The sequence below is a fragment of the Podarcis vaucheri genome (genome assembly GCF_965113315.1).
Source record: "Podarcis vaucheri genome assembly, chromosome: 1".
In the NCBI taxonomy this organism is placed as follows: domain Eukaryota; kingdom Metazoa; phylum Chordata; class Lepidosauria; order Squamata; family Lacertidae; genus Podarcis; species Podarcis vaucheri.
This window is the reverse complement of record NC_138759.1, coordinates 108,431,889-108,546,008: the sequence shown is the minus strand read 5'-3', so window position 1 is coordinate 108,546,008 and position 114,120 is coordinate 108,431,889. Positions and strand designations below refer to the sequence as shown.

General features: G+C 45.0%; 3 protein-coding genes and 1 long non-coding RNA gene across 4 annotated transcripts; 2 read left to right on the top strand and 2 right to left on the bottom strand.

The window, feature by feature from the left end:
• The first annotated feature begins 629 nt into the window (after positions 1–629).
• On the top strand, positions 630–17,324 carry CYTIP (cytohesin 1 interacting protein). Its single transcript, XM_082199337.1, has 9 exons — positions 630–652; positions 1,151–1,366; positions 3,880–3,929; positions 5,214–5,268; positions 6,930–7,032; positions 7,651–7,744; positions 9,231–9,300; positions 12,204–12,270; positions 15,881–17,324. The coding sequence occupies exons 2-9, from the start codon at positions 1,208–1,210 to the stop codon at positions 16,345–16,347; spliced, it is 1,065 nt and encodes a 354-aa protein (XP_082055463.1). The 5' UTR covers positions 630–652; positions 1,151–1,207; the 3' UTR covers positions 16,348–17,324.
• On the bottom strand, positions 9,221–38,079 carry LOC309519347. Its single transcript, XR_014213812.1, has 3 exons — positions 37,737–38,079; positions 36,145–36,941; positions 9,221–9,309 (listed from the first exon to the last, which is right to left on the bottom strand). It is a non-coding gene; the product is annotated as an uncharacterized lncRNA (long non-coding RNA).
• On the top strand, positions 33,012–45,563 carry ERMN (ermin). The gene is made up of 3 exons (XM_082199496.1): positions 33,012–33,609; positions 34,335–34,415; positions 42,359–45,563. Exons 1-3 carry the CDS (start codon positions 33,366–33,368, stop codon positions 42,838–42,840), a joined length of 807 nt encoding a protein of 268 aa, XP_082055622.1. The 5' UTR covers positions 33,012–33,365; the 3' UTR covers positions 42,841–45,563.
• A 5,925-nt stretch (positions 45,564–51,488) lies between these two features.
• Positions 51,489–88,184, bottom strand: GALNT5 (polypeptide N-acetylgalactosaminyltransferase 5; the record flags this gene model as incomplete). Its single annotated transcript, XM_082197999.1, has 10 exons — positions 86,303–88,184; positions 69,894–70,060; positions 68,031–68,150; positions 66,183–66,318; positions 65,544–65,663; positions 64,574–64,691; positions 63,416–63,739; positions 60,534–60,614; positions 58,880–59,041; positions 51,489–51,629 (listed from the first exon to the last, which is right to left on the bottom strand). Exons 1-10 carry the CDS (start codon positions 87,616–87,618, stop codon positions 51,489–51,491), a joined length of 2,685 nt encoding a protein of 894 aa, XP_082054125.1. The 5' UTR covers positions 87,619–88,184.
• Positions 88,185–114,120: the final 25,936 nt, after the last annotated feature.

Here is a 114,120-nt window from a genome sequence, read left to right as displayed (position 1 = left end):
CTAACCCTAACCCCCAGATGTTGCACCCGGTGCGGCTGGCCCCCCCTGCACCCCCATGCTACGCCACTGATGGGACATAGTGCAGGAGGTGGGGCGGGGCGCGATTGACCAGGAGCACCAGGGCAATCTACCTGTCAATCACGGTCCACGGTTGGACATTGCTGGTCTAGCGCCACACCCCTCAGTGGCGCTGATCTGCACCCCCCTTGAGTGCTTCTGCCAGACTGGAATATACCCTTGCACTCAGTGGTGGCCTTTGGACTTTCAGATTCCGGCAGGTGTTCTGTGTGACACCAAAATTTGGCACCCCGGCCTCTTGTGCCTTCTGCTCCAAGTCACTGTTGCAGCACCCTCTTGACTCGGCACCCAGTGTGGTTGAACCAGTCATACTCCCCTAAAATCCGCACCTACTTTGATATTGGGTGTGTTTGCCTGGAAAGAGGAGTGTGTTGAGGATATGTAAAAAGCACTAGCCTACTGAGGAAAGGTGAAACGTCCTTTTGTTGCTCCTCCCACTTTTGCCTCTGGCTTCATTCATGTGGCCCGCTGAAAGCTGTCCAGAACAGAATGTGGCCCTCACTCTCTATAACTAGCTACACATCCCTGGGTAAGGCCTCCTGCTGCCGCCACTTGAAGAATTACTGCTTTACATGTAAGTTAAGGTTTTAATCTATTTATATTAACAAAAAATCTTATTAATCTGTCCTGTTCTGTGGGAAATGGGGAGTTAAAAACAAAACCACCTTAAACAAGCCTGAGAAAGCAGCAAACTCATCAAATCCAAGGACATTTAAAGCCAGATGGTGTTTTAGACACAAACTATCAAGGGGGCATAGAAACGGCACGATAAAGAGTTGCTTCTGTTTGCATCCAAGCAGTGTGTGTTCCTGGACGGGAGGGTGGGGGGTTGATAGTGTGTATGGGGGGGGGGAGGGAATAAGCAGATTGCTTTAATTGCAGGGACAAACTCTTGTAAGCTTAAAAAGAAACATTGAGTAACACTGACTGATCTGTGAGAAGAGATTTATGTAAACTGCACCTAAACCACAAGTCACATGGCCTTGTTCTCCTCTCCCCCTCCACCCTGTTCGTGTGTTTGCTACTTTTGCTCACAACTGAGGTTATGTTTTTAGTTTGCTTCCTTCCTCAGTCGCGCAAGGTTCCTTAAGCAATGCTAGCCTGTGAATGACTTCCAGTTGAATTCAAGATGTCCTTAAAGAGGCTCATTCACCAGAACCACAACGCCAACTGTGTGGGCTCAGTTTACACCCCATACTTGGATCCAATTGGTAACCCACCACTGGACAACAAAAGAAGCCAGGCATTCACAAATTCAATAGACACGTTGTCTAGGGACTACAAGCAGGTATGTTGTATTATTATTATTATTATTATTATTATTATTATTATTATTATTATTATTATATTTCTTACTCGGATTTCACCATGAGGGTGGGTTACAACAATTTAAAAAGAAAGTTAAAAGCAGTTAAGTGTTCAAAAGAATTTTAAAACCAGTTAAACCAAGTTACAGTCAAGAGAATGGGGTGGGAAATATATCTATCAGAGGTAACAAGGATAAAGAGGGTTGCTTTCAGCACACCACAGAATTTTTCTTATGCCTCACATTTCTGTTGCTGCTCTTGTTCATTCATTTCCAAGTTGGGCTAATGGGAAATAATGATGCAGACAACTTGTTGGGTAGATTCAGGGCTGGTCACCCCCACCCCATTCCTGATGTAGACCTTCATTCACCCCTTCTTCCCTGGTGGAAAGGAGAGCACCATTTTGTGGTTTGCCTCAAGTGCCAAAATGTCTTGGGCCAGCCCTGAACTGTCTATTGCAGGCATCCCCAAACTCGGCCCACCAGCTGTTTTGGGACTACAATCCCCATCATTCCTGACCACTGGGTCCTGTTAGCTAGGGATGATGGGAGTTGTAGTCCCAAAACAGCTGGAGGGCTGAGTTTGGGGGTACCTGGTCTATCACTTTTAGAGTTGCAATCTTTTAACAGTCCTAGATGCTGTATCCACCTGAATCACAGAAATTTAGCAGGTGAGGCTTTCCCACCATTTCTCTGTGCCACAGAAATCTACACCTGTTCAATTTCCATGTCTTAGACTACTGTTTTAGGGCTGGTCTGCCCATTAGGCAGGGGGAGGCAGCTGCCCCAGAGGCTCAGCCAGCTGATTTGGAGCTTTGCGACTAGGAAACAAAGGGTTATCTTTTTAATTCTACTGTGTGGGAGAGGTGCTTGTAAGATTTTCTTCCTTGGATGCCAAAACAACTTGAGTACTAATATTAGGAAAGGAGGTTGACTTGGAAAGGAGGCTGCCATGTGGCGTTTCTCCTCAGGCCCTGGGCACAGAAGCAGGAACTAGGATTGGCACAGGCAATCCCAGTTGATTCAAAGGGATTGTGGCCAGGCATGGTCTGAAGTGCTTGCTTGTGCTGTGCTGTGGTTAAATCTTGAAAGAAACCATAGGCATGGGCTTTGGGCACAAGATCAATTCACTGTTCAAGCCACCTCTGTCAATAAGTTCCTTGGCTGCTTGCTAAATTGACTAAGGACTGCTCTCAGTTGACAAATGTGCTGAGATGGATTATATTTTTAATCAAGAGAGGCTCTTGCTTTCCACTTTTGGGAGCTGAAATTTGTTCCCTCAAGTGTAAATCATTTAACTTCAGGCAATGGTGATGACTGGGTTGTTGGTGCCTCCGAGTCAGGGCTGGCCCTAGGTATTTTGGCACATTACCCAAAGCCAGTCAAGTTATTTTGGCACCTGAGGAAGAAAATCCCATAAGCTCCTTTCCCCCTTCCCTGGAAGTAAACGCGTTGTTGTTGTTGTTGATGTTGTATCAAATGGTGCCTTTGCCCTAGCAGTACACTTTCACTAGCACAAGACGAGACACCCCATTTTCCCTTGATCCCTTCTACCAATAGCACCCTCTATGGCATACCCCATTCTGTTTCAGAGGGTCCGCTATTCTTCAGAAGCAGATACTGCAAAACAGGAAGAGCTGTACTGGGTAGGAGGACTCTTTGAAAATCCAGTGCCCTGCCTTGAGCAAGCACAGCCACTTCTGTTAGTGAAGAGTCACAACTGAAAGGCAACCCACGACTTACAATTTATTCACTTTTATGACACCCAAAATCAGTTGCCTGGGGCAGCAGCTTCACTCTGCCTAATGGTAGGGCCAGCACTCTTTGGAGAGATGCCTTTATCAACAGCTAGTAGCCATGATATGTGCTTGAACCAGAGTCAGGATGCCACCCAACACCACCTGCTGGTGAGCAACCAGGAGAGAAGGGATATTTCCTTTTTGCCCCACTTGAGGGATTCCTGGAAATAGCTGGTTGACCACTGTAGGGTTTAGAATGCAGATGGGCCTTTGATCCAGGAGGGCCATTTTTAACGTTTGTGTGTTCCTAAGCTGGGGGAAATCAAGAGGGTGTAACCATCTTCACCATGCCCTGAATTTGAACTTTTGGAGTCACCTGCTTGGCCCTGTGCAAAGGACCTTGGACCAGGTGGACCTTATACGATCATAATTCTCATTATAAAAAAATTCCTTCCAGTAGCACCTTAAAGACCAACTAAGTTAGTTCTTGGTATGAGCTTTCGTGTGCATGCACACTTCTTCAGATACACATGTGCATGCACACGAAAGCTCATACCAAGAACTAACTTAGTTGGTCTTTAAGGTGCTACTGGAAGGAATTTTTTTATTTTGACTATGGCAGACCAACACGGCTACCTATCTGTAAATAATTCTCATTGGCAGTTTTGCATATGTAAAGCTTTCATCTAGCATTTTGTTTTCTAGACACAAATGAATTTCTAATGCAACACCCTCCCTTGTCTCTTCTGCTTCCAGCTTGCTTTAAGTAGGACAATCTCTTCAGGTGACTCTCTTGGCCCTCAAAGGTAATAAAGGCATTGCTTTCTCTCTCTAAATATTAGTTCATTACACTGCTACTAGAAATGCAATAATTGTGTGTAGAGGCCCAAGGCAGATACTGAAAGAGGAAGATGAAAGTGTGAAAAAACAAATAACTACAATGAAATCCGTGGGCTGGAGAGTTGTGGAAAGACTGAGCAATGCATACCCGCAGCCCATCCCTAAAGCCAGTAGCTAATGTAACCACCATTACATATTGCAGTGTGGCAGAGTATCATTAGAGAGTTAACCACCTTTGTATTTCTTCTTGAAATGAAAGGTGGTATATACTTTCTTTTGACAACAATGATATTGGGAATGGATTTGAAATCATTTCTCCAGTACACGGCTGGTCATTTCCCCTGTGCTACCAACTGGGTAGACAGAAGGCCAGAGTGCAGAGGAACTGGGACATCACTTTATATGTGACACGTTCCTTTCACTCAGTGGCCCAGACCACACAACCAAAATGGGAATCCAAATATAGGGACAGAAAGGATTCATGCATATAGTATTGTGAAGGGTGAAGCAATTAGGCGGTCATTTCACTATATGCCCAGCACAGAACTCAAAAGTGGGTTGAAATGATGCCATGCTGGAAAACATGGAGGTAAGCTGGGAGCTGGGAGGAAGGATGAATGGATGAGTCTGTTTCTCATCCATGTCACTCTGGGATGTGTTTGTGCAGAAGTCCATTCATGCCCATTTCTGCTACTTAAAAAAAAAAAAAATCAAATCTGCATGAAAATTTGTATTTTTGAATGTATTTCCCCCCTTTTAAAATGTATTTTATCCTAAACATTTTTATGTGCATTTCAGTACTTCATCTTTTTTGAAGCTGAAAATTGCATCGCAGAATTCAGGGAAGTGTGAAATCTGAAGCATAACTGTGTACAGTTCTGCTTGTTAAATCTGGGATGTGCAGATCTGGTCAGAAGATGAATTCCTCAAGTATCCTTGGCTGCAGGAGATGAGAGGCAATGGCACAATTGCTTCCTTTTATGCTCAGCTTTGCACACATCCAGTCGATCCACATTCTCACAGTGACCATTCGGTGATGTGTACAATAATGTACGTCCTGCAAACAATCCTGTCCACATGATCTTTGGAGATGTGGGGAGATTTTAGATTTTCATTGCACAGCACTTGTTAAGAACTACTGATGCTTATGATGTACAGCACATTTATTCTAAATTAAGCCTTAAACACGTTATTCCCTTCCAATGGGTTATTGACTTTGTGTGTATCTGTGTATCTCTCTCTCTCTGCAGAAAGTCAGTTAAAATCTTCAAAGAAGATAATGAAACATTTGGATTTGAAATTCAGGTGAGCCTTTAACAATATGAATGCAGGGAAATTAAAATGGGAGCTCTCAAACCATTCTGGAGTGCTGCTGCCATTATCAGGTTAGCCCAAGCACACTCATCCATGTAAGCAGGTGTGTGTGTGTGTGTGTGTGTGTGTGTGTGTGTGTGTGTGTGTACACACACTATGGGATACTTGGGCTCTCTCAAACCTGGAGCTGGTCCTGGCTTTTTTCCCTCAGCCAAACCTTCCACACAAAATTGTTGTGAGGATATAATGGGGAGAACCATGTATCCTGCTTAGAGGAAGGAGGGGACAAAAATGCAAACAAACGAAACAGAAGTGCTTCTTCACAGAAAGAGAATGTTTCACGGGGTGCTAAACTGCTCCTCATGGTTGTTACCCCATGTTGACTGGAATGGAGAGGTCTTTATTCCATGCTAAGCCAGCATTTCATAACTATGAAAGACCCAGTGTGGCCTACTGGTTAGAATGCTGAATTAGGACCTGGAAGAGAAGGGTTGAAATAGTCAGCTACTCTACCTCACTGGGTTGTTGTTGAGGATAAAATGGGGGCAGTGAAGAGCCATGTGTAGCACCTTGACTCCCATTGGAAGAAACTTGGGATATAATTGTTACAGCAACAACAGCTATTTACCATGCATAAGGAGGTGGGTCGGGCTTTCTGTGAGAGCTCAGAAGATCTCACAGCACGGAATGTCTCAGAGACGAATGAAAGAGGCCCCCGAGGCGTCTGAGCTCCTCTTCTTCCTTTCCCCTCACTTCCTTTTCCAGTGCTATATTGTGAGCAATATCTGTTGTGGGCATTTGACCATTGGAGAGGGGAGGTGGTGTTGCAGGGCCAGCCCTGCCATTAGGCGCATCAGGCAGCTGGTGTGGGGTGTCATGAAAGGACAGCAAATTGTTACTGTTCTATTTTTATTTCCAGGGAGGGGCAGAGATGCTTGTGAGATTTCCTGCTCAAGGTGCCAAAACCACTTGGTTGGCCGTGTCAGCAGCATTTGCTGCTCTGCCTCAGGCAGCAAAATGGCTTGAGCTAACCTTGGGAGGGGACACTGTTTAGTCATTTTGACAGGACCTGATTAGGGCCAAAACAGTTACTTTAGTTTTGCTTCACATACCCTTCACTTTGTTAGTTGCAGCCAATAGCTATGCCCAGGCAGGAAACCTAAGAAACATTGCTTTGCCTCTGACCAGATCCTTTATTGTAATTTTATGTTGTGAAGCACCCTGAGATCTACAGGTATAGGGTGATACACAAATTTAATAAATAATGATGATAATAAAAAATTTGTCCCCCTGTTCTGCTGGGTGCTTAATGAATTATTATACACACCTACTGTCAGACTGTCTTACAGTTGTGTAACACACCAGGGCCTTGGACACATACTTTCTTTAGTGGTGCCATATGAGCAATTTCTTCCTGATCTTCTTTAAATGTCTGGGAAGGAGAAGGACAGCCTTGTTGTTGGGTGGGAACAATGTTTGTTCTTGTTAGTTCCTCCCCTCTACTATTTATCTTTTAGAAAGAGGAAGCATTTGTTTCAGTGTTGCGTGGGAGAGTGAATGGGTGGGAGGATGCAGTTTGATGGGTACGTAAGCCAGTTTCAAGCCACAAGATAAACCTTTTCCTGTTCCCAACGCTGTGTTTCTGTTCACAGACTCTTCGATTGCAGCGCCACATCAGCCACTCCTTGGAAACTTGCACGTACATCTGCAAAGTTAAAGAAGGAAGCCCAGCCTCGCTTGCCGGACTCCAAAGTGGTAACTAGCCTTTCCCCCCCACCCTAAAGTTCACCCAAACAAAGTTCACTGCGGGGATGGGGTAAATATTCAGCCTGAGGACCACACTTCCTCACAGGCAAATTTCCAGGGGCCACATACCAGTAGTGTGTGTGTGTGTGTGTGTGTGTGGACATAGACACAGACACACCCACCCCTCTCGCCATGCATGTAAGCAAGAGGCACCAGAATTTAAGGATACATTCTAGTCAGATAAAATCACTACAAGATGGCACAGAGTGAAGTCAGTGAGCAGTTTGGCCTGGACCAGAGGAACCAACCTCTAGGGGCAGAGGGCCGCCCCCCCCCCAGTTGATGGGCACTGCCGTTCAAATGGTGTGCATGCACTGTATCAGGTGATTATGTGTGGCAGGGCTTACCTTTCCTCCCCCCCCCATATGTTATTCAAGTTGGCACCTCTGGCCTGGACAGAGTCTTGAGGCCTGGACATGGATGTGTGGACAGCCACAGTCAGACCCTGGGCCTGAGGTTTCCCACTCCTGGTTTACTGCTTCTCCCATTTGCTTTTTTTTTTTTTAGGATTCAGAGGGAACAATGAATACACAGTTCCTAATTATATTCGTTTTGGAATTATCACAGGTTATATTTTGACCAACATCAACGGAATGAGCACCGAAGGACTTGCTCATAAGCAAATGGTGGACTTGATCAAGTCATCAGGGAACTTTTTGAGGTAATCAAAAGCCCTTCTGCCCCCAAGAAGACAAAAAGGGTTTTCTCATGGTTTGTTATTGCTGCAGAGAAATGGCCAAGGCAGCAATGGGCACAGGCCACAAGAAACATTCCAGGATTCAGAACATTAGAGAGAGTATGCAGGCAGGCAGGCAGGCAGGCATTTGCCATCAAAAGCCATTGGTGCACTCAGGGCAGGACTTTGGGGCAAAGGTCCAGGGCCCCCCTCAGCAGAATGAGCAGGAGCCCAAATGCAGCAACAGAGCTGGCTTACCATAAATTGAGCTCAACTGAAAAAGGTGGTGTTTGTACAACCATTAAGTCCAGAATCTGAAACAGTATTCAATCTATTTAAGAAACTTACGGAGAACTCTTCGCATTGTGATCATAGAGGACTTTGCAACATTTTAAATAAAGCAGCATTACTTCAAACCATAAAACACAATTAAAATGACAACAGATTTAAATCAAAGCTGTGGGTACAGTAGAACAATCCAGATACATAAGAAAATTCAAAACTGCTTAAGCAAGCCCCTCCAAAGCCTGAGAGACCAAGCATTTTATTAACAAGGCAACAGAATTCCAACAATATTGTGGCCAGCCATACCTCCAGGAAGGAGGAATATTGTAGTCTGGGTGCCACTACAGAGAAGGCCCTCTTTCATGTCTCTTCACAGCAAAGTCTCAGAGCCTGAGTTGCCCGATAGTTGCAACACAGCCTAAAATTTGGCTGACATATGACAATCAATTAAGGTCTGTTACCCTATGGCTCCTTTGGGACATTTCAATGGGATAGAACTCAGAGGGGATGTAGGCTCCTCATCTTAATAAAAGTACAGCTATTTTCTCCTATGTCCCCTTCTCTTTCTCAACCCTGGAATATCTCTTTGCCCCCACTACTCAGGCACTATTATTTAATGGCATTTAATCAGAAATGGATTTCAAGTCCATTCACATTCTTAACCAGTAATACACGTTCTTTTGGATCAGGCAAGAATCAGTGATGACATGAGCCCAAGTTTGCCTCCTTATCCACTTGAGCTGCCAGAAGTTATTAAGCTTGTTTTTATTTTATTTTTTTATTTGTTGAATTTATATATCACCCTATACCTGGAGGTCTCGCGGGGGGGGGGGTGTCACAGAACAAAATCAAAATATAAAACATTGTTGTCCCAATAGCAATCTTGTCTGTCTCAAAAATCAAGTATGTAAATGATGTCTGCAAACGTTCATATTTGCCAGAGGCAAGTAACAAGGCATGGCTATAACCATTCTCCTTGTGAGCTTTAGCATGGCTTATATTTGGTATGGGAGAAGCAACCAAGACTAGTTGGAGCCACAGTCTAATGCAGGAAACGCATGCCTGACATTTTAACTTGCATTCATATTAGCAGTATGAAATTTTATTAATAGTGGTAATAATAATTAATAATAATAATAATAATAATAATAATAATAATAATAATAATAATACTTACTGTTTGCAGGTTAGATACTGTGAATGAGTCCTTTATAATGAAGCGGATGGAACTGGAAACTAAGCTGCGGTTCTTGAAGGTACTGATTCTATATAGAGGATAGAAAGCATCAGTTTTAACCTTTATGCAGAAACCACCTGAAGATACATTTGTTTATTTAGGGGCTTATATCTTTGATTTTCTTCACAAAGTGAACTCAGAGTGGTTCAGATAACAAACCATAATATGAGACATAAAAGCAAATTCAATATAAATATTCCCAAATCAATAAGAGCAAAAAAACAACATCTGCCATGCAAAGTAGCAACATTATAATCACAGCATCCAGGGAAACTACCCAGCCTTTTCTCTGTCCCACCTGAATCAGGAAAGCTAGCTGAAGGGCTAGGCAGGTGTTTGGAGGCAGTGATGAAATCCTTGAAAGATGGAGGTGTCATGTGTTCTAAGTTCTCAAGTCGAGAAAGTGAGAGGGGGCAGCCTAATGGGGTTGTCCTTCAAGATAACTCAGGAGCTTCAACTGGTCCAAAAGGCAGCAGTTGGAGTTACATTTAGAACTCATATAACCCTTGTTCTAAAACAGCTGCATTTGTTGCCAGCAGTTGGGTGATGTTAATTGCCCTCAGCCTAATTTAATGCAGGTGAGGGGAGCTCAGAGGAAGAACAAGAGGGGGGAAACATGGGGTGAGTTGGGAAAAATCTGAAATGGAGGTGGAGGAAACCCTTTGCTGGAGATTAGTTCAGATCTTTGATCCTATCCTTCCCCTGGCAACTGGGGGTGGGGAGGAGAAGAGGAGGAGGAGGAGGAGGAGGAAGAAGAGAGAGAGAGAGAGAGAGAGAGAGAGAGAGAGAGAGAGAGAGAGAGAATGAGGAAGGAGAAAGGGAAACAAAGGGGGAAATAATGGCCCCACCCACTTTACTCCAGCCCTGCCCACTGCTCCCAATGAATTACCCCCTTCCCCAAAGGTGGGGGTGGGGGAGAGGAGGAGGAAAGTTCCGGGGGGGGGGACCCATCTATCTCTGATGGCTATTACACTAATGCTAGCATAAATGAAGAGTAGAGCACCTGCCCTAGACACTATTTTTGGGGGACGAAGAAGACAGAAAATGGGCCTCAACGTAATGCCTCATTTCTTCAGTTATAAAAAGAACGCAAAATTATTAAATCTTCTATTGCCAGTTTTGACTCATTTTGCAATGTGATTAATGAGCAGCCAGCTTTTCCGCTAGCTGGAAAGGACTTAGTGCAGGCAGCAGCTCAAGCAGAATGGCATCCGTTCAGCTTTCCTTGGGCTCTGTGCCTGCAGCTTAAGCCAGGAAAGTACATTTCAGCCCCCGAACATTTATATTGGGAGAGGGCAGTCAGCAAGAATCATGTGATTCCACCTAGCTCCTGATGATTGGAAAGCAACGTAACTCCTTGTCTAATTCATGATAGAACAACGCCCAGTAGAAACAGTAGCCTTTTTCGGAGTTTCAGTTGCACAGATACTGAACCACCAAAGGAAAAAGCAGAATTGTGTCCACTGGCCTTGCTCCTCCTCCTCCACACTTTCAGTGGAAGGTCTGAACCTAGTGGAAAGTTGCACACATACCATTGTACATGCTCAGGCTCCTCTGCATTTAACTGGAGACCTGATCACGTAGGTTTCCTAGTCCCTTGAAGCACCTATGCATTTATAACTGAACATTCCCATCTCAGGAAATTAAACCATTATCCTTAACACAGAGGTCATGAATTCTTGTCCCTTATTCGGAATTAAACTTATTTCACCTTCCCTTCTACTCATTGGGCATGAAATCCTGGCAGGGACAGGGTTAAAGGTTTCTTTAGCTGCACAATGGGGCCTTCATCTTGATTAAGTCGTTAGCTGCTGTGAAATCCCCATAAATCATCACCACAACCATGCTGCCAATATCCAGCAGAGAATATGAGGGAAAGGTCCTTGCACTCTGCTGCTGTTCCACTCTAGTACAAAATCTTGAAACCGAAGGAGGAAACGTGGGAAGGCCACTGGCCCAGCCAAACTGCTTACATAACCCCAAAGCCACCACCTGAGCTTGACCTCCAGATGACACCAAATCCTGGGATGGTAGCAAGCGCCTTGATTAAAGCAGCTAAGAAGGCAAGGGATTCCTGCCATCCAGCCTAGAAAGAGCTAGCAAAATGTGCTTGAACCGCAGAGCCAAACTTTTTCATTGCTCCGATTAAGGAGAGAGCACAGTGGCTGATTATTATGAAGCCTGGCAAACTAGGAAGAATGCTGTCTTGTCACTTATCCAAAACTTGGATAAACTCCCTGATGATGATCTTTCTCTCTCTTGGAAGGAAAGCTTTAGGAATCGCACTGGGATTTAAGGAAAGGAATTGGAGTTTAAAGGAAGTGTAATACATACATTTGCAGTAATCTATGATACACAGTACAGAATGTCACTGCTCAGCTGTTCTAGGGGAAAGTGAGATGGGATTATGTGTCCCAATAAGAACATAAGGAGATCCTTTTGGATAAGACCAAAGACCCACCTAGTCCAATTTCCTGGTCATTTCTCTTAGATTCTGATATTTCCCTTGGGCGTTTTTCAACTCCCCAGGTGTGTGACCAGTAAATTTTGAAATCTGAATACCCAAAGTCCATCATGACCCCCCCACCAACAACAACTTGGATATGCATTATTCCCTCCCTCCTCAAAAACCACCATTCACTTTAATTAATGTCCAACTGACTCCAATGCCCGGGGGGGGGGGGATTTGAAATCCTGATTTTAAAAAACAACAACAGGAAAGAGGCAACATGAGAAAGAGGGATAAAACACTAAACTGCATTTAACAACAAATACAAATCCCTCAGACACAACTGGACCAATTCAGAGAAAATCACTGGACACGTTTGTCACAATCACAATGGGGGCTCGAGTGTATAACCGAGCTACCTTATAAAGTGTTGTGCCCCAAATTGCAGTGATCTCTGCTTGCCTTTTATACAGAAAACCCTGCAAGAAAAATTGCTGGAGTTCCAGTCACTGTGCTTACGAGAACACCACCTTGCTAATGGTAAGGCTGAATTTCCTATGATAGAAAATAAGAATGCATAACCACCCCAGTTTCCTCTGCAAAAATGATGTGAACACCAGTGAGTCAATGAGTTTCCTGAGTTTCAGATTTTGGTTTGCCTTTGTTCTCTCCTGCAGATAAAAGGTTTGGGAGAAGCTGTATAGAAGAACACCGCCCATAGCATAAATAGCCATGATAAGTCTTCAGTTCCCCCAAAGAATTATGGGAGCTGCAGTTTGCTAAGTGTGCTGAGAGTTGTTAGGCAGCCCCTGCTCCCTTCTCAGAGCTACAATTCCCAGAATTCCCTGTGAACCACTTTGGGAACTGTAGCTCTGAGGGAAATAGGGGTCTCATACCAACTCTTAGCACCTTTATCAAGCTACAGCTCCCAGAACTCTTCGTTGGAAGCTATTACTGTTTAAATTCATATGATAATACTTTAAATATATGGTGTGAATGTGGCCATATGACACTGACTGTACACCTCTGGCTGGTATTAAAACATTTGCCTGAATTGTGCATACAGTAGAGTGAGATGAGCGCACAACCCTAGAGTCTGTCAAGACTGGCCCATACGGGCAGGGGTACCTTTACATTTAGTCTTTATGGGATGCGGGTGACGCTATGGGTAAAACCTCAGCGCCTAGGACTTGCCGATCGCATGGTCGGCGGTTTGAAGCCCCACGGCGGGGTGCGCTCTCGTCGTTTGGTCCCAGCGCCTGCCAACCTAGCAGTTCGAAACCACCCCCGGGTGCAAGTAGATAAATAAGGACCGCTTACCAGCGGGAAGGTAAACAGCGTTCCGTGTGCTGCGCTGGCTTGCCAGATGCAGCTTGTCACGCTGGCCACGTGACCCGGAAGTGTCTGCGGACAGCGCTGGCTCCCGGCCTATAGAGTGAGATGAGCGCACAACCCTAGAGTATGTCAAGACTGGCCTATACGGGCAGGGGTATATTTACCTTTACCTTTAGTCTTTAGCATGAAGTTTCTGCTTTTAGGAAATTGCATTTTGAACACTGCATACGAAGCTTTTCACCTTGCTGATCCAGCTAATTTGTTTTTAATGGTATTTGTTTTATTGATTTACCTTTACGTTTTATTTCTTATTGTTGCTATTTTGTTTCTAATCTGCATTGTAGACTGCCTGGGCGGTAGATATTTTTGAAGGGCAGTTTATAAATGCCTTAAATATACATACATGATTTTTGTATCCACTTGTATTGATTTTTCAAGGATGCTGTGAGCTACACTGGAGAAAGCAGAATTCCCCAGAGCCTTAATAAACAGCCTTTACTTATTATTTATTTAATTTCTATACCGCCCTTCATCTGAGGATCACAGGGCAGATTACAGTATAAAAACGCAATATTATTTGTAGTATGTGATACAAGTGTAATCAGATGTTGTCCCCAAAATAGAAGGTCACATGAATTAGGCTCATCTCTAAACTGAAGGTAGACAGGAGATCTGGGACCTCCACAGAGACCTGGAAACAACAAAGAGTTTAAGTGATGTAGGTTAGGGAGAGAGAGATGGTGACTGGTCCAGCACCAGCCCACTGAGTTCCATTGCTGGGTAGAGATTTAAATCCAATTCTTGCCAGCCCTAGTTTGATGCTCTTAGTGCAGTGGCTGGTAACCTGTGGCCCTCCAGATACTGTTTGACTGCAGCTCACCTGATCTCTGACCATTGGCCATGTTGACCGGGGCTGATGAGAGTTGGTGTCCCACACCATTTGAAGGGTCATCAGTTTGCCATCGCTGCTCTGACCATTATACTAACACCAGCTCTCAGGCCGGCTAAGTAAAAAATAGAATTTAACATTTGTATAGCATAGCATAGGGGTGAGGAACATTCCCCTTCTGAGCAACCTTCCAAAGGTTGGCAGGGCCAAATGTGGAGCCACTGTGGTGTGTCAGGGTTTGAATCCTCACTCAGCTATGGGTGACCTTGGGCCAGTCACAGTCTCTCAGCTTAACCTACCTCACAGGGTTGTTGTGAGGAGAAAATGGGGAGAACCACAGAGCTCCTGAGAGGAAAAGGTGGTATATAAATGTAAGAAAGGAGGAGAAGAGCAATGAGGGTGAACACCTCTGTAGAGTTGGCTAGCTCCTCTATGCATGCTCACACACCCCAAGCAAGCAAGAGGCATCATCAGAGTTCAATTACACTTTCTAGTCAGACAAAAACACTTGGGGTGTGAAGAATAGAATAGAATAGAATAGAATAGAATAGAATTTATTATTTATACCCCGCCCATCTGGCTGGGTTTCCCCAGCCACTCTGGGCAGCATCCAACAAAGCATTAAAATACAGTAGTCTGTTAAAACATTAAAAGCTTCCCTAAAGAGGGCTGCCTTCTGATGTCTTCTAAAAATCTGGTAGTTGTTCTTCTCTTTGACATCTGGTGGGAGGGCGAATAGGGGTTAGAGTTCCAAGAGAGGCCAGAGAGACTTGGAGGGCCACATTTGGCCCCTGGACCTGAGTTTCCCCATTCCTACCATAGTTTTTTTGAGGACTCAAAGAATTTATCATGCATTTTTTTGTTGTAATCCTTACAGCGACTCTGCAAGGTTGTTATTATTATTATTATTCTTCCCCTTTCTGCAGATGACAGAGAGACTTGCCTAAGGCTCCCTGATAAGTTCATGGCAGATACAATTCATAGCTCAGTCTCGCCTACCACTACACTGCACCAGCTTCCACATTCACACAATGTGCACCAGTTAGAATGCAGAAGTGAAACACACACACACAAACACACACACACCCCGCCCACTGGGGTGCTTATCGTGTCATATTAGAGCTAGCAATGGGTGGATCTGTCAATTTCGGTTTCAGTCAATTTTGCATTTCCCTCCCCAACCTTAATTTCATATCGCCACATTTCTGCACCAGTTTGCAATTTTTTAAAAAAGAAAAAGTCCTAATGGAACTTCATCAGCATTTTAGTCCCGTTTCTCCTAATCTGCATAACTGTATGCAAAATTGCCTTACACATTTTTGCAAAGCAATTCCCCCCACCCCCAAATAATAAGTTCAATTTTGTATGTCATTTTCAGTAATATATGCATCTAATGCACACTTTACCACAGTGTATGGATTTTTGTACACCTTACTTGGCTGGAAAACTGCATTGCAAAATTCAGGAAAGTGTGAATTTTGAAAGATAGCTGTGTTTTGGTTCTCATGTTTCAGAGAGTGTGAATTAGGAAGGATCACCTTTAAACGAAAACTGAATGTAATTTCTCCCCCATTCCAAAGTGAGAGCTCCAATTATATTTCAGCAAGATCAGTACATTTAGTACCATGGAACCTCGGGTTATGTACTGTCCTCCTTATGAACGCTTTGGGTTACGAGCTCCACTAACCTGGAAGTAGGTGTTCCGGGTAGCAAACTTTGCCCCAGGATGCGAGTGGAAGTCACATGCTGGTGGCGTGGTGGCAGGAGGCCCCATTAGCAAAAGCGTGCCTCAGGTTAAGAATGGTTTCGGGTTAAGAACGAACCTCCAGAACGAATCAAGTTCATAAACAGAGGTACCACTGTATATTATTCCAGCTTGTGCATTTTGAGGTAATTAATGCATGTTCTCTTCTGTCTCTTTCCTAGGGGAAATGCGCTCACCACTTGAATTTGTGGGACTGGAAGAATCTAACTTATTTGGTGATTACGCTCGATCAGGGTCAGCTTTGGCAAACAAACCCCGATTTCCCAGCGAAAGCAGCTGTTTAAGCCGCCTGAGCTCAATGACTGTGGACAGTGAGGACAGCTTCTACCAAGCCTACGATTCGGAGGATCCTGCTAGTGGGACTTTTAGCCGGCAGTCAAGCACAGAAGACGACTGCTTCCTCTCGAGGGACAGTGATGTTGCCTTTGTGAAGAGTTCGCTGAGAAGGCACAGAAGCATCAGTGTGACGAGCAGTGGGTCAGCATCTCCCTCTTGGGATGGAAGCAACGTCTCAAACATATTTGGGACTCTCCCGCGGAAAAGCCGGAAGGGAAGTGTTCGGAAGAGGCTGCTGAAATTCATCCCTGGACTCTACCGAGCTGTAGAAGAGGAAGAAAGTCGTGTCTGACGACTTGAAGTGGGCTAGGTACTGCATCCTTCAGTGAATATCTGGGCAACAACCTGTAGCTTTCAAACAGAAGTGCAGGTCCTACGTCAGGGACAAAATACAATTCCCATCATCCCTGATCATTGGCCATGCTGGCAGAGGCTGATGGGAACTGGAGTCCAACAACATCTAAAGGCCAAAGATTCCCCCATCCCTAATGTTGTGCCTGCACTTCATTCAGTGAAAAGTCAATGGAGGTGAAGGGAACACTTGAGACTGAGAGACTTGTTTCCCCCTGAAATAGTTTCAAGACATCCCCATTGATATTATATATGTATACATGGCATTTGGGGGTGAAGGGCAGGAGGGTGGATGGCTGTTTTCAAATGACATTCGTACATTGTGGGTCAGACATGGCAACTGCTAGGAACTAAGTGTCATGATGGTCCTTTCCCAAGTCTTACTAGTTGCTAACAAGAAAATTAGACATATTTATGATCTAAGTAATCAAACAAAGGCCCATTCACAAGTTTGGCTCTACCAGCACATTCCCTTCACACAGCTATTAAGGGTTCGCAGCTGTCCATGCTTGTTTTCTTGTCCTTTTCTGATCACAGGGAAAAAGTAACCCATGAACCAGAAGTATATGTGTGTACTGGTTTGCAGGAGTACAGCAATTCCTGTGATTTGAGGAGCCTTAGGAAGCAAAGCAAATCTATTATAAGCGTGAGAATTGATGAAATCTTTTGAACCAGCATACAAGTATATTTAGTATTATTTCTTGCATGTATGTGCAAAGAAGATTTGGCAACATTAATGACCTGGGTTCATAGAGCTATAGCCTTCAGATGTAACTACACTGCCTGTTCCTGTTCTTTAATGTACGGTGTGTGTTCCAGAAGAAAAAAAGACCAAGTGCTTTAATACAGCCCCCCCTTTTGTAAATATAGTTCAAATTGCATTTCATGTGTATATATTTGAATATCAGTTTTGAAGAATGAAGTGGTTGATATTAGCTTTTCAACAAGCAAACTGAAAGGTGGTCACCAAATGGTAAATATTGGGATATGGACATCAGAAGTTGTTCCAGGGGCAGGGGGTGGGAGGGGTTAAAAACTCAAACATGCTAAAAAACATAAAATACTAAATTTTCAAGGTCCACATTGGGGGGGAAATGGAGTTTTGAGATTCTGATTTCTAAGTGGCTGGTTTTAAAAAGGCATGCATAGCTCCACCTCTGGAGTTGAATACGTCTGGTCATGGCCTATACCTAGATGACAAATGTCCAGGGACGCGGACTTATAAAAAATATTGGGGGGGCCCGGGAAAGCTCGTGAAATGTAAATAAGCTCATGAATATGCAAATAAGCTCATGAATATGCAAATAAAGTGGCGCCGCCCCCTCGTGAGCAAATAGGGGAGAGCGTGCTGCGCCTATTAATCAGCTCCGGAACAGCTGATATGCGGGAAACGTGGGGCTAGCTGGAGAAGAGAGGGCGAGCCCCCTCCGCTCCGGCCCTAAACCGCTGAAACCGCCAGGAGGAAGGAAATTCCCCCCGGCAGTGCCTTGGCCGTGGCGGTGGTGCTGCGAAGCAGCGAGGCAGGAGCCCCCGCCCCCGGGGATTCCCTAATCTCGCGGGGGACGGCCGGGGCTCTCCGACTAGGGCCCGTGGCTGGCTGGCTGGCTGGCGAGGGCGCAGGTGGGGAGGAGGCGGGGGGCGGCGGCGGCGCTCTGCTGGAAGGGCGCCTGAGATTATTGGGGGGGCTGAGCCCCCCAAAAAAATTTTTTGAGGGGGCTCGAGCCCCCTCAGGCCCCATGGAGTCGGCGCCTATGCAAATGTCCTGGAAATTCTGAACTCTCTAAAGCAGGGGTGCCCAAACTTTTTCCAAAGAGTCAGATTTGATGAAGTGAACATGCATGAGGGCTGACCAAAGTTCTTGAGCTTTTTTAGGGTTGAGGTTGTTGAGCTTTTAGGATTTCCCCCCGGGACATATATTGCCACTGGGGCCTGTTTAAATCAACCGGTAGGCTAGATTAGGCCCCTGAAATGCTCTAAAGGAAGATAGGAAGGATAGACAATGGAGGAGCAAAATATATCAATGAACAAGGCTGCAATTCTGAGCACGTTTAAAGGTAAAGGGACCCCTGACCATTAGGTCCAGTCGTGGACAAGTCTGGGGTTGCGGCGCTCATCTCACTTTATTGGCCGAAGGAGCCGGCATACAGCTTCTGGGTCATGTGGCCAGCATGACTAAGCCGCTTCTGGTGAACCAGAGCAGCGCACAGAAACGCCGTTTACCTTCCCACCAGAGCGGTACCTATTTATCTACTTGCACTTTGACGTGCTTTCGAACTGCTAGGTTGGCAGGAGCAGGGACCGAGCAACAGGAGCTCACCCCATCACGGGGATTCAAACCACCAACCTTCTGATCAGCAAGTCCTAGCTCTGTGGTTTAACCCACAGCGCCACCCACGTCCCCTGAGTATGTTTACCTCGTAGTAAACCAGACCCCATCAGTGTATATGTAAAGTTAGGATCCCCCCCCCAGTGTTCATCACCGTACACACTGTTCCCATTGAACTACATTAACCGTTTTGCACAGTTTGGAGAGTTCAGATCCAATCAGCGCCCTCTTCGCTTCTTCCTCACCTACTGTTCTCAAGCAGAGTGAACTTAAAAAAAAAAAAAACATTTAGAGGATGTGGTCAGGGCCCCTTTCTTATGAATCCTGGAACTGCTTGCTAGCAGCTGTCTTTCATGACGTGGCCTAAAGGGAGGAGGATGTGGCAACTGAGCAGAAGCTAAGCATGTCTGGATCTCACCAGGGTCTGGGTGAGAGGCTGTATGGGAACTTTCTGCCTGCCACCTTTGAGATCCACGTTGGAAGAGATGCAGCAAGATATAAGCGTATCAAATTAATAAGCAAAACACCTTGACTGCAAGGAGCCAGAGCACCTGTACTAAGTACTCTGCTGATAAAGTAGATGAACTACTTGCTCACAAATAATTCCATATTTCTTAAATTGGGGGCCTAACAATAAATTAGACAAGCACTGCCCCTTCTGAGTTTCAGACACCTAGTCAAAACTGCTCTATTTCAGGAGGTCTGTGAAACCTAAACGTTTTACACGTTTTAAAGAAGGATTTTCAGTTCTTGAGGTTTTAAATTTTGGAGGTTTATGTTTTTAAATTTTGTATGTTGTAAGTTTTATTGTGAGACCTACATGATGAAAAACAAGATATCATTTTTCAAAAAATAATAAATATTCGGGGAAGCAAATTTCTGCATGTCCATTCTCAGCACACACAAGGTGGAGGGGGCTTTGGTCTTTCAAATTTCAGCAGTGCCCTGTGCAAGGCAAAAATTCAGCTCCCTCACCTCTCGCCTTCTGTTCTGCATGTGCACTATGCTATAGTTGTGATGGTCCGAGGCGCTGATGGGAGTTGTAGTCCAACAATATCTGAACGTCACTACATCAGCTACCTGTGCATTTGGACAAACAACTTGGCTAGGAATTTCAAGAAGACACAGACCTCTATGCTGGCTGTATTGTACACATCTGTGTCACAAGGTTACTAAGGCACTTTGGTGGTGCCCTGTGGTACCACACACATATACAGACCCGTTTGCCAGAATTTACTGCAGTTCCCTACTGAGGGTGGAAGAGCCAAGAGCTAATATCACCACATGAGGTTGACCCAGTGTCTCTGCCCATGCACAACTCTTGAGCTTGGTGGGCTTTTAGGTGTGTGGTTTAAAAATAAATAAATGAGGTGAGGTATTCTGTGGGAGGATATTTCCATTTTCTCTACAGCTGCAGGTTTAATATAGCATGGGAGAGAGGAAGTGTTTTTCTGTCATGCCACTATGCTAACACCAGCTGTTGCCACAGTAACGTCGACCTTAGCGCAACCAGCAGTGCTGACGTAGGGGGCAACCGTCTGCCAATTGCCTTTGGCAAAAGACCTCTGGGCCAAAAGGACTTCTGGGTAGTTGTTGCACCACCTCCATCTCAACAGGAACACCAGCGAGGGAAGTTCAGCATGGACCCAACCAGATGCAATTGGTTCTTAACATCTCTTTTCTTTCTTCTGGCATTGTCAGACAGATCTCTTTCCTCTTGCTTTTTTATTTCCCTGCTTCCTCTGCTAAGTCTTGCCTTTGAATTTCTAAGCCTGAGGGCAGGGCCTACATGACACGTCTTATTTTCATTTATACACAGTGTATGCCAGTGGCACTGTGTATTGCATTTTCATTGGTGTCGTCGAGACTTTTTTTTTTTGCGGGAAAAGAGACTAATAATTGTGATGTCCACTCCTGCTTTAACAACTATCCCCCTCTGTGTCACCAAAAGCAAAGCATATCCATGTTGCTTTAGAACAACTGCTTTTACCCAACTGAATATTTAATCATATAATTTTTAGTAGATTAAACTACTAAAGATTTCTTTAACTGGGTGACAGACTTATTGAAAACGTATTAGCCAAGGAGTGCATATCTCAAACTCAGTCAACAGGAAATTTAGGACATAAGCAATGTTACTATTGCCTGTCAATGTCAGTGAAGTCAGGGGCAGCGCTACCATGAGACAGTGTGGCAAATGTTGAGCGGCAAAGGGTGGACACAGTGTGTGCACCGCGACCTACCCTGTCCACCTAACTTAGCCAGCTGCCTTCAAGTACAGAAGACGGCGTCCCATTGCCACTGTTGAAGTAAGCTTCAGCTGCCAGTCCAGTCTGCTTCTGTATGTGAAATGGTGAGAATACATCACCTTGCCCTTAGCTTAGCAGTGAAATGCCCTGGGTGAAGTTTAAAGAGAAGATTATCAGCATCCCTGCAGCCATATGAACATACTTATTGGCAAATAAATACTAGAGCTGTGTGCAAAGCCCCCTGCATCCACCTATGGCCCACCCTGGGTCCCCCAATCAGGTTGGCCCACCCTGGGTCCACCTGGAAATCACCTGCCCTGAATCCGGTCCCAAATTAGCTTGGCGATGTTGCACCTCCCCCCCCCCCCACATAACTTCTGACCAAGAGCAGAGGGGTCAGTTCTCTGCGGGGAAGCACTCTGAACCATGCAGGATCAGTGCCTCTCTGCAACACCTTTTGTCAATCCTGTGTTAGGCTCCTTTGCAAGCGGCCAATTCTTCCCCGAATTAGACATTTTACAGCAAACTGGAGCTAAGCTCAGCAAAGAAATCACACCCCAGTCTCACTCGCCTGCTTCTGTGGCCTGCTTCATACATCGAAATGTTTGAAGCTTTTTGACGCGGTTGGTAAGACAAACAGGAAGTGGGTGTCAGAGATACATGGGAGGGTGCTTAAAATGGCTCCCTTGATCTCAGGCATGGTTTAACCACAATAGGGAGGATGTCTTCTACTTTCAGGCTTGAGATAATTTTTTTTCTTCACCCCAGAGTGTTAAGTTTGATATGATGCACATTTCTATATATTTCTGAAGCACAGTGAAAATCCCAACTGTTGTTTGACCAGACGCAAGAGTGGAACTTCTCTTCCTCCTCACAAAAGTGAATTTGTGCCTTGCTTTAGAAATACTGTTTTTACCCATTTGCAAATTTAATTCTTAGATTAATGGTATGGGGTTTAGCAGATTAATCTTTAATTGGATGACAGCCTTTCTGAAAATGTTATTAGCCTGCACAATGCATATTTGAAGCTCAGTTAACAGTCAATTTAAAATGTAAGCAATGTTACTATCATCTGTCAATGTTGGTTATTAAAGAAAAGAACAGCTTATCAGAATGGGCATGAACATCATGCTCAGCTCTCTTAAAAACTACTGTCTGTCTCCATCCTTAGGATCAAACAGAGAATATGCAATAAATAGCTTTTTAAAGATCTGTTTAATACACCCAAGAATAAGTGTGTAGAAAGGCATATATGTTCAACTTTTAGCATTCACTGCAATACTATAGTTGCTGTTTGGTTCCAAGACACAGCTCCCACTGCCCCCCACTGATAAAATTCCATTCACATAGCCTCACTCACTGTGTCAGTGAACAAAGTTTGGAAGTAATCATAGAGTGGATCTACACACAGGAAACACCGCCTCCCGCCACTATAAATAAGTCAGAAGTTAGATCGTTATAACAACAAACCCTATGGAAAAACGCATATAAAAATTTCCTGCTCTCTTGCACCATCTAGTGTTGCATGTTTATAGCGCATTCAAACAGTTGTTTCTTCACTAATGCAGCTGAGTCCATGTACTAACTGTACAAATAATCTGAGGAAACAAAGAAGTCAGATGGTGAACAGCAAATGAACAGTGGTTTAACTTCCTTACATGCCACGGTCAGATATAAACAAATGCATATATACACCATAAAGATTTATACTCCGTTTCTAAATTACAGCCTTGTCTCTCCTATGGCATTCATTGGTTGCCTTTGATGACATGACGTACAGCAGTGTTGGCTGCTCTTGAAAACCATGTAGCACCTCAATTCCTTGTTATGCCTGTGATTTGAGTGAGGGCTTGGCTGCCCCATGCAGTGGGAGTTGGAAGGATGCAAGAGCTGCATCAGTGCACCATAGTAACATTGCAGATAAGATTCATGACCACCAATTTCAGTTTAGGAGTCTGCTGAATTTCTGTGAGGTTCTATTTCTGACAAGGAAGTTTTGTCTGGGCAAGGGTGTGTCTGTAAAAAAAGAAAACCTTAGCTTCTGCTCTTGTACACATCTTTGTTTTTAGCAGCCCTTGTTGCCCAATTTGCTGCTGCACTGTCAGGTGGTGGGGTGTGGGGTATTATCAGGAACACAGTGGGTGGGTGACAGTGGCAGTGTAGAAACCTCAGGCTTTTGCACAGCTGGGATGGAGCTCACTGTACAAAGGTAAGAGTCGAAGGTTGCCTCCAGATCAGCAAATTCTGCCTTAAGAGGGGTGGGTGGGTGTGCCAAATCACAATACATCCAGTGCTAATATCCATACATACCCTGAAGAAAGCTGACCAGAGAAATTTCTTTCTGCAAGAACAATGCTCTAGCAAAGAATTTAGATATTCCCAAAGATGGATTAGATATCAGTAGAAATTGCCCTGGACCCTGCAAACACCTTCTGAGGCCCTTCTTCGTGTGCCTCCTCCACGAGAAGTCCGGAAGGTGGCAACACAAGAACGGGCCTTATCTGCGGTGGCCCCCCATTTGTGGAATGCTCTCCTCAGGGAGGCTCTTCTGGTGCCTTCATTACATATCTTCAGACACCAAGCAAAAATGTTTCTCTTCAACGAGGTGTTTGGCTGATTAACATTGTATTCTTTTAAAATGTGTTTGTGGGATCAGGAGGTTATTGGCTTGTTTTTGTTTTCTTGTGTATTTTGCATTTTTCTTTTGTGAACCACCCTGGAATCTTAGGGTGAAGGGCAGTATGTGAATAATATGATGATGAAGATGAAGATGAAGAAAATGATGTCAGTAAATACCGCTTGATTAAGCAGTCTCTTCTTACGTTCCTTTTTCTTTTTTAACATTCTCTAGTGGCCTCCGAGGGTAAGAAGTTTGAGAACCTCAGGAGTACCCTAATGTAGACATTGAAGGCCATTAGGAGGAATCAGCTTCTAAAAGTCACATGGATATTTCATTTAGGTGCAGCAGGTAATATTCTATCAATGGAATAAAATGATTTGATAAAATTGCATAGGTTTAATGATGTCACTGCTGGTAAGAAAACATTAACTGGTTTTGTAGAAAATGTGATTGTGATTCACTGGTTTATTAGGAAGCTGGTTGCCCTTTCTCCACGGAGCACATTATGTACCTTCAATGCTAGATTTGCTTTTACTGATTCTAGGTTTTAAAGGATTTCTTGATGTCCCAAAAATCAAGGGGTTTCTTTATCCCCTGCTTAACCTCAGGATAAAGAGGGCAACTCTAGCTTATTAACAAAGGAAATAAGAACTCCTTTTGAGAAAGAACTTTAAGGAATGCCATTATGACAGCCATTGTGAATTTGCTCACATATTGCTTAATCCTTTGTCAGTGGCGTAGCGTGGGGGGTGCAGGGGGGGCTCGGCCGCACCGGGCGCAACATCTGGGGGTTAGGGTGCGCAAATCCACGGGTTAGGGGGCGCAAATTACTTGCCTTGCCCCGGGTGCTGACAACCCACGCTACGCCACTGTCCTTTGTATTGATAACTGGAACTTGGACAATTTGCCCCAGTTTGTCTTATGATCTAGTAACAAGTGCATTGTGCCAATATTTGTTGATCAAAGGCTACCAGTGATACATCTGGACACACAGATTATATTTCTAATTTGTGGTGTATAGCATTTGGTGCTATGCTGACTACAACAGATTTTTCAGTTTAGATTAGAATGTAATTTGCAGCAATGTCTGATTGCAAAAAAAAATATGTTTTGATGCCAATAGGTGGCACTAGTAATAACAAAATTTGCTGTGGGAAAGTGGATTGGAGGCCTTTCTGTCTCTTACATGGAGAAATATGCTGAGTGTAAAAGCCATACCCTCTATCAGCCTACAGATAGTCTTACACAAAGGAAAATGGTTTTAACCTCTGCAAAACAGAGGCACTGCAAAGGCAGTACCGAACTGCACAGTGCTTTATAGGCTAATTGCTGTTGGCATCCGTCTGTCGTGGGAGACAATGGAGGTGTATGCCTTTGGGGGTGAAGTCAAACTGGTGCAAGGTTGCAGCACCTGCTGTGGCTGTAAAGACCAAAGTTTTGTTGCAGCTGTGGTTCTGCTGATGCCAGTGTAACACAGCATTTCTTCTCTGTGCTCCCCCCAGCTGTCATTCCTCCTCTGGTCACTGCTATGGATGCACAAACTGTCTGTCTGTCTCCAGGCATTGCAGTCGTCTGCAAGGGATTCCCACATAGCAGGGTTAATGTTGCTCGCTAAGGAGAACTGATGGGAAAAGACCACTTTCATAAGTTTCCTTGCTCACTTGGGGAAGAGCCATAGCTCAGTGGTAGAGTATCTGTTCTGCATGCTGAACGTCCTACCAGGTTCAAACCTTGGCATCTACACAGAGGACTGGGAATGCCCTAGAGAACTGTTGCCAGTTGACACTGTTGAGCTAGATGGACCAATGACTTGACTCCGTTTAAGACAGATTCCTAATTTCACATAGCATCTCATGATTTTCAGCTGAAGATAAATCTCGTGTGCCTTTTCCTGATGCATTTCAGTGGGAGGAACACATTCCTCCTGTTTCAGTTATTTTCAGTACCAATGGGTCTTCAGAGCCAACACATGGCTTCAGCTATTCACGAGCAGTCAAGTTTGTTTATATCCCATGGTGGATCTCAAGGCAGTGGACTTGAGGCTATATCGTGCCTAAACCTTGGCCAGACACAGATCAGATCAGCTTCAGCAAGGTTATTGCACTATGTGCCTTCCTCCTGACCACAACCTCCTCACTAGCATCTCCCTCTCCCAGACTTTATTCGTTTCAGTGATTGCACTCAGTCATGCAGACTTGCATTTGATGCTCCTATTCATCCAGGATTCATATGTCACGTGGCTTGCCGAGTGCCAGGCCGGAACTGTTTGTTCCTCTTCCCCTCCAAGTGCCCATTTGAGATGCTTTCACTGCTAGCATAATTGAAGGCTCTATAATTACTCTCTTGTCTCGTGGGCCCCACAGGGATTGTGGGCTGCCAAGGCAGTCCTTTGCGATGTAGTACCCAGCTGAGGACATAATCTTTTTGCCATGGCTGTGTGAGTCCCCTGTGCTACAAACGATAAGAAACGATATGGAATTCTGCAGCAAGGTAGCCCATATTCTGCAACGAGGAAAGCCAAATTCTGTGATACAAATAAATAATAGCTTGCTCTTTTGCACAATTTATTCATAGCTGTTCAAGGAGCGGCACTGAAGCAGGCTACACAGTAGGAGCCAATCTATTCTATGCAGTGATTGTCCACACAATACTGACCGTTTCACTGGGCCTCCATGCGAGAACTGTATTGTCCCTCCTTCACAAGGCTGTTGCGAAGCTTGATGCGACAGTCATGGTAAAGCATTATAAACGATATCCGTGGGGAGCAATAGAAAAACTCAAGTCTGGTCCAGCTATTCTCAGAATAACATATTCCTGGAGGACACTGCTAACATCTAGCCATAAGAGTAGGGCATTAAAAATAAGGGACATTGTGTCCAGCTCAAGAATGGTCCCAGGGAGGCATGGTGGGCAGTTGACAGAGCCCAACTGAGGAAGCCGTTTTAATGTGCTCATTAGCAGGAGTGGCTTGCCTGGGGCAGTAGAGCCACAGCAATAGCCTCCCAGCAGCAGCAGCAGCAGCAGCAGCAGCAGCAGCAGCAGCATCACTGTTACTTCCTAGGGGGGAATGAGAAAGTGATGAGCTTGGAGCTACATTGCCTTCTCCTCTTCCAGCAAATAGCAGTGGCATTGCTGCCAGGAGGCTGTTGCTGTGGCTCCATCCCACCGGGTGGAGTCGCTGTTGATGAGAAGTAATAATAAATTAATAATAAATTTTATTTATACCCCGCCCTCCCTGGCCAGAGCCGGGTTCAGGGTGGCTAACACCAGTAAAATTACAATAAAAACATAAGGGGGGGAAACCAATTTAAAATACAGGTTAAAATACAATTTAAAATGCAGCCTCATTTTAAAAGTAGGCCATAGATCAAAACCACAAGGGGAGGGAAACATAAGGGTCAGACTGAGTCCAAACCAAAGGCCAGGTGGAACAGCTCTGTCTTGCAGGCCCTGCGGAAAGATGTCAAGTCCCTCAGGGCCCTAGTCTCTTGTGACAGAGTGTTCCACCAAATTGGGGCCAGTACTGAAAAGGCCCTGGCCCTAGTTGAGAACACTCTAACCAGAGTGTTAAGCACTGTCAGGGGCATCTGCTGCCCAGGAATGGCTGCACCTTCCAGAGCAACTGAAGCTGGTGAAAGGCACCCATTTAAACCAACCATAGATGATGAAAACTGTTAAGTTGTGGGTGAACATGTCAGACGACACAGCAGTTCTTCAAACAGCTCTTGTTTATTCACAGGCCAGAACTGAACTGAACTGAAGGGTTCAGCCAGCCTGCTTATATAGAGCTCCACTAGAATGCAACAGTAACAATTTTCTGTAACTATCGAATCACTGAACGTCACTTTCGATCCCTTATTTGCATATGTGGACCTGAGTGAAAACTATCCACAATATCCCCCTGCTGGCCCAGGGTGAGAACTTCAGTACATAACAAAAACGTTTAAACCATAAAAACTTTTTAAGTAGCCAACCATAGACTTCACCAAAGGCAAGTAGAAATAACCAGTGTTGCCCAAATAAGCAGCCTTGTGAAACCAGAGGAGGAAGAGGCACTCGTCACCTCAATAAGAAGAATTCAGTAGTACAGCTTTGGGCCTGTGATAGCAAAGGTCCTACTCCTTGCTGGATAGCTCAGTCGGTAGAGCATGAGACTCTTAATCCCAGGGTTGTGGGATCAAACCCTACATTGGGTGAAAAATTCCTGCATTGAAAGGGGTTGGACTGGATGACCCTCGTGGCCCCTTCCAACTCTGCAATGCTATTATTCTATTATTCTGCCATACTATTATCCGGATGTTATATGGTGCAGGGCCTGATTTTCTGACCACAACAGGCACATGGGCTGCCAAAGAGATAGGCAGTTCCTTGAATATGTGGGTCGCAGAATACGTAGGGCTTCTCCCTACTTGGGGAGAAAGGATTTCCTTCTCATCATGACTGCTTTTATCAAGTAAAAGTCTGGCTCATTCTGTACCTTCACAGCTCATTTGACTCTCATGAACAGCCATAGCGATAATGAGTCACCTCCTCCCAGCTCATCTTTATGACAGTGATGGCAACTCTTGATTTAAGTATGTGAGCTGAGGGACCATCAGAAGCCACCGGGGCTTTGCTCCCATTTCCCAGTGCTGGAATTGAGCCAAACAGGAAGGTTAAAATAAAAGCAAGTAAAATTTAAAAGTGTGTACAGTATATGCTTTGCCCCTAGTAGAAAGGATGCCATATAAAACAGCAAGTTATTGTCTTATGTGGCTTTAGATGCTGGGCCAGTGAAGGAGATAGTGAAGGCTTCTCTATATATACACATCAACCCAGCAGTTTTTCTCTCTTAAAAAATATGCTGTTTGACTTTTGTACAATGTATGCTTCTTAAACTCCACAGATATACAGTGGTACCTCGGGTTAAGTACTTAATTCGTTCCAGAGGTCCGTACTTTACCTGAAACTGTTCTTAACCTGAAGCACCACTTTAGCTAATGGGGCCTCCTGCTGCTGCTGGGCTGTCGGAGCACGATTTCTGTTCTCAACCTGAAGCAAAGTTCACATGCTTGTGTGAATGTACACCTGTTAATCTGCACAAAACTATTTGTGTACATAGGTTCACAGATCATATACAGTGGTGCCTCGCAAGACGAAAAGAATCCGTTCTGTGATTCTCTTTGTCTAGTGGTCTTTTCGTCTTGCGAAGCAAGCCCATTGACGGATTAGCGGATTAGCGCTATTAGTGCTATTAGCGGCTTTTAGCGGCTTATCTGCTGATCGGATCAGCTGATAAGCGTCTTAGCGGCTTAGAAAAAAGGGGGGAGGGAAAAAACCAGCAGGCACTCGCAAGACATTGTCGTCTTGCAAAGCAAGCCCATAGGAAATTCGTTTTGCGAAGCACCTCCAAAACGGAAAATTCGTTCATCTTGCGAGTTTTCCGTCTTGCGAGGCATTCGTCTTGCGGGGCACCACTGTACTAATCAAACTGAGATCATTGAAAGAAAATGTGTGATAGAAATATAATTCAACAACACTGAATGTAACATGTGACAATCCCTAGGATATAATGTGAAAGTATTGCTATACGGTGGTGCCTTGGGATACATACGTTTCAGGTTACATACGCTTCAGGTTACAGACTCCGCTAACCCAGAAACAGTGCTTCAGGTTAAGAACTTTGCTTCAGGATAAGAACAGAAATCTTGCTCCGGTGGTGCGGCAGCAGCAGGAGGCCCCATTAGCTAAAGTGGTGCTTCAGGTTAAGAACAGTTTCAGGTTAAGAACAGACCTCCGGAATGAATTAAGTACTTAACCCGAGGTACCACTGTAGCTGCATTTCATTTAATTGCACATTGTATGAAAATTGAATGCATGGTTCCTAATGTAGCCATGTAATCTGCATGCAGACTGATTCTGCTTCCAGGTCTCCTTCATTGGCAATGTACTGGTAGCAGGATATGATTGTATATTAATATTTGGAGTTGTTTGATAATTAGTCTCATGGGAAGCATAAAATAAGCGCTGCTGATTCATCTCGCAATGTGTTGCATTCTCTGTACTGTTGCTTATTTAAATCTGACTCTCCACCCCCACCCGGTTTCTAAGGGCCAACTGCTTCTCGAGAAAGGCTGAACTCTCACAACGCCAGGAGAACAAGACTTTGCAGAGTTGAAAGAACTTGAATTTTATATTCCCCAACTCCTTATGTATTAAGGCCAAACTCTTCTAAATCTGGCATCGCACTAGATTAGCCTATTTCATCCACAAGCAGGATCAAGAATAAGTATTTTTTTTATTAAAAAAAAAGGTGCACCATGCCAGATGCATATTAAGGATGAATGAGTCCATTCAGCAGAACATAGATAGTTGGCTCAAGCAAGCAAATAAGGAATCAAGCTGAGATGAAGTGAAAATTGCCTATGGTCAGATAATTTCTTAATTTTAAATTGCGGGGGCAGGGGATTTACTAATCTTAGACCTCAAGACCAAGATTACTCTATCCAATAGCCATTTGTAGCCTCTCCAGATTTGATAGAAAACTTCTAGGCAACAATTTTATGCCTATGTAATTGGGAATAACCCCCACTGAACTCAGTGGGACATCTTTCCAGATAAACATGGAGTTGGTAGCAAGCAGACTACTCCTGAAGCATCAGATTAAAAACAGGGTTTCAGCTGCTGTTCAGCACCTAAAACTAGGGAAGTTCCTAGGGAAGTTGTAGAAAACAAAACAAAACCAATCTTGGGATCTTCATATCTCTGGATTCTATCTTGAAGACCAACCGGGACTGGTTGGTGGTGGTGGGCCTCTAAGCACCATGTTCCATTGAGAAAGGGCATGTAGGTATGTTGCTCCCTAGCTTTGCAATTCTGTTCCAGGGATATGAGGGTTTCTATACACATTATGTGCTGTTCATGGTTTTTGCTAAGAAGAACAATCCTCTGCACCCTAGCAGCCCATAAGATAGGGAGTTATGCTTATATGGCTCTACCATGTGCACTGGTCTAAATTAGAGAACATTCAAATGAGATCTTTTAGAAGCTGATTTATATTTTTTGCACCTCTGTAGTGTCAATGGTTGGGGTGTTGTTGCTTTCTCTCATAAAATTATAGTCATATGAGATGATTCTAAACCAGGGGTGAATTGGATCTGACTGACAGGTCAGATCCTGGGTTCCCAGATTTCTCGATATGCTGCCTGCCCCCCTCTGAACCATCAGGTGATCCATGACATCAGGTGATCCGTTTTTCCTTTGTAGCATGACAAGTTGTGTACAAAGGAAAATCCAAGCCACTTCAATTCAACCTCCACTTTGGACAGTGACTAGTTGTGCTACCAGGTTCCCCCAAGAAGAATTCAGTAGTACAGCTGATTCAGGAAGCTTGAAATCACAATTTTCTTATTTATTTAACTTCCTTAAAGTTAAAAAGTTGACCAAAACTGCCATGTGCTTGCAAAACAGGCCTGGAAATGTCCCTGGAAATGAGATCACATAACGTTGTTGGTAAGGGCAGTACAGGGAAAAGGTGGCTTCTCACATGTGGTGTTGTGGGGGGCAGCCATCTTTTCCCCCTCATGTGAGGAAAGGGTACAACAATTAGGGCTTTTTAGTTCGGAAAAAAGGCAATCGAGCGGATAGTGGGCATGATACAGATATATAAAATTAAGCACAGTATGGAGAAAGTGATTAGAGTTTTTCTCCCTCTCATACAGTGCCAGATTACCAAATAGGCAGAGCAGGCAGCGGCCTATGGGCCCCATGCCTTTTAGGAGCCTGCAACAATGGATCAAAATAATATTGATTTGATCCTGGAAGTAAATTACTATCAAGCTTTCTTAGTTCAATGTTATCCTACTAGAGCGTGCACACAAGGCGCCCCGCCCCACTCCAAGATTTTGACTGCTTAGGGGCCTCCACAGGGTTTAATCCAGCACTGCTCTTATAATAGTAGAACCTGAAATTGAACATTGAAAGATTCAGGACAGGCAAGAGAAAGAACTTCACATAATTAAACTATGTAATTTCCACCCACAGAATGTAACGATGGCTTTTGCCACCCTGGACTCCTTTGGGTGGAAGGGTGGGAAAGAAATTTAATTAATGAAGGAAATTAAAATAAATAAAATAAAGAGGATTGGATAGTCTATGGAGGATAAAGCCATCAAATATCAGGATATCAATTCATGGAGGGTAAGGCAACTACTCTTGACGGCTGCATTCTACCTCCAAAGTCAGAGGCCATATGCCTCCTAATGCCAGGCACTGGGACTCATGTCCTGTTTGATAATTTTATTGGGTTTTGGCATTATTTTGTTTTCTTCATAATTGCCAGCTTCTTTTGGGAGGAAAAGTGGGATACAAACAAAGACGGACATGAAATAAACATGGGCAAATGAGATTAACTATTTTCAGATGATTATGCCATGGCTGGCATGGGGTTCCTGTGGCCCCCACAAGATGAATCATATGGCACATAGATTGGTTAGTAATGCCCTCACCCCTCACAACACCCCCCCTCCCTCCATGCGCAGAGTGTAGCAAGCTTTGCCTGGATAGATACAGTTTGCAGTATACATTACTGGGCGCCATTGCGTTCATCATAAGAGAACAAGGGAGGCATTCATGGTGAGTTCTGACACCTCTTTTTCTAGAAAAATAGCACTCATTACTGTATAGGGCAGTTTTTAATGTTTGATGTTTTATTATGTTTTCATAGCTGTTGGCAGCTGCCCAGAGTGGCTGGGTACAAATTAATAATAATTTATTACTGTGGTCATTGTGAGAATAAAAGGCTGGGCTTTGGACTGATCCTCCAGAGCTCTTCCTATGGTAAAGACAGTTGCCGTTTGCCAAACTGTGATGCTTGAACCAGTAAGAAAAACTGGACCAGACAAAAGTTCTTATTTAAAGTCATTCTTAAAAGATCACTCTGCTTCGGAGCATTGGGTGCCCATCCTTTTAGCATATAATTTAAATCAATTGTTTTAAAGCAGTAAAAGAAAAACAACCTATGAGCTTTTGTGGGCAAGGACAGGTTAAAAATGGAAATAATTGGGCCCGTGGGTGTGGGTGTGGGTGTGTGATGGCAGCAGATGGAACACAGAGCTATCTGGAAGGAGGATAGCTGAAAGTGACACAATTGCATGCAATCCTACCTTCCTCACCTCCCACTTTCAACAAGTTTCCAATGGACTCTTTGTCCGAACAAGAGCGGGTCAAGGTTTACGCAGAACATTTAACCTGTTTGGGAATGTTAAGCTGGTTAACTCACAGCTAATGTGACTCAAGGTAGTCACTTGGTGTGGATTAAAGATTTAGAACAATCGCCACTCCTGTTACAAGGCTGGCATACAAAGGGCCATTTATGACAACGAGGACAACAATCTCTGTTTATTACTGCCAGGCTGACATGCTGAAAGCCCCACTCCTGCATGCCAGCACAAAAAGCTTTGTTGCTTGTAGATTGTTTGTTTATGTAAATTGACATGGTGCATTTTATTATGCAACGGGGAAAGGCTCTAAGTGACAAGAAAAGTGCTGATTGGACAAGCCTCTTGGAAAGGGACCTATGACAAAGCCAAGGCAAATCCTGACATTATTCCCTGCTTGGCTGCAACAACTTCAGGAGGACGGAAAGCTTGTTGACTCTTCAATATATCTATCTATTTGGTGGGGGAGGGATAGTGGTGGATGGTTTGATTTCTGCAGCGATTCCGGGATACCAGATCATCTCTGGACACATATCCGCAAGGAACCTCTTGGATACTGCAGGAATCATGACAGAAGATGTCCAGGTTCCAACCAGCATGTCTGAATACAATCGGAACGTGCCCTCTGAAAAACCTCAGCTCCAGGTCATTGATATTATTGATCAAATTGCAAATTCTGTCGAGATATTTCCTTACGAAACCGCAGAGCCTATTCCTGGTTCCCCACTTGCACAAGGAAACCGAGGAGGAGGCAAACATTTAGCAAAGAGCACAGCATACGAAGTTTCAGTTGGGATAAAGGAACTTCAAGGTAAAATGCCAGTTTATGCATCCCCCCCCACCCTTTTTGTCTTGGGAATGATGTGAGATGCTTTATTATATTGAGATCTTTTTATTTTTTGAGAAATATGTTTTAAATGTTTTTCTTAAAGCGTTCTTTTTACTTCTGTCTGTAAGATTGTAAATCCTTTGTGCTGAATGTGTAACAGTGGCTGACACTTTCTGAAATTTTCTCTGACCCTCAAAAAAAAAGAAGAAAAAAGATCTGTCCCATTATTGATATGGATATACATTTTTTAAAAAAGCAAATGTGGATCTAGTTCTAAACACGATCTAGCCAAAGTTAAGTGCTTTTAATTCTCCTGAATGGGAGAAATGTGAAATGAATGAGAATTAAAAGCAAGAGAGATTTAAGCATGTGTTGCATTCTCTCTTTGAAATCGATGCACTTTAACTTTGGCTGGATTGTGCACAACTTTCAATGGAATTTGCTTCTAAGTGTTTGCTGTACCTCCCTAAAAAGAAAAATGGAGGGGAAGGCATTCCATTCCATTTCACTGGAAGTCGGTCCATTGATTGCTGTGGCACATATTTTCTGCTGCAAGTGGCTCTAGATCAAAATCTAATGGGAAAAGATCACTCCAGGGAGAAAGGTTTAAGCTGCACTATATGGCTGAAGAGATTAGTAATTGCCGCTGTAATCACTAAACACTTTGTAGGAGATGTCAATTTTACACTGTCTTGTATCTTCTAAAGGAGAGCCAGAGGGAAACAAGGAGAGAGAAACTGACATCTTTTCCCAGGAGACAAGAAGCTGGGAAGAAGAATCCAGAGAAGGTGAGGAGTAGAGCTGCCTTACTTTTTAAAAAAGTAGGAAGAAAGCCACAGAATTTGTTAGCGGTCTAACCAAGATCCAATTTAATTTAATGAGGCACTTAAGCACATGCACAAGTCTCTCTCACGGAAATCAGTTGACGCTAATTCAGTCTAGGGATAAGAGCTCAACTCAATATGAGTTTATACTAAAACTGGTGGCTATTTCTTCAGGGTCGACAGCCAACTTTGCATACAGGATTCAATCCCAGTGAAGGATGTCAGTGATACATGCAGGTACGAGATGCATGGATGAAAGACTACAGCTAAATTTGTGCCCCACAGCAGGGGTGATTTGTCTCTCCCTCCCCCCTCCCCCATTTATTCATTCTTGCTCACAAATATTATGCACCTGCTCTATCTACCCATCTCTCTAAAATCATGGTTTGGACTCCAATAATAGACTCCATTAGGAAAGGCAGAGTAATTAGGACCAAGTTAGATCATACTCCTATGTACATTTACTTATATGCGAGTCCCATTGGGCTTCGGATTTCAGTCTAGGGGAAATAGGATAGTAATTTTACAGCTGTCTTGGCTTCAGAAAGGTGGTGGTGGTATAATCTACACATTTATCAGAAGTGACCTTGTCAGTCTTAAAACCTCAGTATTTTGGAGAGCTCAGCTGATGAAGAATGGCTTTTCCCGCCAACACATATCTGCATTCACGCTGCATTGTACAAGCACACAATAAAACCTATTAAGTAAAATTTGACACCTTCCCCTCCCCAACTCCCATGCACAAGCAGTTTATCTCAAAATTGCAGACAGCATTTTTACTACCTATCCAATTCAACCTAATTAATACTTAAGACACCACAGGCAGAAGTTGAATGGAGAATTTTGTCACAACATTAAAGCACCAATTAAGCCAGAGAGGAGTTGAATACGACAAGTGTGCGACACCCGTATAAATGATCATGTAGCCTGCCTATCTTCGGGTAATGCAAAGAGACTATATGCAATGTGGTGCTTGGTCAATCCATATGGCTACTTGCTTAGCCGAGTAGCCATGCACACAACTGGGTGCACTTGCTGCACAATAAAGAACAAATACTACACATAATGATAGGTGGGTTAGTCTCTTCAAGGCAGCCCATAGTGTGACTCGGGTCTCACAAACATGTCTTTAAAAGAGGGTTAGACCAATTCATGGTGGGTGGGGCTGTCAATGGCTACTAGGGTTGTGAGCGGCCCAGCCCAGCAGGACTTTTCTTATGTTTAGGTCAGAACCTTTAAAGGAACAGCCAGCAAACTGGCAGAGAAGGCAGGACCATGAGCAGGGCCTGTTTTTTGGGCGTAAAAATGGCATCGGGGGAATTTTGGTGAATCGGGGAAAACCGGGATGTATGGCAACACGATGGAAATAGCAGTGGAAGCAGCTCCAAATTTTGCTCAACAACTTTGCGGATGCCAGGATATTTTTTTTTAAATAAAATATGGCAATCTGAGATAGCTGTTTTTAACTTTTAGATTTTGTTTAATTTAAAAAAATGTTTTATTATTGTTTCCTGCTCCGCGCCCCTTTGGGAGTAAGGGTAGGATAAATAAATAAAAACATTCTGTTGCAAGGGCTGGAAATAAGATGTGACTACCAGACCAGTCAGCTTGTTATAGTTTTGTTGCTGAGCAACAATGTGCAGAGCTCAATGGAGTGAGAAGCCAGCCATCCAAAAGTCTGAGATGTACTTACCTGGAGACAGAGACAGCATCCGAAGTCTGGTCCAGTCCTAGGGTTGGGTGAACAGCAATCTATGTGATCAGACAGCCCAAGAGTCAGGGAATCCAATGATCAGGGGGTCCAGGGTCAAAACAACCAGGAAGCAGCAAGGTAGGGCCAAGAACTCCAAGTGTTGTTACCGGTATCTGACTGCTTCTGGAAGCTCTGCTTTAAGAAGCCTGAAGCCAGCTGTTTCTCATCAGCACATTCTCCTCTGTGTCCTTGAAGGCTGATCAGTTGCAGGTGGAGTCATTCCGCTTTCTCCCCCTTCAGGCTGTTGTTCAGCAGGCAGAGCTGACTCCTGGCCCATGACACATCTTCTACTTGTAGAATGGGGGAGGGTGCCATTTTGTCCTTTGTCTCAGAAAGCAAAATGGCTTTGGCTAGCCCTGTTAAGGGACTATACTGCAATAAACAAAGTCTGAATCGGGGGTAACCAGTAGTCTCCTATTTAAGGTACTGTTCAGGCACAGTGAATTAACTGTGTCCTGTTTAAACACAGCCCCACATTCAGATAATGCTCTCCCTTTTCTTCCCTTAGATTAGGGGGAAGTCCCTGCAGCAGACCTGTGTTTAGGTCTCTGCTTAAGGAACCCTATTATCTTCCAGTTTAATAACCCTCTTATATTACAAACACCTGTGTGGAGGCTGAATGGTCAATGTTTCATGGACAACCCAAGTTCTGCTCTTGCTTAGTTTTTGCAGTTTCTAGAACGTTATATATAGTCTCAGTCACTCATGATCCTTGGATTGTGTGGTGCCATAGCTTGCTGTGGAGATGAGGGAATGTAAAAAAAACCAAATCAAATAAACAAAAATCTGGACCCTACTGTGGCCTTAGAAATGATAATTAAGGTAATAACTTCACTTGCAGTAGAGTGTGGCACTTCCCACCTGTGGCAACTGCTAATAATGGAAACTGCAGCCTAGCCTCTTGCAATATCTTCCAACTTGCTGCGATGATGCAGCTGCTTTTGCATGTGTGAAGCTGGACACAGCAGCAACTGCAGCATGTTGCAAAGTGAGTGGCCAAAATTTCATGCATAGGGACAAGATATATATACTCTACATGGTTAAATGGTCTTCTATGATACATAACTTTTATGGCTGGTTTGAAATCATTCATGCAAGTGGTCTGGCTGCCCATGAGCTTCCACTTAATGAGCAAACACCATCGCTGTCAACAAACAAGGGACGACAGGCTTCTAAACATATATATGATGGATTGAATCCCATGGAGTGTGATGCACATTTGGTTTCCTTTTTCTGGGGCTTTGGGCATGGATACCTATCCTATTTGCTTTTCTGCACACAGCTTCTAACAGATGGTCAGTATGGTCAGCTTGGGCAGTGATGATGATCACTGGTAGGGACTGAAACTGAATTCTACATTCCAACCAAAGTTGCATCGTTTGGTAGGCAGGCGCACACAGACCTGTGTGAAGGAATTGTCTGATTCAGGTTATTCTCTCGATTGTTAATCAGAATTCAGCTGTGATCTTCTGGAAAATCCCACATGAAGTTGTTAACTATGCAGAGAAATTTAAACAGAGTGAGGTACATACTTGTATTGAACTGGTGTGCATTATCTTCTATTTGAGGATACTCCCTGCACCCCTCAGTTTCCTTAGCATAGGCACAGCTCTGTTAAGAAAGTTTATATTTCAGAAGGAGGCAAATGTTTAGACAGTTCATGCCTATGTATATAAGGTACATTTGCCATTTACCTTTCTCTTGACTTTAGATTCCCTGGTGGCAGTTTGTGTAACAATTTAAGCAAGGATAGCAAAAACCACTCTGCTCATCTTTCATGGACCAATGTCTTATATGGGGGAGAAAGGTCAACAAGGGCTGTAGTTAGAAACACAAAATGGAAGTAAGATAATATTTAACCAGAGCCACCAGAACCTTTGCTTTCGCGCAGTGGCGTAGCGTGGGTTGTCAGCACCCGGGGCAAGGCAAGTAATTTGTGCCCCCTAACCCGGGGCAAGGCAAGTAATTTGCGCCCCCTAACCCCTAACCTGCCGCCGCTGCCAGCTTCTTCTTGCTGCTGCCTGGTCTGGTCTGGTGTGGTTCTCTCCCGCGCTCAGCGCTGCACTGGGCGGCCGCTGCACTGTCCCTCCCCCAGATAGTCCCTCGCTCTCTCTCCGCACCACACGCCTGGCACCCACCCCCTCCACAGTGGGCGGCAACCCAGCGGCTCGGATTGGATTCGCACAGCCAGCACTGCAGTGAGAGAGAGTGAGCCAGGTAGGGGCAGAGAGCTGCGAGTGCGAGCGCATGCCCCCCAGATGTTGCGCCCAGTGCGGCCGGCCCCCCTGCACCCCCCACACTACGCCACTGCTTTCCCGTGTTTTTGTGCACAGCGTTAAGGATCCCAATTCTGGCAAAGCTGGGGGGGGGGGAAATGGTGCTTTTGCAATATGTGTTCACACCTAACACCAGTCTCAGAAATGGCACATTATTAGTGTTTGTCTGCATTCCCAAGGTGGCATATGAAGGCAGGAAGGGTACCTAGTCCTGGAGATGGCATCATCAGTGCCTCTTTTTATGGGAAGAGCGAGGTAAGCACCTGAGTGACTTGCCTGATCGAGATTCTCATGAAGCCTGCAGATATAGGCAGCCTCTTTGCTTGTGATATTTCTAGACATCTGAAACAACACACTTTAGAACCCTAGAATTGTAGAGTTGGAAGGGACCCTGAGGATCATCTAGTGCAAACCCCTGCAGATGGTTCAAAAATACTTTTTAAAAACCAGTGGGCATGAACCAATTGTTTAAATTCTACTTGGAAACTCCAATAGCTGCCAGTTTGAATGCAACACTTGCAAAGTTCTTCTTTATTATAAATTCTACAGAGAAACTATCTGCAGATCACATTCCTTGTCCGTGTTGAGTTCTAGCTAATATGAGTAACAGTGCAATGGTATGCATGGCTGCATGCAAACCATACGCTTAAAACATATCTAAACCACACAGCTTCCCCCAATAAATTCTGAGAGCTGTAGTTTGTAAAGGGTGCTAGGAATTGTAGCTCTGTGAGGGCTAAATTACAGAATACCAGGATGCTTTGGGGGAAAGCCATGTTCTTTAAAATATATGGTGTGTACACAGCCTAGGTCTACTCAGAAGTAACTTTTATGTTTTTTGGTTCATTGGCACCTACTCCCAGGTAAGAGTGTATAGGGCTGAAGTCTAAAAATACCATGAGGAGTTTCTGTCCCGACCCATACAGCTCTTCTTCATCCAGAGAATAATCTGGCAAATTTTGCTAACATCATTTCTTATGTGGCTCTCCATGTGTTGCGACATTCCTGCTAGTCATACAGCTCAGCCCTGCACATGTTTATGTGGAGATAGCTCCCGTTAAGTTCAGTGAGACTTGCTCCCTAACAAGTGTGCATAGGATTGTATAGTGCCACAACTGAAACCACATTGGGTACTCCTATTAATTTAAATAGATGCCTGCCTTATTTGAAAATTACAAGTGAAACAGGATGGTACTGAATTACCATGTCTCTCCTAAAGTGGGTTATGGTTCCTTCCACCTTTAAATATTTTCTCCAGGAGTATCAGGAAGCTGCATGTATGCCTATGTTCTGGTGACTATTTTAGGAAGGGCTTTTGATACCCCTTCTCACCTTGAACATCCATGCAGGAAGCTTGTAGAAATGTGACCCAATAGTTCAGGTTGAATCAAGTTTGATAAGAGAAGGCTTTTTTGTTTTTATAGCTTTATGCCTGCTAAGTGTGCGATTTCACAATCTTGACAACACATTAACACTGGTTATTTGGATTTTGCGTAACAGTTGGCAAGTCATTCCATACATTTAGATCCACTTTAACTACATGTCAAAAGCCATCAATATCCAGTGCCACACAGAGGGGCACAAAGTGATGCTATTTTATCAGCGTGTGCTTACAGAAGTGCACTGAACTTTTATAAAATGACTTTGGCAAAATACTCCAAATCTTGAAAGAAGCTACAATAGAAGGCCTAGCATAGTTATCTTCAATATGGCATTCCTTTAATCACAGCCAGATGTAAGTGTTTACTCATTCAGTCTGGACTCTAGGCCAGGGATGGGGAACCTGTGACCTTCCAGGTGTTCTTGGACCACAACTCCCATCATTCCTGACCATTGGCCATGTTGGCTTGGGCTGATGGGAGTTAGAGTCCAACAACATTGGGATGGTCACAGATTCCCTGGTCCTGCTGTAGACAATTTAATGGGACACTATGTCTTTCTCTGGCTATCCTACCATTGAGCTATCTAGTAAGCCACACTGCACTTCAGTAGGGTGCACACACACACTTTTCAATAATTTCAAGTAGTTGGAAACAAGAGGTAGAAATGACTGTCACCTGCATGCTGATGTTGCTGTGACTCAAACCTCTAGATGACTTTTCCCAGCAGGTACCCCATAGCCTACTGGCCAGTGGGTGGAAAATAAGCTTCTCAGTACCACCTTCTGAGGCCGATTCTCCAGGAAGGACTGAAGCCACTGTAACACTACTAGGCCCAACCAAGAGTTGGATAGTCTGCTGCTTATTCAGTATGCTTGCCCAGTTAGATATTAGGATAGAGTGACCATGTGTCCTACTTGCAGAGGACAGTCCTGGGTTTGAAAGGCTGCTTGGTTTAAATCTTGTTTCAAGGTTAAGAGCCATAAGAAGGGAGAGCATTTGCCCATCAACAGTTACCACCAGAACAGGAGACTGAGCAGGCAAGACAGGTCACGTCATCACAGTCTTTCCCACTGTGTAATGCGCTTCTGTTTCGATTATAGTAATTTCTAAATGTGCACCTGAACATATAAATTAGCATAAGCCTATTTCATACAAATCCGTATCATCTTTTGTCCTTTTATTGGGTGGGGGTGCATTTCTATTTGTTGGGAATGCATAGGTGGTCAGTCTATATCAGGTATTTTGCTGAGTAAGCCAGTATCAAACTAGGCTGCTCTCCTATGGTACCACCTCCTGACCGGTCAAAAAGATACCAGACTCTACCTGCTGAGCTCTCAGAATCCCCCTACTGACCAGATATTCCAGGCATATTACCCTAATAAGATGGTTGAGAAAAGTGGCTGTTTGCAGACAATTAGTTGCACTTTGAATCAAGAAAATATAGCAATCCGTGCCACATTTAGTAAATATTTATTTCAAGGCTTTCAAGCGCTGTATGTTACACCTCAGTTATCTTGCTAATTTTTGTGTGGTGGTGGTAGAATGGGAAAATTAGATGGTTATAAATTTTTGCAAAATAATGATGATAAGACTATCTGCTCCGGGGACAGTTCCTATTTATTTTGATCCATTTCTGGTAAACCCCTGCCCTTCCTGTGTCCCTCTTTCCCTTTTATGGATGCCTCACTAACAATTTGTTAGTGCAAGCATATTGCTAGAGAGCTCATGCTTCAGGATTCAAGTCACTTCACTGGGCCTCCTTAGAAGTAGTGTTGAAAAATAGGGTGGTAAGGATGGTGGAGAAGAGTGCATGGGGTCTCTAGTCCATTTGCTTATAAACTCCCATCACCCCCAGCCAAGCATGATCAGGGATGATGGGAGATGTAGTCAAGCAGGTCCCCCAGCCCTGGTGTATAGGATCGTAGGCACAGTTACTTTATATATTTCAGAAAAACCGTGAAAAGCAGAAGGGAGAACAACATACCCCACTCCTGTGAATGCTTAGATTGATCTGTAGGGCACTGGTAGTCTCTTTAGTATGCTGGTGTTGAATGACCATGGCCATTCAATCTCATTATTCTATAATACAATATTGTTGTTGTTGCTTTTTTGTGACAGTACTCACTGGTCCAAAGTACCATCACCTCTTTTTTTTTTGCTGCCCGTTGCAGCCATTTTGTACTGGCACCCGCTAATTTTTTTTTAATCAAAATATGCGCACTGGTACTTCAGTTTTTACAAAGACAAAACCTCTTCTGATTCTGCTTCCACATATATTATCTCAGTATTCCTCAAGCCAACCCCATCAGTATTATTAGTCTTAAATAGCAGGTGGGTGGTGAGTAGGGCTGAGAGACAGTGGATGCCCATGGGCCACCTACTGAGGTAACGGCAAACTTTAAACAAGGGATTTCCCAGGTTTGCATCTCAGCCTCCTTGCCACCATACTTTTACCCTAGCTCAACTGCACTGTAACCCCACTGTTATTTGTTACAGGCTTTTGCGAGGAGAAGCATCCTGTGAGCACTATAGACCATAAAGTAGCTAAGATGGAAGAAAGAAAGATGGAGGAACCCCAGACTGAAGAAGTCTACAGCACTAATGAGGTGGTGGTGGAGGAGGAACAGGAAGAGGCGGAGCTGAGTGAACCCAAGGAGCCAATGAAAGAGGAAACGCAACTAGAAGAAAATGAAACCATGGCAGAGGAAGATTTCGATGGCACTGAAGAAATAATGCAGAAGGAAAGCAATGAGGATAAACATAAAAAGAGGCTGGAGAGCGGCAGCAAGGATGTCCTTTCTGCCAGTGCCAGCTGTAACTCTCAGACTGAGAAACCTGCTGAGCAGCCGAGCTTGGTGAAGAAAAATGATATCTCCAGGCACAGTTATTCTCGATACAATACAATATCTTACCGGAAGATCCGGAAAGGAAACACTAAACAGAGAATTGATGAATTTGAGTCCATGATGCATTCATAAAACTGAGGCAGAGGATTTGATGGGCATGCTGCGATTCTCCTCCCCTCCCCAATGCCAGACATTTATCCACCTGTAATATCAAGTTATCAAAATATATTTTGCAGCTTCGATCCAACCTAAGCTTACCTGTAATCTAAGGCTACAACCCTATGCACCCTTTCTGTTTGGGAACAAGCTCTATTGATCACATTTACATCCAGATAGATATGCATAGGATGGGACTGCATGGCTGCAGGTTTATGCATTGTTATCTGGGAGTACTGTCTGTTGGACTATTAGGGGACTTGCTTCTGAGTACATAGCATGTGGATACGCTTGGACTGGAAGTCTCATTGAAACTAACAGAACAAGTTAGTCATGACTAACTTCACTCCTACTGCTTTTGGTGGGACTGATGCATGTCTGCTCAAAAATAAGTCCCATTGAGTTCAACTGGACTTAATCCCGCAAGTGTGTCTAGGATTGCAGTCATAAATTACAACTAACTTTCATTGGACTGGGGCTAGTATGTGCAATTTGTCTGCACCTCAGAAATGTAACCACAACAATACATGTACTAACTTAAATCAGCAGTGTAATGACTTTAACATAGCTCAATCAAAAAAGGTCTTTTAGAGATAGTTTTCCATCCCCCCTATCCATTTTTGGTACTGAAATGGAAGAAACAGCTAGGGGACGCCAACCTTTGGCAGCCAGCAGGCACATTTTGAACACTGAAAGAGTGCTGCGGGCACCAGTCATAAAATGGCTGCCGTGGGGTCATGGCATAACTCAAAACTGCTGCTATAAGGGCATGTCTTCCACATCTAAAAGAGAAGAAATTAGACAGGACCACAAAATGGTGTGAGCTCCTCCTCACAGCTGTGGGGTGGGGAAGGCACATCAGCCACTGTTACACTCACAGAGAGAAGCTCTTTGCAATTCTCCTCAGTTCAGAACAGGTGGGAGGATGGGTGTCAATTCCTGGCATCCAGTGAAATGTGGAGACATGTTTAAGAGGGTGTGTTCAACGTGAGCCAGTGCAAACAGGAACTGAGCAGGGAGAAGAAACATTTTTGAGGGGATATTTATTAAGACTTTTTGTGGGTGCCATAGGACACACCGCCACAACATGGGCATAACATTGGTGACCCTTTAGATAGCCCTGGACTAATTTGTAATCTCTTTAAAACACACACAGAATAATCAAGATGGTTCTCCATTCTGGTGATTTCCTGACAAATAAGAGTAGACTTGAGGATACCGTTAGAAGAATAAAGTTATAACTCGTTGCAATTGCTATGATCTCTGTTTTTAAAGGGTTCTGTGAGCATGAACTACACCACCTTTGAAACCCACTTCCTGTCTGTTTTCCTATCCTATCATTCTGTGCTGAGAGAAAATAACGGCATACATTTGCACCACCTAGTTGTATTAGTCTTACATTATGGGCATTGACAAAATGAATCCAGGAGCTACTTTAAAACTAAGGTGGCAATCCTTTTCACATTTTCTTGGGAGAAAACCCCACTGAACATGGTGAATCCTCTGCAGAGCTTTGGTAGCCAGTGTTGGAACTGTTAGCAACATATGCACTGTTAATAAAAAGGCTGAAACACTGTTTTACATTTCAAAAACTTGAAATCCAGACTAGAACCAGATTTACCCATCTCACAAATAAATAACTGTATGTCCACTATTCTCACAAAACTAGTTCTCACAATTTTGTCTGCCAAATATTGTTCCATCACATTCCAGTCAGCAACTGAGAACATCAACACTGCATACTAGTATCAATTAATACACAGACTGAAATGTTAACATCATGTTTGTAAATGACTACAGTACAGTATTAAAATATATGTACTTCAGCTATTAACATTCTTTGGTTGATATATTGTTATAACTTTTTTTAAAAAACCCAGATTGGGTATAAACTGTGTGTGTGTGTGTGTGTGTGTGTGTGAGAGAGAGAGAGAGAGAGAGAGAGAGAGAGAGAGAGAGAGAGATTGTGCTATTCAAAATGAGAATAGGTTTGCCTTCCTTTTTCTTCCTCCCCCAATCTGTATATTTTAGCTAGTATAATGAAAGGCAACTGAAAACCCTTTAAAATCCCATTGAAGTTCATTTCCAACCAGTAAAAGAGGAAGAAAATTTGCATATCCAAATTGTTGCAGATGATACTGTTTAATGAACCAGCTCTTGTTAGTGCAGATAGCAACTTTTCCAGTAGCAACAGAGTTCCTCAGTAAGAGGGGGGAAATTAATAGAATTGGCACAAATAAAAGGGCTTTCATGTTTAACAGATGGCCTGAATAAAAAAAAGTAAGAGTCCACTCCTGAGAAATGTTAAGTGGGGGAACTAACCTTAAGGGAAGCACCTCAGGTGAATAAATAGGCTGAGGTGAAATTAGAGGATATTATAATGCTTATGAAGACAGTTTCTCAATTTCAAATGCTTTGAGAAACCAAGAATTATGAGACTTTTCGTTTCCACATTCATCTTCTGAAACAGATTCTCTTATTGGATTCACACGACCATTCTGACAGGGAGGTAGCCAGGGGAAACCATTGTGAGTGACTTTTTGGTGAGGTGACCAAGAACAGGAATTAAAATGTTCTGCATGGGTGGTTTTATGGCAAGTCTGGGGACCGCTAAGCAAGGAATCAAAACTGAGAGCAACAGGCATTTTTAACATTATTGTTAAGAATTGCATGGTTCAAATAAAGTTCCTTGTTAAATACTTGAGTTTCCTGTTCATTACTTTTCAGATATATAAAATCAGAGACCATTGGTGTGATTCAACATGGTGAAATGGTGACATTCTGGTAGCTGGATGAGGGCCAACCAACACACTAAGGCTGAATCTGAGTGGTTATGTGGTCTGAGACGCTCTTTCTGAGGGAAGAGGTATGTCGTTCGGAGGCATTCCTACATTCACTTCTTTCATTGGACACCCAGGTGACCTCAGTGGCAAGGAGCACCCATGATCAATTTCAGTTGGTACGCCAGCTACGCCCTTTCCCGGACAGGGATGTATTGGCTATTATGAGTCATGTGATGGTAACATCTCAAGTGGACTACTGTAACACGCTCTATGTTGAGCTTCCCTTGAAACTGGTACAGAGACTGCAGCTAGTACAGAACACTGTGGCCAAGTTGTGGAGTGGGGATCCAAGATGCAAACATATGTATAGCTGTGCTTGAGAGAACCGCACTGGTTGCAGAATAGTTACGAGTCAAATGTTTTGTGAATCACTGCCTGCCCCTATATTAGACCTGTAAGTTCAGGGGATTTTATTCATGGCACTGCACTTTAAAGAATATCATAGGACAGTGACCTGAAAACAGGCATTTTCTGCTATTTGCTTCATATTTCTTGCTTATGTCTTACAAAAAAAATGTATGGTGTGCAGGCTTTCCTTGATCATAAGATTGGGCACTGTACAACTGGATCACTGTTTTTATATGATTTCTCCTGCTTTATGATGATTTGTACTATTGTGCACAGCTTAAAAATGATTACGATAATTAAGGGCTTTATAAAGGTAAAAGGTAAAGGGACTCCTGACCATTAGGTCCAGACGTGACCGACTCAGGTTGCGGCGCTCATCTCACTTTATTGGCCGAGGGAGCCGGCGTACAGCTTCCGGGTCATGTGGCCAGAGCAGTGCACGGAAACGCCGTTTACCTTCCCGCCAGAGCGGTACCTATTTATCTACTTGCACTTTGACGTGCTTTTGAACTGCTAGGTTGGCAGGAGCAGGGACCGAGCAACGGGAGCTCACCCTGTCACGGGGATTCGAACTGCTGACCTTCTGATTGGCAAGTCCTAGGCTCTGTGATTAAACCCACAGCGCCACCTGCGTCCCAAGGGCTTTATACTTTTAAATTAAAAAAACCCCATGCAAAATATTAATGGCAGATCATCTGGAGTTCTCTGGACTGCCCCTAATATTAAAATTAAATATTATAAATTTAATTAGGGGAAAACAGCCACTGGGAGCTGAAATCAGGAGCAGAGGAAGGGTAAGGGCAGTGGTGGTGCTTAGCCCCCTTCCATTCCAGATTTTCCTTGCAGTCACTTTTCCCTTCTGTAGAAAAAGAAAGAAAGGGGTATGGGGCAGGGAAGCCTGGGTTGCAGTGAAATCTGCGAGGGTCTGGAACTGGGAGCTTATGTTACTGCAGTACTAAAGAGTTCTTTGATGTTTCGCATTTCTGGCAGGATCAAATATTGTTTGAGATTTTTTGTTGTTCATCGTACAAGGCCATTCTTTATTTTCTAACTGGGAGGGGGAAAGACAGTTCTGCATTGTACAAACCAAACACTAACCTCATTGTTCCAATGGAAGTTGTTTATTTGCCCTCTGGTCTGTGTACATTCAAAGGATGTCTCCTCTTCCCAAGTTATAGTAGCATGGTTTTTGTTATGAACGCCCTCCCAGAAGATAAAAGACAAATCCTGGACATTTCATATTCAAAACCTAATTCCTTCTGGGATTGTAGAGTGAACAACGATGTGTGTAATTCTGATTTAACTAGAAATAGGGGAGGGGGATCACATTTTTATTTTTACAAAACCCTCTTTGGGTTAAATATGTGAGAGAAAATTAAAGCATAGCTCATGAAATTTTCCTGATAATTTTTTTTTTAAAAAATAATTGTTTAGTTTGAAACCCCCTCCCCCCATAAGTGAATTTGCAGATTTTGCTCTTACATAGGAAAGCTGGACCTGTTGAATTTATGCCTGTCATGCAGTTATTAAGACATAGGAACCTCCTTGAGAGAAACATACGCAAACACAAACATAGTGGCAACTGCCATCTGGGCAATCTGGACAAGGTTGTAGTTCTTATGGGTAGCAATGTGATGGTCAGGGTTGCCAAGAATGTTCTCAGTGCAGAGGGTTTTTATGTGTGCATGGCTCTGGTTATGTACTTAATTCATTCTGATGGTCCGTTCTTAACCTGAAACTGTTCTTAACCTGAAGCACCACTTTAGCTAATGGGGCCTCCTGCTGCTGCTGCGCCGCCGCCACGCGATTTCTGTTCTGATCCTGAAGCAAAGTTCTTAACCTGAGGCACTATTTCTGGGTTAGCGGAGTCTGTAACCTGAAGCGCATGTAACCTGAGGTACCACTGTAATTCAAAAGTTAAAAAATGGGCTTTCTGTATTGGGCTTACCTGAGCAGATTCCAGGCTTATGCAGATTCCACTGCTATTAAAGGAAAACTGTTGACAGATGCCGTGAGACAATGTTTGTAAAAAATTATGTCAGATTTTTAATAAGAATTTCCCATTTGTAAATAACATTTTTTGTTTGAAATGCATAAAAGCTATGTTTAAAAAACAAACAAATAAACCACCAGGTGAGCGCATTACTGCTACCTACAGATAAGGGTACAATACGAACGCCAGACAGGAAGGAACTAATTACATATATATTTTAAAACCCACAAATTATATAAAAGACATCAGCTCACATTTTTAAAATATACAGCTTTTTTTTAATTAAAAAAAGAATTAAGTCATCACTCTTTTAGTTCATTTATCAATGTGAGTTCATCTCTGAGATATATACATTGCATAGCAAATAGTTAAAATTCACAGTGGACAAGTGCATTCAAAGTCATTGCACAAGGCTTTTTTTTTCATTGGATGCAAATTCAGGTTCCTTCCTCCCAACCCCCAATAACAAAATCAAGCAAATTAAATTTAACTTTGAGAATGAAACATATACAGGACCCATCATTAAATTACATCTGGATCAAATTTATGACAGTATATAAAATGCTAAAATGACTGGTAGGGTCAGATTTTGGTCACTAATGCACCTCCTTGTGCCGCTCCAGCAACGTAAGAGTAATGTTCAAGTTTCCTTAAGTGGTTAGGTAGTAATTTCCTTGAAGGTCATGTAGGCGGAGAGGAAAGAGGAGCACAGCTATGCTGCCTTGCCCTGCTCATTACCATCTTAGTTCAGCTAAGTACTATCCTCATCTTAAGAAAATGGGGCTCTTTCATCTCAAGATCGCTTCACACACACACCGAGCTACTGGGAAAGTGGTGCATGGAAGAAGCTTTGGCATGCTCCTTTTCTGAAAAAAACCACAAATGGGTGGATGCTGTACTGCGCTGCACATGTGACTCTTGGCAATGGGGTGGTAAACGCGGCCCAGTCCAGAGAAAAATTAGCCGTGCTTAAGTTCTACTGGAACAGGAGCAATTGCATCGAAATTTCAGTGGGGATTCAGACTGGATTGAGGGTGGGTGTGCAGCAGAATGAGCTGATGATCAAGCACTAATCACCTCTTCAGAGTGTATTATTAAAGCCGGCAGTCCTAGCCCAGATACTGGGTTGATGGTGGTAGTATGGACAGACAAGTATTACACAGCAGGACATTTCACTTATCCCCCCCCCATACTATTCCTGTGTCAAAACCCCTCCCCACCATACGCTTCCTGCCTTCTTCTGCAATCTAGCAGCCAGCGAGTATTGGGTTCCTAGCTTTTTGCACCCATGTTATTGCTTGCAAATACAGCATTTTTATTTTTTTTAAAAAGGTCTGAAAATCTATAGTGGAGTGTCTTTCCCACCTTCCAGAACCAAGCAAAACAGGCGACGGCAGAAGCCTACCTGTAAAAGAGTTGTTCTAGCCACGAAATTGGGTCCAATGTAAATGGCGGGCGCTCTTTATTTGAAGTCATTTCCATCTGCATCGTTGAAACCATCTGCATCTTTGGAAGTTGCAGTGGTTTTCTGTCTGGGGATATCAGGATGGAGGAATGCCTTGGGAACATGTTCTTAGGTTTTGGGTTCCAGGAGCTCTCATCTTGCTCAAAATATAATTATGATTTTTAAATATATAGCTTGGCGTGGTTGCTGTTCCTGCAAGAAAAGCCTACTTGGGCAGTGTTTCCCAGTACTCTATGTTGTAGATTTTTGTGTGTGTCAAGAGTCCACAAGGTTCACCCAATATGCTTTTTTAAAGAATAAGCAAGGCCAGGGTGGACGCGAACGTTTTGCAAATGGCACGAGGGGAAATCCAATGTGACTGTGACATATGGCCACTCCGTGCCTGCTAAATGACAAATGATGGAATGTCAGCGCACAGAATGCAATGAAATTCATGCTCTTGATAAAACATGAGTGTTCAGACAACATCTGTGTAATTTTTCTGATGGCAACTACGGGACAACAATACTGGAGGGTGCTGGGGGGTGGAGAGACTCAAAAAGACAGTTGGGAATGAAGCTGACTGTGAAGTCTGTTAGGCAAATCAATATTTTGGCAGGTTCAGCTTGCCAAACATTGTCAGTGCTGATATGCAATGTCGCGGCCACATTATACAGAGGCTCTCTTGGACATAAAACAGACTTGTAAAAGGCTGTAAACATCACGGATGATGAAAGCTCGGCTGTCATCGAAGCTTGTATTGTGAGGTATAGCTTCAGGGCAATGCTCCGAGGCAAAGGATGCTCCTTACTCCAGAGAAGCCCCTCCGCCTGAAGACTATGGCTGTCTGAAGTTTATGTGGTCCTTCAGCAAGTTATCTTTGAAGTTGCTCAGAGGGCACTGCTCTGAAATAAATGGTTTGAGGGCTCAGGCCTGCAAAGTTACAGAAGTGACTTAACAATACCCAAGATAGCCTACATGAGGAGGGAGATGCAGGGCCATCACCCACTGGTCTAATTGCTGACATTCCCATGTTCAGTGGAATTTCTCTGAAGGGGCGCATACACAAGACAGCTCCTCGGATCAGAAGGTTCCCAATTACCTTGATCACCTATGGACACATGGGAACTCTTTTTCAGGCATCCCTCTGAGTACATGGATGTTGGGAATTTGTTTATGAAATGTATCACTTGAGCGCATTGGCTTGCTGGTGAGGGTCGCACTTTCCCCCATGCACATAGACAAGATGTATAAAAAGGAAGGCACCTGAAAATCCCTACTGTGCACATACGCTGAATCTGTTGCTGGACTGTGCTACTTAGAGCTTATAGACTGTGCGTCTGATCTCTCCAATCTGGACTGTTTTCGCCTGAGTTTGTCCCCAAAGCTTCTTGGAAGTGACAGCAAGAGGGCTTGCCCCGTAAGACGTTTTCAAACTCCTATCACCTCCACACACATAATAAAGTCATACTTTTGCCACGACCTCAAAGTGCACCCTGGCCATTCACCTGGCAGCCACTACCAATCAAATCGGACAGCTGTCAACTTCTATACTCACAGGCCACACGTTTTGGGATGCAGATTTGAGATATTTGATTCTCAAGGTTTCCAAAAGATCGGCATTTTTTTGAAATAGGGAGAAGAGCGAAACTTGTGAAGTGGAATCTCCGTAATGCTCCTGTAAAAACAAAAAACCCAAACCAGAAATGTAACAGTGCCAAGCAGGTAAACCTTCTAAGGCAGGAAGAACTTTGGTGATTTTTTCCTCCCCTGCCAATGTGCCGGCCGTGTGTCATTAAGCCGCATCAAACCAGCTGCGCTCTCGCTCCATCTTCTGATCTGGCCATATGCTTCTTCCAAAGTGCCGGGTTCCGACTGCGGTTTGGGAGGGAGATCGGAGTTTATTGCTCGTGGCTATCGGTACTTCCACAGCTGCCGCTTTCAAATTCATCGGATTACAAAGCGACTCTTCTGTCCGGTTTGCTCGTCTTCCTCTTCAGGCAGCATAATAATTTCCAAACTGCCACTTCTGATAAAGATTGGAGGAGGAACAAACGCCGGCCCTCAGGGCTTTCTGAGACCGATCCACTTCCAAACACGTGGCCCGAGGAAGGTGCTCTAAGACAATGTGATCCATCTGGAAAGAGAGGGAGAGAGAGAAGGCATGGGCAATGGGCTGCAAGTAGCAAACTGATAAACTGCTATTTAATTTAATTTCACTGCACACAGGTGGTGTCGTGACAATAAAGGTTTATTTATTTTATTTTATTTTTACATGGGACTAGGGAAGGACCTCCCTAGCTGCTTCTGCTCAATATGTATTATTGATCCTTCAACAACCAACCGTTGGCTGATACCATCTGGAAGACACCAGGTTGGCGGAGGCTGGTATGCATTTATAAGCTGAATGGGGATGTTGGACAGTGCTCAATATTTCCACCTGTTCTCAAACCGCAACTTGGCTGCACCCTCTGTGCCACATGGCTTTCCAGTTCTTTGAAAATGCAACGCGCAGAACTCTTGCTGCTTGAATGACAATTACCCTGCAAAGGAAATCATCCCAGATGGCATTTGCAATATAGGATGACTTATGGCAGGAGATCCTGCCTTTCATATCGCATTATGTCTCAGCTGATGAAGTAGACAGACACATACCATGATGGGAAGTGGATTGGGTAATTTGTTAATTAAATCCAAAGGGCTGGGATACAGAATTGGATTATGAAATCGTGAGAAGTTTTGAATGAGCGGGGAACCTTATTCTGGTTATTTTGCATTTAGCTATCTTTCATGAGGCAGAGTACCATTATACTGAAGGCTGCTCTAGGCTTACTTTTGAGAAATGCAGGTTAATATTTTGAAGCATCATTTGACTGAAAGAGAAAATCGTAAAAAATGAAAATGTATTGTTGGGGGGGGGTAGGCAGTGGAAATACTATTATCTTGACACATATATGCTATAGCGATTGTTCACAATCTGGTGAATGTTGATGTTCACAACGCTGAAAATGCTAGCTGAATTTTAGGATTGCCTAAAAATTAGACAACAGGCATTTGCCGATTTTCCAGACAGTTAAATGTGAATGTTGTTAGTGGTGTGTCTGTGAGTTTTCAGACATTCACAAAATTTACTCTTTTTCTTAGACGACAGTAGTATGCCCAGTATCATAGCCTTTGGTTTACACATGCATATTTATCATGTGACGACTGCAATATCTGATGATGGATTTTCATGTGTGAATCAGCCACTGTATATCTGACATCAGAGACAGAACTCTTCAGGTAAAACATTCATCAATGAGTCAGTTCACATGTCCAGGTATCAGCCAGTACAGTACTCCAGGATTGGTCAACACATGTTGGCTTTATAATGCAATTGCGCTCAGTGTTTTCTCTACCTCTGATCTACTCCACTGGCTGCTCCTTGCAAAGGGCAGGGAATTTTTTTAACTTACTGATGTTGCATCATGTGTCTTTAAACTATGCATGACTGGCAAAATGCAGAATACACAAGTCAGCAAGAGCTGTTCGTTCCTTGTTAGGCATAACTTTCATGGTTTATTCTGCCTGCAACCAGGGACAAATTTGTCAATTTGGGTTTCTTGTTTTCCCATCCTTAAGTTCAGTTACCCACATTTCTGCATCAGTTTGAGGTTTTTTAAAGCGCTCACAAAAATATGCCAGCGTTTTTGTTCACATTTCTCATAACAGACACATATTTGTATATAATTTTGCTCAATACACATTTTTTTGTAATTTTTGCTAATATAATGCATTTTAATGTTATTTTCACTAATACCTGCATTTTTAAGCACTTTACCCTAACGTATGCATCTTTGTGCACATTTTCTGTTGCTGTTGGAGAACTACATTGCACAATTCAGAGAAGTGCAAATTTCAAAGGATAGTTGCGTTTTGGTTTACGTATTGTTTCAGTAAGTGTGCATCACAGTAGATTCATGTTAAAGTTTCATCCTACTTGTGCCCATGGAGTAGTAGATAAACTTTATTCGCATTAGCCAATGGCCATAGCAACATAAAACAAGCAATATATACAAATAAAATATATATTAATAAAAAAGACAGCAATGGGTAAAAAGGGCAATCAAATGTCCAAGACTATCGTTCAGATAGTGGCCCTTAATCTCATTGCACCCTTGATAAACCTAGCAACCTTTGCTGTTGCCTGATCATTTTGATCTGTTAAAGAAAGAACAATGTGGCCTCAAATGGGCAGCTTGGGATGGTAAGTAAGAGTGGGGTAATGATCTCGATCTTTATAAAGGGGACAGGACAGGAGAACATGAGCCACTGTTTCCAGATTACCATCTCCACAGGGGCAGAGTCGTTTCTCAGTTGGAATCTTTTGGTATCTGCCCTCAAGTACAGCAGAGGGCATCACATCCAATCTGGCCAGTGTGAAGGCACATCTGTATTTTGGGATAGTTAATTTATACAAATATGGTGCCAGGGAATCAAACTGAGAAGGGGGGGGGGGAGGCATACCAAGGACAGAATTTCTTTATAATGGCCAGATTGTTCTGTTGCTCTAAATCCTTCAGACGCTGTCCAATTAGCCTTTTTGGTTTAATAAAGCCCGTCATGAGAAGCTGCTGTGGGTGGAGTCCACAGGATAGGAGTTTGTGCCCATGGAGTTCTGTGTTTTAGTACAGAGGAAGCTACAGCCATTATCTGAAAGCAGAGACAGCAAGCACTACACTGATCAAAAAGCAAAGTAAACTGCTCTGTGGATTTGTCCAGAGCCGTTTCCTTTTGCTACCTTAGTGCAGAGTAACAAATCATAAAATGGTAATCTTGTTAACGAATTAATGACAAAGGCTCTTTTAGGGGAGGGAAAGCCTATAGTACAATGGACACACTCCACAATACGTTTTTAGCTGGGAAAGTTCTTTTCTATTTGATTTCTATCTAGTCATGAATATGGTTGATGGGGGGGGGGAAATGAGATTATGTCAATATGCCATCTTCAGTACATAGCTGTCTTAGCGATGACGGAATATTCTTGAAGAGCTGACATTTGGTAGAAACCCAGGAAAAATTCCCATCATTTCAATCTTTGGATCTGCTCTCTCAAAAGACCGTTGTTTGTCTTCTGGAAAACGCCCTCTATAGATTCCAAAATGTCTACAGGTTCTATTCACTTCACTACTGTACTTAAGTAAATACAGTGGTACCTCGGGTTACAGACGATTCAGGTTACAGACTCCGCTAACCCAGGAAATAGTACCTCAGGTTAAGAACTTTGCTTCAGGATAAAAACAGAAATTGTGCGGCGGTGGCACAGTGGCAGCGGGAGGCCCCATTAGCTAAAGTGGTGCTTCAGGTTAAGAATGGACCTCCAGAACGAATTAAGTTCTTAACCTGAGGTACCACTGTACAAAGCATTAAGGAACAACCCATTTAAGGAAAACTCGAGGCTAATATATCCTTTAGGAATAGCGCTGTAGTTGTGCCAACAAATGCACACTGGGATGTGACCGTATGCAGGCCACCAAAAGCCAATTCCTGGTTTTTGAGAGTGGAAGGGTTAAAAAAAAAAGTGCATCAAGTGGCTCTGGTTCTTAGTTTTCACACCTGCATTTAGATTTGCCATCTTCAACTCAGCTCTGTTGCATTGCCTGCTGTTTTGGAAGCCTAGGACCACAAAGCACCATCCACTGTGAAGTTGTTGTGTTCCAATGAAATCAATTTGAGCAGTTCCACCAGTGCTCTTGAACAGCCTCCATTCATTTCACACAAGGATGCCCATGCGGATTGCATGGGCGGTAATGTTTAGGGAAGTTTTAACTGTTTGATTCTATTTTTACTATTCTGTTGGGAGCCGCCCAGTGCGGCTAGAGAAACCCAGCCAGATGGGCGGGGTATAAATAATGAATTATTACTATTACTATGAATGTGATGATAGTGGTGGCAATTTTAAAAACCCAGTTCATGGACCCTCATGCAAGTGCGGCTTAGTGGTTGGAGTGTCGAGCTAGGACCTGGAAGGAAGACCAGGGTTCAAATGAGGTTCACTGGGTGACCATGACCCAGGCATTGCCTCTTAGCCTAAGCTACGTCACAGGGTTGTTGTGGAGATTACAAGAGGAGGGGAGAATCCTTGGAGGGTCCAACCTCCTTCACTGGAGGTTTTTAAGCAGAGATTGGGTGGCCACCAGTTATGGATACTTTGGTTGAGATACGTGCATTGCAGGGGGTTGGACGAGATGACCCCTCGGGGTCCCTCTCACCTCTGCGATTCCATTATTCTATGTATGCAGCCTTGGGAGTTCCTTGGGAGGAGAAGATAGGCTATAAATCAATCAATAAACTCCATGCATTGCTCCATGTGTATATATATTCAGCTGCCAGATCTGGGCGAACATCACTGCGCCGCACTGGCTCCACCCATGACATTCATGCATTGCACAGGACTTCTGAAAAAGAGCACCCATGCACATACAGCTGTGTGCATATAGAAATGTCATGCAGTAAGTAGCCCTGTACAATCGGGAGTCCTGATCACCTGGGGGTGCCTATGCATGTACAACTGCAGAGTACCTGTGGCAGAACTGATGAACATAGGAGCTGTATGCTCAAATCCCCCTCTTTGTACTCCAACGTAAGCTGAAATGTACAAATGAGAACACCAAAAGCTTCCAAAAGGTACAGGTTTGCTTCCTGATTACCCCCAAAGAACAGGCTGTGCTCTGGCCGATTTTTATTCATTCTGAACAGTGGCGGTACAAGACGAGCCTGCAGAGGACAGCCCTTAGCTTTGTAGAAAATAAATCCATCTTTTGGTTTCAAGTGACGGCAATAACTTTAGGCTCCCACAGTGCCAGCCTTCCCTCCAAAGCTTTCATTAAAAAACTAATCTGATCTTTTACCTTGGCGGATAAAATTGTATGGCTCAAACTTGCTGCTGGCTTACTTTTGTACAGGTGCAATTGCCCGTATGCAATTGTGCTGAACTGGGTATTACAATTAAGGAAGAAGAAGAAGGAGGAGGAGGAGGAGGAGGAGGAGAACACGACTTTCTATATTGTGGAAGGTCCAATCTGTTTTAAGGCCCAGAGTTCAGAGGTAGATCAAAGAATGTCAGTGCTACCTGACAAGCTTTCTGGTAACTTAAATGGCTGGTCATTTTTCATATGCTTTTTCATGTCTTAGCCTAAAAAAGGGAGTATTTTCACTTTTTAGGAGGTTTTGAACCAAGATTGGCAAAGGAGGAACAGATGGAAAGAGTCACAATGTCAGGATCTTGTACAAGATTATCGATCAGCTCCTATAATTGCTATTCTTCCCTTTCAACAGCCCCCACCCAAAAGTCTTGAAAGGACTTGCTAAAAATCATCTTCTTTCAGTTAGGGAAAATCATTTTAATTTACCTTGGTCCTTTTTTTTAAGCCTTTAGAATTATTTCTAGAAGCTATAGCTGAGGAGGCTGCAAACGATTTTGGTGTTCGTGTTTTAAATACAGTCATTAGATTGATTTTTGCACCAGGACAGTGTAGAAAATCTATTCTTTATCACTGCAAAGTGTTTCTATGATGTATGGATGACACCCTGGAAGGAAGATCTGTGAGAAACTGAAATCACAGTACTTAGTAAGGCAAAGTTGAGGTCTTAAAATAGAAAACTACCCCAGCACCCAGGGCAGTGTGAGGTAATTGCCTCAGGTGGCAGGTGGGGTGGGGAGGGGGCAGTCCCCCAACCATTTGCTTGAGTCCCTTAAACTAGCCTATTCTCTAACTTCTAAACTACCCAGCTGCCTCACCTGCAGCAGAGGATGTTGTTCCATTGCCAGTGTTGAAACAAGGGCTCTGCTGATAGAACTGGATTGCAGGGTGGTGGGTTGTGGACACACAACAAAACACAGGGGGAGATACTGAATCCCACCCATTGAGATCAACATGACTTAAGTTAGTCACTTCAATGGGACTCCAGCACGACTCACTTATAGTCTGAATCCAACCTGCTATTTTTACAGCCACCTGGTTTCAGACCTTTGCCTCAAGACGTGTGCTGATTTTGCGACCCAAGGAGGCTTTTGGAGAAATCCCACAAATTCATTGGCCTGCACGTATGTCTCAGTGGAGAAACAGGACTTGGGGCTTAAGAAACGTACCTGCTTGGAAAAGTTCCAATGATTCCTTCTGTTCGTTCTCTCTCTCTCTCTCTCTCTCTCTCTCTCTCTCTCTCTCTTTCACACACTCACAAACAACACACACATATAAAGGTAAAGGACCCCTGGACGGTTAAGTCCAGTCAAAGGTGACTATGTGGTACGGCGCTCATTTTGCTTTCAGGCCGAGGGAGCTAGCTCTTGTTCACAGACAGCTTTCCAGGCCACGTCTGGCCACTGTGACGGAAACCAGAGTGCACAGAGACGCTGTTTAACTTCCTGCCGCAGTGGTACCTATTTATCTACTTGCACTGGCGTGCTTTCGAACTGCTAGGTTGGCAGGAGCTGGGACAGAGGAACGGGAGGTCACCCCGTCGTGGGGATTCGAACCGCCAACCTTCTGATCGGCAAGTCCAACAGGCTCAGTGGTTTAGGCCACAGCGCCACCCGCGACCCTGTCTACATTGATTTGTTTGTACGGCCTGGAAGTATGTAAGCTTGCTGGAGCACAGGTGAGCAACCTGAGGGCCATATGCAGCCCTCAACTTAATTTCATATAGGTGGGGGGAGTCCAGAGGGGTAATTGCAGGGGGGGGGGAGAGAGCTGAAATGAATGGAGTGATCAAAGGAGAGGAGGAAAGCCTTCTGCAAGTGGCAAATCTGGACAACTGACAAAAGCAATCTACACCCCTGCCTGTACCAGGCTACTAGGTGTAGAGGAAGGAGAGAATTGGTGTAAAACAAGGGTGGGGGGAAAGGACGTGTCCTGTCCACTTTTGGCTTCCGTCTTTCCCACTGCCACAGTGTGCCACGGTTGATTGACCCTGGTGGACTGCGGCTCTTGACAGCCAAAAGGTCTTAAGCGTGTTGGGCTAAGGACCAGAGAAACCCATGTTCAGCCAGAACGCTCACTCACTCAAACCATCATCTCTCAGCCTAACCTACCTCACAGGGCTGTTGTGAGGAGAGAATGGGTTGATAAAACGGAACTATGTGCACCACCCCGAACCCGTTGGAGGAAGGGCAGGATACACATATGGAAATAATTTTTTTAAATGCCCTTCGATTCATCAAATATAGCTAAAAGTTAACGCCTGCACAAACCCTTTCTCTACTTGAATGACAAATGCCTCTCACATGCCCCCATACAAATGGAAATGAGAGAAAAGGCTCCCTTTGTTTTGCACCGGTTCCAGTTTGGCCACAGCGAAGGGGGCTGGGAGGGAGGAGGAGGAGCCCTTTGCAAATGCTGCACTTACGAGTTCTGGATGAAAAGCCACCAGTGATTTATGCAACCATTTCAGGCTATTGTTTCGTTTATCGCAAGGGTGCAGGCCCAGTGTCCCTTCCGCATCAGTCACTGCTACACAGGAGTCTCCGTGCTGGATCAATCTCAGCCAAGTATAGTTGAACTTCTGGTTCTGCGCATGGGAAAGAATCAGTAGCAGGCTAAATTTCGGTGGTTGGTTATCACACTCAATTTCAACCCTGCTTTCAGGTGCCGCTCGGAAGACATTTTTATGCCAACAGGCCTACACAACAGGCATCCAATATCTGCACTTTCCAGAAACAGTTGAAGACCTTTTTGTTCAAACAGACATTCTCAGATGGATAAATGGGTGTCCACTTGTTAGGACTTTAAACTTATTTTAAACGTATTTGGTTTTTTGTGTGTGTTTTAAACTGTTTTAAATTATTTTACATGTAGATCACCCAGTTTGGAAGGCGATTTGATAAATAAATTTTAGTAATAGTAATATTTTATTCAGTAGCCAGTCATTTTAATGATTGTTCTGTAGTGCTTTTATTTTACATAGGTTTTTTTTTTACATTGCTGTACACCTTCCTGATGTTTTGTGAGAGGCTAGTATACAAGTATTTTTTAAAAAATAAATGACTAAAATTAGCCTTTCCAGTAGGCAGTTGAATCCCTCAGTATGCAAAATGCAGGTGATCTAAAGCAGCTTTCGAAATTCACCATGCGCCAGGCTACTGGCCACTTGCAACTAAGTGAAGATGCCTGGGAAGCAGGATAGTGCCTGATGTTTCCGCCAACTGAAGGTGCATGCCTGGGGATCCTTGGATCTGAATGGTTTCCACACACTTGGAACACATCCTGCAGAATCCTATCCATTATATTTTATCTGCACAGTCAGAATGACTTTCACGAACCAAAAAGTCATATTGAAAAACACGACTTGCCCAAAAATGGCAACTAGGCGTTCCGTTTTGGTGATGGTAACCCTGGTTTATGGAGTTATTTTGCTGCCTGGCTTATATATCTTCTAACACTGACCTAAAGGCAACCTGTGAAGTGGGTAGAACTGCTGAGACTGTTCTCTATGATCCTGGGAGAAACATCAGACTGCGGTTTCAACTAATTTTTAATACTGCAGTTTGATATTGTTGTTACCTGTATTTATGGGTATAAAAGGCATGAAAGCCAGCCTTTGGTATGGTGGGTGAAAAACGCGTCTCACCCGTGGCACTTCGCAGTGGTGTGAACGGGAAAAGGAACTGGATTGTTTGGAACAACCCATTAGTGCAAAAAGTAGTAACTAACCCCATGAAAATATTACATATCTTTTATACTTCCTGGAAGCTGCAGGAAATGGAGTGGGAATAATCTGGCTTCCAGAGGCCACTTATGTGCCACTCGCCAGTGCCACTGGTTTGTGACTTCACTGGAGACCGGGCTACAGATCCCACTCCGTCATCTGTGCCTCTGGGCAAGTATAAAGGGCCTTCTTGCATCTCCCGATAGTGAGGGAAGCCTAGCTGTGAACCCAGCACGAAGACTGTGCCCAGTATTAGCCTCCCAAGTTGAAATTTCAAAAAGGGCATTAAAGCAAAGCAACCATATTGGGCCTCCAATATGAAAAAATGCAACAGGAAGGCAATAAACAGTCTTACCTTGTTATTAACGTCACATGTTTCAAAGACCAGGCTAGATGTATTCACAGTGACGCATTTAGCCAGTGCTATGTTAATGATCTAAAATAAAGCAACCAAATTGAAGCAAAAGGTTAGAAATGTGATGTCAAAGTGGGCGTAAAGACCCTGAAGAAGAAATGTAGCAATTTTTTTTATTAAAAAAAACCCAATTCAATGTCTAGAGGTGGGCAATAGCCACTAGAGCTCCTCTACCCCATTTCTGACATTTGATGGGTATTTCGTAAGTTGAAACATAGTAACTGAAGGTGATCAATCAGATTGGGCTCACTTTTAATTAGTTGGCCTGAGCATCTGACGCTATTTTGACAGGTGTGTGACAACTAACAAGGAAAGAAAAAGAAAATTTAAAAGATGGCCTTTACTTTTTAACAACTTGGCAGCGCTTGTTTATTAAATTGTTAGCTGTCTTTTTTTATCTCATTAAAAAGTTTAGGTGACATGCAAATTGATTCTAAGCAGTTTCAAATTCTTGTGTTTGTGGACAGCCCTAAAATCAACCCTTTTTTTCTGTTTTGGAAGTATGAAAACTTTCATTCTACTGATTCAAATGCTGTAATTCAGGTTTGTTTTCAGGCTGGAGGGAGCAACGATGACTTATCTCTATTTGCTGCAGCCCCCTATCAGCAAACCTAGGTCAGGGACAGGTAAAAAGAGCAATTCTCCACAGCTGACCTTATGCAGTCAATTGGGTTGCCCAACCCATCGTAATAGCAATCTTCCATCTTGAGATTATCTTGCCTAAGCAAGGCTAATTTGCAGTTTTAAACAAAAATCTTCTGGGTTAATGATGTGCACTGTAATTTGTTAATGCAAAGGTCAAAAAAATAAATATAAATAAGTGGCTAAGCCCTCCTGCTGTCACCAGATCTCCGTTTGCTAATGGATTTGGGGGATGAGTGACTGATTGCATTTTGCAATTTTTACGGCCGTGTACTAAGTGGCCTATCAAGGATCTCTTTCCAACTCCCTCATCACAACACCTTCTCTCGCCCAGGGTCAGGGATGGGGAAACTACAGCCTTCCAGATATTTGCTGGACTACAGCTCCCAGTATCCCTGACCATGGGTCATGATGCCTAGGGCTCAGAGTGCAGTAACATCTGGGAGCCCACAGGTTCCCATTTCTGCCCATGATGGCATAGAGCATGGCACTCTCTCACTTTCTACGCACACCTGTAGAAATACACCTGTATTAGCCCTGTAGAAACAAGGAAAGGTCAGAGTTCTTGTGATTGCCAGGCACAGAAAAGCTCCTGCAACATCACAGGTCTGTGTCTGCTGTCATGGAATGAAAGGAGGGGACATCCCACGACAGGGGCAGAAGGAACACTGCAAATATGCATAAGGTGCAAAGCAGGAATGGGGAATCTTTGACCCCGATAAAGCTACAACTCCCATCAGCACCAGCAATGCAACTTTCATGCCCTCTCTGAGAGCCAGTGTGGTGTAGTGGTTAAGAGCGGTAGTCTTGTAATCTGGGGGACCGGGTTCGCGTCTCCGCTCCTCCACATGCAGCTGCTGGGTGACCTTGGGCCAGTCACACTTCTTTGAAGTCTCTCAGCCCCACTCACCTCACAGAGTGTTTGTTGTGGGGGAGGAAGGGAAAGGAGAATGTTAGCCGCTTTGAGACTCCTTAAAGGGAGTGAAAGGCGGGATATCAAATCCAAACTCTTCTTCTTCTTCTTCTCTCCTAATTACAGCTTATAAATTAGTACTGAAATTGGATGGTGGGCACAGAAAGTTCATCAGGATGCCGTATCACTGCTTTACGGAAGAAAATTTTCGGTTTGGGATAAGGTACCAAAATGCCAATTTTATTCCAGAAACTGGAGGAAAATGGGATTCTACTGCACTCTAGTGGCTGCAGGCAAGAAGTCTGAGATCTGAGAGAAAGCTGAGCCTTGGTGATTTGAGTTAGGAATGTAAGAAGAAGAAGAAAAACAAACCAAACTAAGGTCTTTTAAGCACCAATACTCTAGGGCAAACATCTAAAATATCAACAACTCTTCTTCAGCTGCTAATCGTTACTGCAGGGTCTAGCGACACTAGGCTGCTCCCGACATCTTCCCTTGGCTTCACCCAAAGCTCCTCCTCCCTGACAGATTCCAGTGCTTTAAATGGGCACAGCTACATCTCAGCTACAACAGCTGAATAGAACCTTCCTCTTCAGAGGCCTCTGAAAAACTAGGTGCTGGGGACAAACAGCAAGGTCCAATGTCCTGCTCAAAAGCTTCTCAGAGGCATTTAGGTGGTCACTAGCGAATGCAGAATTCTGGACCAGATGCCTTAGCTCAGTTGGTTAGAGCGTAGTGCTGAGAACGCCATGGTTGCAGGTTTGATCCCCGCATGGGGCAGCTGCTTATTCCTGCATTGTGGGGAGTTGGACTAGATGATCCTCAGGATCCCTTCCAACACTACAATTCTAAGATAAGTGAGTAGCTTCAGCTCACAAACCAAGCCCAAGGCAGAGAGGTGGGGTCTGGGCCCCAAACATCAACCCATTTAGTATATTGCAACACATGCAAACTCCACCAGGATCTTTCCCCCCACATTAATTTCCCACTCATCCTTTGGACATGAGTCCATCCCCCTCTGGTCCTCCAGATGTTGTTCGATTCCATCTCTCACCAGCTTTAGTCAACGTTGCCCATGGTCAGGGATGATGCAGCTGTAGTCCAACAACATCTGGAGGGCCAGATGTTCCTCAGCTCTGGGCTACCAAACACTGGGCGAAATCCATTGCAGGCAAATACCACACAAAAGACATAAAGTCTTAAGATGATGATGTGTCAAGTTGACATTAGCCCAAGGGGCACATTGGAGTTGGGAAATTGAACATACCAGCCCACTAGCTTTAACAAGGGGGGCTTCTAAATCAGGGTAGACGTTCTCCAGGTACCATTTGAAGTTTCTGCACTGAAGCCTCTTCCTCAGTTCTCTCTGTTGAGTCAAATCCCCGACGTCCAGGTTCTTTTGGATGAGGTGATAACCATGTCCATAGAAGAGATCTTTGTATTCATCCAGCCAAACCTCTGCAACTCGGGCCAAATTCCGCTCCACCGTGGTAAGGCGGTCTTTAGGGAAGGAGTAGGGGTTGTCGTTCCTGAAAATGTGGCCCACTCTGGAGCATGGGGTGATTTCTATTTCCCCTCCACACATCCAAACCTGGTGAAAAAGAGGTAGGATAACACTTCATGAGGCAACCACTGGCCAATGGATTCTGTCATGTAATATGCCTTAGGGTGCACCTGGATAGGGAAGGTTTAGCACAACTTGCTGTTGATAATTATGTAAGGGAATTCCACAGCACACCAGCTCAGTTCAGACAGCATGCCTAACCATAGTTTACAGTAAATGTGGCTTAAGATCCCAAACCACAGTTGGAGCTTCTGTATGTACAGGCAACCTGTGGTCTGTTTTTGTTTTATATTTGCTCAGCACTACAGTCTCCAGCTGCAATGGCCTTCAGAGGCACAGCAATGGCTGTTAACAATGGTTTGTCAATTCAGACGTCACACCAATGAGAGATAGCACAAATCATGGTTTGCAAATCCATTTCCCATTCTGATCTGCCACTGGATCACAACCCATGATCTATCAGTTCACGCAAAACATTAACCATGTTGACTGTTCCTTAACCATGGTTTCATATGTGGTATCTGACATGAGCCATTGTATTATTTAGTGCTTTTTGCCTAGGATTTTATTTTAATCTATTTCATGAAAGCTATATTTTGATAAAGGTGCATAATCTAACAAAGCACCCTCAAGTTTAAAATGTGATTGCTGGGAGGACGTGACGGAATAATTTGTAAATATAACAGACACAATATACTGCTTGCCCTGATGCAGTCATTTTTGACCATTTATTTCTACTAAGGAGCATCTGAAATCACTATATATGCAGGACTGCTGATGTAATATGACCATTAATATGATTATGAATGTGATGCAAATCAACTGGGGTGGGAGGAACACTGTACAGTTAATGCAACATACCTTGAATGAGATCTCCATGTTTTCACCTCCCCAAACATCAAGGCCAGGATCATATGTCCCAAGTTCAAAAAAGTACTTCTTATCAATAGAAAATAACCCACCTGCCATCACAGGACACCTGGTAATTGAAACATAATTTAGGAATATACATTGTGCTTTAAAAGAAAATACAGATTTTGCAATTAAAGGGCACCTACCACATGAATTTTAACAATGCTCCATGTGCTTACATCACAGTTCCCTTTATGACTTCCAGGATGAATTAGATCTGCTCGCCCCCACCCACAAAAACTCAGCAGCAGGCTCTGCCACTGTTTATAAACTCTAAAATATAATCTTGTTATATGATGGAAGTCTTGAATATGGTGTAGATGGCTTGCCTTGCAAATGCACAGTTTGGGTGCAATTGCATCTAGCTAAACATAGCATTAGGTTCCTTGCACAGGTGGTAGTTTTAACATGTTTATAAACTGACATCTCCCTATTTATATGATGCATACTTTAAATAAATCAGGGGTAGCCAATGTAGGGCTCTCCAGATGTTGATGGACTATGACTCCTATCATCCCTGAACACCCTGGCTATGCTGGAGAGTTGCAGTTCAACAACATCTGGAGGTACCATGTTGGCCATTCCTGGTTTTCTAATCCAGGAAATTGTGGCTGAACTAAAGCTTCAGACATTCCTGACCATGTTGGCTATGGGCTGATGGGAGTTGGTACTCCAACAACTCTGGTCTAGAGGCCCAGTGTTTACCCAAACTTGTTCTTTTTATGGGATCCTCATAGCTGAACTCGCTGTGTTTTAATGATGCTAGTTTGCACTCAGGAAAGAGTAGAGTTGCACACCCAACAAATGTTACCTATGTTTTGCAAACCTGAGTAATATACGCCTTTCTCCCAACTCCAACTTGTGGGTTTAGTGCTTAAGGAGCAATTCTGTCAACAAAATCTTAACAGCTAAAACTTACCTAATTATATCTGTGTCCTTAATCCCATTTTTCAAGATGACATCTGGAGGAATGGGCTTCCATCCAAAATTCATTGGCCATGTAAAAACACCACGTTGAAAGCTGTCCACGGTCATGTAGCTAAGGAATGGAAGTCACAACAGGAATTAACTTCAGAAACAAAAGCTGTGTATGAAAAGGGTAACCGTAACTTGAATGATATACTTTTAAAGGGGAGGGGCTGTTAATAGATCCCACGGGTAACATTAAAACACATACTCTCACAAAATTATGAGCTTTTTAAACATGTGGTGAAATGTTTAACATCCTTTAAAAATAGTTTTTAAATTCTTGGTGTAACATCTTTTCCTGTTTGCAATTTATTTTTGAAACTGTCACAACCAGAAGATGCTTAAGAAGATAAAGGGTAGAAAAGATTGGTTCCAAAACGTAGAAGGGGAACCTGTGGTCTTCCAGATGTTGTTGGACTGGCACTGGCCATGTTGGCTGAGGGTGATGGGAAGTGGAATCTAACAACATCTGTAAGGCTACAGGTTCCCCATCCCTGCCAAGAAAAATGATCCACGTGAATAAGTATTTTTTTCCTGTGCATGGATTACCAAGGCAGGACCAGAACAAATATGGAGGCATCAAAATTACCTCATATCTTTGTCACTGATGACTTCAATAACAGGACAGGCAACTTTCTTCCTATTCAAACGGATTCTGTCCAGGAGCGGCTCCAGCCATCCTACGTTGCATTCCACATGAGAATCCAAGAATGTCAGGACGTCACCTAGAGAAGAAAATAAAAAGGAGCTAATTCTATTGCAGAAGGTGAAATGGAACAACTCTGGAAAGTTCTCACTCCAGGGAAAGGGAACCTGCAGCCTTCCGGATAACGCAGCAGTCCAACTCCCATAAGCCCCAGGTACTCTAAGTGAATGGCTCGAAAATATGGGAATTGTAGGCCAGCACAGTCTGAAAGCCCACAGGCTCCTCATTCATCATACTTGATAGCCTCTTGTGAAAACATTGCTGGGTGTGTGTACAGTGGTACCTCAGGTTAAGTACTTAATTCGTTCTGGAGGTCCATTCTTAACCTAAAACTGCTCTTAACCTGAAGCACCACTTTAGCTAATGGGGCCTCCTGCTGCTGCCGTGAAACCGGAGCACAATTTCTGTTCTCATCCTGAAGCAAAGTTCTTAACCTGAAGCACACAGCCAGGGAGGACAATGCCCAACTCACTGTTTCTCAGCTTAAGTAAGAGTGCTTCCACGCAGCAGTTTTTTGTGGACTTGGTGCTGCTCATGCACACACGTTTTGTGTAGCATCGACATGATGTCACCCTCATCATAATGACATCCTACTCACCCTCTCATTTTGTCTGGGTTCTCCCCTTTTTTACTTATCAGATTTTCACACAGAAACTGCAAAGGGGAATTAACAGTCAACCAGTGCAGACAACAGGGAGCTAGATGGACCAATGATGTGACTCAGTATAACATAGCTTAAAATGCTGCTATTTTACGTCACCTGGAGAAACCTGTGTTTACATTGGGATGCACCCAGGACCCTCTTCTCCGAATGCACCTTATTTTCCCTCTATCACAGTTGTATTGTCTGCAGTGGTTTCATGACTCCTCTTGGGTTAGGATCACCTGTGTGACTGATTCAGGAAGCACTGTCCTCATTTTCAATTACAGTGGTACCTCGGGTTAAATACTTAATTCGTTCCGGAGGTCCGTATTTAACCTGAAACTGTTCTTAACCTGAAGCACCACTTTAGCTAATGGGCCCTCCTCCTGCTGCTGCTGGGTTAGCGGAGTCTATAACCTGAAGTGTATGTAACCTGAAGCGTATGTAACCCGAGGTACCACTGTAGTCTTGTTTGCCCCCTTCTCCCATGTCATCATCAGGGAACAATAATCTCTGTGATTTTAAAATGTTTTGACATTAACCTGTTCATGACCTGATTTCCAGTTGATACCAGAAAGGGGGAATGCTGAAAGCACCAAATAAAGATTTTTTTTTAAATGAATGTTTTCACAGTTAAATAGGTTTTCAGGAAATGTTTTTAAAACATATTTTAACTCACTATATTTTTTTTTTGGGGGGGGGAATCAAAAGGAAGAGAATATCTGGTGTCACCTTTGTAGTACTACTGAATCTACATGACTGGTGGGGGGAAATATCTGCATTCTATTATTCTGATTTTAGTGCGCATTTTAAAATTGTTTGGTGATCAGGTACAGTCCAGTGAAGGTTAAGCATGCCTACATCCCAATGAATTAAAGCGATATTCTTACGCACACTTTTCTGGGAGAGAGTCCCATTTATCAGAATGGCACTTAACTTCTGATTGGACCCATTTAGTTCCACAGATGTCAGTGCAATGAGTCAAATTTCCACTGGATTGCTTCCAGTGACTTCTGTCTTTTTTAAAACAACAACAACAACAGCAAATAACAAACCGCACTTTGATGATAAAATGCAACTCTTTTTACCTTTGGCAATCTCTGCTCCCGCTAGTCTAGCTCGTATTAAACCATGCCTTTCCTTGAGATGAAGGATCCGGACTTTGGGAAACTGGGCCATGTACTGGTCTAGTTTGTCCTTGAGGTATGCTAAAACAGAACAGAAGAGAAGCAAGGAAATGGACCACAGATTCATGCCTATGAGCAAGAAATAAAGAGGAACCAACCAGCCCTCAGCCACTGCCACTTGTTCAGGCTGCTGGAGGAGAGACAGTGGAAATTGGTTCCCTTCTTCTGACAGCCATGACAGGAACGGTGGGCCCCCTTCCCCTGGCTCCCCACCCAACACTCACTTGCTGCCATGTTACCTTCATTACATATGAATTGCCGCCTCCCAAAAATACTTTGCTTTTTAAGCAGTAATTGACACATTTATTTCCTTTCAATAATCCTCCCAAAGTTAACATCTCTTAAGCTGCATAGTGCGACTACATAGCGGTTTCTCTCAAGCTGAGTGGAGAAGTGATAACTCACATAAGATTTCAACTGAACGTTACAAGAAACATTTTAACATTAAGAACAGTTTGACACCAGAACCATTATCAGAGGGGTGGGACTGGGGCTCCTCCTCACCGGAGGTCTTCCAAGAAGACTGGTCACCCATCTGCTGGGATGCTCTAGCTATGGATTCCTTGCATTGAGAAAGGGCATTGGATTGAGTGATGGACTCGCAATAAGGCCCCAGTAACAGGTAGAATCAAATCTATGACCATCAGAAGAAACCACCCCACAGAACAGTGGGTCCCTGGTCTGCCCTCTTTTAGGCCAAATATATTTTCAGGATAAGGGACTTGGGTGGTGCTGTGGTCTAAACCACAGAGCCTAGGGCTTGCAGATCAGAAGGTTGGCGGCTCGAATCCCCGCGACAGGGTGAGCTCCCGTTGCTCGGTCCCTGCTCCTGCCAACCTAGCAGTTCGAAAGCACGTCAAAGTGCAAGTATATAAATAGGTACCGCTCCGATGGGAAGGTAAATGGTGTTTCTGTACGCTGCTCTGATTTGCCAGAAGCGGCTTAGTCATGCTGGCCACATGACCTGGAAGCTGTACGTCGGCTCCCTCAGCCTATAAAGTGAGATGAGTGCTGCAACCCTAGAGTCATACGCAACTGAACCTAATGGTCAGGGGTCCTTACTTTCAGGATACATGTACAGTCGTACCTTGGATCTCAAACGCCTTGGCTCCCAAACAAATCGGCTCCTGAATGATCAAATCCTGAAATGTTCCAGTTTTCAAACATTATTTTGGAAGCCGAATGTCCAACAGGGCTTCCGCGGCTTCTGATTGGCTGCAGGAACTTCCTTCAGCCAATCAGAAGCTGCACTTTGGTTTCCAAATGTTTTGAAAGTCTAATGGACTTCCGGAATGGATTCCGTTCGACTTCCAAGGTACAACTGTATTCTAATTGTCTTTTTTTTTTTTTTTGTATACAGAAATAAAATGTCATCTATAGGAACCAAACCAAACCAAACCAAACCAAACCAGTCTGAGCTCACAAGGAAATGTAAGGCAACAGAATTTCACTAGAATATCACAACAACCACTTGTATTAAGTTACATTTGTTTTATTGTTTTCATCTTGATATTTAGTGATAGTTTTACACATATTTGTTTTTTCACTGGGTTTGTGTATTTTAGTCATGGTTTATATATAATTGGATTGGTTTGAGTTTAGTTTTCTTCTTTGGGATTCTTTTGAGCAAATTTTCTAAATAAATAAACGGCAACCTTAAAAATGAAACAAAACAAAAAACCCGACAGCATTTTTAAAAGAGCAAAACGGCTTGGAAAACAGGACACTCAGTAAGCCGAAACACACTGGGAAACACCAACCAACCTTTTGTGCTGAAGTCATCCACCAGAATAACCTCTTTAATAAACTGAGGAGGGGAGCGGTTGAGGACACTGTGAACAGAGCGCAAGAGTGTGGACCACACTTCGTCAACAAAGCATATGATGATGCTGGTGGTGGGAAGGTTGTTGTGGACGAGAAGATCTCTACATCTGTAGCGAACAGAAACAGGCATAAATGGCACTGAAGCAGCGCACACACATGGGTAAAAGCACATGCAAAAAAGAATGGAGGGTTGGCGTTTCTAACAACTTGCCATAAAACATTTTACCTCAAGATTGCCTCACCCTTTATATACACGGTCTATCACTGTGCTCTGCAGAAGGGGGTCTCTTGCAGACTCTGCCTTACCAGGAAGTCCATTCCATATGATATAGAAACAGGGCCTTTAGCGTGGTTGCACCTACCGTTTGGAATCCCCTCCTCACATTCCGTAATAGACAGCTGCTGCCTCTGCTGTCTTTTTGGAGCCTACAGATTGCCTTCCTCTTTCAACAAAGCCTTTATCACAGCCTGCATCTGCACTGGAACTATTTCCCACTGTTTTTATGTATGGAAATGTTTGTAATTGTTTTCTGCTTCTCTTATTTTACGGTCGTAACTGTTTTTTTGACTGGTGATTTTATTGTTTCAACCTGCCTTGGCAACCCATGATAAAATCCAAATAAATGCTAGTGATGTTTTCAACCGAAAGGAACGAAGGGAACCAAGGAGCAAATTTCCATGTAGCACTATGATGCTGGTCAGCACCGACATCAGGGGTTGAGCAGGCAAGAGAGGAAGTGGTCGTACTTTCCTGTCAGGAGCTAACATCAATAAAAATAGACTATGTTAATGAGTCTCCTTTTAATGGAGAGGAACTTCATAAGATACAGGGACTAGTTGCTATAATTCCTGATGTTTTTGCCACTCGGGCAGACTCGATCAAAACATCACCACCACCACCACCACCATCATCATTATCACCTAGACCAGTGGTACCCAATTAGCTACCGTATTTTTTGCTCTATAAGACACACTTTCCCCCTCCTAAAAAGTAAGGGGAAATGTGTGTGCGTCTTATGGAGCGAATACAGGCTGCGCAGCTTTCGCTGAAGCCAGGAGAGATCCCTCTTGCTCTCCTAGCTTCAGGGATAGCTGCCCAAAGCCTCCTGAGTGCAACGGGAGCGCTCCTACTGTGCTTAGGAGGCTTCACATCGATCCCTCTGGCTCTCCTGGCTTCACTTCACTGGAGAGGCACTGTGCAGCTTTCCCTCTCTGCGCAGCGCCCCTTCAGCGAAGCAGGAGGAGAAATGGAGCCCCTTCCGTTTCTCCTCCTGCTTTGCTGGAGAGGCGCTGAGCAGAGGGAGTGAATTCCCCCCCCCTTGTTCTCCTCCTCTAAAACTAGGTGCATCTTATGGTCGGGTGCGTCTTATGGAGCGAAAAATACGGTAAGTACTGCAGACCCCCTGTTTTTCAAAAGCCAAGCTACGTAGCCCCTAATGTTTGAAAAACTTGGTATCTCTTGTTATGTGAATGGTGTCAAGGACGCCCTGTGTGGGTTATGCGGACCCCCCTGGGGTCCACCGGCCACCAATTTGGAACCACTGATCTAGTCTACAGCTTGTGTTGCTGCTTCTCAGCTTCTGTGTTTAAGAGAGCTCAGAACAAGCAGGGTGGCCAACCTAGTCTTGAAAAACCAAGACGCACAAATGATTTTTCCAGAGCAGTAACTTTTTTTTTAATGGCTTGGCAAGTGCAGTGTGCTATAATGAACTGGAAGTCAGGAGAAGTGAAAGAGCAGGTGTCCTGTGGGTTTTGTAGTATATGGAAGCCAGCTGTGGAGGGCGGCGTGTGTGTGAATCCCGTGGTATAAGCTAACAAACAGAAAAAGCATCCAGTGGCTATTTAAAGAGAAAACCAATGCATGGCTTGCCTGCACTCCTGACATCCATCTCGCTGCCTGATTGGCATTGCAACAGGCAACTGTTCGTTATCTACCTGCACTGTGACAACTTATGGGCGACCAGCAAAAACATGGTAGAAAAAAAGCACGTCTAAAAAGCTGTGGAGTTGTATGTGGCAGGGTGGAGTAGCAGATACAATATCAGGACCGGGAAAATATGAGTACATATCCTCCCTTAACCATAGATCTCACTGGCCGACTTGGGGACTTTTGGGGTAATACTTCCTCTCAAGAGTTTTTGAGGGCTGGGTGGAGAAATGCAGTGTTTGAAATTAGCCAGGCGCCAGGTGCATTTTATGCCTGACTATTGACCACTTGCGTCCCAGTGAAGATGTCTGGGTGCCAGGATGGCGCCTGACATCACCAGCTGGAGGTGCATGCCTGGGGAGTTTTGGATCTTGGCTGTTTTCTCACACCACATCCCATAGAATTCTATCAGTTATGTTTTATCTGCGCCATCAGAACGAATTTCTGGAAGCGAAACGCTTTTTCTGTGCAGCCTGAGTAGGAGCAATGAAAAACATCATAGCTAATTGTTGTAGTTTGCCTTCACTTACTCCAGCCCACTGCCCTGCTCACAGTTGTGCAGAATATTATTACATTTTGAATGGTCTGTGTCACCATTAAGAAAAAAAGACGCAGGAGTCGACAAATATATATGTGGACTGTCCCTGGATAAAGTTCTCAAAGCTCTTAACCTTGCTCAAGGTTGTCATCCGAACTAGCCAGATGTTTAACTGATAATCAGTGAAAGACAGCCCACCCTTAAAAATAATAAAACAAGACTTTAGAGCCTTCTTGGCCAAAAATGACAGCTAGACATTTCGTTTCTGGCACCTGCAACCTTGGTTTTAAGGAGCCATTTGGCACCTGGCTTGTGCATATGAGTTTCTAACACTGGAGAAATGGCATGATGTGATACACACACCTTGGAGGCGGAACAGTAAACAAACGGTAATAACAGCAATGTGTAAAACATGCAGCACAGTTTTAAACACAAAAGAGCTCTTAGACCACCTCAACCACAGTCCCTGTTCTCCCAATGGCCAACCAGATGCCCACAGGAAGATGACAGGTAGGACCTGAGCTCAGGAGCACTGTCCCCCTCTAGCGGTTTCCAGCGACTGCTTTTCAGAAAGATACTGTCTCCGATTGTGGCGGCAAAGCACAATGAACTGGACTAATCCTCTTTTAAAGCTGTCCAAGTTGGTCGCTTTCACTGCCTCCTTGTGGGAGAGAGTTCTCTCCAGTTTAAGTGTGTACTTCGTGAGGAAGCAATTTCTTCCTGGAAGGTTCAAAATGGAACCTCTGTTAGGCCTAGGTACAATGGGCCAAGAGAAATGTAGTTCCCATAGCTCCTCACATGCCCAGGAGCCATGGCAACTATAAACCTATGGTCCCTTGAGTCTAGGATGTCAGCACTAAGGGACTGAAGGGAGCCCTTCTTCTGAATCTCTCCACTGCTGTCACAACCACTACGAGGAGGGGAGGGTGAAAAACCACACACACAAAACAAATTTCAGAGTCTCATCTAATTACTGTAGTTAAACTAAAACTGGGGGCTCCTTAGAACAGAATGCAAGCTCAGTACAGTACAGTGGTACCTCTGTGTCAGGGAACTGACATCGGAGGAAAGGGAAGTGGTAAGGCTCCCAGAGACTGGGAGAGAGTCAACAGCCAAAGCAGGGACCAGCAGGGGGAGCGCGGGGTCTCTGGAGGAGGATCTCAGTAATGCTGAGAGAGACGCAGCAGCCCAGGCAGGAAGCAGCAGGGAAGAGAAAGGGGTGAGAGACACTTCGAGCGAAAATAGCGGGGAGGTGTCAGAAGCTACTGCAGGGAGACCCATGCTTCGCCGGAAGCTGCCACGTCGTGAGTCCAGGAGACGCGTTTCCGATAAGGAACTTCTTTGCTGGAAGCGCTTCCGCAGACAGCCACTGTCAGACTCTACTAGTGACTAGGGCAGACATGTCTGAGGAGCTCTGTCACACACAGAGGTTTGTGGGGTCGCACAAACTCTGAAGGGGCACAATTTTAAGCACAAGCAGCTAACCATCCCCTGACAGCAGTCTGACAGACTCTGTACGCTGCCTGTGCAGGAGAAAGCATCATGAGCAACCCAGTCGGAACCGGAGATGCAGGGGTTGGAGCTGGTCCAAGCTTGGAAGAAAGGTATCAAGCTCTGGAGGTCCAACTTGCGCTGCAGACGGCGAGGCTCGAGGACAGAAGGGCTCAGGATGCTGACAAAGAGGGGAGAAACACTCAGTTCCCCAGAAAGGTACCAGGATTGGTGCAGAAGTTTGGGGGGGACCCCAAGGATTACCATGCCTTTAGGACTGAGATGCAATATGCTCTGAATGTGCAGTTTGATGAGTTCCCTGATGAGGAATCGCGAGTTGCGTTCGTAATTGGGCATCTTGAGAAGGGCGCGCGTGACTGGGTTCGACCCCTGATGGCAACGCACAACGATATCCTAAAGGACACTATGAAATTCTTTCGTGCAATGGATATCATGTTTTCCAGCGATATTGAGGAAGGGGTGGCACGCAGACAGCTAATGGCTTGCAAGCAGGGAAGCAGATCTGTCCGTGAGTACTGGACTGAATTTACCATGCTGATTCACAGATTGGGGTGGGATTTATCGGCGGCACCCATTCAGATGCTATTTGAAGAAGGTCTTTCTTCAGCTGTGAAAGACGAGCTGGCCAGGAGCCCCAGGGCGGGGTCTATGGATCAGCTGACCAAATCTGCGCTGACCATTGGAGCGCGCCAGGAGGCAAGAGCCTTGGAGAGGCGGGAAGGGAGAGGGGAACGTTGGAAGGAGTTACGCATTCCAGACATTCCTGAGCCAGCTTTCCCGCCGGCAGAGCCGATGGAAATCGGAACAGCCCGCGCGCGCGCAGTTTCAAAGCCCAGTGAGGGGGCGAAGAAGGAGGGAAAGGGAGCCCGGAAATGCTATCTCTGCCAACAGCCAGGCCACTTTGCCAGAGTCTGCCCCCAGAGGAAGGAATGGCAAGGGATGGTGGGAGCTGTTGAGGGGGAAGAGCAGGGAGAAACGGAACAGGTAAAAGCCAACGCCTGGTTGCCAGCAGGGCACTGCAGCCAGGCCAAAGAGCAGTGAAAGTGCCCCTTCCCCAAGTGCCAGTGCCAGAAGCTCCTCGACCTGCTCTAGTGATTGAAGTGTCTCTAGAGCTGCAAAATGGACACCCCCTAAAAATAAAGGCGCTGTTGGACTCAGGCAGCTCCTGCAATTTCATGAGCAAGGAGTTTGCTGCTGAGCACCAGATACAGACTATCCCTTTAAGCAACCCCCTGCAAGTGACCACGATTGATGGCAGGGAACTGTTGGGAGGAGGCGTCAGCTTGCAGACCGTCCCAATGATAATGAGGGTGGCAAGGCACACAGAACTGATAGCGTTTAATGTGGCCACCTTGGGAGGCGCTCCCATTATTTTGGGAATGAGCTGGCTAGCCCTACATGATCCGCTGGTGGGCTGGCATCAAAGAGTGGTTTCCTTCGGTTCAGCACATTGCTTGGAACACTGCAGGGGGGAAAAGGGGTCAGCAGGGGCCCAAGCCACCCTAGCAGGGACGGAAGTGATGGAGAAGGGGAAGGTGCCACCACAGTATGCTGATCTCAGCGACGTGTTCAGCGAGAAGGAAGCGGACCAACTACCCCCGCATAGGCCCTTTGATTGCCAGATCAATTTACTCCCTGGAGCACAGCTTCCTGTAGGCAAGTTGTATGCCATGTCAGACAGGGAGATGCAGGAGTTGCGAGCGTTCATTGACAAGAACCTGAAGAGAGGCTTCATCAGAGAGTCCAAGGCAGCGGGGGGTAGCCCAGTGTTTTTTGTGGATAAAAAAAACACGGACAAGCCGAGGCTGGTATGTGACTTTCGGGCCCTAAATGCAGTGACAGAGCCGGCGGCTTTTCCTATGCCCAGGATTGATGATATTTTGACCAGGGTGCGAAAAGGAAAGATTTTTACAAAGCTGGACCTAAGGGGGGCGTACAACCTGATACGTATAAGGAAAGGGGATGAATGGAAGACCACCATGTTCACCCCTTTGGGGGCATTTGAATACCTCGTTATGCCTTTTGGATTACAAACAGGCTCCGCGTGTTTTCAAGCCTTTATGAACCACGTACTGGGGCCTTTGCTCTACAAGAATTGCGTGGCCTTCTTAGATGACGTGTTGGTGTATTCGGAGAATGAGGAGCAACATGTGAGAGACGTCAGAGAAGTGTTGAGCAGGCTGCAAGCCAACAGATTGTGGGTGAAACTGGAGAAGTGTCAGTTTCATACCAAGGAGGTGGAATTCCTGGGGTACCGCTTGTCAGACAAGGGGTTGGCCATGGACCCCGGCAAGGTTCAAGCGGTGCTGGAATGAAAAACACCCAAGACCAAGAAGGATGTGCAGAGGTTCCTAGGGTTTGGAAACTTTTATCGTAAGTTCATCCGAAACTTCGCCCACCTGACGGCGCCCATCACGGACTGTCTCAGCAGCAAAAAGAAGTTTGTTTGGACGGGGGAGGCGGAGCGAGCGTTTGAGGAACTGAAAAGGGCCTTCGCCTCTGACGAACAACTTCTACATGTGGATTTACAAAAAAAGCTGAGGGTTGAAACAGACGCTTCTGACAGAGCCATAGGGGCGGTGCTTCTTCTGCAGCCGGGGAAGGAGGGGTCAGAGTGGCGACCGTGTGCCTTCTTTTCGCGAAAGCTGAACAAATCTGAGAAAAACTACACGGTGCACGACCGGGAACTTCTTGCGATTTATGAGGCCTTCCGGAGATGGAGGCACCTACTAATTGGTGCACAACAGAAGGTGCAAGTGTGCACGGACCATAAGAATCTAGAGTATTGGAGAACTGCGCGAGTGCTCAACCAAAGGCAGTTGAGATGGGCCCAGGAGTTTTCCAAATTTAACTTTGAGATTTGTTACGTACCAGGCCCGGAGAACGTTAGGGCGGACGCTCTCTCACGCAAACCTGAATATTTGGAGGGAGAGGGTGCACCCGAAGAGACCCATGTTATTCCCGAGGACCGCTGGGTGTGTGGGGCGGCTTTGGTGGGGCAAAGGGAACTGGTAGAGGGAACGGTGCAGGATGAATACGCCCAGGACAAACTCAGGGGTCTCAGGAGGGAGGGAGACAAACCCGGGGGTTTTGAGGAGAGAAACGGGGCGTTGTACTACAAGGGAGCGTTATACATACCTGAAGGGGAATTGAGGGAAAAGGTACTCAAGCAACTGCACGATAGCCCCACAGCAGGGCATTTTGGGCAACACAAAACCATGTGGCTGGTTACCAGGGAATTCTGGTGGCCCAAGGTCAGGGAAGATGTGCGTGAATATGTGAGAGGGTGTGACCGATGTCAACGAGCCAAGGGGGAGAGGCGGGCACCGGCAGGTTTATTAGAACCACTACCCACGCCGGAAAGGCCATGGGAGGCAGTGGCAATAGATTTCATGACTGATCTGCCCAGGTCCAAAGGGAAGACAGCCATTATGGTTGTGGTAGACCTGTTAACCAAGATGGCCCACTTTATAGCCTGCTCACATGCGGTCACAGCAGAAGAAACCGCTAAATTGTTTGTGGAAAATGTGTTTAGGTTGCATGGTGCCCCCTTGAGGGTGGTTTCGGACCGAGGGAAACAATTTACTTCCAGGTTCTGGAGGAAGCTCATGAGCTTATTGCACGTAGAGGTGAATTTTTCCACTGCCCGGCATCCAGAAACCAATGGGCAGGCGGAAAGAGCTAATGGTGTCCTCCAGCAATATTTGAGGTGTTATGTGAATGACAGAGAGAATGATTGGGTGGAGAAGCTGGCGTTGGCAGAATTTGCCTATAACAATGCAGAGAACGTGTCCACGGGGATGAGCCCTTTTTTGGCCAATCACGGGTGTCATCCCCGAGCCTTCCCAGGGGGGGAGGGGGAGAACTGGAGCGTTCCTGCCGCAGAACAGTTCGTTGAAGAAATGGAAGCGATCCATCGCCAGCTCCAACTTAATTTAAACAGGGCGAAGGAGGAATATAAGAGGCAGGCAGACAAAACCAGAAGGGAAGGGGAAAGCATTAGGGTGGGGGACCAGGTGTGGCTGTCCACCCAAGGGTTACCATTTAAAGGAGGTTGTAAGAAGTTAAGACCCAAAAGACTGGGCCCATTTGAAGTCACGCAACAGGTCAACCCAGTGGCTTTCAGACTCCGGTTACCGAACCACATGAAGTTGCACCCAGTGTTCCACAGATCATTGCTGTCACCGTATATAGGGGACAGAGAGGGGAGGGTCAATAGGGGACCAGCTATGGAGGAAAAAGAACACAGCTACCATGTAGCGGAGATTCTCGATTCCAGGTGGAGGGGAGAGCAAGTAGAGTATTTGGTAATGTGGGAAGGGGAGCCGGAGTCGGAAAACACCTGGGTCAGGGCAGAGGAGGTAGATGACGAGGTTTTGATTGAAACTTTTCATCAGAGATTCCCTAGAAAACCCCAGCCAGTGGCGAGGTTCCGGAGGGAATACTTCGCCACCACCGACGACGAAGAAGAGTTGGAGGGGTTCGCTGATTCCGAGGTGGAGGAGGATTCAGCGAGTCGGAACGAAGACCGATGGAGGGAATTGTTCGAGACGTCTGAAGATGAAGAGGATTCTTTTAGGGGTTTCAGCTCCTCACCGCCCAGAGGAGAAAGTAGGGGCGGGGGAGAGGGGGGCCCTGGAGGGGAGGTGGATGTCAGGGAACTGACATCGGAGGAAAGGGAAGTGGTAAGGCTCCCAGAGACTGGGAGAGAGTCAACAGCCAAAGCAGGGACCAGCAGGGGGAGCGCGGGGTCTCTGGAGGAGGATCTCAGTAATGCTGAGAGAGACGCAGCAGCCCAGGCAGGAAGCAGCAGGGAAGAGAAAGGGGTGAGAGACACTTCGAGCGAAAATAGCGGGGAGGTGTCAGAAGCTACTGCAGGGAGACCCATGCTTCGCCGGAAGCTGCCACGTCGTGAGTCCAGGAGACGCGTTTCCGTTAAGGAACTTCTTTGCTGGAAGCGCTTCCACAGACAGCCACTGTCAGACTCTACTAGTGACTAGGGCAGACATGTCTGAGGAGCTCTGTCACACACAGAGGTTTGTGGGGTCGCACAAACTCTGAAGGGGCACAATTTTAAGCACAAGCAGCTAACCATCCCCTGACACTCTGGTTGCGAACGGGATCCGTTCCGGAGGCCCGTTCGCAACCTGAGCAGAATGCAGCCCGCATCTGCGCATCGTGATTTGCCGCTTCTGCGCATGCGGTCATTTTGCACATCTGCGCATGCGGCGAAACCTGGAAGTACCCCTTTCTGGTACTTCTGGGTCGCCGCGGGATGCAACCTGAAAACACGCAACCTGAAGCAAACGTAACATGAGGTATGACTGTATTCCGAAGTGATTTTCAGTTTGGAAACAGATACGAACAATCCTAGTTTTATTCCGGAAGCGGTGGAAAATAGATTTCTAGTGCACTCTAGTGGCTGCAGGCCGGATGTGTGAAATCCTATAAGAAAGAAATTACAGTCGTTTCTCCATGTTTCATAGAAGTAGGAATGTGAGAAGATATAAAACGCTGAAACGTTAAGACCAGCAATAAGGAAAAACAGCTAAAATGCCTATTTAGCACCAACAATACTTCCTTAGCCGGTGTGTAGCCATTTGTCCTTGTTAATCATGATTATATAAATACACTGTGGAACACTGCGGCCAAAGCAGGCTGCTGAGACTGGGAGCTGCAGGGCCAGTTAAGTTAAAACCTTGAAGTAGGCCAATTGTTTTACTGGCAAAAAGGGTACTTTAAATGTAAAATGTAAAAAATGCAAAACAGAACATTGCAACTGCTTCTGAAGCCATTCCCCAGGCACCCCTGCCATGTAAGGTTACATGGGTGGTGACTGGAGAGGGTCTTCTCAGTTGTTGCAACCCAGCTAGGAAACGTTCTCCCTGGGGATGCTTGCTGGCAGCCCAATTCAATGCAAGGACTTTGACCAACGCATCCCTCTTTCCTCCTCCCTCTGTGTTTACTACAACCGGTTTTCGTATTTCTGTTGTGTTCTGTTCTGTTCTGTTGTGTACCACTGTATTATTATGGTTGCTAGTTAGTCGCTTTGCTCTAAGAAATGTCTCAAAGGGACTCCTTTGAGACATTTCTTAGAGCAAAGCGACTAACTAGCAACCATAATAATACAGTGGTACCTCGGGTTACATACGCTTCAGGTTACATACGCTTCAGGTTACATACGCTTCAGGTTACACACTCCGCTAACCCAGAAATAGTACCTCTGGTTAAGAACTTTGCTTCAGGATAAGAACAGAAATCGGGCTCCGGCGGTGCGGAAGCAGCGGGAGGCCCCATTAGCTAAAGTGGTGCTTCAGGTTAAGAACAGTTTCAGGTTAAGTACGGACCTCCGGAACGAATTAAGTACTTAACCCGAGGTACCACTGTATTTGCAAAACTTTTGTTGTTGTTGTTAGCTTGTCAAAATAAAAGCCTCTCCTTTCGCTCTACCTAAGCCGGCGAATGCTGATGTCTGCAAAGCAACAAGGTCTGAATGTAGCCCACTAGGCCTATATATCAAGAAGGAACAGAACAAAATCTGCAGATCTGAGGGGGCGATAAAAATTTCTCCCATTTCAATGAATTTGTCATTTCATTTCATAGCAGTAAAAAGGAGGAGGAGGCAAAGGGCTGGGTCAGGTCTGAGTCTTTCCTGCTTGAACAAAAGCTGAGGGAAAAGCATTTCTCTCCATTCCTATTTGCAATTCATTGGTGGGCCAGATTTGGTGCCTTAAGGGGGGCCTTCGCTCCCTAAGCTCCAATATCTTCAAGGGGATCTTGAGAAGGCCACAGCATCTTACCAAAGAACTTCTCACAGAGTCAATTCTCTCAATTGTTCCTTGAGAATGTTTTATGTGGTTGTTGTTCCCCCATATCCGTATCTTTGCCTCCCTTGCCTCTGGGACGTTTTGTTTGGGGAGACGGCTGAAATTTCCAAGCAGGCCTCACAGCAAGGGAAGTTAGAAAGAGAGAGAGAGAGAGAGAGAGAGAGAGAGAGAGAGAGAGATGGTGGAAAAGACGCTGGAGAGCTACAGCCGTCACGAGTAGAGAATCTTGACTTGATGAACAAATGGCCTGACCTGGTATAAGGCAGGTACATTCACTGCTGGGCTATAAGGTAGGCGCATAGAAGGTGAACCTGTAATATATGGTGCAAGCATCACCTCCACTTACACAGGGGTTACGTCCCGGGCCCTCATGCACCTAAGTGTAATTGCATACAATGGGAGAGCACCCTCTAAAAAGCCTCTAAATCCCTATTCCCCTCTGCTCTCCAGGTCTCTCTCTAATCCAGACCAAAATAACCAGAGTTGAAGCTCTGGAGGCTGGAGGATATGCAGGGAAGTGTCTGTGGCGGCTGCTCCGCTTAGCAGCCGGGGAGGCTGAGAAGCCTAAACAAAGCCTCACTGTGTTATACCAGGATTGTCCTTGCAGTAGAGAAGAGGTGGGGTACCTACACCCCCGGGACAATTTCACCTGAGTGACAAGGAAGAAGGGGAAAAGGTGGGTGGAGGAAGGGGTAGCAGAACGAGATGCAAAAAAATACAAATAGAAAAGGAGGTGGCAGAAAGAAAGAAAGAAAGAAAGAAAGAAAGAAAGAAAGAGGGAGGGAGGGAGAGAAAGAAAGAAAGAAAGAAAGAAAGAAAGAAAGAAAGAAAGAAAGAGGGCCATAACAACTTTGGATTTGGACCTCACCTACCTGGCCCTGCCCTCCCCCCAAACAAATTGCTCCTGAGGCAATGTAGCTCTTGGCTACATTCACACCATACATTTAAAACTTATTTCTCCCTCAAAGAACGCTGGGAACTGTAGTTTGTTAAGGGTGCTGGGAATAATAGCTGTCTCTGTATGTGCGAGGGGGTAAACTACAGTTCCCACGATTCCTGGGGGAGGGAGACAATATGTGCTTTAAATGTATTACCTCAGTAAAAGCATTACCTCAAGCCCTGCACTAGGATAAAACAAACTCCCAGGGCATTTTAAATAATTAAAACGTGAGGAGAAGAAGAAGAAGAAGAAGAAGAAGAAGAAGAAGAAGAAGAGGAGAGTGTGGTTTTTTTTAAAAAACCAGCAACATCCACCACCCTAGGCAGATTATAGAGGAAATACTTGTTTGCCAAAGCAAACTTTTCAGCATGTTCACAGTGGAGAAACTTGTTCAGTGCCAACAATACACTCGCACAACTTCCTTGTCGCACCTGACACAATTTGGCAATTGATTTCCCTCATGGGCAGGAACGTTCCTTCTCCAAAGCTGATAAGCTAAGCTGAGCAAAAAAAAAGAAAGAAAAAGGAAATCCTTGTGCTCCGTATTCAACGCTGCAAAAAGAAACAGTCCCCCCCCCCCCCAGTGAACGAGTGCGTCACTAACTGTTCTGCTAGCTTTGTGGTAACAGTGCAGGCTACCTAATCTGATGGACAACTTTCCAGTTTTCTGTGTGTACTCCGATGCCTGAATTAACACTCCCACAGCTGGGCTGGTCATCTTGACCGAGAAAACTGCAGGCTCATTTCCGTAGACACCACTTCTACTTTGGACTCTGACACAGCACCCTGAGTGCACACGCCCTGCAGATTTATGCTGTTGTGGGACTTTCGATTAAGAAAGAATAGGATAGCGGAACAGCTTACTCCAGTGCCTCAGGCCACAATCCTATGGCTGCTTAATGAGGTAATGCTCAGGGCCGGACCAGAACATTTTGCTGCCTGAGGCAAAGGGTGAGATGGCGTTCCCTCCCGCACAATTCCATATCGAGAAGCTGACAAGACTGGCCACCAAACCTTACCTCAGCTCTAAAAAAGTGAGTCCTCCTATACACCTGAGGGCAGCTAGCTAGCTTAGGGAGCGGCACAGAGCAGGCCATGTCCTGCTCTGCCCTCCCAGCTTCTACCGCCTGAGGCTGCCGCCTCACACTGCCTAATGGTAGGACTAGCAACAACAGGCACATCTATTCATTGAAAATGTTTTACAAGCCACTTTATCTTATCAAAAGGCAATGTAATCAGTGCTAACGAAACATGACAGATAAAGGGCAAGGAACTAGATCCGGTCAGCTGCCTGGATCCTTCTGTCCCCACCCGCCACATTTCACGTTGGCGGCCCCTCACCTGTAAAACCACCTGGCATCAGAATGATTTTGCCCGCAGGGTTTAAAATTAAAACTGGAGGAGGGGAATAAGCTTCTCATGAAACTTTGTAGTGCTAACAATCTGCTGATCTTCGGAGCTTGCACAGAGCCTATATGCAGCGTGGTGCAAGCACCAACCATCAGCCTATTGTCAGGTGTTCAAAGGGATGCGCGCCATTCTATGAGAGTCCTGCTGGTCAGCTGATGGCCGGGGCTTGCAAAAAGCAATGCATGGGGCTCCACAAACCCCTTTTGGGCCTAGACACACATCTGACGACATAGACGGCCTCTGGGACAGCTCAGTTGTTAGAGCACGATATTCTTAATCTCAGGGTTGTGAGTTTGAGCCCTGTGTTGGTCAAAAGATTCCTGCACTGCAGAGGGTTGGGCTAAATGACCCTTGTGGTTTCTTTCAACTGTACAATTCTATGAAGGGTAGGGCAGATGGGTGACTTGGTTGAGGAAGCTGAGGGGGTGTTCATTAGGCCTGCGGGCTGGAGGTTCCTCAATGCTGCAATTGGCCAACAATTAGATTAGGGAGCAGGTCCTATTGGAATAAGTATGACTGGCTTCTGAGCAAAACTTCTTCAGATTGTGATGCTTGAATTTAGTGTAAGGGATCAGTGAAGCTCAAGTATCTTCCCATTATTTCTCCCAGCCCTCATACACTTGAGCAGCGGCTGAGCCACGTCCCAATGTTTGAGTTCCTCCACATCACCCTTCAAAAGAGTTGACTTTGTCTCCTCTTACAGCAATGCGCTGGATTTGCCTGGGAGAATTCCCCCACTTAACTCTTGAGAGTTTATAATAATGGCTCTCAGGCTGAACTACTGCGCAAACAGAAAATATTAGAACAATCCACAGCCGCTCTGGAAAATATACCTGCCCCCCCACCTCACTCTATACTGAGTGCCGCAATCAAGAAATGCAGAGAATCAGCTCACTCCCAGCATCAAATCCAGCAAGGAAAGCTCCCTCTTGAAGTGCTTCCTTGCCATTAGAGGAGCTTAACAGATATTCTATATATTGCCAACACATGTCAAAATGATTCACGGTGGAAAAACCTCACCTTCCAGGATGGAGTCCCAGTGTGATCAATGATTAGAGCGATGGACCCTTTCGACCTCCAGATGGCAGTCCAACAGCTGCTCGCATGTAGAGGCGCCAAGGAAACCTGATGGAACCCCTAACATGTACATAGCTGTTTGCTTGTTGGGGCTTTTTGTGCAACACACACTTGGTAGGAGGAGACATGATGTTGGGGGTGTAGCTAAAAGAGCAACCCCACTCTGAATTAAACACTCCATTGCCCTGCATGTTCTTTTTGTTACTGTAATTTTCTTGGGTTACACATAACACCTCAACAGACCCAAGAGCATCCTGTTCCAGACATTTCTTCAATTCTACTGCCACCTAGTGCCCAGGTTAGGTTAGCACTCAAACAAGCCAGGACCTGTTACAGTCATACCTTGGGTTGAAGTAGCTTCAGGATGAATTTTTTTCAGGTTGCACTCTGCGGCAATCCAGAAGTAATGGAGCACGTTACTTCCAGGTTTCGCTGCTCGCGCATGCGCAGACACTCAAAATGACGTCACGCGCATGCGCGGAAGCGGCAAAATGTGACCCACGCATGTGCAGAAGCACAGTTGTGTGTTACGTTCGCTTCAGGATGCGAACGGGGCTCCAGAACGGATCCCGTTCGCATCCAGAGGTACCACTGTATCTATAGATACAATACAGTGGTGCCTCGCAAGACGAAAATAATCCGTTCCGCGATTCTCTTCGTCTAGCGGTTCTTTCGACTTGCGAAGCAACCCTATTAGCGGTTTAGCGGCTATTAAAGGCTTAGCGGATTAGCGGCTAAAAGAAGAAGAAGAAGAAGAGTTTGGATTTGATATCCCGCCTTTCACTCCCCTTCAGGAGTCTCAAAGCGGCTAACATTCTCCTTTCCCTTCCTCCCCCACAACAAACACTCTGTGAGGTGAGTGGGGCTGAGAGACTTCACAGAAGTGTGACTGGCCCAAGGTCACCCAGCAGCTGCATGTGGAGGAGTGGAGACGCGAACCCGGTTTCCCAGATTACGCGACTACCGCTCCTAACCACTACACCACACTGGCTATTAGCGGCTTAGAAAAAGGGGGGGAGCGAAAAAAAATAGCAAGACTCGCAAGACGTTTTCGTCTTGCGAAGCAAGCCCATAGGGACATTCGTCTTGCGAAGCGCATTGAAAAACGGAAAACCCTTTTGTCTAGCGGGTTTTTCGTCTTGCGAGGCATTCATCTTGCGGGGCACCACTGTATAGGAAGAACCTGTCACCAGACAGTTTATTAATCAAGCCACCGCTATAGAGAACAGTTACAATGCCATGAACTATGAAGCCAGGCAATACAGTATGAAATGTTTCATCCTATATACATCCTATATTCATCCTATAGGTACAGTGATTACCGATCAACAACATGGTCCTGATTTGGAGAGCTAGTGTGAGCCAGAAAACAGGGTTCATTGAGAACCTTAAAGAACTTTAGCGAGATTCTCAGCTTAGCTGCGGGAAAAAGGTAGCATTATTCAGGGACACAGGGATTTGTTTACTATAAGTATATTATTATCATTTCTGCATGCTAGCGTGTGTAAGGCTGGATGTTAAAATTTAAGAAACAGTTATTATAACACACATATTAAATTAACGTGTTAATTTGGATTATTAAAGACTATATAGGATGCTTGTTTCCAGTTGATACTTTAGTTTAAAGTGGGAGCCAGTCTTAAAACTGTGTACAGTGGTACTTGGTTGTTGCACCTAATCCGTTCTGTGAGTCCATTCGACTCCCGGAACTGTTCGAAAACCAAGGTGCAACTTCCGATTGGCTGCAGACGCTTCCTGTACTCAATCAGAAGCCGCATTGGACGTACAGCTTCCAAAAAAGGTTCGCAAACTGGAACACTTACTTCCAGGTTTGTAGCATTCGGGAGCCGATGTGTTTGGGAGCCAAGCCGTTCGACAGCCAAGGTACCACTGCACAAAGGCAGTGCTTGCACCCAGTATATGAAAAGCATTGTTGTGGCTTCCTATAAAATGAATGGGGATGGGTTTCTTTTTACGCTAAATGTTAATGTTTCCATTGCTGCTCAAGATTTATTGGCAACTAACGCGAAGCAAGTGGCATAAAATCCATTTGATCACTGGGCAATTCATGCTAGCCCAAGTCTAGACTTGTGCAAGGCAAGAAATCGGGTCTCTTACCCAGCAGGCCTTGTGTCCTCGATGGCTCGGTCTAGTGGAATGAGGTCACTTAGGAAGACATTGAAGTTCCCCTCCTTCCACCTCCTTTTCGCCTCCTCTTCCTTCTCGCCTGGGACCACCGCAGGGCGCCCATACTGACCCAGCGCTTTGGGGTCCCTTGGGGCCAAGGTCCTATCAATAGTCAACACTTTGTGTAGCTTGGCCCTTTCTGTGAAATGGGTCCTATTGGTTTGCCTTGATTGGTCCTGATGGGCGGAACGAGTCCCATCCGCCTTCCCTAGCTCAGCCCTTCCAACTGGAATAACTTTTAGGGTCGCCGCCGCTCCCTTAACAGCGACCTCCTGGGTCGCCCCCGCCGCTCTCGGGCCCTCTTGGATTTTGCCGGCAGTCACTCGCGCCTTTTCCCCGACGGCTCCACGTCCTCCGCCTTCGGGAGCCTGCGCGGCCGCGGAGACCACCCGCGCCCCCTCCTTGCTTATAAGCACTACTTGGTTAGACAGGACGACTTTTGCACCGGCAATTCTGGCCGCCTCCTCCTCGGACAGCTTTCCTGGACGTGGCGCACCCGGAGACTTCTGCGCTGTTTCCGAAGCGGCAGGCAAATCCAGGCCCCCGGGCATCTTTGCAGGGACATTTGGCCCGTTCAGTAGCCCGGGGCTGCCCCGAGGTCCCCCAGATTTGCTTCCGTTGGTGGGCAATCCAGCCAAGGCGCCTTTCTCCCCTAATCCACCGTCGGGTATAAAAACCGCCGCCTCTCTCCCCCTGGATCCCGTGCTTAACGGCCCGGGCCCTTTGGCGGCGACTTTGCTTCCGACGGCAGGAGCGTCGAGCGCCCGCCCCGGCGACCCGCTGGCAAGAGGCGGCTTTGTGGGCGGCGGGCGAGGGGAGCCGGCCTCCGCGCTCCATTTCTTCTCCGCGGGGGCGGACGGAGCGTGGCTCCGGACGTCGACGGCGGCCGTCCAGTGCAGGCTGGGAGCTGCTGCCGCCGCTTGGGGGGTTGCGCGCCTCCATTGGGCGCCCGGCTTCCCCCTCTTCTTGCTTGGGCCGCCGCGTCCCTTCTCCTCCTCGAGGCCCCTTGGCAGCGCCCCTGGCGGCGCCCGGAGCTCCTCTCCTGGTCGGGCGCCGTCGAAGCTCTTCTCCCGCCAGCCGCGCAGCCTCTCCCGCCGCACCATCTCCTCCTTGAGGACGCGGGTGTTGATCTCGCCGAAGGAGAGGCGCAGCGCTGCCATGTCGAAGAGCAGCCACACCACCGAGGCGGCGAAGATGAAGGCCAAGGCTCGCCCGCTGCCTCGGAAAAGCTTCCGCAGCTTGTTCATCTCGGCAGAGAGAAAAGTTCTCCTCGGGTCGCTCCGGGCACAGCCGGAGGCGCCTCCTGGGGCCCTCCTTCCCCGCTCGGGAGGCTTCCTAGGCCTGCTGCTCTAGCCGAGGCTGCCGCTCCCCGCTGCCCGCCCTGGGCATCTCGATCTAGGGGGAACCGCCGCCGCGCCGGCCGCCTGTTGCTCCCTGCCTGCGTGGCATCGTCTCCGGGGCTCGGCGCGCGCCTCGCAGCCACGCGGCATGGCCCGAGCGCCCCCGGGGCCACTTGCCTGATGGTCTGCCCGCCCGCCTCGCCTCTTCGCCCGGACCCTTCCTGCTCCAGGCTAGGCGCACGCTGCCCTGGCTGGGCTGGGAAGGAACCTTGCAGGCGGCTGCAGCAGATCAGCTGCTGGAGCAATTGCTCCCTTTCTCTCTTCCCGCCTCCCCCACCCCCTCTCCGCTCTCATTCCTCCTCTGTAACCCAACACCTTCCCGGAGCAGCAAACAACCTCCAGCTTTGCAAAGTTCCTGAGAGAGTGCCGCGTGGCTCCTTGGCTGCCGCCGCCACCTCGACCCGGTTGCGCCTTTGCAAACACTGGCAGCGAAGATCCGCTTTGTGGTTTGAAGCTTGTCACGGGGAAAATTCTCCCTTTCTGATTAATTAGTATCGTGATTATTTATTAAATTTGTATTCTTTCCCTTCACCCGAAGATCCCAGGGCGGTTCGCTACAGAAATATGCAAAATGTGAATACCAAATACTGTACAATACATCATAAAACTAAAACCAACCAAGCCTTGCTTCCTCAAGAAAAGGGGTCATTTTTGGGACACTATGATAGCTTTTTGAAAAAATAGAGTTGCATGCCGTTCTGGGGTACAGTAAGGATTTCCTTTCTCTCTTTCTTTATTCATTTTTAAGATAGGACTTTGCTGTGTCCATTCGCAGCCAGCTCTGCCAGCAATGGAACAAATGGTGTCCCTTGAGAAATAATTTTCTTCTGAGCATGTTAAAAAATCACCCCGCTCCCCACTGCTGAGAAATCACAGCCAGATGCCTGGAAGAGGGTCTTAAGATATATACACCACCCTTCAGAGATGTTTTGCATAAAGCAGGACTGAATAACTTGTTTTCAACCAAGCAGCTACATTCCCTCAAGAGGAAATTTCTGAGGTCTGTGTTCCAGTGCTGTGTGGGGCCAGGTGCAGCAGTGGGTGGAGTCAGAGTCAAAAAGTGGTTGGAGCAACAAGTGTGACTCAAGCTTTGTACAGTAGGCTACATTCCACCCAGGCAAAAGTCAAAGGTGTATACACCCCCGCCCATCCCTATTTCTCTACCTTGCTCTATCTGGGCAAGAAAGAGGCACTATCACAATTCAAGGATGCTTTCCACCACTCAGGCAAAAGCACTTGAGTGTGTGGAACAGGGTCTCTGAGGGCTGTGGCCCAGGAAAAGTCCTGATAGGCCTGGAGGTTTAATACATGCATTAAACTCCTGGGCCTAAGGGTATATTCACATTAGTGGCTTGGAACACAGAGAAACACATCTGCATGTACAGAATTGTTGGCATCAGGGCGAGGATGTCTTCACCCAACGCACATGACTTTTTCAGTTTCCCAGACCCTGCAACCCCCCTAGAACTCCTGTTCATTTGCATGCTCATCTGCACAGGCACAATGGCTCTCAGGCTATGTTCCCACTACTGCTTATTGCGCATCCAGTTTTCTAGTTGGACTGAAACTGGTTTGAGGCGGGGACACACATCAAACAGCAGTATGTGTGGTTGGAGTTTATATATCACACCACAGGGCAGTTTACAACAAAGTAACACAACAGGTGACATAATGTACATATCTAACATATATATACAGTGGTGCCCCACAAGACGAATGCCTCGCAAGACGGAAAACTCGCTAGACGAAAGAGTTTTCCGTTTTGGAGGTGCTTCGCAAAACGAATTTCCTATGGGCTTGCTTCGCAAGACGACAATGTCTTGCGAGTTCCCGCTGGTTTTTCCCCTCCCCCCCTTTTTCTAAGTCGCTAAGCCGCTTATCAGCTGATCCGATCAGCAGATAAGCCGCTAAAAGCCGCTAATAGCGCTAATCCGCTAATCCGTCAATGGGCTTGCTTCGCAAGACGAAAAAACCGCTAGACGAAGAGAATCACAGAACGGATTCTTTTCGTCTTGCGAGGCACCACTGTATATATATATATATATATATATATATATATATATATATATATACACACACACACACACACACACCCCACAGTGGTACCTTGGGTTACATATCCTTCAGGTTACATACGCTTCAGGTTACAGACTCCGCTAACCCAGAAATAGTGCTTCAGGTTAAGAACTTTGCTTCAGGTTGAGAATAGAAATCGTGCTCCGGCGGCGCGGCGGTAGCAGGAGGCCCCATTAGCTAAAGTGGTGCTTCAGGTTAAGAACAGTTTCAGGTTAAGTACGGACCTCTGGAACGAATTAAGTACTTAACCCGAGGTACCACTGTATTATGTAGATACTTAATAATATAGGTATCTACTAAATAATACGTGTTTAGTGGCAAGTATAAAAAATGAAGTCAAAATATATATATTAAAAACCCCAGCAACATACAGAAACAGTGTTAAGTGCAAATATCATCTCTGCGCAAAGTAAAAATAAAAATTGAGTAACACGGTTCTCTGCCCTTTCATGAAAACCAAAATCTGCCTGAGGCAGTTGCCTCACTCTGCCTATTGATAGAAGTGGCCTTGCAAGCACAAGGCCTAGGATGCAACATGCTCCAAATGGAGGTTTTCACACTGAGGCTCCAAAAGCCCCCACACCCTGTCACAGGGCTGCAGCCTCTGATAGCAACAAATCACAGTGAGTGGCCAGCCCAAATAAAACGGGATGTTTTGAGTCGATTCCTATCTACCAAATGAATGAATTATTCACAGTGAATGAAGGGGAATACCCTCGCTGTGAATCTGGTGCTTGCATATTATGAATCATGAAACATTTCACAGATGGAAATGGCATGGTCAAACAGCTCCACCGCAAACTTTGCCGTCTGGTTTTCCTGCTCAGCAAATACAAACGTGCAGGGTTTGTTTGAACAGACTTGCTCAACATGGGGCAGCAGCCTTTATGGGTATGAACTGGTTAATTAACTTCAGACCACTCTTAACATTAGAAAAATACTGAGGGTCAGCCTAACACCGGAAAGGAAATCTGGTGTTAAATAAAACACATAGGTTTTTATTAGATTCTTTTAAGTGCAGGGCTTCAGAAGTGGAGGTTGTTGCTTAGTAATAAAATAAGAAATCAAGGCATCTCAGGTGTCAGAGCAACCTGGGGTCTTCAGAAAGGAATGGATCACATACTTCACTACAGGACAGACACCAAGGTCTACCTCCGAGGGCGTTCTGGCAGTTCCCTCACCATGAGACATGAGGTTACACGAAACCAGGCAGAGGGTCTTCTCGGTAGTGGCTCCCTTCCTGTGGAACACCCATCAGATGTCAAGGAGATACAACCTTTAGAAGACTTCTGAAGAAAGCCCTGTTTGGGAAGATTTTAATGTTTTATTATGTTTTTGTATATGCTGGAAGCAACACAGAGTGGCTGGGCAGGCCAGGTCTTCCTGTTATATACCTGCTGGGATTGACAAGGCATCTAACCCTCACCTGAATCTCATAGCTCTCCTGACGAGTGCTTTGGTCTGCAGCCACAGTGTGGAAATAAAGGATGAGATTGCCCACCAGGCACTCTACTATTCAATTAGGCCCCAGTGTTTTTGTTACAATCCCCTTCTCAATTAAGTAATCAATTTTAATCTAGAGTTTAAATTCTCAAAACTGTCTTATTTGTTAATTTGAGCAAGTAAACTACTGCTCTCGCTTCATTACAAACAGTATTTCTACCTGTAACACACTTGTAATTAACCAACTAGAAGGATTACTGTTAATACCACCAATTTTCCTATAACTTGATATTGCTGGATAGTTTTGATGAACTGCAAAAGCATTTTTAGTTTGCTTTCTGTTGTCACCCTGGAACTTTTCTTTATTAGTGTCACTTTGTTTTGTACGATTGCTTGTAAATGAAGGGAAACAACTTTTCTGCTTGTATATGTTGATAATATAATTTTGATTACTGAGGACAAACAAAATTTTACAAAAACAAGATTAGGCGCAGGTCTGGCCAGAACATAGGCATCCTGACTGTGACAAAGGTGACCTGTGTGCTTGCTTGCTTGGTTGCTTGTTTAACAGCTGTTGGGAACTTCAAGGTCCCTGCTCTCCCTTCTTATGGTCTTTGTACTGGACCTGGAGACTCCAATAGAGAGCATAACATGTCAAGAAGGAGAGCAAGTGAGCACCCTGTCAAATGGCAGGGTAGGAGCTACGTGGAGCAGGGCCTTTTCACTGGTGGTGCCCATTGTATGCCTCGCTCTTCCCAGACCTGCTCTCTTTTGGCCTGTATTTTGGAGCTTTATAATTTAGGAAGACTTTGGAAGAACTGGTTGACAAGTCTTATAATAATAATAATTTATTATTTGTACCCCGCCCATCTGGCTGGGTTTCCCCAGCCACTCTGGGCGGCTTTCATAAAAACCAAAAAACACTAAAATATCACACATAAAAAACTTCCCTGAACAGGGCTGCCTTAAGATGTCTTCTGAATGTCAGGTAGTTGTTTATCACTTTGACATCTGATGGGAGGGCGTTCCACAGGGCAGGCGCCACTACCGAGAAGGCCCTCTGTCTGGTTCCCTGTAGCCTCACTTCTCGCAATGAGGGACCACCAGAAGGCCCTCGGCGCTGGACCTCAGCGTCCGGGCAGAATGATGGGGGTGGAGACGCTTTTTCAGGTATACTGGGCTGAGGCCGTTTAGGGCTTTAAAGGTCAGCACCAGCACTTTGAATTGTGCTCGGAAACGTACTGGGAGCCAATGTAGGTCTTTCAAGACCGGTGTTATGTGGTCTCGGCGGCCACCCCCAGTCACCAGTCTAGCTGCCGCATTCTGGATTAGTTGTAGTTCCCGAGTCACCTTCAAAGGTAGCCCCACGTAGAGCGCATTGCAGTAGTCCAAGCGGGAGATAACTAGAGCATGCACCACTCTGGCGAGACAGTTCGCGGGCAGGTAGGGTCTCAGCCTGCGTACCAGGTGGAGTTGGTAGGCAGCTGCCCTGGATACAGAATTGACCTGCGCCTCCATGGACAGCTGTGAGTCCAAAATCAGTCGCTGATGTATGTGCAGATTTTATTTGCTGCTATTCTGGGCTTCTGGTGCACCAGGGTTTACACCAGCATAATAGAGTTGACCAGGACGCCAGAAGGGATACAATTTACGAGCTTTCTTCGTTATCTGCACAGCAGGGCGTGTTCAGTCAACAGCGCAAAGGCTGAGCTGAAGCATTCCCTGCTGGTTACCTGCTTTCAGCAATAGGGGTCACTGTTTGGTAGAACCCAGTAGGTTAGCTGTCAGATTCTAGAGCTCCCTATTGGTGACTCTTAGGTAATTCACAAAATACAGAGTCCATTCATAAAACACAGTGTTCATTCATAAAGCAGTAACATAAATCTTCATTGCTACATACTGGGTGTATATTTCAGCAGTTGAACATACAGGTTTATGGCCATGCTGTACTGTAGTGCTTATGCGACTGTGAATAAAAGGTGGCTGGGCTCATTGTCTCGGGGTTTGGCGGTGGGGGGGGGGGAGAGGTGACAAAACTGATTTCCAAGAAGTGTCCCCCCCCCTTTATTTCTATAACAAGTCATTGCATCTGTACTCTGAATAGTGACATCAGGAAGGTGCAGGGCTTGTCAGTCCAACCCCTGCACAGTCTCATCAGGGCTGACCTTAAGGTAATTGGAGCAATTTGCCCAAATTGGGCTCCACATGCTGCTCCTAAGGGGGCACCCCTCACCAGGGCAATCTAGATGGATTTCATTTATAAGATTTTGCAGACTTTGGTTGTGAACTGGGGCCCTACAAAAAAAAATCAAGTTGTGCCCCACTGCTTCAAATTGGGCCCCACTGGCTAGCCCTGAGTTTCATAGTTGTTGGGCTTGAGTTGCCCTGTCCTTCCCTGAAGTCTTGGGTTTACAATTTTGGGAGAGGGGAGACTGCGGCACTGGGGAGTGGGCAGGCTGGTGAGGCCCCCTAGATTTAGAGGCCCAAGTTGCCCTGCCCTCACATGAAGTCTTGGGTTTGCAATTTTGGGAGAGGGGAGACTGCCCACCTTTGCCCAACTTCTTGTTCTTTGCAGTCCTGCCTCTGCACTACATGGAATCTGTCTCGATGCTAAGCTTACATGAACATGTGTCTTGTGGACCAAGGATGCAATAACGCATGAGTGACTATTAGGTTTCTTTTGAATATTCATGCAAATTCCGTTAAGTATTTCATGCTCACAATTTCATAATTGAACTTTGATTCCAGTGCTTCAGATTTGTACCATTCATGTGGAAAATTTGTCACTTTGCAACTTCACACTTTACCACATTGCCAGCATTTGCCACTTTACTAATGTTTTGTTAGCACTCACATAAGTGGTAATTAGATGTTAGCGTTCTTGCATGCCTAAAGACTTGTTACGTGACATGGAGTAACTAATTATAAGAATAGTTGTTCTGTCTTTCATATTTCCCGATGAATTGTCTGATGGCAAGCATGAGCTGTTCCCTTTCGTAGAGGGCACACATCTCTGCCTGAATATTTATGCAGCTTTTCTCATTTCAGCCTTGAAACCAATTTGGACTGCCTCGTCTGAGGGTGCACACATTTATTTATTTGCAAATATTTCTGTACTGCCAAACATTAAAACAAAACAAAACGGGCAGTGAACAACAGCATAAAACAATCAATTATATCAATAAAGCAAATTACAAATAACAATTAAATGAATCAGATTAACAACACAAATGGATCTTCCCACAGGGAAAGCCTGAGTGAACAAATGTGTTTTAAGCAGACACCTAAATACCATTACTGATATTTGGTGGGAATGCATTCCAAAGAGCAAGTGCCACAACACAAAAAGGCCTGTTTTGTTTTGTTTTTAAGGCATAAGACAAACCTTAGGAACATGTAACACTACAAATAGTGTCATTCCTGAGGAACACAACAACAGGGAAGGGGTATATAGACACTGGCGGAGGAACAGGAGTGTGCGGGGAGCGCGCCGCCCTCGGCAGCCTGATCCTGGTGGGGTGCTATCGTGGCTGCCCCCCCCCGCCCTGGGCATCATGCACAGGATGCATGCCACGCCCCTGCGGGCAGCGTGCCATGCCCCCAGGAACCACACCACACCCCTGGGACATGTGCCAGCCACGCCCTTGCCTGCTCTCCGCCCCCCAGCCAGAGCTTGAAGCTCAGCCACTGTATATAAGCAATAGAGGCTATTTGTCTATTATGGCAAAGGGGGCACTGCCCCACAGACATCAGTATACTGGCAGCCAATCCCCACCTACCCGCCATCTTAAAACTTGTCAGAAGGCGGCTCTGCCTGTATTTGGTTTTGGCTACACCTCCTGCTGATCTTCCTGTCTTCCACCCTGCCAGCCTCAATGGGCCCTAGCCACCACTGTATATTAGGTAAGGAAGCCACCAAGATCATCTGGCATGGTATTTTAATACACCGGCTCCAAAAGCTGGCTTTATGATGCAAAATAAATGGTCAGCATGACAGAGATCTATCCATAATCTTTTTTCCAAGCGAGCCATCAAAGTCTACCGCCTCCAGCCAAACGTGTAGGGTTACACTACAAGTGGAACATTATTTAATTGCTTCTTCCAACGATTCAGTCTTTGTCAGGATCAACTAAACGCAAGTGTGTTGCAGAGCAGTGATTTCTGCTAGGGAACATTCAGTTCTAAGGAGCAAATATTAAACCCCAAAGCCTATTAGAGAACCAAGGAATGGGTTCTGTGGGCAATGCATATACATTGTTAGCATTTTGCTGTTGCAATGACAAAAAAGTTGTATTATGTATTGAAGGTGTGCGTGTGTGTGGGGGGGAGAAATAGTAGAATACCACATAGCGCAAGAGTCCCACTGAATCAGGCCAAAGTCCCATCTACTGTAGTCCAGCATTCTGTTCTCACAATGCCCAACCTTATATCTGTGAGAAACCCACAAGCTGAAGTATTAATAGAGAGAGAGAGAAATGTCTCTCTATCCATTTTCTCTAATTCTATACACCTCTTGTCCCTTTTTACCTTTTCTCTCAACTAAAAAGCCCCAGATCTTGTAATGTTTTCCCATAGAGGAGTTCCTCCAACCCCTTGATCATTTCAGTTGCCTCTTCCTGAAACATTTGCAGAACTACAGCCCCGGGGGGGGGGCATACCTAGGATTTGGCCAGTTCGGCTCCCACCAATGGCGCAGGCCCTGGGATGTGTGTGTGCAAAAAATCACACCTCTCCACACTGATACATCTCCTCGCCAAGGGTGTAAGGGAGCTTAGGTACACCTCTGTCTACAGTAGCTTTCTTGAGGTTATGTGATCAGAGTTGTGCATATTATTCTAAATATGGTTGTACTGAGAGCCAGTGTGGTGTAGTGGTTAAGAGCGGTGGACTCGTAATCTGGTGAACCAGGTTCGCTTCCCCGCTGCTCCACATGCAGCTGCTGGGTGACCTTGGGCCAGTCACACTTCTCTGAAGTCTCTCAGCCCCACTCACCTCACAGAGTGTTTGTTGTGGGGGAGGAAGGGAAAGGAGAATGTTAGCCGCTTTGAGACTCCTTCGGGTAGTGATAAAGCGGGATATCAAATCCAAACTCCTCCTCCTCCTCCTCCTCCTCCTCCTCCTCCTCCTCTTCTTCTTCTTCTTCTTCTTCTTCTTCTTCTTCTTCTTCTTCTTCTTCCATAGATCTGTATAGTATTTTCAGACCCTTTCCTAATGATCCTTAGCACGGAATATGCATCCCCCCCCCACTGTTGCCACACACTGTGTCAGCATCTTCAATGAGCTATCCACTATAAACTTAAGATCTCATTCCCAGGGAAATATGTTATTTTTTGGAGAGGGGAGGGATGCCCAAATGTGGACCACTACACACTTACTTGCATTGAATGGCACTTGTCTTTTTATTGCCAGTTCATTCAGTTTGGAGAGATCCTTTAGGAGCTACTGGAGTTAAAAAATAATGTTTTCCACTTCCCATGAAAATAAAATGCCAGTAGTTATTCAGAGCTGTCTCTATAACTAATTGTAACACTTGCAATCTCCTGTTAGACAGAGAGCAGAACTAATGCTCACTACTGGTCAAGTTGGAACCTCAACACCATATGCATGTGATCTCTGGCCTAGGTCATATCTGTATTTTATTTTATTTGTTTTTAGTAATAACTTTCTTTTTCAGTTTCACTAAAGGTTTGTGTTGAAAGCAAATTTGGCAAAGAAATTATTGTGCTATGCTATGTAATGTCAGTTTCTTCCTTTCAGGAAGAAAACAATTTGGTAAGACAAAGCAAGCCTGTGAAAAACCAGAGATGAGGATATGTTTGCTTTGGAATCTGCTCACAAGGACTCAGAATTAAAACAACATCAGGTCTCGGCAAATTTGCATAAGGGTCATGTTTGGCTAATATGTGTCTTGTAAAAGCAAACAGCATGTTTTAAATAAAAGATGATAAAACATGACCTGGCAACATTTTTTTTAAAAAATTCAAATTATGCATGAAGTGTGCAATAAATTAATTAGGGACTTCACGAAGAGGAAAGTAAAACAACTAGTTAGCAGTGTGCAGTATTCAGTAATGTGAAGTATTTTCTACCACTGCTAAATATAATCTGTCTCATAAAATGATCCATTGGTGAATTATTGCTGCATAATATGATATATGTAGTTTATTAACAGTACCATTAATTACTATTAGAGCAGAGAAGCACTGAAAATCTGGTATACATATCAACAAATGCCGAAGCAGATGGTTGAAATTAACGAAACACGATCCGTTGCTGAACTCATTACCTAATTAGATTATTACATCAAAACAGTTAAACCAAATTTGTCAAGTTATCGGCAGAGAGCTGCAGAATGTAGGAATCTGCAAAATAATGCAGCAACTCAAGGAATGGACAGGAAGGCAGAAATAAATTCTGTATCCTTGCTTCTATCCACTAGCTAGATTGGGACTGAAAAAACAGAAATCTGATTGTGGAGCTCAAATTTATAGAACATGTTTCATGTAACTATTATCTGGTGTAAGTAATATTCTAATGCTGACATCATAGGGTTATAGCAAGGCTGGGGAACTTATTTCAAGCAGTGGGCAATAGGCCCTTGAGGGCAACTTCCAGGGCCCAGAGACCAGGGATGGGTGGGGCCCAAGGCCCAATTGGTAGAGCAATGGATGTGACTCTTACCTTTGTATCGTAAGGTGTACTCCAGCCATGCAAACGCCAAGAGATTCCTACACCCGCTCCACTCCCAAACCTATTTCTGTCCTCTATCCAGGCAAACAACAAAAGTCATTATCCCAGTGTAAGGACATGTTCCAGGCAGGCAAGATCACTTAAGCAGAGCACAGGGCAAGGCTGAGGAGGATGGCAGCCTGGGAAGGGGTCACAGCCTGGAAAGAGTCTCAAGGGACAAAGAGAGAGGTTTAGAAGGCTGGATTTGCTCCATGGAGTAAAGGTAAAAAGGTAAAGGACCCCTGGACGGTTAAGTCCAGTCAAAGGTGACTATGGGATTGTGGCACTCACCTCGCTTTCGGGCCAAGGGAAGCCGGTGTTTGTCTGTTTACCTTCCTGCCTCAGCGTTACCTATTTATCTATTTGCACTGGCATGCTTTCAAAATGCTAGGTTGGCAGGAGCTGGGACAGAGCAACAGGAGCTCACCCCATCATGGGGATTTGAACCACCAAGCTTCTGATCAGCAAGCCCCAAAGGCTCAGTGGTATTATTATTATTATTATTATTATTATTATTATTATTATTATTTATATACCACCCTATATCCAGAGGCCTCAGGGCGGTTCACAGCATAAAACCAAGATATAAAACCACAGCGCCACCTGCAGCCCTCCCTGGAGTACAAAGCAGTGGCAATAATCAATAGTAACCAGGCAGGTCTTCTTACTATTTGGTCCCTAGAAAAGAATGTTTTGATGGGGTGACCTGCTTTGGGTCTTGATGATTTTTGGGAGTCTAGGCCCACAGACCACTAGGATCCATGCCCATTCAAGTAACTTGTCTATGGAATAATCATCACCTTGTATTCTATGTAGCTCTATGCCCCATTAGCATAAGGATTTGCATTTGCACAAGGGACTTCCACCCTCTCCTCCCATTGGGCATCTCTTAAATCTGTGGAGCAGATTTGGGGAGGGTGCGAGGGGCATGCTGCGGGAGGAAGGGGAAATCCAGTTCCACAAATGAAAATTCTTGCACTGGCAGGGCAGTTACTTAACTCTATGTTGGATATAAGCCTTTATTACAATTATTTTGCACACCACAGACATTTTATTAACTAAAAGTTCAATCCTGTGCATGCTTATTGTGTTCAGCAAGACTGATTGCATAAGTTGTGTTTAAGACTGCAGCTTCTGGCTGCAACCCTGTCCATGAGAGGTGAGGGTGGGCTAAGATTTAAAACTCCAAAGTCCGCCTAAAGGCTGGCCAAAGACATTTTGCTGCCTCATGTGGAACAGGTACAATCTGTCCACAAGACCTTAGGAACAGTTTTCTGGTGAGATTATATATATATGGGTTTAAATATTCACAGTCATTTTCCCTCCCGCAAATGATATTCTTGCTAGGGAACTAATTTGGCAGAATGAGAGACTAAAGACTTGCAAACGGAACTAAAAAAGAGTTACATACAAAATGGCAATGAATATTCATGTCAGATTCTTAGCAGCTCTCTGACGTGTGGAAACGTGGGATGGCTCCAGCAACTTGACATACATTCATTCTGGTCTCTCCCCTCCCCACCCCACCCCTGCTTTTTAAAAAAATAATTGTCTGATATTATTGCTATAGCTCAAACTGAGTTTCTGCTATGCTTTAACCCCACCCCAGTTCAAGGCATCCTATGCAGCAAGAGAACTCAAAGAAGAGGACTGCATGAACCGCTGGCTGTTCACAAGGCTATTTGCAAGCAACTTTTCACATGCAGTGAAGATGCAACAGTGTTGTGAATGAGCAAAGCCATTGCATGTTCAAGACTGTGGTTTGTGCAGGGTCTGTGATTGCATGATGGGGTGGGACCCTCAGTGGCAGAGCACATGCTTTGCATGAGGAACACAGGAAGTTGCTTTATTAAATATATATATATTTATTAAATATTATTATATCAAATCAGGACATTGGTCTATCTAGTTCAGTAGGGTCTACACTGATTGGCAGTCTCTCTCTGGGCTTTCAGGCATGGAACATCCCCATCTCTACCTGAACTGGGTAGGGATTGAAGCTGGCACCTTCTGCATGCAAGGCAGATGCTGTTTCCACTGAGCTATGGCAGTTCCCTGTGAAGATGAATCCCAGGTTCAGGCTCTGATTTAAAGGGCTGGTAGCAAGTAATGGGAAAGGCCTGAGAGCTGCTGACAGCTGGAGCAGGCAGAGTGCACACAGTGCGGTTTAACAATCAGTCACGCTTCACACAGAACTGAGAGGGGAATGAGGGTATTCTAAGAACTCTCAGCACCCTAAACAAACTACAGCTTCCAGAATTCTTTGGGGAAAGCCACAAGTGTTTAAAGTGATACCACAGTGCTTTGAATGGTACCTCAGGTTAAGAACAGTTTCAGGTTAAGAACTTAATTCGTTCTGGAGGTCCGTTCTTAACCTGAAACTGATCTTAATCTGAGGTACCACTTTAGCTAATGAGGCCTCCTGCTGCTGCCACGCCACCGCCATGCAATTTCTGTTCTCATCCTGAAGCAAAGTTCTTAACCCGAGGTACTATTTCTGGGTTAGCAGCGTCTGTAACCTGAAGCGCCTGTAACCCGAGGTACCACTGTACTGTGTAAACGTGGCCAGAGCCAGTGCTTTATTTCCTGGGGGAACGCATGGGTACGCATACTCCTAAACATTTTGTATATCTAATGGGAGAAGAAACAATTTTTTTTTAAAAAAAATAGTTTCTTCTCTAGCACGGTGAATCGTCAGTTCCGTTGCTACCCCCGATGGAGGTCTCATTTCCTGTCACGGTGTTTCCTGAGTCTCCTGAGACGAATGAGAGTACCCCTAAACATTTTTTTAGAAAAAACACACTGGCCAGAGCCATGTGTGCCTCATAGCCTCCTCTGTGCCCCTAACCTTGTCTGCAACCTAGGTGCTGTGGAGAATGTTATCCTGTCACCCATGTTGATAAGATGCCATTGTCAGCTTCGTTTGTGGAATAGGGTCTGTGGGTACCATCTTGTCCTTTGCCTCGGGCAGCCAAATGCTTTGAGTATCTCACACTGTATAAGCAGAGACGCTGGGAGACAGTTTCAAGGACTAAGGCCATTATAAATGTCCACTTTCCCCTTCTTGATCGATGAACTAAAATAGATGTAAGTTTTTCCAAGTGTCATTCTTTTGGAAGGCTATTAAAGTCAACAGATGAGGCAACATCTCTCCCAGCCTGCTTTCTTACAGAAGCCCAATGACATATCAGTTGCAGAATGTTTAGCTGAACACTTACTCATTTCAAGTCATGAACCATATATCTAAGCAACATCTGGGGACTCTTTTTATTTTTGGCACATTTGTAAACTTTGTTTTCTTATTATATTTATATCCCACCTTTCCTCAAGGTGGAGGGCTTGGTCCACCTCCCTCTCCATTTTATTCTCACAACAATTCTGTGAGGTGAGTTCAGCTGAAATACAGTGACTATCCCAAGGTCGCCCAGTGAACTTTGTGACCCAGTATGAACTTGAATCTGAGTCTCCCAAGTCCTAGTCCAACACTTTAACCATTACATTAGATTAGTTTTATATCAATCTTTTCCAGATATTTTAAATTAAAATGTTCCTCCTTTTAAAAAAAAACAAAAAACCCAGCCCTCTGGGAAAAACAGGGAGTAGCTCTGCCATTATACAGCTTACATTATACAGCTGCCTTTGATGTCAGGGCTGTGGGGTGCATTGGGGCTCCCATTCACTCCACTGGGCAGGATGATGCAAATCTAGCTACTCATACCATAGTGTGTGGGAGGACAACCCCTCCTCTTCAAGAGTACCCAAGCATAGCTTGCCATGAGAAATAAAAACAGGAAAAAATAATCAAAGGTGAAATGGAAACGACAAACTGGGAGATCAGCCAATGCTAGGAGAACATGGCCAGATAGAAAACATTTCATTGTGGGAACTGGTTTAGAAGATATGTCCCATCAGAGAGGAGAAGAGGGCTATGCTGAGAACTTCCCTGTGCTCACCAGGGCTTCTGACCCACTTAAAAACAATAATGATAATTTTTATTATTTGTACCCCGCCCATCTGACTGGGTTGCCCCAACCACTCTGGGCAGCTTCCAGCATAAACAAAATTATAATAAAACGTTAAACGTTAAAAACTTCCAGATACAGGGCTGCCTTCAGATGTCTTCTAAAGGTTATATAGTTACTTATCTCCTTGACATCTGATGGGAGGGTGTTCCACAGGGTGGGCACCACTACTGCCACTTCCCTTTCGTTCGAAAGCGCTCAAAAAAGCCATTCTGCAATGCCAAGACACCTTCCTGTGTGACCTCCAGCAGAGTTTGAGGAGCTGCCATTGGAAGTGGCTTTAGGATGCTATCCTACACACACACATTCTTACATTGAACTCAGTAGGGCTTGCCTCTCAGTTAGCATGCATAGGATTATCCACTATTCAACTATGGGAGAAATAAACTAAAGCAGAGAAGGTTTTCCCCTTTAGCTATTAAAAAAGGAGATTCGTCATTCACTCGGGAAAAAAGTATTGTTGCATGAGAATTGCACCATTTGTTCGCCACAAGGTGGGGCTTTTGCTCTCTCTGTCTTTTTCAGGGGAAATGCAAAAGCATCCCTGGAAAGGTTGATGGAATATGTTTAATTTTAGAAGTATGTTTCGGATCCAAGGCGCTCGTGATGTTCCATCCCTGCTATTCCTTGCATTCAGAATGTAAATACAATACAATAAATAAAATAAATAAAATCTTAAAATAAAGCCCATATGGACAGTCCTATGTGCATTTCCGGGGATAAACCACATTGAATACGAGTGGGACTTACTTCTGAAATGAAGTGTTCTGAAATTTGCTTGGTGTTATATGAGCACTGTGTGCTGTTCAGTAGACTTATGCATTATCTAGTCGCTATGTAACAGTAGCTGGTGAGAGGGAACGCCACTGTTGTATTTTTCCTATTCCCACCTCCAGGGTCAGGAAGATCATAAATGTCGGTAGCTGCTGGATCCATGTGTGTGGCTTGCCCAGTAGCAGAACTCTCAGTAAAGTACCTCCATAGGCGCCGACTCCATGGGGCCTGAGGGGGCTCGAGCCCCCTCAAAAAATTTTTTGGGGGGGCTCAGCCCCCCAATAATCTCGGGCGCCCTTCCAGCAGAGTGCCGCCGCCGTCCCCCGCCTCCTCCCCACCTGCTCCCTTGCCAGCCAGCCAGTCAGCCGCGCGCCCTAGTCGGAGAGCCCCGGCCGTCCCCCGCGAGATTAGGGAATCCCCGGGGGCGGGGGCTCCTGCCTCGCTGCTTCGCAGCACCACCGCCACTCCCAAGGCACTGCCGGTTTCAGCCCCCGCGAGAACAGGGGAATCCCGACCGGCCACACTGGCTGGGGGGGCGTGGCTTGCCCTATTTAGGGCCGGAGCGGAGGGGGCTCGCCCTCTCTTCTCTGGCTAGCCCCACGTTTCCCGCATATCAGCTGTTCCGGAGCTGATTAATAGGCGCAGCACGCTCTCCCCTATTCGCTCACGAGGGGGCGGCGCCACTTTATTTGCATATTCATGAGCTTATTTATTATTCATGAGCTTTCCCGGCCCCCCCCCAATATTTTTTATAAGTCCGCGTCCCTGAGTACCTCCAGGCCCTAGACTAATTCTGTTAACCCATCTGGCTACTGGATTCTCCTGGGCAGGAAGGGGAAACATAATTTTTCCTGACCTAACTGGGCCTTGCTTGAGCAGCAAAGCCTAATAAGTTTTCATGCGCTCCTGCGTTCTTCCTCAACTCTGCCTTCTGGTTTATTCATCAGATGGTTCCCAGCTGCTGACTCCCTCCAAATGGTTGCCCCTTGCCCCACTCTGAGAGACGGGCTTGGGCATGGGCATGTAGGTCTGCCGCCAGTCCCTGGAGCTTCCTGGCCCTGCACCTACTCGTCCTTGCTTCCGGTTCACCTGCCTTCTCTAAGGAAGCAGGCAGTAAAAGATGCAAGGCGAAGATGCTGTAACTTCCACATTCCTATGAAAAGACAGCCTTTTCCACTTCCAGTGACAAATTCCTCGTCACTAGCATAATGGTGCACATAGGAATAGGTGATGCCATTGATCTGTCACCCGTCCCAAGCTGCCGCCTGAGGAAAGGGGTTCACCTTGGCTAATGGGTGGGCCAATCCTGGCAGCAGTCCACATATCAGTCAGATATTCTGTAAGTGGAATGCAACAAAGAATACACTGGGTGAAATGTACACCCACCCACACCCCAGCTTAACTATTTTGAGGTTCTTGTTACGCAAAACAGATATTATAACTGATATTAGGTATTAAGAAGAAATCTCCATTCGGTATTTATCTCTGCCATCTGTTGCGAGAACATAATCTGCGTCCAATGTCTATAAAATGCTTTAAATGAAAATCTGTTTTTTAAAAAACAATTTCCCCCTGTATCAAAAATGAGAAGTATTGTTCACAAAGAGTATGTATGAAACACCGTATTTGCGTCAAGGCATAAAGAAAGCACTCCAGTGTGTTTGCTCTTTGGCAGAAAGTATTAGTACGAGAGGATGGAGCAAATTAGTTCTTATCCTCCTCAGATTTGGTTGGCTTCAGAAGGGGATCATGAAGGTCAGTGTTCAAAATGGCATTCTCACTCTGGAAATGCTGTCCCCCTGGGAGCCATGTTGTATTAGTGGAAAGGCCTGGTTTCTCTTTGTCAAGATAAGGCTCTGTGAGCTTGTATGCTCTGCATGTATATCACTGGCATCGATAGAGATGCTGTGTTTCTGCAGGCCTTGATCATTCTTAATGGGCATCTTCCTGGAAACAAGACTATTGCTTATGGAAGCAATAAGTTCTGGGCCTGACAGCTGAACTGTAGATTTGTAACATGCCTTCTTCCAACCAAGTGTCTTTTGCATCTAATATATTCTTTTCCCAATCCAACAGAGGAGGAAAGCTGAAGCAGAGTTCTCAGTGCTTTTGCAAATGTTAAATCGTCATAATAATCCCTCACCTTTGAAGCAATTCTTCAGCACCCTTTGCAGACAGTGAACTTCCCCTTATTTGTTCCACTGTATGTTGTTCTCATTTCCCCTCATTGACTGTTAAATCTGATTGGCTACATAGCACTGTGATTCCATCCTATTAACTACACATTATCCAAAGACAAAAGTGTGGTGGGTCCTTATCTGAGATATGTTTTTTGCAGATGACCCGGCCTTGACAGCGCATGCCAAGGAAGTTCTGGAGTCTCACCAACCATTTTGTCCAAGCCTTCATGGAGTTTGGCCTTACCATTTGCCTGATGAAGACCAACATGAAATGGCCACAAAAACTTGAAAAGTTTCAAATTAAGGGCCCCAAATCAAGGCCTGGCACTTAAAAATAAATACAGATGGCACAAGGAAGCCTTCATGGGACAGCATTTCACAGGCAGGGAGCCAACACTGAAAAGGCCTTTTCTTGTGCTGCACCCTCTGCACCTCCCATGGAGTGGGCAGGTGGAGAACTTCATATGAGGAGAGGTAGTCCTGTACAGTGGTGCCTTGGGTTAAGAACTTAATTCATTCTGGAGGTCTGTTCTTAACCTGAAACTGTTCTTAACCTGAGGTACCACTTTAGCTAATGGGGCCTCCTGATGCCACCGCGCCGCCGGTGCACGATTTCTGTTCTCACCCTGAAACAATGTTCTTAACCCGAGGTACTATTTCTGGGTTAGTGGAGTCTGTAACCTGAGGCATCTGTAACCTGAAGCATCTGTAACCCGAGGTACCACTGTACTGGGGTCCTGAGCAGCATAAGGCTTTGAATTGAGCCCAGAAACTAATCAGTAGCCAGTGCAGTCCTTTCAGAATTGATTGATGTATTTGGACCACCGTGGTCCACTCAACAACCTGGTCAATGAATTCTGCACCAGGAAAACAATTTCTCCAAACTCTGAAAGCCACAAACCATTCTCACAGATGCTCAATGTTTCATAAATGTTTGGGTCACAACTCTTCAGTATGTTTCTTCAGTAGGCACCTGAACACAATGATGTTGGATGTCTGTCTAATTTCATGCAGTAATTTATTCCAGAGGACTGATTCCCCATTGATCCATGTGTTGGAAGGGAATTACCTAGGGCACATTTTCTCAAGAGCACTTCCAGCTGTCTTAATTTAATTCATACTAATGTCCGAAAAGATTTTGTGAAATTAACTTTTTTTTGTTGGCTGTATTAGGAGGACAGCTGCTGAGATGGAGGACTTGACAATCTGATTTCTACTGCTTTATAATTCAGCCTGGGCAGAACCACCTGCCCATTTGATAGGAACTGCTAAGCTAAACATCTTAGCTGGTTAAAAGCTACCGCTCCCCACCATTGCTTTCAACATGAAATGTGCCATGGATTGCTTTGACATTGATGGAAGTATCCATCTGAGGAGACAGTGTTTTGGGGGGTTAATATTAAAAGTGCCTTGCCTTGAGTATCTTGAACAGTTTAACAGAAGTGAGGGGTAACAACATAAACAATATTCATGCTTCCTTTCTTCATTCAGATTTGGCTGAGGTCTTTAATGTTTGGCAGAAGTCTTTAATGTTTGGTGACCTCCTGTGCATAAAAGAATTGTTCTCCAAGGGACAGTCATAGAGTCCACTCCTATCTTCCTTGGGCTTCACTTCTCACTCCTAATTGAACTGGTGTGTTGACTGATCAGGAAAAAGACCTTGCAGCCATAGTAGAAAACTCGGTGAAGCTGTCCACCAGGTAAACAGCAGCTGTGAAGAAGGCAGATTCTATGCTGGAGATAATTAGGAAAGGAATTAAAAATAAAACTGTCAATATCATAACGCTGTTATACAAATATATGATGCAACCACATTTGGAATGCTCTGTAAAGCTCTGGTCTCCTTACCTAAAAACGGATATTGTAGACCTAGAAAAGGTTCAAAGAAGAAGCTATAACTAAGGATGGGGAACATGTTTTCCGCTCCAGATGTTCATGGACTTAAACTCCCATCATTTGCCATTGGACATGGGAGCTGTGGCTAATGGGAGCTGTAGTCCTACAGCATCTGGAAGGTCAATGGGTTTCCCCATCCCGTGGTTAGAGTAACTCTCCTAAAAGGACAGGATATAACATTTGGGTCATTTTCATTTTTTTAAGGACAGGTGTATAAAATTATTCATGGTGTGGAAAAAGTGGGTTGATAGGAAAGCTTTCCTCCCTCTCTCATAATCCAATGAAGCTGAATGTTGGAAAATTCAAGACAGACATAAGGTGGAACTTCTTCACACAGCTATGGAATTCGCTCCCACCAGATATAGCGATAGCCACTGACTTGGACAGCTTTAATGGAGGTCTAGAGATGTTTGAGGGTGACAAGGCTAACAATTAGTAGCAGACAGTGGGGCAGGGTGGTGGTGTTTACCTGACCTCAAGTCTCCTGGGTCACTGGAAGGAGAGAGGGGGAGGGCATGGTGCAAACACAATGGAAAAGCCAATTCCTGTTGATGCACCTTGTTGCCACCTCACCATTCCCCGTTTGAGCATGCATCAGTGGCATGGGTGATTTGCTTGTTAGTTTCCCTGGGCATCTGGTTGGCCACTGTTCAGAGGAGGATGCTGGACTAGATGGGTCTTTGGTCAGTCAAAGGGCTCTTCTTACATTCTTAAGGTTTTCGTTGTTGACTGAGAATTTGTCTTGCCCACTGTCTTTACAGAGGTGGATTTAAGGGAGCGTGACGTTCAGTTGCACTGGGCATGGAGCCTTGTGGACCTGTTGGGGGCGCCACAATTATGATTAATCATGGAGCACAAGAGCTGGAGGAGCACCAAATTTTGGCGTTGCACAGGGCACCCCTGAAATTTGAGACCCACAAGATCTGCAACTGTACAAGGTTCCTATTACCTTCAAAGGGACTACTTTAGAGTAAGCAACTTGAGGATTGTAACCTTTCATTCTACTATTTATGTGTGTTGGTATTCCAGAATTTTGATTCTACTGTTGTTATTTTCTTCTTATTAGAAACTAATTAATCAAAGCACTACTCGATTCAGCTGCTAGAAAGCTATAGCCATCTGCTGCCCTTGTGACTAGCCAAATAGTTGTGTTTTTTTTTTGTGGGTCACCTGAATCAGTCCCTCACCTCCATCCTTGCCTGGCCTCTCCAGCCATAGTGTGCTAAATGGCCTTAGTGCAGTTGGGAGTACCTTAGCCCCATACCTAGAAGTATGTCCTTTAGGTTACTTAGTGGTAAGAAAGATTCTGTGAATATAGTGAAAGAAACTATCTTATTTATTATTCCTTCTGATGTTCAGTTCTTAAACCCCAGTATTTGTAGACAGGTTGCAGGGATAAGTCTTTGTGATTCCTTGTCCAGGTAATCCCTTCAGACTGCCAAATTGAAATAATACATGATGGTTCTACCCACAATCTATTTTCTGTTCTTCAGTGTGAAGACTGGAATGTTTGTTTTTAATGGGGGTTTAAAGAGCCTTTACATATTGTCTAATATGTTTTGTAATACAAATGCAACAGAACAGGCTCATTTTTATTTCTATTGCAGCTAAATTAAATTAATTTTTAAATGATATATTTCTTTTCCTCCCCAAGGGGCCATTTGCTTTTAAATCATGACAGATTATGGTGCGGCATTCTGCTGACATTTGGTGTGAACGAACCAGCTGAAACATGGCTGTACAAATGGCACATACAATGTAGATTTAAGGATTTGGGTTTCATAGCCCTACTGTGTTGATATAGAACAGAAGATGAAGTTACCCAACAAATCACAATAAAACAATGATATCAGAAAAGCAATCAAACATGAAGCTACAATGGAAAAATAAAACAGCAACATAAAAACAAGAAGTTAAAAGGTGGACACAGCAAAATAATAATAATAACCATTTTAAAAGTCTAAGAAAATTATAATGTCTTTGCCTGACAACACAAAGTAAATAAGAGTAGGAATTATGTAGGCTACCCTGGTTGATTGCTCCAGAGGCAGGACAGTTCACCACAACTGGAAAGGCTCTCTCTGCAACCATAAGCTGTTTAATTCCAGATGGAGAGCATCCAGAAAATAGACTTGGTGTAGTTGTTAGAGAGTTCAAAACTTTACTCATGGGGTGACCTTGGACCAATCACTGTCTCTCAGCCTAACCTACCTCACAGGGTTGTTGTAGTGAGGAAGAGAGTCATACATGCTACTTTGAGCTCCTCGGAGGAAAGGTGGATATGAATGAAGTGGACTGTTTGGTATTATATAAAAATATTCTGCTTTGTCATACTGTATAATGAAATTGTAAGGTCGTCATCATGCTGTAGTTTGTGTGGCAAGGGAGCAAAGCAGGCAGACCAGCTTCATGAGTGAGCAAACCAGGAGAATGAGCAAACAAATAGGCAGGCAGGTGGCCCATGCTGGCTTCTCATGCTCTCTGTCATCACAGCTACCACCCATGCCCGCATGCTTGTGAGGGAAGCCTAGGGCCTTGAGGTGCACATTAGATTCGCTGGTGCATTAGAGTAAATGCAGTAGTCTGTGTGCCGTTGGGGATTAAGTTCCAAGGACTTCCTTGAACCTTGCTGATTGAGGGACATGTTGCGGGGACATGTGAATCACTCTAGCTGCAGGCTGTATCTGCCAGGGCAATGCTTTGATATTCAAATCAAGGAGGGTCTCACGCAAAGGATTACACTGCTAGGCAGAATGACATCATAAGAACCTTCAAAGAACTGCTGGCTGCTTACACTGACAGTGAAATGTCTTCTCTGAAGGGAAAGTGGGTGGCAAACTTTTGACACTTATTTTGCTCTTTAGGTGGGATATGCTGGTTTTCTATAACTTTTCCTATGTAAAACGCCTTTCCAAAGAACTACCCCATTAATCTTTTTAGCAAACTTTTAACTCTCTTTCATAAAAACCTTGTGGTGTGGTCCTCATTAATAAACCACTCACAGTGCCTAAAAGCCAAGGTCCACATTACTTTTGAGTTGTTCTTCAGGAGGGGCAAAGGGGATTTTAGGCTGATTTAGGCAGAAAAAAGGAAACCTTGCAGAAAACAACAACTCTTCACCTGGTGGCAGCAAATAGCTTTGACTGGAAGGGTAGCCAAGCACGGGGGTATGCTGAAAACCCTTCTTCCCCATAGCGCACAACCCAGGAATGCTGAGGTGTTGTGACAGTGGGATATAAATGGAATAATAAAATTAAATACATGGGTAGATTGCAGGGGAAACAGTCACTCAGATCCTAAACTATGCCAGGGTGGCTTTAAAGGCAACAGCACTTTGAATTGTGTTGGGAAGTAGACTGGAAGTCAGAAAAGTTTCTGAAGCCTGGAGGAAACATGTTCCCATTAGGAAATCTGCTTCCCTTTGTGAACCAAAACACAGCTATCCTTTCAAATTCACATCTCTCCAAATGTTGTGATGCAGTTCTGCAACCAAAAGTGTGTACAAAATTACATGCGTAAGTGGGAAGTGTAGATATGGACAAAAGTGCACATACAGTGGTACCTCGGGTTAAGTACTTAATTCATTCTGGAGGTCTATTCTTAACCTGAAACTGTTCTTAACCTGAAGCCACTTTAGCTAATGGGGCCTCCTGCTGCCACCGCACTGCCGGAGCACAGTTTCTGTTTTCATCCTGAAGCAAAGTTCTTAACCCAAGGTACTATTTCAGGGTTAGTGGAGTCTGTAACCTGAAGCGTATGTAACCCGAGGTACCACTGTATTAGGAGAAATGTGCACTAAAAGATTGGCTGCTTTTTGTGAGGGCTTTTTAAAAAAACCATTTTCTAGAGGGATTTAAAACAGGCTAATGAAACTATTGATTGTCACATGGTAGCTAATTGTAACATTTTCAGATATTCAGCCTATGAAATAGTAAGTGTTGTTATGTTATGAACAATGTAATATGAAGTGAACTCACCACTTCATTTTACACTCTCTCACTCTCTCTCACTCTCTCTCTCTCACACACACACACACACACACACACACTCAGAGTATCTTGACTGTTTCTGTGAAATCTTGCAGGTTTTACTTCGGAAAGAAGAAGGCAATACTACTAGTGGACATATAGCAAAGAATTAAAACACTCCAAAGAGTCAGAGTGCCAAAATGGAAGCGAAAAAAGCAAATCTTCATTCGTTCACTCGTTCTTCGAGTGAACAAATGAACCAGAGAGTGATGGGTATTTGCTGACAGGATTATCCATGATTTTCTTATTTCTGAGTTCGTTATCCACAGTAAACAATAGTTTGTTTTGTTTTTAAGGTCATTATTTTGTCAGTTGTAGGGATTCCCAAGCAATGTGAAGTCTGAAAATAAAAGGCCAATCTTCTGAATGCCAAGAGCAAAATTAGGATTGTGGGGGGTATTTGCCATATTGAATGTGTAGATTACAACCGTGATGACACAAAAGGATTGAAAAGGTTTCACCTTTGGCATGAAGTTCAAGATGGTGAATACCAACTATCAGTGCTTTTTTTCTGGGGGTACGCAGGGGTATGAATACCCCTAAACATTTTGTGAATCCAAGTTTGGCTTCATTTCAATATGAGTAGGAAAATGAGAGTACCCCTAAACACTTTTTTTAAAAAGAAAAAAGCACTGCCAACTATATTGAGTGATATTATAGTACACGTACGTACATCTCCCCCAACAACGGCGTTTTCTCTTCACCTCTTTATTTGTCTCCTAACCCAAAATAATTATTCTTGCACAATGGATTCTAGGTAGCATATAGGATAATGTTAATTCTCACATGTCCGCTCAGCTTTCAAATCCCAAGTGAGAGTTGAGCTACACATTTTGCTCCCTCTTATATTTAAAGTTACCAGCTTGCATAGGCCACAGACACCTCCACACCGTAGCCCAATATTGAAGATGAGCAGGGGACAGGACAGGACCCAAGGAGCCTTGTTGGTCCCAAACTGCCCATTTGACAACCATACCTGCAATTTTGCGCTCATTAGCATGTGCATGGAACCCACAGACTTTGGAAAGGGTTACTGGCACTTCTGTGTGCCCATGTTTACAGACCATATATCATGGATGCAGCCAGGGGGGCAGGGGGCAGCTGCCAACCTAAATCAAGTAAATAAATAAAAATTCTTACTGGTAATTAACTGACCAATTGTGTCACAGATAACTCTGCTCTGCCTGCCCACCCAAATAAATCCTGGCTATGCCCATGCCATATATTGATGTGGTTGGGTGGGGGCATAAACAATTATGAACAAAACCATAGTGTATGCCTGAGCCCCCTTCTAATTCCTGGATCCAGGAAGGGTTAAAAATCTAAGCAAGGATTCAAATTGTTGAAATAGCCAGGCAAGTTTCTTGGCTATGGCCCTCTAAGTACGGGCCATTAAGATAACAAAGAAAGCGACTCTGTGCCAGGTAGCAAATGACTAGCCCCTCTCCTCTGTCAACTTGCTGGTAGCTAGAAAGACAAAGGTCAGAGAGGAGTTGTGTGTGAGAGCTAGAAGCTGCAGGTTGCAGGCAGAGCAGCTGGGAGAGGCACAGATGCCTGTGGAAATCCAAGGCTATGGGAAAAGCAGAACCCTCTTGGGGTGTTAATGCTGTGAGCTCCCCCCCCCCCATTATAGGCTCAGGTTGCGCATAAAGGTAAAGGTAAAGGTATCCCTGCCCGAACGGGCCAGTCTTGACAGACTTTGGGGTTTGTGCGCCCATCTCACTCAAGAGGCCGGGGTCCAGCGCTGTCCGGAGACACTTCCGGGTCACGTGGCCAGCGTGACAAAGCTGCATCTGGCGAGCCAGCGCAGCACACGGAACGCCGTTTACCTTCCCGCTGGTAAGCGGTACCTATTTATCTACTTGCACCCGGGGGTGCTTTCGAACTGCTAGGTTGGCAGGCGCTGGGACCGAGCAGCGGGAGCGCACCCCGCCGCGGGGATTCGAACCGCCGACCTTTCGATCGGCAAGTCCTAGGCACTGAGGCTTTTACCCACAGCGCCACCCGCGTCCCGTTCAGGTTGCGCATAGATATGTGTAAATAAACCATATATCACAACAGTTTCTGTTGTCCCTCATTCTGAGGAAACTGAACCTCTGGAATCTCTCACTGCTCAGAGATTGGGGTGGCATGTAACAATACACTTCATTGTTGATATTCTGTCAAGATGTTGGGAGCCCCTCTAAAAACAATAGTTCAAATTAATGTACTAAAAAATGAGCGATAAATAATCTATCCTCCATGCACACTGTAGATTCTACAGTCATGTAAAGGCTTGCGGCAGAACTACTTGCGGTCAGCGGTAGTTGTTGCCCATTAGAACTGGTAGGAGGGAAGACGGGAGACCAGCAATGGGAGGTGCCAGAGCCAATGGCAAACAAAGGCGCCCTCCAACAGGCTGCAAGTAAGATGGCAGGTATGTGGGTGCCGGCTGAGAGGAACTGATGTTGGTGGAGAGGTGTCCCATTTACCCTAAAAGATCAGTCTCCGCAGCTCGCGATGAAAACTAGTTCACCATCAAATTACAATGTGGTTACAATTTTTCAGAATTCTTCAAGTGCTCGTTCGTTTTTGTTAATTGTATTAGTGTGCCAGATAGCACCCACCTAGAGGTTTGACAGCACAATGCTAACCACCTCTGGTCAGAAGCAAATCGTAATGAATTCCATGGGGCCTACTCCCAGGTTAAGTGGAGTTATGACTGCAATCTTACGCTTTTGAAAATCCATTCAACAGCCTCTTTAGGTTGCTGCAAGGTGGTTCTGCTTGTACAAGGCAGCCCCACCTAATCCTCCCAATTTCCCCCATCTTGCTGCAGCCCTCTGCCCCCCCCCAGCTCCATCACATGCTATTCCAGTGAGTCCAATCCCCAGAAGCTGCTTTTTTTGGTGACGGGGGGACAGTGGTTCGTAGTAGGTGTGGAAGGAGCTAAGAAACCCCGATCCATGCACAGAGTTCCATTCAATCTACCCCCGATCCAAGCCTCTGCCTTGCTTTATGGGACTATGTGATTCCAAAAGTTACTTCCTTTGTGTTTTGTTACAAGTCTTTGTAATCAGCTGTTAACTGAACAGAACAGAACATGAAGAGCAAGTAACGTTAACACTTGTCCCTGGAAGATGAGAATCCAACCCTGTCCTTTTTAACAAGGCTTTTGGTGGGTGTTATGCCGTTTTGTCAAAACAACCTTCTGCAAACTGG

Coding starts and splice junctions, on each gene's coding strand:
- ERMN (XM_082199496.1), top strand. CDS start 33,366: ATGACAGAAGATGTCCAGGTTCCAACCAGCATGTCTGAATACAATCGG. Junction 33,610..34,334: donor TGGGATAAAGGAACTTCAAG/GTAAAATGCCAG, acceptor TATCTTCTAAAG/GAGAGCCAGAGGGAAACAAG. Junction 34,416..42,358: donor GGAAGAAGAATCCAGAGAAG/GTGAGGAGTAGA, acceptor TATTTGTTACAG/GCTTTTGCGAGGAGAAGCAT.
- CYTIP (XM_082199337.1), top strand. CDS start 1,208: ATGTCCTTAAAGAGGCTCATTCACCAGAACCACAACGCCAACTGTGTG. Junction 1,367..3,879: donor TGTCTAGGGACTACAAGCAG/GTATGTTGTATT, acceptor TTCTGCTTCCAG/CTTGCTTTAAGTAGGACAAT. Junction 7,745..9,230: donor TCATCAGGGAACTTTTTGAG/GTAATCAAAAGC, acceptor TACTGTTTGCAG/GTTAGATACTGTGAATGAGT.